At 42.4% G+C, this 121,603-nt stretch overlaps 3 protein-coding genes across 7 annotated transcripts; all 3 read left to right on the top strand.

The window, feature by feature from the left end:
- The first annotated feature begins 25,721 nt into the window (after positions 1 to 25,721).
- On the top strand, positions 25,722 to 27,706 carry LOC129769464 (phenoloxidase-activating factor 2-like). The gene is made up of 3 exons (XM_055771758.1): positions 25,722 to 25,881; positions 26,244 to 26,466; positions 26,594 to 27,706. The coding sequence occupies exons 2-3, from the start codon at positions 26,278 to 26,280 to the stop codon at positions 27,632 to 27,634; spliced, it is 1,230 nt and encodes a 409-aa protein (XP_055627733.1). The 5' UTR covers positions 25,722 to 25,881; positions 26,244 to 26,277; the 3' UTR covers positions 27,635 to 27,706.
- Positions 27,707 to 28,375: 669 nt separating this feature from the next.
- On the top strand, positions 28,376 to 41,504 carry LOC129769461 (phenoloxidase-activating factor 2-like). 2 transcript variants are annotated; one of them, XM_055771752.1, is made up of 4 exons: positions 28,376 to 28,578; positions 39,729 to 39,774; positions 39,953 to 40,258; positions 40,385 to 41,504. In XM_055771752.1, exons 3-4 carry the CDS (start codon positions 39,986 to 39,988, stop codon positions 41,423 to 41,425), a joined length of 1,314 nt encoding a protein of 437 aa, XP_055627727.1. In that variant the 5' UTR covers positions 28,376 to 28,578; positions 39,729 to 39,774; positions 39,953 to 39,985; the 3' UTR covers positions 41,426 to 41,504. The 2 variants fall into 2 exon arrangements, with proteins under 2 accessions (XP_055627727.1, XP_055627728.1); XM_055771753.1 differs by lacking the exon at positions 39,729 to 39,774.
- Positions 41,505 to 41,603: 99 nt separating this feature from the next.
- On the top strand, positions 41,604 to 109,029 carry LOC129769462 (phenoloxidase-activating factor 2-like). 4 transcript variants are annotated; one of them, XM_055771754.1, is made up of 3 exons: positions 41,604 to 41,988; positions 107,635 to 107,802; positions 107,930 to 109,029. In XM_055771754.1, exons 1-3 carry the CDS (start codon positions 41,947 to 41,949, stop codon positions 108,968 to 108,970), a joined length of 1,251 nt encoding a protein of 416 aa, XP_055627729.1. In that variant the 5' UTR covers positions 41,604 to 41,946; the 3' UTR covers positions 108,971 to 109,029. The 4 variants fall into 4 exon arrangements, with proteins under 4 accessions (XP_055627729.1, XP_055627730.1, XP_055627731.1 ...); XM_055771755.1 differs by lacking the exon at positions 41,604 to 41,988 and adding an exon at positions 97,556 to 97,659 and having other exon boundaries at positions 107,930 to 109,026; XM_055771756.1 differs by lacking the exon at positions 41,604 to 41,988 and adding an exon at positions 97,638 to 97,663 and having other exon boundaries at positions 107,930 to 109,026.
- The last annotated feature ends 12,574 nt before the right edge of the window (positions 109,030 to 121,603 follow it).

The raw sequence follows: 121,603 nt of genomic DNA, 5'->3' as shown, positions 1-121,603 counted from the left end.
ACAAAAAAAGTCATAAAAGTCATGACTCTCAAAAACTGGTAAGCATTTCTATAATATATTGGGTTGGGGAAAAAGAAATGTCGTATATTGTCAATATATTTATTTATTTATTTATTTCGTCTTCGAATTTTTTCGTACAGACTACATCTTAACCTATATTCTTAAGTCTAAGTTTAAAAACAGCTTTATTTATATTGAATTCGAACACTGCACCAACATTATTAAAATCACTCAAACATGCATAAAAAGAATTGTAGTATCCATACGTTGTTCTACTCGTAGGGAGCGAAAGAAAAAGCTGGTTACGTAGTCGACGTTGAGGTACAGTTATGTTGACATTTTGAAGAAGAGATGGGCAGTCTATGTTAGCTGTCAGCAGGTCAAACACGAACAGTCATCGCAGTTTAGTTCGTCTGGATGCAAGTGTTTCAAGGTCGATTAGTTTACAACGATCGGTATACTCCGGAAGTCTGGAACCGTCCCTCCACGGTAGCTGGCGTAGAGCGTAGCGCAGGAAACATTTTTGGACTCTTTCAATTTTCATACACTGTATTGCATGGTACGGAGCCCACACTGGCACAGCATATTCCAGTATACTACGCACAAACGAACAGTACAAGGCCTTTGGAGCATACACATCGGTGAAGAACTGCGCACTACGTTTTAAAAATCCAAGAACTGTAAACGCTTTGGCCGTGGTCCGTGTTATGTGCTCGTTGAACTGCAGCTTGCTCTCAATTATCACACCAAGATCACGAATAGAGTTTACACGCTCAAGGGAGACCGAGTTTGTACTATAGTCGATGCGAATGAACGACTGTCTACGTGTGGAGGAGATTATTTTCGTCTTCGCAATATTTATTTCCATACCATTATTAGAACACCAGCGCTGCAGTTCATTGATATCGGCTTGGAGGGCGCAACAGTCGAGAGCTGAAGTGATGGTTCGGTATATCTCCAGATCATCCGCAAACAGCAGCAATTTCGTTCGCAATCGTAGACACAAGTCATTCACAAACAGAACAAAGAGAAGAGGAATCTATGGCAACACTTAAACATATCTTGTGTTGTACTTATCGCATCGGGTCATACTATACGGCTATTTAAAGACTGGAATCATCCACTATGAACTGCTCAACTATAGCCAGACCGTCAATTAAGTTGCCTTCTAAATGGCAACAAGTTTGCGGACAAAACGGCGCATATTTGACTTAAATTGGTAATTTTAAGTATGATAAATAAAGCGTCAAATTTCGACATTTCTTTTTCCCCAACCCTATATATGGTATAGCATTATAAGATCTGCTCAGTGGCGTCGAGTGGAGCTTTCGCATCCGGGGCGGAAGTGTCGGCTTGCACCCTCTCTTCCTTCGCTATTTGTATATGATGTATGCCGAATGGTGAAGTATTAGTTAATGTACAGGTTTTTTTGCACCCCTGGAAATCGTGTATCCGGGGGCGGTCCGCACTCCCCAGTCGATGCCAATGTGTCTGCTTCCATACATTCAAACATTTTAATAATTTTCAGATGATTTTATTTGCTCATTTGACGCTTCAAGACACGAAAAGGCACGGTTTCTGCCGAAAATGAAATGCTTTCTGGCAACGGTCGTTTGGGTGTAGTTGTCAAAAAACACTGTTAGACGCTGCCTTGTAAGCTCACTTTATTGCGCCTTTGTTTATTAAAAAATTAAAACAATATTTCTAGTGCAGCGAAATAATAATATTGTATATAGACTTTCGAATAAATAAATAAACATTTGAATTTTTCATCAAATACACAATTCTCGCGTAACTTTTGAAAAGGTCCAATGTAACATTTTCGTCAACTCGAGAAAAACGAAGTTGAAGACCCGAACATTATTCCGCGAATTGTCTTAAAAGTTATCGATCTTTATCGCTCCTCTCACCACTAGCGATCAAGAATAGCTCTCCAAAACCAATCGTAGCTGTTGTTCCGTGATTTGAGTTTAAAGTTGAATCCAAGGAGCGAAAAATGTTACATTGGACGTTTTGACTGCCCGCGTTTGCACATTGGACATGTTACGTTGCACGATAAGAATTTGAAACTAACTACTAAACAACAATCCAAAAATCAGCATTTCGTTCTAAAGACAGATTATTATTGTTATCACCCGTTGAATTGAACTGAAATCGATAACAACTACTGTAAGAAACAAAAACTCAAAACGACCGAAGTACGACTTCGTGTTGATTTGACTGCTTTGTTACTTCGGACGTTTCGGGCATCGGAGAAAAGTGGCGTCCGAAGTAACAGCCGAGTGCTTAAAATCCGAATCTGTACATTGGATATTTTTTGTATCGGCGATAAAAAGATGAAGAAAATAGATACGTGAACGATTGTTTTTGTAATGCGTTCAATGATTGAAGACTAATAGCGTGCATCCATTAACTCGATTTGTTTACATTTGTTACATAGGACCTTTTCAAAAGTTACGCGAGAATTGATTTTATTGGAAATCCCTAAATAGAACGCTTACAATAAGACTTCCTGTGCGCGCGCTTTATTTTCGAGAGACGAGTATCGATTCTCTCTTCCTCACAACCCCTTCCAGCGTTGCCAATATTCCAGTTTAAACTGGATTCTTCCAGTTTTTTTTCCTCGATCCAGTGAAACAGTTAAACCTAGAAAACTTCCAGTTTTTTCAAATATTGTCCAGTTTTATCCAGTTTTTTTTATATGCGTGTTTCAGTTTTACCAATTTTATGTGAAATAAATTCACAATGCTTAAATATTATCCCTTCCTCACCCTTTCTATTCCTTAACCAATTTCGTTTTTTGACATTAATCGTTCGATCGATCGAAGGTGTATTTGCCTCAGTGTTATTTTCCTCGTGCTTACACTTCCGAACTCAACACGGTTATTGCGCAGAGCGGGTGGTGTCTACCCACGCAGCAACGTTCTATATTGTCTTCGAGTTTATATACATATTATATGTACTAGGTATTCCAAAACATGCTGAAGCTCAGACGAATTGATTACCTTTTCAACAACGACTGGTGCAATGTTCACAAAAAGAAATCTAACCCTAAATGGTTCCTAGAGCCCGCGTGCTATGCTGATTTTATATGTTATACGTCATCCAATTCATTCTTAAGTTTGAAAGATCATGGGATCAATGTGCTCCATTGACTTTAATTGATATGAATATTAAGCCCAAGTAATCTTGCTTTCTTTTATATCCGTTTACATCAATCGACCTTTCAACGAATTGGAAATCCGAAAATCTGATGTGTCACAACATGCGGCAAAGATTATTTTTAGGAAACCTAAAAGGGAAGATCTGTACAATTAATTAGACCGGCTGTCTATTCTATTATTTATCGCATCTTTCTCAATTGAAATCCATTCTCACAGTTAAAACCTGAGAAGGTATCCGAGAGAACTACATTCGCGACGGCGGAGAGTTATCCTGAAAACTGAAAAGATAACCGGAAGAACTCTAAAATCAATCGGACCGGCGACATATTCCGTTATTCATCTATATTGAACTTCCATCTCAAAGGGACACAGTTATCTTTCAAAAGCCTGAGAAGTCGAGAGAACTCCTCTAGAAACAATCGTCCCGGAGTTATGTTCCATTATGCGTAAGCTTTATAGAAATTAAATCGCAACGGAGGAGAGTTATCTTTAAGTAACCTGGGAAGGTTACCGAGAGGAATCCTCTGAAACCAATAGAAGTTCCTTGAATATTGTTTCGCAGTAATGTTCGAGTGGTGGGAAATGTTATTTTGATCTGATCGAATGGTTAATTAATGGCTCATTTCGCTATTTTATGAACTACATGTGAACATTACACGAAACTTCGAAGTAAATTCTATTTCTCAAGCACTGGAATAGATAAAAAAAAATGTTTTGAGTAACTCAAAGTCGAACTTCTTAAAATATTCTTAAAAAATTCTTTAGGATCCAGTTTTCTTCCAGTTTTTTTAGGAGCAATCTTCGAGTTTTTTGAAAAATATTATTGGCAACTCTGACCCCTTCATGTGCAAGCGATGAGACCGGGCTTTAGCACACGAGCCTGGGTTCGGCTCCTCCTCTTCTCTTTCGTAAAATATTGAGATGTGCTCAAGAATACCTCGTTGCACCTCAACATGAGTGATGCACATGTGTTGGTGCTCGCGAGACTTTCTCGTGTGCCTGCCTTAAAGTGACATTTGGTGCAGTCGGGGGAAGTTGTGCTTCTGGTGTTAAAATTTTAATCTTCGTATTATGACACGTAGAACAATTAGTGATGAAGAAGTATTTCACATAAATATCGCTGCTAAAGTCATCCAATCAAATTCATTTGTTGCACACAGCTCGCAATGATTGTGTGAGATATGAGGCCTGAATAGGGCAAAGCACATTGGGCCTGATCACGAACGTCACTTCACGGTGAAAACGAAGTGAATTGTATACAACGTTATTACGGCTGTCACCGTATGTGTAGAATCCGGAAGAGTTCATCCGTCGTGACAACTTTGATGAACTCGGTGTTAATATGAATATCACGATACTGTCACGTCACGGGGGAAAACAAGTATATCTGTCACTGGTGTTTTAGATGGTGAAAGATAGTCACGCGGAATGAAGTAAGTTTAATTTCGGATTTATTTAGCTTTTTTTGCTAACATTTTGAATCTTGTCTTGCTTTTTAAGAAAGAAAAGATAAAAAAAACAGCAATTTACCTTGGTGGAATTTTTAGAACGAAATCCTGACGTATCCAGAGGACGTAAATTTGTTCATTAGGATTCGATAAATGCACTATGGGATGTAATTGAGAACTGAAAATGTAACTCCCGTAGACCGATTGAAACACGGCGAAAGGAATTTTATGGATTAGGCTAACAGAGAGTTGCAACTCTATAAAATGCCAATGGAGGCCACTGGCCCGAAACGATAATTATGATTGTATAATAATGATTTGTTGATATTTTGAATATAAAATAATAACTGTAATGTTTTTCCAACATTGCAGAGCTGGTTTTTGTAATTCAAACATTCGCAATTGGTGGACAAGATCCGAATCAGGACGATAGTTACATCGAATAAGGCCATTGAACTTTTGTTTTTGCGTAATAGATATTTTCAACAATATTGTTTTAAAGACATACTTTGAATGAAAGAATATTTAAGTTTCAAATAAAGAAAAAATGAATCTATCATTGCAAAGCTTTTAAATTAATGATTTTCAAATTATTCTCTAGAAAATTATGCTTCTGACCGACGATACTGACCAGTTTCTGTTTAAATAAATATATCAAACCTCATGTCCCGTATATCAAATTACACGAGAATGGAAAGGATAAGAGGACTAAACTTCAGAATCCCATATGGGAGTAGCTCAGATTATACTGATCATGAGATGGATAAAGTCGGGGTTATTCTGATATATAGAAGATATTATTATTCATCAAAATTGTAGAAACTGTTCTTAGAAAATGATTTTAACGTTGACCTATACTAAATACTTCTCACTAATCAGAGCTGAGTACAAGAATATGCGAGATATCGATTATTAAACTCAAGATAGTCATGCTTTATCTCTACAGTAATTCATAGAAAGAGGAAATAAAATTACATTCCCATATGTTCAACAACTACATTATTCAAGAGCAACCTAGTATTCCTCCTCATCTTTGAACCAGCGTTTGATTCAGCTAACTAACGCACCAGGTAAATGATTCATGGAATGAGTCCGAATAGTTGGCATTGAAATCATCGGGGTATAATCGCAAACTTGTCATTCTAAAACCACGAGTCCACTGGCTTCGGCATCTTCAATGAAAATTCCAGTGCCTCTTTCAAACTCAAAGATCCTTGTTCAGTGTATGTCGCAGAAATGGGTGCGATATACTATGCTCTAGGGATCATTGAAACACTGCCCATCGACCATTATTTTATTTTTTCAGACAGTCTCAGCTCAATAGAGGCAACCCGCTCAATGAAAGTTGATAAACGCTCATCTTATTTCCTAACAACAATAAGACATCTATTGAGTGTTTTGGTCGAAAAATTATTCAAGATTACCTTAGCATGGGTTCCCTCTCATTGCTCGATTCCGGGGAATGAGAAAGCGGACTCGCTAGCTAAGGTGGGCGCTTCAGAAGGCACACTTTTTGAAAGGCAAATTGCCTATAATGAATTTTTTCACATTCCTCGTCAGGACACACTCGTTAGTTGGCAGCGCATGTGGAGTGAAGATGAGTTCGGTCGCTGGTTACACACGATTATCCCTAAGGTTTCGACGAAAGCTTGGTTTAAGGGATTGAATGTCGGTCGTGATTTCATTCGCGTGATAACTCGGCTTATGTCCAATCACTACAACCTAAACGCGCATCTCTATCGCATTGGGCTCGCAGCAAACAATCTTTGTGATTGTGGCGATGGCTACCACGACATCGAGCACGTTGTCTGGTCGTGTATCCGGTTCCATGCTGCTCGCTCTCAGCTCTCTAGAGCACTGAGAGCAAACGGCAGACAATCGGATATCCCCGTCCGGGATATCTTAGGTAGCCGGGATCCTGATCTTCTGCTTCATCTATACCTGTTCCTCAGAAACGCCGATGTCAACGTTTAATGATGTTTCCTTCGTTGTGTCCCCGTTTCATATCCCTCCTATCCGATCGATAAACTTTTACTTAGTCGCGGCAATACATACACACACTCTTTACAGATGCACGGGCCGAAGGTTGTGCAGTCCACTGATCATTCAACAAGAGCCAAAGGTTGTACCTCTCATGACAACTCTACACGAGCTGATGATTGCGCCGGCTAGTGACCATTTTATCCTGGATTCCTCGAGTCGAGAAAGGCGCACCACGCTAGATATGGGCTACAGACTAGGGAGCGTTGCTGATTAATGGTCAGCTGCATCCCAATAGAAAGTATCCCGTGTCGGGCACACGTACAGAGCATCGAAGACTGCAACATACCAATTATGAGAACACTTGTAATACTAACCTCGAGCCAACCGCGAGTAATCGGTTACATATTACTAACATAGTTGTAAGACAAAAATTGTCAAAATATTGGACTCCCGGCCCCGTCAGGCTAACGCCACATGTGCCTTAATAAAAAATATATTTTGGGGGATTCTAAAACATACGTTCAATTAAATGGAATATTATCTCATACACTTAATAATTTTACCTGCATAACGTTCAAACGCCCGAAATTATGCAACTGACATGTCTCTTATAAACGGGAATGAACTCTTTCACTTCACGGAGTTTTTTTTTACACGCAACTGTCCGTGACAATGATGATAGACACAAAAAGATTAAGTGAAGTGTAAGTGACGTGAAAGCGTTTGTGACAGTGACGTTCGTGATCAGGCCCATTATCTCTTCTACGTGCTGTGCGAGATCTCAGAAGGCCTAACCAAATGTCACTTTGAGGCAGGTACACGAGAAAGTCTCGCGAGCACTAATGCACGAGCATCTTTTCGTGTACACAACACATGTGTTTTACGTAAGAAAAGAGAAAGAGCCAATCTCAAGCTCGCGCGCTAAAGCCTGGTCTCATCGCTTGCACAGGGAAGGGCTGTAAGGAAGAGAAAATCGATACTCGTCTCTCGGAACTTCAGCGCGCACAGGAAGTCTGCTCGCTCGGTTGCCTTCTACCTCGCTCATTTGTTGCAGACAACTCCCAATGACTTTGTGAGATGCGAGACTGGATAACGCAAAGCACACTGTCTTTTTTGTGTGCTGTGCGAGATCTCGGAAAGTCTACTTACAATGAAAAACTTATCAACTTGTTGCATTTTCACAGAACTTAAACATAATTTTCTGCCGGCGCTCTAAAATCGCCTTTTTGTTACATAAAAATGAATCCAATATTATACATTTTTAGCAGCCCTAGAAAATTAGAGTATTGCCAGCTTTGTAAGGGTAGGTCTTAGATTAAGCAAATTATTGAAATAATATTTTAAGTGCAGCGAAAAAAATATTTTTGTGGATGGCAATATAGTTGCCACGACCTTATAAAGGGCCAATGAAAATAAAATATTCAAATGGCCAACTATGGGCAAAAGCTCGCATTCGTCAATTAGTAAAATAATAAATATTTGTCCAACCAGAAACAAAACTCGATGTTTTTTAGATTACTTTCCGATGGTAATATATATAGTTTCTTACCCCCACTTGCTGATCTGTACGTAAACTTCCAATGTTTCTTTGCTTTTAAATAATGAATCACTCACTTCACTGCTACCAAGCGAGCCTCCGAGGGAGCACTCACTTTACGACCAAGTATCACCGCACATACAGCAATATCCGTTCGAGCACACACACCACAATGTACAACAGTTCGCCAAAGAGACTTTTATACATCGTCTCATCAGCAAACATGGAATACATATCTACCACCTTCAGAAAACCTTTGTTCATTGACGTTTTCGTAACTTTTGCATCTCTCAAGCTAAATTTCTCAATAAGTTCTTCAGTATTGAACTCGAGGCTCACATTATAGTTATCATTCTCGCGCTTGATTTTAAGTCCCAGGAAATAGTTTGAATCTACAAGATGGGTGAATCATAAACTTTCTTCAGTGATTTATTTATTTTCAATCAGATTACATCCCATGAATAGATTAGATCTTATTCATAACATTGTTTTACCAATACACTCGGTCCATAGTTGCAGTTCTCCAAATACCGGCTGCACCGATTTTTGCCAAGTCCTGCTCCGCTTGACCCAACCACCTCGCTCGCTGAGTTTCTCTTCCTACCGGATACGACGAGAACTGCATCTTTACTGTGCATCCTGCAACATCGCACCCTGCCCATCGCACTCGTCCAGCCTTGGCGACTATCTGGATGCTGGACTTGCCGTAGAGTTGCGCCAGTTCGTGGCTTAACTTCCTTCTCAATATTCCATTTTCCTGTACACCGCCGTATATTGTTTTGGTATACTGGTACTCAATTCCGCTACCGTCACACGTGTTCTTCCGATTATGTCCACGTCATCGATAAACTGACAAGACTTGTTGAAAATCATGTAATGCATGTTGGAGCTCGCTCTCTGCCTAACAACTTCCTGTGCCACGTTGAAGAGCAAACAGCAGAGTTCATCTTGTCGAAGTCCCATGTGATTTTCAAAGGATTCCAACAGATCACCTGAGATCCTCATACTGTACCACATACCGTCAATCGTTGCCTGAATCAGTCTAGTCAGCTTTTGAGGAAAGCCGTGTTCCTCCATGATACTCCATAGCTGTCGTCGGTCGATTGTATCATATGCGGCTTCGTCCGTCGTCGTGCAAACGGGCTTGAATCCGACCTGATAATTTCCCACAAATTTGTTTACTATACACTATATACTAGACAGCTAAAGTTGGTCTGATACAGAATTATTTAGAAATTATTAAGGATCGTGATTGCACAATTCAGTTTGTCACCTTTTTATATATGGGGCAAATTACCCCATCTTTCCAATCCTCCGGTAACTGTTCCATGTCCCATATCTTGGATATCAATCGGTGCATACATTCTACAACCTTTCCCGGACGTCCCTTGAAGACATCCGCTGCGAGGCCGTCCTTACCAGTTGCTTTGTGGTTCTTGTCGTATCCTTTCTCTGCTTCTTGTCTAATTTCGCGACCGTTCCTTTCAACTTTACTCAAGAGAATCCCGTTCCATCGAACTAGCCGCATGCATCAGCCAAAGAGATATTAGGCTGTCAAAAAAGTCCTGCGGTATTTTTTTTTGAATTTTCATTTGTTCATAAAATTAGTTACAATCATCTGTTTTAAGTCAAATATGCGCCGTTTTGTTCCCAACGAGATGCCAACTTCATAATACCCCTGCTATAGAAGCTCGCTTCCTTATTGGCAAAAAACTCGGATAGCCAATTTTCACAGGCCTCTTTTGTGACTATCTTCTGACTACCTAGCTCGTTCGCCATGGACAAAAACAGGTGGTAGTCACTTGGTGCAAGGTCCGGACTATACGGCGGATGCAAAAGAACCTCCCATCCGAGCTCCCAGAGCTTCTGGCGCGTCACCAAAGAAGTGTGTGGCGTGGCGTTGTCCTGATGGAAGACAATGCGGCCTCTGTTTATCAAAGATGGCCTCTTCTTCATGAGTGCTACCTTCAAGCGGTCCAGTTGTTGGCAGTACAGGTCCGAATTGAGCGTTTGGCCATAGGGAAGCAGCTCATAATAGATTATTCCTTGACAATCCCACCAAACACACAGCAGAACCTTCCTGGCCGTTAATGAGGGCTTGGCCACCGTCTGAGCCGCTTCAGCGGGCTTCGACCACGACCGTTTGCGCTTCACGTTGTCGTAAGTGACCCACTTTTCATCGCCAGTCACCATCCGCTTCAGAAACGGGTCGATTTTGTTGCGATTCAGCAGCGATTCACATGCGTCGATACGGTCAAAGATTTTTTTTGCGTCAACGTGTGTGGCACCAATACATCGAGCTTCTTTGTGAATCCATGCTTCTTCAAATGGTTAATAACGGTTTGATGACTTATCCCCAGCTCCTGGCTGATGCTACGGCTGCTACTATGCCGGTCTTTCTCGGCTAATTCTGCGATTTTGTCGCAATTTTCGACGACAGGCCTTCCGGAGCGTGGCGCATCTTCGACGACTTCTACACCAGAACGAAAACGTTGAAACCATCGTTGTGCGGTGGAAATGGAAACTGTATCGGGTCCATAAACTGCACAAATTTTATTGGCAGCTCGAGATGCATTTTTGCCTTTGTCATAGTAGTACTGTAAAATATGTCGGATTTTATCTTTATTTTGCTCCATATTTGCGACACTATAACTCACGAACGACTTAACCAAACAAAACACTTTCAAGGACTATAGCGCGCAAAAATACCTTTCCAACAAGCTATAGTATGACTCGATACAATGAATACAACTAGAACTACGCGCTTACAACGACACCTCGCGGAAATACCGCAGGACTTTTTTGACAGCCTAATATTTTATAGTTGTTTATTTTTCGCTCTCTTATTATATGATTCTCTTTCAGACCAATGGTGCCAACGTTCTAGATTTTCCTAATTGTTACTTCTCATACATCCTGATTATTGAAAAAGGCATTTGGCAACGTTTGTCCAAACAGAGACAAATTTGAGAGTTTCCTCTTCTCGCTCTTATATCATTTTCCGCTCCTTGCTTTTGGAGGAATGTTCTCAGTCGAAACTACACCATAGATCAAAAACAGATGAAACACAAGCATTTTATAGTCAATATATATTTATATATTTTAACTATCTCAATTATTTAACCATTTATTTTCTTGTCTTCATCTCACCTCCTACAGTTCTTTAGCTGTTTAACGGCCTTCTCAACTTCAGCCGTCGGGGGTGGTACATTGTCGTTGTTCACTGCACTGGTGTGTTTATGTTCAACGCCGTCTTGGTCTCCTGTCTGTTCAGGTGTTCATCGTAGTGCTGTCTACACTTTTTGATCACCTCGTGTTCGTTCGTTAGGATGCCTCCTTCCTTGTTCCTGCACATTTCAACCCGTGGCACAAAGCCTTTGCGTGAGGCGTTTATTTTCTTGAAGAACTTCCACGATTCTCGAGAACGATAAATCAGCTCCATCTTCTCGCACTCTTTCTCTTCCAGGTGGCGCTTTTTTCCCGAAAGAGATGTGTTTACTGCCTTCGCTTCAATCGATACCGTTCCAAGTTTTGTCGAGTCGCACGCTGAACCAACCAATTACCGGTCTGAACTCCTCCTCTTGGTCGACCTGAGCGTTCAAATCATCGATAACGATTTTGAGGTCGTGTTTTGGCCAGCGACCACGATGAAAGCTGTACCCAGCTCGTGTGTGTTGCCGCAGCTCTGGTAGATGGTATCATCACCATGAAACGATCGCACAATCGAACCTTTCCAGTTCACCTCCTACAGCGCTAGATGTTGAAATTGCGGGCTTTGAATACATTTGAAAGAATTCGGGTACTCGTAAGAAAGTTGAGAGACTTTCAGTTCCATGCTCCGAGTTCCCAATCTCTAGTTCGTGTTCTTTGCATTGTCCGATAGTCCTGTCTGGGATTTCTTTGCGAACTTTCCTGTGCGTTTCATTTTATGGATGGCTTGCAGGGCCTGCACCAAACCCCATACTCGTCAGAGGACCCTCGTGCACAGCTCTGTTTAAAGTTCCCGCTGACACGAGGACAGTGATCAGCAACCCCTGTCATGGGGAACAGTCGCATGCAAGCCCTCTTCCCTGCATACTACCAAAATCCCACTGGGCTGGTTACCCGATCGAGTTTAGTAGGGTGACATATTCTCTACGGAAAGATGAGAGAATCTAAGTAGACACACGAAGATCGACAGCTTCAACACTTTCGTCGCCCAGTTGTCTTCAAACAATATGCATCCTTTTTATTTGGGAATTTATTTGGGAATTTCTTTCTCAAGCTGTCAAAAACACAAACATACTTGAAGAAGATAGGATTTATTGAAATTAAGGATACTTCACCCATCGGCTGTTCGGCGAAGCTTCCGTTTTATATAGGAACCGAAGTGTTTTACGGCCTACATATAAACTTTGCGAATGCAGCTCTTGGTTCAACTGTTTGCAATTCGTGGCTCTCCAGTTATTTTTGTACACCAAGGAGCCCAAAATCCCGAAGAAATCTTCGATTGGGCGACACTGAGACAGATTTGTCGGGTTGAAGTTTCTGGGTACAAATGGAATCTATTCAAGAACGCTTGTGTTCTTTTTGCGTAATTTCGCCTTTATCCAGTCGAAACAAGTATTGTTCATCTGCACGATGTTTTTGTTGAAACGGGAACAAAATTTTGTTCAAACATTTGTTCTGATGCACATCTTGATTGATAGTTAAACCCACTGGTTTGAACTATGGCTTAGAAATCATCACTTCCTCACCAAACTTATGTTTTATGTCCGGAGATGCAATAGAACTATCCTAAAGAGATCTATAGTAGAGAGAGAGAGAGAGAGAGAGAGAGAGAGAGAGAGAGAGAGAGAGATCTAACACATACACACTCTCATTTCTCTCTGGGCTCGTTTGCTATTGAGTACAAGGGCCTCGAAACAAATCCTAAATTTTAGTATCCGACCGTTATTTATACATATTTACTTAGGACTACGTTTTTGATTTCTATAAAGGGGGGTCACTCTTCGAAAAATGTGACGAAAAATTTAGAGATTTCAAATGCATACAGCAGAACCCCGATTATCCGCGAAATAGTCTGGCTAGGTCTCCGCGAAAAACGAAAATCGCGGATAACGCGATATACGACTGCAAATGAGGTTTAAACAAGAAATACAGATATTTCAGTTAGAAAACTATGTTTTAGCAACACAGAAAACATTAAACTATCCATCTGCAAGATCGTGTGTACCAGCTGCCAGGTAGTATGAAAGCTATGACCAAAATAAAAGAGCAAGCACCTACGGCTCACTGGCAAATTTTGGGAAGCTCTATAGAATTACAATGGAATCCGCTCGCGGATAATCGGGGTTCTACTGTATTACGTAAAATCGTTATTGCGAAATATTTTATACTGTATACCATTATATGGGAAATTTGTTCAGCAATTTTTACCATAACACAAACAGTGAAGAAAGTAAAACAAGTAAACAATTTCACTAATAAACCAGGTATGCTTTCGGGTTTTGCCCACTGTTTGCGTTATGGGAAGCAATAAACAACATGTTCACATATAATGCAGGCGTTAGCCCCCATGGTATAGATAGACGAATCGTTCGCGAACGGTACGAAAGAACTAGTAAGCCAAAAAGAGTTAACGAACGATCGTTCTTTTTCAAAGAACGGTAGTTCACCATACGAATCAATTTCGAACGAACTGTTTGGGAACGAATGAAGTGCAGCTGAACTGAATACATGCGGAAAACAAATTGCACTGGACGGAACGCTGTCGATTAGGAGGTTCGAAGGGGTACAGTCACGCATGCCAGTTCACGATATCTTATCAAGGAGTGCTAATGGTTTTATTTAGCCAGCTATACTTCCCTAAATCACTTATCTTTTTTCCTTTCCCTTCCCTCTGTATGAGGAACCCCAGTTGGGATCAGTGCACTATAGTACTCTTCAGAATTTCGCAAGGGAGCACCCTCGGTTAAGGTAAGTTCAGTTCAGTTCTATAACAACTATATATATTTCCTAGAGCCAACATTTGGAAAATTGAAAGAGTTGAATTTACGGATTTCTAAACAGTTACAAAAACTCAATTCAAAAGTTATTGTCCTCAATGTCCTACGTCAAGCTTTCGTCCGTGCCTGTAGACACAGACCATTCTACTTGTTTCCTAATCTAGTACCTTAAAGGAGGGGCTCTCAGGGTATATTTTATATTTGTTGTTTCTTCCCTATTCTGAGTGGTAAACAACCTCTCTTGGGGATTACAGTTTTCAACTATTTTGTTTTCTTTTATATCGGTCATAAGCGGCCGAAGCATCCTAGTTTATTGCCCTCATCCGCAATAAATGAATACCTACTGGCTTACAAAATTCTATAATTTATATTGCCTATCATTACATCTTTTGTTTTGGGATTTCAATTATAATTATGAAATAGACAAATGACAAAACATGAGTAGGCCTCCCAATCCATGGTGGGATGGCCAGTGTTCCAAGCTTTATGGAGATAAATCGAATGCATTTAAAGCTTTTCGGAAACGTGGAACCCCTGAAAATTTTCAGAAGTATTTGGACCTTGAAAATCAATTTAAAAACTTGATCAAAGGGAAAAAACGTGCTTATTGGCGAAATTTCGTGGGAGGTTTGTCACGAGAAACGTCAATGAAAAAATTATGGAAAGTGGCTCGAAACATGAGAAATCGCTCTTCATCCAATGAAAGCGAGGAATATTCACATCGATGGATTTTTAATTTTGCACGAAAGGTTTGTCCCGATTCCGCTCCAGTGCAAAGAATTATTCGAGATATACCACAAGATAGGTGCGATCTTGATTCCGAGTTTTCGATGGTAGAATTCTCTCTTGCTCTCCTTTCATGTAACAATTCTGCTCCGGGATCGGATAGAATTAAGTTCAACTTGCTGAAAAATCTCCCTGATGTGGCGAAACATCGCTTGTTGAACTTATTCAATCGGTTTCTGGAGCATAATATTGTTCCAGATGATTGGAGACAAGTACGAGTTATAGCTATTCAAAAACCCGGAAAACCCGCGTCCGACTTCAATTCGTACCGCCCAATAGCAATGCTGTCTTGTATACGGAAATTGTTGGAGAAAATTATCTTGTTTCGCCTTGATCGATGGGTTGAAACGAATGGCCTACTCTCAGATACACAATATGGGTTCCGCAGGGGCAAGGGGACGAATGATTGTCTTGCGTTGCTTTCTTCAGAAATTCAACTGGCTTACGCCGAAAAAAAACAAATGGCTTCAGTATTCTTGGACATAAAGGGGGCCTTTGATTCTGTTTCAATAGAGGTTTTGTCAGACAAATTACAATCTCGGGGTCTGCCGCCTCTATTGAATAATATGTTATATAACTTGCTTTGTGAGAAACATTTGAACTTTTCTCACGGAGATTCGGCAGTAAGTCGGGTCTCTTACATGGGACTCCCCCAGGGCTCATGTTTAAGCCCCCTTTTGTACAACTTCTACGTAAGCGACATTGACAATTGCCTTACACAAAATTGCAGCCTAAGACAACTTGCAGATGATGGAGTGGTGTCTGTCGTAGGATCAAACGAATCCGACCTGCAAGAATCCTTACAAGATACTTTGAACAATTTTTCAACCTGGGCCATTGGGCTAGGGATCGAATTCTCCACGGAGAAAACAGAGATGGTGGTTTTTTCTAGGAAGCATAAACCAGCAAAACCAAAGCTTCAACTTTTGGGTAAACCGATCACTCATGCTATGTCATTCAAGTATCTTGGGGTCTGGTTCGACTCTAAATGTACTTGGGGGGCCCATATTAGGTATCTGAGTAAAAAATGTCAACAAAGAATAAACTTTCTCCGTACAATTACCGGCACCTGGTGGGGAGCCCATCCCGAAGATCTTATAATGTTGTATCGAACAACTATTCTCTCAGTGATGGAGTATGGCAGTTTCTGTTTTCAATCAGCTGCCAAAACACACCTCATTAAACTCGAGCGAATTCAGTATCTTTGTCTCCGTATCGCGTTGGGATGTATGCCCTCAACGCATACCATGAGTCTCGAGGTTTTGGCAGGCCTACTCCCACTAAAAGATCGCTTCAATTTATTATCTCTTCGGTTCCTCATCCGGTGTAAGGTTATGAACCCATTGGTGATCGGAAATTTTGAGCAGCTGATCGAGCTAAATTTTCATTCTGGATTCATGAGCTCATATAATGAATTCGTCTCCATGCAGGTTGATCCTTCTTCGTATATTCCCAACCGTGTTTGTTTTCCTGACTACATCAATTCCTCTGTGCATTTTGATCTGTCCATGAAGCAGGATATCCATGGAACATCAGATTATCTTCGATCGAGGATCGTTCCAACGATCTTCGATGCAAAGTATGGGGATATCAATTGTGATAATATGTACTTTACTGATGGGTCCTCTATGAATGAGTCCACAGGATTTGGAGTGTTCAACGAATTTTTTAGCACCTCACACAGTCTTCAGAATCCTTGCTCAGTGTATATTGCTGAATTGGCAGCGATACACTGGGCGCTGGACAGCGTCGCCTCAAGACCTGTTGAACACTATTACATTGTAACGGATAGTCTTAGCTCTGTCGAAGCTATCCGTTCAGTGAGGCCGGAAAAGCACTCGCCGTACTTCCTTGAGAGAATACGAGAAATTTTGAGTGCTTTATCCAGACGCTGTTATGTCATTACCTTTGTCTGGGTCCCTTCACATTGCTCAATTCTGGGTAATGAGAGGGCTGACTCATTAGCAAAGGTAGGTGCAATTGAAGGCGATATTTATCAGCGTCAAATCGCCTTCAATGAATTTTATTCTTTAGTCCGCAAAAATACCATAGTTAACTGGCAACGCAAATGGAACGAAGATGAATTGGGCCGGTGGTTTCACTCGATTATCCCTAAGGTTAGCCTCAAACCATGGTTCAAAAGTCTGGACTTGAGTCGGGACTTTATTCGCACCTTCTCCCGACTCATGTCCAATCACTGTTCGTTAGATGCGCTACTCTTTCGTATTAATCTTGCCGACAACAATCTTTGTGTTTGTGGCCAAGGTTACCACGACATCGAGCACGTTGTTTGGTCGTGCGAGCTGTATCTTGTCGCCAGATCGAATTTAGTAGTCACCCTTCGGGCCCGAGGAAGGCAGCCCAATGTGCCGGTGAGAGACGTGTTGGCTCGGTTAGACCTTGATTACATGTCCCAAATATATGTATTCCTTAAAGCTATCGATCTTCGTGTGTGATTGTCCTTATACCCTTAGTTTTTCCTTTTCCTTTTCCTTTGTGAGAGATCGGATCCCTTCTTAAGAATAAGATGAAATGTAAATACATATTAGATATAAGATAGGTTTAAGAATTGAGTGTGATGAGTGTGATTGAGAGTGTGAGTGTGATCAATGTCAACATATCCTCATATCCCCTCCTTTTCCTGAAGAAAATATGTCACCCTTCTAAACTCGAGTTGACCGCGAGTAATCGGTTTCCTATATTATTAACATTAGAATTAAGGAAAAATGTATATATACTAGTAACAATACAGTAAGGAGTTCGGCTCCTTTAAACCTATGTAACTGAGCCTGTAAAAATAAACGATATAAATAAAAAAAAAAAAAAAACATGAGTATTTTTGATTCGAATGAAAGTTTGTATTCCGTTTGGGTTGAAGGAAATATGAGTTTTCCACAGCAATTGGGATTTTTTTGACTCAAGCGTAACTTTTGAAAAGGGCGTATCGATTTTAGTAGGAGAAATCTTTGATAATTTATATCTCAAAAACTATGAGTCGTACCGAAATAGTGTCTTAGAAAGAGTTATAGAGTATTGATGTCTAAACATGAAAAAAATATACACTGAGAAAAAAAATTAGTACTTTTTTTTTATTTACAAAAAAAACTTTAATTTGCAATATCCAAAATACATATTTTTTAATGTTTTTTTAATTTTTTTCATATAAAATAGAAGTCACGTAGAAAATTTAAAAAATGGGTCCAAGATGGTAAAACTATTTTTGACGGGCTTTGTGAAACATCGAATTCTTATAAATTTTTGAAACTTCGAATTTTTGTATGTTAACAATTATTTTTAGCCACAAATTATGATTCCTGATGTTTTAAATCACATTCTAAATCTCTGTCTAAATGCAGCTATTCTCGAGATATTTTGAATCATATTTCTAATTTATTGTCTTTTTTATAGTAAATATTCCCTTTTAATATGTTTTTCGTGTTATACCGTCATGTTCATGAAATTTTATGAATTTGCTTATAATTTCCAACAACTTTTCCAAATACATCATAATGGTAAAAATGGTTCCCGGAATAAATCGCCACAGAAAACGACTGCAACAGAAACCACCGCTTATAAAATGTGTAGTAGGCTATAAATATTGTGGCGCGGTATTGTATTTCAAAACAAGAATTAACCGGGCAAACGTATCGCCCCAGGCAAACGTAACGCCCCGGGCAGACGTATACCGTCCGACGCTCGCTAGAGCTCGGTCGGACATTGCTAAAGGATCGTATCCTATGTTTCAAACTAACCGGGCAATCAGTGGATCCCAGGTTTGCGTGCGAGACACCGCCGCTTCCGACGGCGGGTCGGCGGTGGACTCGGATTGCGTCATCTTGGCGGCATGGGCCGCCTCGATTCCTTATCCTCGCCAAATGGGGACTTCGTCCCCATTACATTGTCCTCAGAATAAATTTCGAAAAACGAGAACAAGAGAATAAATTTATAATAGAAATGTGAGGCACATGATGTTTTTCCCGCGCCAAATATTTCTAGCCTACTACACTTTTTCTAAGCGGTTGTTTCTGTTGCAGTTGTTTACTGTGGCGATTTATTCCGGTCACCGGTAAAAATATATGTTTAGGAGTTACGTTGAAAATCATTTGAACACAAGTGGGTTAATATAAAACGTAGCGATATTGAAAAATGTTTTTTTTATCTTAATATAAACTTTTAATATGTTATACATGTTGCGCCAACAGATCAAAACATTCATAAAAGGAAAAAATAAAATTCTCTGCAATTTGGTCAAATAATTCCTATATTTATCGGAGTTCAAGAGATACTAATAATAATACTAGAATTTTTAGCATTTATTTTTTATCAACATTTATTTTTATCAACTAACAATTTTGTTGTATATAATTTAATTTTTTCATTATTTTCTTATATTTCTATACACATTATGATAACTTGCTGCATGGTCGTTAGAACCTTTTTCATCTCCATAATAAACAACGAATGGATGGATTGTTGCTTGATCATTGTTCCAGTGATGACTTTGAACTTCATCTTGAAGCACAAATGAATAATTTTCGGAAAAATCGCAAATCACAACAACCTCATTTTCTTGCAAATTAGATTTTCTATTTTTGCATTCAATGTTCAGGAATATTTTTTGAGACAATGAAGCATAAGATTTACATTTTCATGGAATGTACAAACACAAACGTTATGATTTCCTTTTTTTTTATTCTTTATTTGAGAGGTTTTCAGCCTCCTGGACTGGTTCGCCTCTTATGATTTCCTGAACTACTCAGCAATTTGCAATGCTTCGGACGCATTGATGCAAAAGAGCTAAATCCAATTTTGAAATTTGGATTAAGTTCCTTGAGTCTGTTGAAAGTTTCCCGTAATGATGTTATTAATAACCTTTTTTGGATGTGTTGACGCTTCCCATCTTTGGCTACAGAAACATAGTCTCTTTCTCCAGGTAATGATCGACTGATATCGTCGTCATTATAAAATTCCGAAACATGATTTTTAACATCTTCACTTAAACTTGGTCCATATTTGCTATGTGGTGTCGACAATACACCTTTTTCATTTGCCAGTTTTTTGGCTTGAATTGCCATATATTTATTAACGCCAAATTCTACTTCCATTTTTTGCACGGACCAATACCTAGGCAAAACTGTTAAAATTCTAACTTTTTCTGATCTTGTTGTCTCTGTGTGGTGAAATTTCTATTTGAGTTGATTGATAATCTCATCAAACTCTTTTGCCTTTTGTTTAAAGATCGACTCTTCGTCTTCTTCATGTGAAAAGGAAAATAGATTTCTTTTAATACCTTTAGAAATTTCATTGAATTTTTGTTCGGGATATTGCATCCCATTGACTTAAGTTTCACAATCATTGACACGGTTAAGAAACGTTTTTCAGATGAACATTTCTTAACGTTTTTTCGGAAACGGTCTACAACACGAAAAAGACGGGTGGGTAATGTCGGGGACATAACCGGAGTGACGTAGGACTATACAAAGGGAACAGCTTTTGTTAAATATATATTTAAAATATATTGTATTATTTTCTTCTCCTACGTGAATACCTACCTATCTACCTGAAAAATGGATTAGTTTACTGTTTACTCTTTCTGAATATGTTGATGATTCTGAAAAGAACCTTTGGTGTTGTGTTTTTGTTATCACTTATACTCTAGCGGTACACACTCACAGGATAGAGACAAATCGGCAGACTCAGCCAGAGGGACGAGTCCAACGAGACGAACGAATGAGCGTTAAAAGGGAGCGATGGCAAAAAAATACATTCATTACGATTTGTTCGCTCGTTGGATTCACATGCAGGCTAAAAAGGGTCCTTTTCAGGATCACAAAATTATCTTCAATCTAAAGAGTTTATTGTTTTGTTATCACTTGATATCCCCATCTTGTTCGGCTAAACCTTCCTGTTTAGCGATTGCGTTTGCCACTCGCCACAGCTTTCACAGTTGGAAAATTTCTTCCCATCCAGCTTTGTGACATGTTGTACAGTAAATTACATTCAATGCGACGTGCCGGAGCACCACTCAGTGTCGCATTGGAGGCGATTTTAACCTGTAATTGAACATTTGCGATGACAGTGGTACAGTGTCGACTTTCAATGTGGGGTCATAATTTGGATCTCTATGTTTACAAAAATGTCCAACTAAATAAGTCGCATTACATGTCCGTCCAATTAGCTAAATGTCGAACTAATTGTAAATTACTGTACTTTTGATCTGGAAACAATTTAAGAATTGGTGAAAATTGAATAATCAGGAAAGTCCCCAACTATCAATAAGCTCAGAACAACTGCCAAATTCACATACTCATCAGATCCTGGCAAACAAATTATGAAAAAATCTATTCGTGTTTTATTATTATTTTGGATAATGTTTTAGAAAGCATTGAACTGTATTTCCTAAACTCTTTTTTGGAAGCTTTAATGGCCCTGAAAAGCGCCTTGTTTTATGGAATGGTTCCAATTTAGAAAACTTAGTACTCGTGGTTTTGAAAAAAACCATTTCGAACGCCTTCGATGCCGCCTTCTGGATTTGCCACCAAAGCAGTTTGTATAAAGAACAAACTTTTTTTCTTCTGCTACCTGATGCCGTTTTGCGATTGCGTTTGCCACTCGCTGCAACTGCCTGTTGTCTTGATGTCCACCGAACCGAATGTGTTCTGTTCCGAATGCGGGTTTTCTTATCGTCGCGAGCAGCTTTGCCAGCTAACTCGATCGCTTCGGCGGCCGAAACTATATAACGCCGGCTAGGTGGACTGGTGCACTGATACTAACACGCTCGGCCTAGCTACCCTTGCGGGGAACTCCAGATCAACACGGTTCGAGCGGGATTTTGCCTTTCCCTTCACATTTCCTCCTTTACCATGTCCAGACATGGCTGCTTGGGTTGGTTTGTTGATGTGTTGTGATGCGAACCGATGTGGTGTACGGTTTGAATGAGAATGATCGTTACGGCAGCGGAGCGGGGATTTTTAAGCTGACTGGCTCGAGAATTACGCATGTGTGAGACTGCGACCAATGTTTCGTTCATTTTTTTCTTTTTCCTTTCCAATCGTGCTTCATTCTATTTCGCTGCTGCTCTGGTTGCCCGTTTTGGTCGGTACGATTTGAGGAGCACAAAATGGACCAATCAAAAATGGCCACATAGTGCATTTGGACAATGCTTGATATTTCACAATTATTCAATTATTTATCTCAAGAAAAATGAAATGTTATTCGTTATGATAGATGCGTAGATATATTTCCTATCAATTGATGCAAAAACCTTTGCGATCTATTGAGAAATGCTCGAGTTATAAGCGTTCCCAATCTTGCATTTTTTCCTACTTCCTACTTCAGTGCCTAGATTTCCATTTCACCCCCTATATCTTCCGGTTAGACGTAGTCCTACGTCAAAAAATTTTTGTAGTCCATTGTGGTATATTGTTATTCACTCTAAATATAAGGAAGATTGTTCGACTGACGAACGATGTTTGAATATGAGTAACTTTATATACATTATAGAGGTACCTTAAAGGTACCTGAGGACCTGTACAGAGGTAGCCTCAAGATACCTGACTTTATATACCTATACAGATGTAGCTTAGAGATACCTGACTTCAGGTATAATCTAGGCATAACGTAAACAAGTTAATTATATTTGTACCCATAACGTCCGGTTGAATCAACAAGGTGTATTTGTTGTTGGGATTTCGATTCTACTGTTCGTGTTTTGATTGTGTAACACGAATAATATGTTAAAAGTTTGTACTAAAATAAAAAAAAAAAGATTTTTTATTATCGCTACGTTTTGTGTTAACCCACATGTCTTCAAAAGTTTTTCAACGTAACTTCTAAACATATATTTTTACCATAATGATGTATTTGGAAAAATTGTTGGAAATTATAAGCAAATTCATAAAATTTCATGAACATGACTGTATAACACGACAAACATATTGAAAGGGAATATTCACTATAAAAAAGACAATAAATTAATTTTTTTTAAAATATCTCGAGAATGGCTACATTTAGAAGGAGATTTAGAATGAGCTTTTTTGTTTTAAATCACATCAGAAATCATAATTTGTGGCTAAAAATGATTGTTAACATACAAAAATTCGAAGTTTCGGAATTTCATAAAAATTCGATGCTCCACAAAGTTCGTTAAAAATAGTTTTACCATCTTGGACCCATTTTTAAAATTTTCTACATGACTTCTATTTTATATGAAAAAATTAAAAAAACATTAAAAAATATGTATTTTGGATATTGCAAATTAAAGTTTTTTTTGTAAATAAAAAAAGAGTACTAATTTTTTTTCTCAGTGTATATTTTTTTCATGTTAAGACATCAATACGCTATTACTCTTTCTAAAACACTATTTCGGTACGACTCATAGTTAGATATAAATTATCAAAGATTTCTCCTACTAAAATCGATACGCCCTTTTCAAAATTTACGCTTGAGTCAACAAATTCCCAATTGCTGTGGAAAACTCATATTTCCTCAAACGGAATACAAACTTTCATTCGAATCAAAAATACATGTTTTTAAAAATCTGCATTTTTTGACGATTCCATTTGGAATTGCACTTATCCTCCATCCGTAACATCGTCGGCCTAATTGATACACGCGTTACTAGTGAATCAGCCCTCTAGTTGCCTGCAATCGAGCAACGTGAAGGGACCCAGTCAAAAGATTGATACATCAGCGTCTGGAAAAGCTACAGGGTGTGCTATCAATTCAGCAATTTTCACTAAGCAAGGAAACCGAAGGCTGTGGTGGTTGCTGGAAATTGCGTTGATCACTTCAATACCTGTGGATTCGTTCACGAAGAACCCGTCAGTTGAGTATCAATCATCCCAATCATGCATTTGCATCGAAGAGCGTTAGAACGAACTTAGCTCCTAAGTGTCATGTACATTTGGAGTCGAATATGACCCCAAAATGCTTGATATAGACTGAGTGGTCATCTCACCCAGAAGCTGGAGCTTTGATTTTGCTGGTCTATGCTTCCTAGAAAGGTAAAAAAAGTTCTTGTTGGTCTGTTTCTTTTGATACAACGACAGACACCACTTCATCATTTGCAAGTTGTCTTATGGCGGGTTTATATTAGGGAGATCTATAGCTATAGATGGATTTATTCACGTGAATATAGGTGTAAACGGGTGAGAATAAATATGATACACTTATTCGAGGTATATATAACTTGAATAAATTCAGCATATGTAAACGCTTGTGAATTTCTCACTGGTGAGAAATCACTAAAGTTGGATGCAGTTCTACTTCAGGTGAATAAATTCACCGAAAATATGAATATATTCATTATAGAAGTTCACGCTAGTGTAAACAATTGATGCGATTTCTATAAATCTCATCATATTTCTTCACATGAATATATCACTAGTCTAAACCCACCCTTAGGTTGCAATTTCCAGCAAGAACACTCGCTGTCGCTTACGTAAAAGTTGTACAAAAGGGAACTGAATCATGAACCCCGGGGAACCTTGAAAAGTGTTGTTAACAGAGAGATGTAGCTATGGAATATGCTATAAGTCGAAATAAAAACGTTAATCGTTTCCATTGTAATGTACGAAGTCAGATAAAAAAGCAATGAAACTGAGTTTCTGAAATCTTCGTACACTGGTGAGGTAATGACTTTTAGTGTAACATCCAAGACATTCAAGTCTTGTCGCAGTTTTGTTGTTCATTTATCATCGTACTGTTGTGATAATCTGTGCAACGCATACGGAATACACTGTACATTTTTGATAAGGATTTGAAATTTCAATTCGAAACAAAATGAAAAGAAAAATTAGAACTTTTCACACAGATAATCATGCGCAATTTACTAGTTGTAGATTGCGATGTCTAAACCAAATGAAAAGATGCGGATTTGTTTCCTCATCGTGACCCAAATAGCTTTTACATTTATTAACCCCTTCATTATCATCCTCTCACGAGTTCAACAAATTGTTTTTCGCTATTAATAATCACCACAGATTTGTGATTCGATGTCTTCCACACTTATGAATGAAAAATTAAATGTATGCATAAATATTGCATCAGTCGTTATGAGTTTCTTCATGATTCAAATTGATCAAGTGTAGAATAATCAATACGTCAGATTCATCTCTTAAAATCACCGAAAATTTTCTACATGTTGTATTCTTTCTTCGAAACAAGGTACACCAAACTTGTTTCCTTTATACGATATGACAATCCGGTTCCACATCCCAACGTTCTTCACAAAAACAACATGCAGAAATGCGATAATTTGATTTAGAACTAACATCTAACATATAAAAGTGGCAAGGCGAAACCCCAAAAACAAATTATTCCTGTTTCAACACAGCCTTTCCGTTTTGTCTCAATTACTGCTGATGGGTTTTTAATTGCTTGAAGAAACATTAGTGCGTAAATATTGCAGAATTTCAGCAGTTGCACAACGGGATTTTCACGGCTAACGTTCCCAAGAAATTCACTGCCTTTTTTCTTCTACTGAATCAGGAAATAACACAATAATAACATGAACCATGGACCGAACACCTAAGCGTATATTCGATTATAAAGTTTCAAAAGAGATTGAAAGCATTGAACAAGTCATGTTGCATCTTTAACATTGGCATGTGATAAGGTTGAGAGCGTCACAGATAATTCCACGAGCAGATTTTCTACCCGCTTGGGGTATCCCACTTCTGTATAATGTTTTCATAGACCGGTTTCATCTCCACACACACTTCAACACAGTCCATAGCTGAAACGAACTTGTTCCATTGTCAAGATCACTCGAACCTCTGCTGAACGTGTGGTTGTTCAACAGCATTCTAATTCAACGTATTCTAATAGTTATTGGGAAGTACCAAAATCCGGTAAACATCGACTTAAATGATTTCGATCAACCTCCCGGCGTCGTCAATCGCACGCGAACCGTTAGTCGCGTTGGTTCTGTTACGGAAGTGTAGTGTGGAAGTCTCAACGGATTAATTCTATACGTGAGTGATTGATTCTGTTTTATTGCATGGTGAATACTATATTCGGTGCAAGACAGAGATTTTTAGTGTATAGATTTGTTCGTGTGAATTGTTTTCTTATCCTTCGAATGATTTTGTGGTTTTTTATCGCATCAGTTTGATGTTTATTATGTCAGCCAGATCTGCGAATTAGTTGATGGTTCGAAAAAAAAACAATTATCTCCGTCCTACAAATGTTTGCATGTGCATCCTATCGCTTACTCTTATCTGTTTTTGACCTCTCTATTTCATATGATTGAACCGTTAGCCGATGTTACACAACGATTTATTCGTCTACCAGCGACAACTTTCTCTCATCAGTGGTTATTTGATCTCTCCCACAGAATTTTTGAGGAAACATTGTAATCGGAAAATATAATGCTTTTGCGACTGTCGATCGCAGCCACTGTGGCGTTGTTCCTGGTTGCGTGCACTTCCGCACAGGATGACTTGGACTCACTGTTCGAGTCAGTTTTCAATGCTGATGGCAATAAAGATGCCACCAACGTTCAACCGCCATCAACTGTACCACCCGTACCAACCGCCCCAACTCCCCCACCTGTGTATGTGAGTAGATCCAACAGTAATTAGAGAACATGGTCCTTCGATCATATTAAATAACCCATACATCCAGATCTTACAGACACATCTGATCTATAACTTCAATTTTCTTCCATCTCTTTCTTGATTGTAGACATGTACTGGAGAGTGTGTACCGTATTACCTCTGCGACGGTAACCAGATTATTACGGATGGTACTGGTATAATTGATATTCGAGTGGGCGAGGATACCACTGTTGAAAACGAGTGCCCCAACTATCTGGATACATGTTGCGAAAAGAAGGATGTAATAACCGGACCACCGCCAACCCCTACCCCACCTGTAACATCTGATTACACCTGTGGAAAGCGTAATGCTGATGGGTTGGGCTTCAGAATCACCGGCAATAAAGATGGCGAGTCTGAATATGGTGAATTCCCATGGATGTTGGCAGTGCTACGTGAAGATAAGGTCATGAACAGTACCTTGAACGTCTACGAATGCGGTGGTTCCATGCTCGCGCCAAATGTTGCGGTCACTGCTGCCCATTGCGTTGCAACAAAGTCGAAAGATACGTTGCTTGTGCGAGCAGGAGAATGGGATACTCAAACAAAGAATGAATTGCACCCTCACCAAGACCGTCGAGTGCGTGAAATCGTTGTACACGACAAGTACAACAAGGGTTCACTGGCCAATGATATTGCCTTGCTGATTCTAGAACAACCTTTCGATCTAGCGGAAAATGTCCAACTTGTGTGTCTGCCACCAAAGAATACTAAATTCGACGGAAACAATTGTTTCGCCTCCGGTTGGGGTAAAAATGTTTTCGGCAAGGAAGGCAAATATCAGGTCATCTTGAAGAAGGTTCAACTGCCGGTGGTTCCACACGACCAGTGTCAGACTGCGTTGCGCAAAACTAGGCTAGGAAATCGTTTCCGTCTGGACCCCAGTTTCATGTGTGCTGGTGGCAATGCTGGCCAAGACACCTGTCGGGGTGATGGAGGATCTCCACTTGTTTGTCCTATTCCTGGTGTCAAAACACACTACTATCAAGCTGGTATCGTAGCGTGGGGTATTAGTTGCGGTGAACAAGGCGTTCCTGGAGTTTATGTTAATGTTCCTTTGTTTAGGGATTGGATTGATCAACAACTCACACAGCGTCATGTGGAGGCGAAACACTATACTTACGCATAATGATGTTTGTGACGCATGAATGTCTACTCTGATTCTTACATCCCATAATAAATGAAAACCGTTGTTAAGAAAGTTTTTTTTTTGTTATTTTATTGTTTTTTTTGAGTTGTCTCTACAACATGCGATTTAAATATTCATAAAACCGTGTTAATTGCTGATCTAAGAAGCTGTTATGGCAACTCATGAGCATCTTGTATGATAAGTGGTTCGATAAACACATTTTACTCAGGAGAAACACAGCATCAGGTTTACTCTTGATTCATTAGTACGAATAAATAAAGTTTCATTGTGTCTGTTTCTACTACTCAATCACCGAATCAGGAATTACACGTTCAAAATATGAACCATGAACCCAACACATATGGGTATGTTTAGAAAGTTTGTAACCGTTTGTTACAGTTAAGTTAGTTAGTTCTTCAATGGTTGATGTTTTTTTATTATTGTCATCTTTTTTATTAGAATTTTTTTTTGTTAAGTAGCGAAGTGAATGAAATTGTTATGTGGTTTAATGAAACACAGCTTGAGGGGTCTCTTGCTACTGAGCCTTTACGAGAATACATAGTAGCTTGTCACAAGTTTGAAAAGGGGTTGATACATTTGACAAGTCATGTTGCATCTTCAGCGACTTCATAACCGTCAACATGCAATAAGGGTGAGAACGCTACAAATAATCCTACTGGCATATATGTTATCCACCTGGGGTATCCCACTCTTGTGTCATGTTTTAATAGACCGGTTTCATTTTCATACAGATATAAACACAGTCGGTAGCTGGTGCGAAGTTGTTCCATTCTGATCGCAATTGGGATGTACCAAAAACCGGTGAACATCGATTTAAATGATTCGGATCAACCTCCTGGCGTCGTCAATCGTAAGTGAGCATTTAGTCGCGTTGGTTCTGTCACGGAAGTGTAGTGTGAAAATTGCAACGGATTATAATATACGTGAGTGATTGATTCTGGTTTATTGTTTGGTGAATACCATATTCGTTGCTAGACAGAGGCATTGAGAGTACAGAGTTATCCAAGTGAATCGTTTCCATATAATCCGAACAACATTATTACTTTCTTCTACTTTTTTTCCTGAGGAACCACCTATTGACAGTTCGTTGTTAGGGCCAGTTACTGCAGACTATATGCTATGTGTTCTTCTGCTGACCGCATACTGTTTTGTTTAGAAATTCGTTTCAGTGACTTTGGCATAGTCCAATATTTCTTTATAAAAGAATTGGTTCCCGGATTCGAACAGTTCAGTAAGCGTAGCAAATTGAGTTTTATAGGAGAATCTGAATCGTGATACACCGTATCTTGGGCAATTCATAATAACATGCTCTGATGTTTCTGGTACTGCGCAAATCTCACAATCTGGATCATCTACTATTTTTGTTTTTTTTTCTCTATTATAGTGACTTTCAGCACATTTCGGCTGGGTCGTCACTTTCACTTCCATTTTTGGAAGCATGTCGGTAGTGAGAACTGAGCTCGTGATCTCTGCGTGGGAGGTATGGATGTTACCACTACGTCAGATCGTCTCCACATTTTCATTTTTGCCAACCAAAATTTTGCGAATTTATGTCCGGTCATGAGTTTGTTTAGGAGCCTGACTTCATATTCTTTGAATGTGCTTCCCGTGTACCACGGTTTCTCCGAAAACGCCGGTTGAATCGAGTAAAAAGTTTTGCCCTTGTCTTCAGAACAATCCTGATACCAATCAAAATTTCTTTTCTGCATCTGCTTTTTAAATTGTAACATTCCGTCATTGAGTTGTAAACGATTGCTGATTACACTGGTTGTTGTTAGTCACGTTTCCTTTTATATTGACATGGCTTGGAACTCACTGTATCCGAATGTCCCATCTCCTGCAGATGGCAATGATATCTGCAACATTCTTTTCCGCTACCCCATATTCTTGTGCGTTTTGCAGTATAACACATGCTGCCTGTGAGTCGGTATATATAACCATTGCACTTTGCTGTTGTTCTTCGATTATATTTGTCGCGATTTGAATCGTGTAAACTTCTGCAGAAGTTATGCTGGTCTGATTTTCGAGTCTACAACTGATCTAATGTTTTGAGGACTCTTCATATATACCTACTCCGCACATCGCCCCGTCCTTTGAAGCGTGAAGCGCTTTCCACGATGCCTATCTCTTCCGTTCATCACAGAAAGTGTCAATTGTTTCAACCGCATACACTCTGTTCAACTTCTATAAGACCACCCTTATTGTAATTCGTAGCAACACAAACAGTTAGAATTTCAACATGATACATTCAATAATTGGCAACCTTACTATTTCGGCTAATGAACTGGAAAATTCGTGATGACATACTATTTACCGAACTCTGCCTAACGGATATTTCTCCATGTTTCCGAAATTGCGACCGTGAGCTCTTCAAGCGTGGTGTACCGCTTTCCCTCAGTATAGATTTTGCGTCCAAGGATCCCCCTAAGATTTTCAGCAGAATTCAAGGTTGAAGAACGATCCGGCCTGTCCAAAAAATTGAGTTTTTGGACCTTAATCCAATGTTTAGTTTCCTTGCTGTTATAAATAGTAGCATTGTTTTGCTGGAATGTGATTTTTTTGTGACCATATCCACGCAAAAACGGTAGGAGAGAGGATTCCAGAACATGTATGTGATTCTTGAATGATGTGAAAGCTATCTTGAGCTTTCCGGTTGCACAGAATCCCGCCCAAATCATGTACGAGTCTTCACCAAAATTCCTGGTTGAAAAATACTGTTCCTCCTTCTTTCGTAAATCACGCCAGTACTCGTTGAAATCACCAGGACCATCCAAATTAAACTTTTTTTCGTCAGTGAAGATAATCTGTACATTGAAGAACTTTTCGTTATGGTATATAGCAAAATGTATTCTATTGGAAACATTCTTTGTCATAACATACCATGCCCCACTGTCGGTTTAAGTGAGCTTTGGCAAAACTCAGACGTCTTCCGATGTGAGATGGTGTAAGATTGAATTGTCACCCGAGAAACATTTAAATTCAAATATTGCTTTGTTTGCATAAGCGATTTTGAGGTATTCGAAGCTGTTCTAGCTATTTCCCGCTTATCACGGTCAGAGAGTTTCGATTTACGTGGAGCTCTCTCCTTCTTACCGTATCCTTGAAGATTCGCCAAATAATTGAGCACTTTTTGATGGGATCGTCCAATCCAACGAACAATTCGTCTGATGTCAATATTTACTTGGTGAAATGCATCGATTTGTCTTTCTTCTCTGAGCACTTTTCCGTTCAGTATTTTCAAGATTTATTTATCAAAACAACTAAAACAACGGAAAATGTAACTGGTCTTATACAAACTTGACACTTGAAAAATACAAAAACATTCGTTTACGGTCAGCGCTTGTACACACACACATATAAAAATCATGCAGTGTATGGCAGTCACCAATACCTACACACTAGAATATAAATTGAAGCATTGTTTGTTTACAATGATCAGCAATATCATCACCTGGTCTTATAAAAGTTGGACAGAGTGTAGAATTAGAATTTTGCTTCGCTTGAGAAGGCTTCAGGGTGCAATAAATGATTCTATGGTGGTTAGATACTTCTCCCCTTCCCCTCTAAGGGGGGCTACCATACAAATGAAACACAAATTTCTACATTACTCGAGAATTGATCAAGCAAATGAAACGAAATTTGGCATGTGGATGTTTAAGGGTGCAGTAAATGTTTCTATGGTGGTTAGACACTCCTGCCCTCTCTCTAAGGAGGGGGACTGCCATACAAATGAAACACAAATTTCTGCATAACTCGAGAATTAATGAAGCAAATGAAACCAAATTTGGCATGTGAAGGTTTTAGGGTGCAATAAATGTTTTTACGGTGGTTAGATACTCCTCCCCCCTCTCTAAGGGGAGAAGAGGGGAGAGCTCTGTCTTTCAATTTTGACCCCCTAAGCAAAACGCTTAATATTTCCGAACCAATACGGAAGATTGTTCTACTGATGCAAGATGTTTGGATCCGAATAACTTTATATACATATACAGAGGTACCTTAAAGATACCTGACTTCAGGTACAATGTAGGCATAACGTGAACAAGTTAATTATTGTTGTACCTATGACATCCGGTTGAATTGTTGGGAGTTTAATTCCACCTTGAAAACTGTTCGTGTTTTGATTGTGCAAAACGAATAATATGTTAATAATTTATATTAGAGGCGTGCAATCCAGCTCATCATGATGAAGAGCTCATATCAGCTCAGCTCATCTAAAAGAGCTGTTCTTTATGAACAGCCCTTCAGCTCTGCTGTTAGTGGCTGGGTGGCGACTTTCAATTTGAGTCCCAAACTCGAATGTGTAATCTTTATCAGATTAGAAGGCACGAAGCCAGTTTTAAAATGTTAAAATTTAAATGAAATTTTTCACACCATGTTATCAAATTACTTGAAACACGTATTCCTGACTATTATTTAACCATTTGTCTATACATTTCCGACATTTTTACTGAGACCTTTCATTATACAGGGTTTTCCAACTTTAAATTCCGAAAGTAAATTGAAATAAAACACACTTAGAATTCGAATTTCGATGAAACTTGTATTTCAAATTAAAGTTTGGTTTATGCCATTATGTGTGAAATACAACATCATTCAAATGTCCACCTAGGGCTTCCTCGCACACCTTGATCCGGAACAGGTAATTTTCGATGACTTTTCGGCACATATGGGACGGTATCTCGGTTATAACTTCACGAATGTTGTCTTTCAAATGTTCAAGAGTTTGCGGAGAGTTGGCATAGACACGGTCTTTCGCATAACCCCACAAAAAAAGCCAAGCGGGTTTAAATCGCATGATCTGGACGGCCAATTGGCATCACCAAAACGCGAAATTATGCGTCCCTCAAATTTTGTTCGCAATATGGCCATGTTCGGTCGTGTTGTGTGGCACGTAGCGCCGTCCTGCTGAAACCACATGTCATCCGTATCCATATCTTCAATTTGTGGCAAAAAAAAATCGGTTAACATGCGGCCATAGCGCTCACCATTCACAGTTACCGTCTCGCCGTCCTCATTTTCAAAGAAATACGGCCCGATGACTCCACCAGACCATAATGCGCACCAAACAGTGACTTTTGGCGGATGCAATGGCCTCTCAACAATCACGTGTGGATTTTCTGAGCCCCATATATGGAAATTTTGGGTGTTCACATAGCCACCGAGCTCGAAATGTGCCTCATTGCTGAAGAAAATTGGATGCGAAAATTCAGTATTTTGCTACTGTTGTTCGTTCACCCAATCGACGTATGCCCGACGCATTCCATGGTCACCAAGCTATAATTTTTGTACCAGTTGGACTTTATATGGATGTAGGTGCAAGTCCAAATGCAAAATTCGCCACAATGATGTGTTTGACAAGCCCAATTGCTGAGCACGCCGTGGAATCGAAACATTCGGGTCATACTCCACACTGGCAGCAACAGCAGCAATATTTTCGGCCGAACGCACATCACGAAGATGCACAGGTTTCACAATATCCGCTACGGATCCAGTTTGTTCGAATTTACGCACTACATTAGCGATTGTGTGCTCTGTAGGCCGTCCATGACGACCAAAATCCGTCCATAATGCTCGAAAAACATTTGCCGGTTTTTCATCATTTTTATAGTATAATTTTACAAAATTAAAACGTTGTGCGATGCTAAAACGATCCATATTGTAAAATGGCAGACATTCAACGAATGATATGACGCTTTGGTTGACAGCTATGTCAAACGGTTGTCAGCGCAGGGCTGTATACTTTCGGAAGCCCGAAATGGAAAACCCTGTAGTATAAAGTTGTCTCCAAAAACAATTTTCTTATGACATTTTTTTCACCGCCCGCAAACAAAGTGTTTTCATTGAAATAGATTTGATACACGTTAGTTTCCATTCATAATTTTAATTTCAAAAACATGTTCATTCTGTCTGAAAGTCAATTATTATTTTTGGCGCCCCATAAACTAGTAAACAAAGCTAACTAGAACGAATGAAACTGAACTGATGTCATAACAATAAGAGCGATTGGCGGGCAGTTTATTTGAATCTTAAGACGCGTCCACATCACGCCAATCGGCCTTGGCCGCCCGGTAAAGCCGACTAAATGTGGACGTACCGCCTGGGCTTGCCGACGTGCCGAAAACCGACTCGAATCAAACCGAGCCCAAACCGAAACAAGTGGGTCCGGTTCGAGAAAGTCGAACCAAAACAAAACGAACTATATTAGCGTTGACGACATAGTGCTTCGTGTGTTCGTGATGGCTTCGTGCATGCGATGGGACTTCGGCTTCGTGCACCCGATGGGGCGTCCACATTCCATAACGAACCGAATATGCCGCCTGGTACAGGCCGATCGGCCTCATTCGGCATAATGTGGACGCGCCTTTACAGCTCACATACTCTCTGCAATTCTACACCTCTTTTCGCTCCTGCATCTAGTGATGCCTAAATTTTTCATTTATTCGATTATCGATTAATAGTTTGGGCATTTTTCAATATTCGATTCATTAGAATAATTGTCTTTCAATATTCGATTAATAGAGCGAATATTTATTTTTTTTTGTAATAATAACGTATCACGTTGTCATTCTGGTCGCGTGGTCTATCGGGTTGTCGGTGTTAGATGGTTGGATAAAAAAATGTTGGATACAAAAATTATATAGCCTAATTCTTAACCTAAAAATGCATTAACATTGAGAAAGATTCCTTCTTTCATTAATCGCGATTACAGTGACAATTATTGGATGTATTCATATTTTGATTTTGAATAATTCGATACAAAAATACTCGATTATAATTTCAGATATTTACTCGAGTCTACCGCGAGTAATCGGTTTCTACCTTATTAACAATAGAATTAAGTAAAATTGTTCATAGATATATAGATACAATTAATATGTTTAGTTAAGAACTCGGCTCCTTTAAACTTATGTAATTGAGCCTGTAAAAATAAACGAATTAATAAAAAAAAAATTTCAGATATTCGATTATGTGAATGAATCGAACGATTAACCGACGTCTCTACTTGCATCAGTATCAAAGTGAGCTGAAGAGCTCTTTATTTTTTTTTTGCGAGCTGTTCCGACACATTTGCCAATTAATTGCATTTATAATGTTCTAGAGCAACTATCCGAGGAAACAGTCGAAGCTTAAAATAAATTTTATAGAAGGTATCGGGAAAACTTTACGTTAAAGACATCCCGATTGATTGATTTTTTATCAACTCTGACCCATACATATCGACATTGAGGAAGAAACAAACGAAGAGAAAACCAGCTGTAAGCGGAGAAGTCCTGAACTTACTGAACATCGAGGAAGAGATTCAAGCTTCTCATGATGCCGGTGAAGAGGATGTTCAGATTGAAGACAAAGTTCATATAAAAGATGAAGAAATTCAGATTGAGAACGAAGATGAAGAAGAATAATATGAAGGAGAAGACGAGATAGGAGATGAAAACATGGAAGGATGCAAAGTCGATATCTAGCAGTACATAAGAAGGCATTTTTTGAATTTTATTTTGCAAAACTTCTGATGCGTTTTTCAATAAGAATCTCAAATTATGTTGCCAAATACTTATTATTCGTAAATTTTGTTTTCTGTAATAAGTATACCTATCGAATTATATTGCCAAATATTTGTACTACGATATTTCAAATAATATTTTGACTTCTGGTACTGATTTTCGATTGTTCATTTAAAAACCACACATTATTAAATAAAAATCACCTCTTATTTTATTTTTTTGGTTAAACCGAGTGGAAAAATGAACTCTGCGTATTGAAAAACATACATTTTGATACCAAACACGATCAAAACTGAGAATTTTGAACTTTGTCCCCTTGCCCCTCGTCCCCTTTTGGTTTTTTGGTTAACAGAGTTGAAAAATGAACTCAGCGTATCCGAAACCCCAAAAATTGGGTTTTTAGCTCAAAAATCTGAGTTTTGGCCGCCTAAATTTTCTCTGGAACCACTGTGTGGCGGACGAAAACATGCGTGTAGGCTGCACCTTGGTGTGTGAAATTCACTTCGGAGCTCGCTTCATTCGTGGGGGAAGTAAAATACGAAGTGCCCTGCCAGTCGTCGCCATCCAGGGTGAGATAGGTCTCGTCGTCCATCACCACCGCCACGTCGCGATTTCACCGGAAAAGTCGACTTGACCATCTTATTCAATCACTGCCGTTGCGTCATTGCCCGCAGCTCCGAGACTAGATGACGGGACTTTCGTTTCCTGATATGTATGTCCATGTTCGCAAGCTACTTTTCCACTGTTTGGCCGGTTGCACCGACCTCCCTCGATCGTCCTCTTCAGCATCCTTTGGAGCTTCTTGTCGCTCAGGTCGTCGGCCGTCCGGAACCGGACGATGCTCTGGTTGTTCCAATAGTGTCAAGATGTTGTAGATGCCCGAACGAGCGTATCTGGCGTCCAGAAAGTGCGCACGATGTTCGTTTTCGACGTGCCGGGTTACCGTTATTTGAACGCGCACACTTTTGAACGGAGTAGCTTCACTGTTTTCGCTAAGGTTAGAGTTCGACTGTTGGAGCTGTCATTTTTTTCTGCTGACTTATGGGTTACTACGATGGATACTGCATGCAGTGTTGCCACATTTTATCTGTACCAGAGGGGTTAAAAATCTTCCCCATCCGTACTTTTTTTCCCAAAAATCTGTACCGAAAATCTGTGCCATCGAAAATAATCGTTGTAGAGAAAAAAAAACTATTTTATCAGCATGAAAAAATACTCATTTATTTACTACAAATACTACATTTACATTTGCAAGTCATTTGCATGTGTTTGATGATGCTTACATAATGTTTTTATGAACTAGATTGCATACTATCATTTATTAAAATTTTCGATCTTCCGCCACGATATTTTATTAAATATTTTGAACTCAAAATAGCGTGAGCCGATTTTTTTTTCTGATTATATTCAGAAAAAATCGCTCGAAAGTTGCCGAGGAGTGAGGCATAATGAGAATGTTACAAACAAGACATTGAAGCGCCGAAAATACGAGCGAACCGTCATATCTTTTTAGGCATCGTCCGGAAACGTCTCTAACACAACGTTAATGCTTGCTAAATTGTAAAAGTTTTTTAACAGCGCCGCAGCCTTGAGCGTCGGATTATCAAAATCGAATCTTTTTCTCATTTGTATGATCAGCTCCACATAAAAACTGCGACAAATATCCTTAAAAATGATCGGCCTTTCGCTGTCCATTGTTTTAATATTGTTTCTTCTGCTGCCATCGCAACCTGAAAATTCTTGCCGCTTTTCAAATGAACTTCAAATTAATTAGAATTGGACATTTAAACAACGCAAGATTCCTCACAGATATTAGTGAGAATGATCAAATAAAAATCTTTCAGCTACATGTAGAGCATCGTGAATTCAGGTTTTTCAGCCTGTAACAAACGATTCCATCTGTGATCTGTTCACATGGATGAAATTTCACACACGGAAAAGTTCTGTACCAATCTGTACTTGTTGGCGAAAATCTATACCCTGTACCGTACAGAATCTGTATCTGTAATCTGCAAAAATCGGCAATTTTTGTCCATTTTTGACGTAGGACTACGTCTTACATTAAGAGTGCCAAATCAGAAAACAGGTCACGTTTTTATGAAATAAAGTTAACGTTAATAGCTATCTCTGCTGCGAACGGATTTTAACGATTTGCATACTAATCGTATCGGAAATTTTCTAAGATTTGTTTGATATGCTATACATTACAATCACATAGTCTGTATATGGTTTAAACCAGTGGTGTTCAACCTTTTTGCCAGAGGGGCCACAAACACATATTAGGCATGGTGTCGTGGACCGCAAAACAAAACTAAATGTACTACGAAATTATAACCGGCGTGAAACAAACATAGAAATCCAAGAATGAAACTCTTTTAGTACAAACATTTGGTAGCACGGACAAGAGTCAATGAATGAATGCTTTAACCGAGTGAGGGACGCTGACTTTCACCAATATTTATTGATTTTTGTGTATGAGTTCCAAACATCATACACACCAGATGGGCCAACCAGAAGAGCCCACCGGGCCACATGCGGCCCGCGGGCGGCAGGTTGAGTATCGCTGGTTTAAACTGATGAAAACTGGAATCATTCCCATTTTCCCATACATTTGTTCTGTACATTTGTGTGCTTTCCCGAACAGAGCTGTCAATAACGGGCAACTTATGCAACCGCTAGAATATAGACAACGAAGGGAGATAGCGAAAAGAGAATATTTACGAAGTAAATTCCACAATTGCATAGTAAGTAAATTGTCGCTAGCGTATATATATTTCATCTCCTCTGTGGAAAATTCTCAGAATCTTTCCGTGCCCGAAACAACAAAGGTTGTTTATTCGCTTCTTTTGTGTTTTATGTTACCCCTCGAGCTGTGAACGCTAGCGAATATTTCACATGAAGTGTGTTTCGATGTTTCATTTTTATCGTTGCAACTGTGTGCATCTGTTTAATGCAGCCGGGTGCTATGATTGATGCTAGGATCGTTAGCAAAATCTCAAGCAGAACTGTCAGTGGGATACCCAATTCATATGAAAACAAAGGGAAAATGTCAGTGGGATACCCGATATGTTGGCTCCTGTCAGTTCAATGGGGGTTCTCTAAAGACGTCACCCGGCTGGTTTAATGCTCATCGTGTTTATTGCTTATCGAATGGCGATGCACGGAAGATGTCTCTCGTTAAGGTGAAGGTGGAAGCTAGCCACAAATGGCTGCTACAATGGCGCTCATTTCTTTCATCTCCGTCCCTCACCCCTCGCCCGAAAATCAATAATTGCGCGAAACTATGTGAAGAAAATGATCGTTTTCGCACACTTCCCATGAAGTAATATCAACCAAAATCTACTCGATTACTCACAAGATATTAAATTTTCATCTGCTGTCGCACTGTATAGTGAAAAACGACGGAAAACTCGAGCAAGTGCTCTGAAAGTTAAATTTTCATTTTTCAATCTTCGGCAATGGTTTTGTTTGTATTGGTGAAAGCATCGTTATTTTTTCGACACTGATGCCAGACAACATCATCGAAACAGCTATCAAAACCACTCAATAATATGTTATTCCTGAGTCATAGCCTTTCATGTCATGAAAATCAATAGAATAAAATAGTGTTGATATCAATACAATCATTATTTTTACGTTTAATGGGTCTATAATGTAAGTTTTAGCAACTTTAATATTGGGTAAGAAAATTGTATTGCAGAGCTCGGAACACTGCCACGACTGCCTATGCTTTCAAAAACAATAAACGGAAAAGTATTACATTCAATCAAAATGTCTCAGCCAACGAAGAGAAGGGTTAAGGTTCTCCAACGTGAATATGTGAAAACAATACGACCAACGAAGGAAAATATTGAGGAATTATCAGCATCGAGTTACTATGCGGTAGAACTTGTTAATATCAAAAGAGCCCCAATTCGCATGTTTTATAAATTTGCACATGTTACGCTCGCGTATAATCAGAATCATATGCAAATGCACCTTCTATATATATTTATATTTGCAATTGTTCATCGGAACATATCGTTCATACATTTTACTTTAGTATTGAATTGTTTTTTTTTTTCGTTTCAAATGTATTCAAAGACTCGTGTCAATGAAGCGCCACACAGTCTGATAAGTGAATTGATCTATTTACATGTGCTTCGCTCTTCTCTCACAAACACTATTACCCCATTTTTACACGTGGGTTTACCTATACTACTACAATGGCTAGCTTCCACCTTCACCTTAAATACTCAGTGCAAGGCGTACATTGATTGCGACATATAACCAATTAGTGTATTGTTCTCGCAAAGGCAAGAAAGAATCGTTGCTTCTCGAAATGATTCTATAAAAATGCGAATTGATAAACCAAAAAATTAAAAAAAAAGGTTACATAGTTCTACGTCCTAAGCAGTCGTGTTTCGGATACAACCCCTCGATTTTTTTTAATGCAAACGTCAATGAAAATTCTAATCGGAATATATGCAGTAGTAATTTGAAAGAATTGCCTTTTTTCCTGAAATTTTTAGTTTTTCACAAACAATATTTGAAATCCCTGATTTTCTCTGATTTTGAATGTTTTTTTCCAGGAACACCCTGCGTTTGCGTTTGGTTCGCTCTTTTAGAAATTGAATCGTAAGTTAAAAGGTTAAGAAAAATTGTTCGTTGTCCTTCAAATGTTGCTCAATTGCTCAATCTCGCCTGTCTTTGATCTCTATAAAATATGATTGAGCTGATTGCCGATTTTCCCAACGATTTATCTGTTTGTCAGAGGAACTTCTCTTCCATCACAAGTTATTTCATTTTTCCATAGATTTCTGGTAACTCATTGTAATCGGAAAATATAATGCTTTTGCGACTGTCAATCGCAGGCACTGTGGCGTTGTTCCTGGTTGCTTGCACTTCCGCACAGGAAAACTTAGAATCACTGTTCCTCTCAATCTCCAATGCTAATGGTGATAAAAATGCCATGGTTCCTATTACCCACAGTCCCGTACAGGATGACTTGGACTCACTGTTCGAGTCAGTTTTCAATGCTTATGGCAATGAAGATGCAACCAACGTTCAACCACCATCATCTCTACCACCAGTTCCAACGGCTGCTTCATCTCCTGTACATGTGAGTAATTACATCTATTATTGAAGAACACGACCCTTCAATCATGTCACATAACAAATACAACCAGGTTCTGAAGATATATCTATTCTATAACTTCCATTTTCTTCTATCTTATCTTGATTGTAGACATGTACCGGAGAGTGTGTACCGTATTACCTCTGCGACGGTAACCAGATTATTACGGATGGTACTGGTATAATTGACATTCGAGTGGGCGAGGATACCACTGTTGAAAACGAGTGCCTCAACTATCTGGTTACATGTTGTGAAAAGAAGGATGTAATAACTGGACCACCGCCAACTCCTACTCCACCTGTAACATCTGATTACACTTGTGGACTGCGTAATGTTGATGGATTGGGCTTCAAAATCACCGGCAATCAAGATGGCGAGTCTGAATATGGTGAATTCCCATGGATGTTGGCAGTGCTACGTGAAGATAAGGTCATGGAATATACCTTGAACCTCTACGAATGCGGTGGTTCCCTGATCGCACCGAATGTTGCGGTCACTGCTGCCCATTGTGTTGCAACAAAGTCGAAAGATACGTTGCTTGTGCGAGCAGGAGAATGGGATACTCAAACGAAGAATGAACGTTACCCTCATCAAGACCGCCGAGTGCGTGAAATCGTTGTACATGACAAGTACAACAATGGTTCACTGGCCAATGGTATTGCTTTGCTAATTTTAGAACAACCTTTCGATCTAGCAGGAAATGTCCAACCTGTGTGTCTGCCACCGAAGAACACTAAATTCGACGGAAACAATTGTTTCTCTTCCGGTTGGGGAAAAAATGTTTTCGGCAAGCAAGGCAAATTTCAGGTTATCTTGAAAAAGGTTCAACTACCGGTGGTTCCGCATGACCAGTGTCAGGCTGCGTTGCGCAAAACTAGGCTAGGAAATCGTTTCCGCCTGGATTCTAGTTTCACGTGTGCTGGTGGCATTGCTGGCCAAGACACCTGTCGTGGTGATGGAGGATCTCCACTGGTTTGTCCTATTCCTGGTGACGGAACACACTACTATCAAGCTGGTATCGTAGCGTGGGGTATAGGTTGCGGTGAACAAGGCGTTCCTGGAGTTTATGTTAATGTTCCTATGTTCAGGGATTGGATTGATTTACAACTTACGCAGCGTCATGTGGAGGCGAAACACTATACTTACGCTTAACGACGTTTGTGATGACGCTTGAATACCTACACTGACAGTGAACTTCAATAATAAAAAAAACCAAAACGTTGCTAAGAAAGATGTTTTTTTATTCATTGCTTCCTTTCAGTTGGTTTTACTACCTGCGATTCAAATATCCATAGCATGTTGTCAGTGGGCGATCAAAGAAGTTGACATGGTAACTTATGAATATTTTGTATAATAAGCTATTAGATAAACACATTTTACCCATGAGAAACACCGCACAAGACCTACTCTTGATTTATAAGTATGAATGAATATAGTTTCCCAAGAAATTCAATGTTTTCATGGTTTATTGCTTACATTTCATCCATCGTTGAAGTCCGAGCCTGCATGAATAGTACACTTTTTTATTTTAATTTTTTTTTAATTACAGCAATCAACAGGTTGAAAGAGCCCTGATGATCCTCTAAGAAATATCTTAACCTAACTTGTTGAAGCTTGCAGAGAATGCGCCTTTTTATTACATCCCACGTAACATTACAGTAGAGGAGTTCGATATGTTGATTGAACACACGAGCCATGCTTGCAACGGGCTCATGGTAAGCATAATTAGTACGCGCTGCAGGACGGCGAAAGAAATCGTGATTACGTAAATTTCTTCTTCGAGTGTTGAAGTTGATCTGTGGAAGTAATTCCGGGCAATCGATATTTCCTTGGGTGAGATCAAAAACAAACAGTGCTCCTGCTGTATTACGTTGTTATCTAAGTAGATTCTATTCTATGAGATTGCAACGGTTCTCGTGGCTAGGGAGGTTCTGAAAATCATAGGGTAGTTGACGTCGAGCGAAGTGTACAAAATTTCGTTGAATGGCCTCAATTCCCTGGATGCTGTTTCCGTAATACCGGGCCCAAATTACGAATGAGTACTCCAAGACAGAGTGGGAACAGTACAGAACTTTGAGACATTGTATGTCGGTAGAATGTTTAGTGATACGAAGTATAAAACCAAGAGCTTTGGATGCTTTAGAAACTACGTATGAAATATGTTCTCGGAGCGTTAACTTTGAATCCAAAATAATTCCTAGGTTCTTAATGTTTGTAGTTCTATTCAAAGTAGAGTCATGTAGCTCTTAATCGAACCGTATCGTTGATCGTTTTCGAGTGGAAGATATGACAGAGCACTTTGAAGCGTTGAGCGACTACTGATTCTGGAGAAATGAAGCATCTTCGTGGTTTTCCACGCACATAAAAAGTTTGAAGTCATCCGTATTAGAAAGCTTCGTACATTCTGACATCAGGTTGACATCATTGAGGTACAGCAGAAAAATTTAAGGTCCCAAATGACTTCCTTGTGGAACACCAGATGTGACCTCGAATGGTAAGGAAATAAAGTCTCCTATTTTTACACGCATTGTTCGGCCGGTCAGTCGGCCGACCTGCAGCCAGAGCAACAACGATCCTTTGAAGCTGATGCGATGCAATTTAGCAATCGTGGTTTAATGATTAATTTTGATCTTTCACATGCTCCCTGCACCCTTTCTTGAAAACAGGGAAACATAAGACTGTTTCCATGCTTTGGGGAAGATTCCGCATTGAGTAGAGCGATTGATCAATGTAGATAATGGTAGGGACAAATTGTCACCGCAATGTTTCAAAACAATAGATGGAATTCCTTCAGGACCGGAGCAAGATGATGCTTTTAGCTTCGAGCAAGCGTTTTAAACGGTTACAGGATCAATCACAGGATGAGGACCATTCTCATGAAGAATGGAATATTTCCAGTTGTTTTTTTTAATAAGGTTGCTACTAAAACTACGTTTAAAATTCGATCACAGGAAATTTAACAACTCACATCTGAATCAAACGAATAATAAAAAAGAATTAAAAAGCACACACATAGATGATAATGGCTCTTGCTGAGCGTAGCCTGTTCGGTGTGGTAGAAGTCTAAGGAAACTCCACTGTCTAAGGGGTCGTGGTATGACGTTAACATTCATTTGGAAGAGAATCCATTGAACATCTATCTCACCTAGGAGAACTTTACCGACGAGTTTGGCTTTAATTATGTTCCGTCTCTTCTCCAGTGTATCCATCCCCACACCCAAAGTTGATTTTTAGCTCATGTTTTGTCATCTCGATTTATTACATTAAATGAGCCTAAACATAACAGAAAATGTCATGACTCTCAAATACTGGTAAGCATTTGTATAATATATATATGGTACAGCAATATAAGATTATTACGAGCGAGCGAAACAAAAGACAAATCAGCATTCAATATTGAATGTGTATTGAAGAGACGAAACAATATTTGAATAACTCACAATTTGATGAAGTCATGAGAAAAACAGGCTCATGAAATCTTGTAACTGATTGTTTTTAATAGATTGAGGTAATTGTATTGTGACTTACTTCCATAAATAAAGGAGCAAAAAAGCACAGAGAACAGTATTATTCTCAGTCCTCGGAAATAGCATAATTTCAATGAAATGTTGCTTAATTGTAAACTATCTTCCTCAAATCACATTCACCTGTACTGGGAGCCTTCAAAATATCGTAACATAACCGCGAAAATAACGAAAAATTGTTTGTTTCTATGAAGGTGAGAGAGTGAAAATGACGAACAAAAATATCACTTTTATTAATCTCTTCCAACATCATTTCACGAATATCCACTGCACACTGTCACATTATATGTATATTCAGTGGGAACTCCACGAAAAGATCTGTTTTCAATTGATAAAAAACTTGCCGAGAAAAAGCTTTTCATATGGATGTGGAAGGCAATTGAACATAAACATAAATATCAACGAAAACGTTCAGCGAAAACGATGCGAGCCGGTCATCGCAGAGTTGCAAGAATAGGAGGGTGCAGCTGATTAACACCTTCGTCGCCCATAGCAATTCGGTCGAGTTTCTTGCGGGGCCCAAATTCAACTGTCGGTGCGCTAGAGAAATAAGCGGGCAACGATAATAATGAATTCGGGCTCGATTCAGGACTACTTTTCTGTTGAATCCGAATGAAATCAACCGACTGCTGATTAGAAAACTTATAAAAATAGGTTTCCAATCAATTAATTATACAGTGTTGGAAATGATGATAAAAATGAAATTTAACCGAACGTACTTGCTTTATATACTATATTCGATCGCGATGAATAATTACAATTTTATTGGAGAATATGGAATATTCTGTTCAATTGATTGCGAAGATACTGTGAATATATCATACTGAGAACATGTGTCACATTTGTGGGAAAATAATCGTCATAAACTATATCACATTTGGCAACTCCGATTTTTCACGTAATAAAAAAGAAGCAAGTTGCAAGTTTTTTTTTTCTGAGAATGAGAATAATAATTGCGTAATAGTACGGCGTAATAGTAAATTTGAAAGCGAGGAAATTAGTAACGACGAAATAGTGCGAAGCGTTAAAAGAAAAGTTTCGAGTATTTATCTCATCGAGTTCCGATTTGGATATTGAGAAACTACACGCTAGTGAAGACCTGCACGATATGTTAGAAGAACTTACTATAGACGACATAAAATTATTGATTTTTCAACAGTACATTTTAAAATGTGATTTTTCACAATTAAGTATGTTCTACTATTCAAGCCATTTCGTTTGATAGCCAAATTGATGAAATGAAAAAAATGTCCCATTTTGTGACGGCGGTCATTTTGGATTTACATTATTCATAAATAACTGTGTTCTACTAGTCAAGCCTTGATACCCACATTGATGGGGTTTTGATAAAATATGTAGCCCGCCATTTTGTTGCGGCCGCCATCTTGGATTTCAAGATTATAGAATACGCAGTTTTATAACGACAGCAGAGATAAAGGCGTGCTTCAAATTTCAGATCAATCGGTCAACAGGAAGGAGGTTAAATTTCTGTTTATGTGGGACAACCCTGCAGATAAACATACAAACATATTTACAGTAGGTAATGCTAAATAAAACCGTTTAAAAGTATAGTGTAAAAACTATAATAATATGTTTTTGATTTTTTTGATTATTCTACATAACCCATATTTACATTTAAGTGCCCATTCTATCAAATTCCGTTTAAAAATCCTATTCTATTTGAAAAAGAAAAGTGTCACCCACATCTGGGTGACGGGGCGTTCAAAGTGTTAATCGGTATCAGTGGTTCGTGTGAATCAATGAGATTGCACATCGTTAGGGCGTCTTCTTTCACAAATACTAAGTTAACGATATGATTCATGCAGTTCCTCGCTGCATTCAGTTGTTCCATGTTCAAAAAGGATAAACCATCGACGAGCGAAATATTAGGTGAAACGGATTCAGAAGGCTCAGACGAACATAGCCCACCGGTTCCAACTTAAGTCAGGCAAATTAAAATCTCCAAACGTGAGCTCGCATATCGCATATCGTGTGATGACCCCACCGTAGCTGATATGACTCACGATAGCGAAACTACTTCTCGACTGATCAGGGGGGATGTAGGTGTTCAATAAGTTCGAATACAAATTTTCATCGCTGTGTAGGTGCACACCATGTGTATTCTGTGTATTGGTATTGGTGTCATCTTTAGCCTCATATATAGGCTAACTAACGCGCACCGTGTCGACAGAGACGAATGAACTCTCAGAGTTTAAAGTCTCTCTAATTCAATACCTACCTACCTACCGTGTCGACTTCATCATCATTCTTTGTGTGGACACCGACTGGACAACATCGTTGCTGGACGAGCTGGACGGCGAGGGATCGAGTGCCTTTCTCAAGGCAATGGGGGCGGAGGTGTAATGCAGGAGTTAGAGTAGAGTTTTCAAAGGGCCTTTCTCAAGACTAGAGACGAATGAACTAAAAAGTTTAAAGTCTCTATAAAACAAAACCACCACCACCGTGTCGACTTGCTGTCATTTGTTGTTTGTTTACCGCGACGTCGTGATAAAGTTGTTTGCGAGAGGTGAGCGACCTGGCGTCATATTTCGGCAGTTGAAATCCCACGGGATGAAGCGGAATTTCATATATACTATCATCCGTCGGTACCGTGAGACGGCCTCGGCCAAGGACCGTGTGAGATCTGGGCGACCGACTTCGGTGAGGAAGCCAGCAGCCATCAAGGTGGTGAGGGAGCGGGTTCGTCGAAAAATGAACCGCTTGATCCGGCAGACCGCAGCTGACCTGAACTTGTCGATCGGGACTGACCACACCATCATGACGAAGGAGCTGGGATACAAGCCATACAAGAAACGCTAGGTTCACAGGGTAACGAAGGCTACAATGAAGAAGAGGCTGGACAGAGCCAAACTGATACTTTTTCAGCACGCAGGTCAGGAGTTCGTCTTTTCTGATGAGAAACTCTTTGTCTTGCGACAGCTGCACAATGTCCAAAATGATCCCCAACTCCCAGCTAATATGTCTTAAAGGTACTCAATAAACGTTGCCTCAATGTTTTCTTCATCAACATTCTCTTTCGTTAATAACTCAGCGGTAAAAGCATTTCCTGCTGTGTTCGACGATCAGAAGTGTAGAAGGGAACCTCGTTTATCGAAGTATGTAGCAAAATGAGTGCAAAACTTGTCTGCAAGACCATGGTTATCGAAAAAGAAAGTAATTCAAAATTTATGTGAAAATTCGTCAATCTTCGTTCGTAGTTCTCGCACGTCTGGTACTATATCAGCATTCCATGCCAAACCGATATAGTGGTTCTCTGATTTTCGTCAAAAGTTTCGTTTGTTCTATTTCGCGAAACATAATTTTTTAATTATTATTATTTTATTGTCGTCAATCAAAATTGAAGGCTAATACATTATTAATACCACTTAAAACTACTTACTTAACTCTTTGTGGTCGTTTGTCTGCTCTCAGCCACCACAGCAAGAAACCATGCTAATCTTATGCTTTACTCAGTCAAGTATCATTTTATGATTTTCCTAAACGAAGCTTGATGTCTAGTGACCCTGTCCACGAATCAATACGATACTTCTGAGTAATAGATAACGGTACTCAGTATCAAACAAGACAACTCACAGTGCGTTGAATGCATAGGAATGTGGGTCAAAAATCATAACAGCAGAATTTAGCCATTGGTGTGGTGGAAAAGATTGTTTATAAGTATCAGAACTACTGTTTGCATAAATACCTCAAGTTATTTGAATAATAGCATAAGTGTCTCAAGCGACAAAATCTTTGTTCATCTAAAGTGATCATTTCGGATACGCAAAAATAATTATTTGGGAAACTAGTGGTTTAAATTATGTTGATGTAGTTGTTTTTAAAGATACTGCTCTTGTTTGCATAAGTGTGTTACGTAATCTGTATAATATGATATAAAAAAATCTTTATTTGTTAAAATTGAAAAGTGCTGATCTTTTCGGATACACATTGTTGGCAATAATTACACATTTATTGTATCAATGATAAAAGTATCTCATAGTCAACGGATAATAAAAATAAAATTATGTATTGATTATACTTCATATGATTTACTCTTGAAGACAGTTTCGAAAGATTCCACACGAAGTCGAACTATAAAATATCACAAAAATAACATCACATTGAAATATATTGTTGAGTTAATACATATATAAAGTTTACACAAAAATAAAAAAAAATGTTTATTTTATATGATCTTCCATGTATCTCAGCTTTTTCAAGGAACAATAATTCCGACCAGAACGACACCCATGCCCAAATGTAATACGACCGCAAAGGGTTAAAACTAAAAAAAATCTAAAAAGAGCTGGCTAGATAATTTATCCGTTTAATTCAAAATACGATTTCAACAACAAATTTTTTATAATAAATAAAAAATTTGTTGTTGAAAATTTGGTCAAACCAGCGTAGACTTAATATGCTGCCCAAATATTAGAGTGAAATTTAACTATATCTTATTCTATTCGAATAGTCTTTGAGCATTGACCTTGACATGGTTACATCAATTATTTCACTGTGTTCGTTACAGAGGCTCATCATACGATTAATAGGACTATATTTGGCATAATTCGTTCTTCGGTAATCTATGTAGAAAATGTTAGGGTTTCTCAGGTGCCTAATCGGTGCGTAAAAAATTAGGTTTCCTAAAATTTCCTTCTGAGTCCACTCGTTATGATATGATGTCAATAATAAATAGAATCATGGCAGATTTCCGACGTTCTTTTAAGCTTTTCATATTTATTAGCATGCAACGTGCCTCATATGGAGGGAGATGGTATGAAGACCAGCCTAGTTTACGAAGTTGCAAATAATAGAAATTGTTTTTGTACAGATTCAATTCTGTCTTTGTGTGAAGTTTTGTAGGGGGACCATACAATACTACAGTATTCGCGAATTGATCTGACGTATGTTATATACAGGGTTTTCCATTTCGGGCTTCCGAAAGTAAACAGCCCTGCGCTGACAACCGTTTGACATAGCTTTCAACCAAAGCGTCATATCGTTAGTTGAATGTCTGCCATTTTACAATATGGATCGTTTTAGCATCGCACAACGTGTTAATTTTGTTAAATTATACTATAAAAATGATGAAAAACCGGCAAATGTTTTTCGAGCATTACGGACGGATTTTGGTCGTCATGGACGGCCTACAGAGCACACAATCGCTAATGTAGTGCGTAAATTCGAACAAACTGGATCCGTAGCGGATATTGTGAAACCTGTGCATCATCGTAATGTGCGTTCGGCCGAAAATATTGCTGCTGTTGCTGCCAGTGTGGAGGATGACCCGAATGTTTCGATTCCACGGCGTGCTCAGCAATTGGGCTTGTCAAACACATTAATTTGTGCGAATTTTGCATTTGGACTTGCACCTACATCCATATAAAGTCCAACTGCTACAAAAATTAGAGCGTGGTGACCATGGAATGCGTCGGGCATACGTCGATTGGGTGAACGAACAACAGCAGCAAAATGCTGAATTTTCGCATCAAATTTTCTTCAGCGATGAGGCACATTTCGAGCTCGGTGGCTATGTGAACACCGTCCAGATCATGCGATTTGAATGCGCTAGACTTTTTTTGTGGAGTTATTCGAAAGACCGTGTCTATGCCAACTCTCCGCAAACTCTTGAACATTTGAAAGACAACATTTGTGAAGTTATGACCGAGATACCGCCCCATATATGCCGAAAAGTCATCGAAAATTACCTGTTCCGGATCAAGGTGTGCGAGGAAGCCCTAAGTGGACATTCGAATGATGTTGTATTTCACACATAATGGCATAAACCAAACTTTAATTTGAAATAAAAGTTTCATCGAAATTCGAATTCTAAGTGTGTTTTATTTCAATTTACTTTCGGAATTTAAAGTTGGAAAACCCTGTACAATGTTTTTATTGTGTACGGACCGTGGAAATGGTAACTAAAGCGTTTGATGAAGCTCAACATATTATTTGCTCTATGGATGATTGTATTATAATGGTCATCGAAGGTTAGTTTCGAATCTAAGACCACGCCTAAGTCTCTTACTTACTTACTTAGACCCGTTTTTTGTTAATTTTTTTTTATTAGGGTGCCGATTTCCATTTTAGGGTGGTTCAAAAAATATGTTTTCCACTTTTTCCCAAAAATGCCTTTTTTAGCATAGATTTTGAACCACTGAACCGATTTAGATGATCGACATATCAAATAGAAGGCAATGATCTTTTCATTAAAAAACTAGCTGACCCGGTAAACGTTGTTCTGTCATAAAGGGTGTGTCACATCAAATTGCATCACGGAAAAAACGCTGTAGAAATTCGCCCAGTAGACCGATCCTTTTGAAAATTTTAGACAGTAAAATAAAAACTATTAAACAACTTTTGGCATTTTCTTTTTATTCATACTTCGAGCCAAAGCCCGTATGCTCGCACCTTGCTCTTTACCCTGTCCATAAGGTTCTGTACAACGTCAGGTTGTAGTTTTTTTTGAACAGAAATCCATTTTCTCTCGAGGTCCGCCTCCGATTTGACAACTTTTGGGTTCTTCCGGAGGGCCTGCTTCATAATCGCCCAATATTTCTCTATTGGGCGAAGCTCCGGCGCGTTGGGCGGGTTCATTTCCTTTGGCACGAAGGTGACCCCGTTGGCTTCGTACCACTCCAACACGTCCTTTGAATAGTGGCACGAAGCGAGATCCGGCCAGAAGATGGTCGGGTCCTCGTGCTGCTTCAATAGTGGTAGTAAGCGCTTCTGTAGGCACTCCTTAAGGTAAACCTGCCCGTTTACCGTGCCGGTCATCACGAAGAGCAGATCGCTTGCCACACCATGTACTTTTTGGAAAACTTGGATAGTTTCTGCTTGCGAATCTCCTCCGGAACGCTGAATTTGTCCTCTGCGGAAAAGAACAACAGGCCCGGCAGCTGACGAAAGTCCGCTTTGACGTAGGTTTCGTCGTCCATTACCAGGCAATGCGGCTTCGTCAGCATTTCGGTGTACAGCTTCCGGGCTCGCGTCCTCCCCACCATGTTTTGCCTTTCGTCGCGGTTAGTAGCCTTCTGAACCTTGTATGTACGCAGGCCCTCCCGCTGCTTGATCCGCTGGACGAATGAACTAAAAAATGAACTTGACAAATTCAGCATATTGGCGACATCCCGGACCGAACTTCTCGGATCACGTCTAAACTGCTTAACTACGCGCTTGTGATCTTTTTCACTGACGGAGCATCCATTTTTGCCGTTCTTCACCTTCCGGTCGATGATTAGGTTCTCGAAGTATTGTTTTAGTACTCTGCTGACCGTGGATTGGACGATTCCCAGCATCTTACCGATGTCCCGATGTGACAACTCCGGATTCTCGAAATGAGTGCACAGGATTAATTCACGACGCTCTTTTTCGTTCGATGACTTTTTTCCAAATTTACGAAAAATTGACAGTGAAGCATGGTCAACGTGATCTATACACTCTTATCTGATTATAAGCGAAAGCTGAAGATATAATTTCTAAAAATTAAATTTCTACAGCGGTTTTTCCGTGATGCAATTTGATGTGACACACCTTCTATAAATTATTTCTAGTGAATATTTTGGGTGTTAAATGAAACATATATAATGTATTGCAAGTGTGTTTGAATATTTTAACGATCTATAAAATTAATCGATTATGATCAAGAAAACAGAACAAATGAAAAGATTTGAATGAAAGTGTGTATAATGTTCCTTGATTCAATGTATTTCATTAACGTAACTGAGATGTTTGATCTCTTAAAAGTTAAATGTAAAGTGAAAAATGTAATATATTTTTGTAGCAAAGTAGAAAAATGGAATGAAAGAAGATTAATATCAATTTCGTTCAATTGTTGTCTCGTTGTTGGAAAATACGCGCTTGCCATTTTAAAGATGGACGTCTAGATTTATAACTGTTCATGAAATGAGTTCAACGATACGTCAGACAACTTCAATGGAGCTGATGTACCAGTCTATTTGGTAGCGCACTATTTCATCGTTTTCATTGAATAGAGTATTCATATCGGTATTTTGAATTTAATAAACAGCCATATTGCTTCCTTAATTCACGGAATTGCAAATGTAGTTATCGTTTGAAATAGAATTGCAGCACTCAACATTTATTCATTTCATTTCATTTATTCATTACTATCAACAGGCCTGAATATGAGTGCCCTAATGATACTTAATACTACAATAGCTGAGCAAAACATTATTGTGAACATTGAATGTTTTGCTCAGCTGAGGCGAATATGGTACTGCACGACGATTGTCAGAGTCAATGTCTGCGTTGTTGATTTCTGTGAATGATTATCTGCCATTGTCAGTATTTCTTCGCTGATATATTGGACATCTGCGTACGCTTGTGATCGTATCGTTGGTGCTATTTTTAGGAAAATACCTTGTACATATTACATTCGACATGCAAGGCGATAAAAGTTTCAGATCCATGCATGAACCATATTTGTGGTAACAATATCGAACAATCACTCATATCCCAGAAGTTTGAAACTCGACTTCACGATTCGATCGACATAATCTTTGGCATTCTTAAATCCGTTCGTCTCAAAATCGATCGTTCTATACAAATGTGCAACCTTGCCTTGTCCCAAAACAACCGTCAAAATAGTTCATCCGTATTCGTGGAGCAATTTACTTTCTATCAGATTGGCAGACCCAGAAAAACTCAAATAGTTGAAGTTTGAGTGAAAATTATTACTCGATGTTGTTTACATACATAGAAAACACAGTCCTGACCCTAAGTTAACTTTTTTTTATATAATTTTTTCTTTTCTTTGCATTTCCACCAAAACTTTGTCTATAATATAAAGTCATCACCAGAAAAAATTTTTGTTCAAGGTTTTCCCCCACTTGGAGAATGTATTACTTTTTTTACATAGAACACATTTGATGTGTAGAGCTAAATTTTCACTTAAAATTTTTGTTTTAGAAACGTGTTTATTCCACCCGAAAATCCATAACCATTTTCGATTCACATAAATGTAACACGAGTCACAATATCGGCTATGTCGTTTTGTGTGGCAAGGTTGCCACATTTGCACAACACGATTGGACTTGAGTTGAATGGATTACAGAATGCAAAATTGCAATCCGTTCGGGTAATTCTGACTCCATCAGATTTCAGGATACGGGTTGATCAGTAGACATACCTGGAATTTCTAAGGAAATTACATCATCGATTTCCTCAGGGCCTATCGATTTTGTCGACTAACCAAACTAAAAATGTGTGTATGAGGTAAACCTCGCGTCTACCATTCAATCGAATACATTCAGCAACATGTGAGACCGAATCCGACAGGACTTCATTTTTTGCACCTAATACGATATGTAGAACATATGGAAATCACTTTTTCGAATATTTCTTCACTTTTCCAATTTTTTTCGCCATATAAACTTTCCTTGGGTGAAAATCAGCACAGTAAAACAGATAGCTTAAACCGGACGATCCGTTCTCAAGCGTTTGTATGTTTGTATGTTTGTATGTTTGTATGTTTGTATGTTTGTATGTTTGTATGTTTGTATGTTTGTATGTTTGTATGTTTGTATGTTTGTATGTTTGTATGTTTGTATGTTTGTATGTTTGTATGTTTGTATGTTTGTATGTTTGTATGTTTGTATGTTTGTATGTTTGTATGTTTGTATGTTTGTATGTTTGTATGTTTGTATGTTTGTATGTTTGTATGTTTGTATGTTTGTATGTTTGTATGTTTGTATGTTTGTATGTTTGTATGTTTGTATGTTTGTATGTTTGTATGTTTGTATGTTTGTATGTTTGTATGTTTGTATGTTTGTATGTTTGTATGTTTGTATGTTTGTATGTTTGTATGTTTGTATGTTTGTATGTTTGTATGTTTGTATGTTTGTATGTTTGTATGTTTGTATGTTTGTATGTTTGTATGTTTGTATGTTTGTATGTTTGTATGTTTGTATGTTTGTATGTTTGTATGTTTGTATGTTTGTATGTTTGTATGTTTGTATGTTTGTATGTTTGTATGTTTGTATGTTTGTATGTTTGTATGTTTGTATGTTTGTATGTTTGTATGTTTGTATGTTTGTATGTTTGTATGTTTGTATGTTTGTATGTTTGTATGTTTGTATGTTTGTATGTCTGTATGTTTGTATGTTTGTATGTTTGTATGTTTGTATGTTTGTATGTTTGTATGTTTGTATGTTTGTATGTTTGTATGTTTGTATGTTTGTATGTTTGTTTTCTAGCAGACTTATCTCACTTCTTAACTAGGCGAACCTAGCCAGAATTTTCACCTGCCTCCGGGCTTCTGAATGCCAAAGGGGGACTAGGCTCTGCGGAATGCACGTATCTGCATGCTCGTGCTGTTTCAGTCCTGACCGAGAAATTGTCGGACAATCGCGCAGGTGCTAAGGATGACCGACTTTTGGATGCCGGCCAATTCCTTCTCCATGTTCAACACCTTTAGCGCTTCCAGAAGTGTCTTCGGGACAATTCCAGTTCCAGAGAGAACGACTGGAATAATTCTTGGGACCTCCCTTAGCAATGGTCGGTACTTGCAGATTTTGCGACCGTGGGTCTCCTCCAGATTCTGGTTCAGTGGAATAGCGACATCGATGATGGTGACTTTGCGGTCGCTCTTGTCGTAAACCATTATATCTGGACGGTTGTGGTGGATCGAGCGGTCGGTCAGAACAGTGCGATCCCAGTACAGCTTGAAACGGTCATTTTCCAGGACAGGTGCAGGCAGGTACCGGTAGTTTGGTACGTTGTCTTCCAGTAGAGCACATTGGAGCGCCAGTTGTCGATGAACAATACGGGCCACGTTGTTGTGGCGCTCGGTGTAGGCTGCGTTGGCCAAAACGGGACAGCCTCCCATAATGTGCTCTATGTTTTCACCTGGTTGATGGCACATCCGGCAAATGTCATCAACTTCTTGATGCCAGACGTACCGCCTGCAGTTTCTCGTCGGCATTATCCTGTCCTGGATGGCTATCATGTCGGCTTCTACTACTGAAGAGAGTTCACCACGCGTTAGCCACAGATTAGATGCGGCCTTGTCGACGTGTGGCCGATCCAGTTGATGGGGGTGGGCACCATGTACTGCCTTCTGCTTCCAAGCTGCAATCTTCTCCTCCACTGTCTGCAGATTGCAGTTGAGTTGGTACTCCGCTTGCGCCAAGTGCAGAGCGCTGTATCCTCTGTCGGCGGCGCAGACAGTCCGGTATAGCGCGTTTTGGTTGGCGCGTTCTGCGAAGTACTCGCGCAGTTGTCGTACCTGGGCAACACACAGTGCAGATATGTCGACTATTCCAAGTCCCCCTTCTTTGCGTGGCAGTGAAACTCTCTCCAGTGCCGATTGAGGATGGTACATTCCGGCCACTTTAAATGCTTTCCTCATCCTCCTCTCAAGGTCCTCTAGGTCAGTTTTGCTCCATTTGACTACACCAAAACTGAAGGTCAGCAGGGGAACCGCGAATGTGTTGATCGCGCGTACCTTGTTCCCCGCGTTGAGGAAAGTCCTCAGGACACAGTTCACTCGACTCAAGAACTTGTCTCGCAGCTCCGTCTTGATGTCGGAGTGGCGAATCCCGGTGAGCTGTCGGAATCCAAGATATTTATAGGATTCGCCACGAACCATGTCTCTTATGAACTCGCCGTCATAGACCTCGTAACCTCCGGATTCGGTAAGCTGCCCTTTCAGCAGATGGACACAGCGGCACTTGTCAAGGCCGAACTCCATGCAGATGTCCCTGCTTATGTCTTCGACAACCCGGATAGCTACACCTAGACGCTGACGTGAATCAGCGTAGACCTTGAGATCATCCATGTAGAAGGTATGGGTCACTTCTTCGTGGGCGCCGTCGCCATACCTTATTTTATAGACATGACCGTTTCTATTGAGCGTCCTACTGAGGGGGTTCAGTGCCAGACAAAACCAAAGCGGGCTGAAAGAGTCGCCTTGGAATTTCCCCCTCTTTATCTGCAGCGTTCTAGACTGCAACACATTTTCCCCATCACTGAGGTGCAGAGACGTACTCCACTGCCTCATCGCATGCTGCAGGAACCTAACGACGACGAGATCAATTTTGTAGAGCTCCAATACCCGGACGAGAAACGAGTGAGGTATGGAGTCATAAGCCTTCCTGTAATCGATGTAGGCCATACTTAGGTTCCGCTGGTTATATACCGCCTGGCCGACTATGGCTGCGTCGATGATGGCCTGGTCTTTGCAGCCATGCGTATTTTTCCTGCATCCTTTCTGCTCTTCTGCGATGATGTGATGCTGTTCGCAGTGAGCAGAAACTTTGGCGGTAATTATGCTGCTCAGTATTTTGTACAGACTCGATAGGCACGTTATCGGTCTGTACTTTGATGGGTTCAATGTGTTGCTGTCTTTCGGGAGGAGGAAGGTGACGCCACGGGTGGCGAATTCAGGAAGGTTGTGTGGGTCACGTAGCACCTTGTTGAAGCACTCAGCTATCTTTGGATGTGCGACGGTCAGCTTCTTGTGCCAAAAGTTCTGGACACCATCGGGGCCCGGTGCTGCCCAGTTCCTCAGGTACCGCGAGGCCTCGCGGACATCGTTCTCTCCGACGATGATAGCTGGCATCTCTCCAATTTCACCACAACTCTCCTCCTCCCGTCTTAACCACATTTGCCCGTCGCGATGTTCTACTGGGGTCTCCCAAATACCAGCCCAGAAGTTCGTCACATCGCTAATATCTGGCAAACCTTCGCGGTAGTCGGGCTTCTCGTCGCTAATGTGGTCGTAGAACGCTTTCTCGTTATCTCTGAACATCCGATTTTGTTCCTGGCGCTTTGCAGAGTCAGAGTAACGTTTCAGCCGTTTTGTAAGGACGCTCAATTGCTGTACCAGTGTGTCGAGTTTTTCCGTCAGCTGGTGAGCACCCAGCTGGCGAAGTTCAGTAGGCCGCACGATCACAGCAACTTGACGACATAATTTCGCCGATCTGCTGCCTCTTTTGTACGCCATCAGTCTTCCAATTGCGGCGCGCTTGTTTAGGATCCGTTGCTCCAATCTCCTTCGCCATGGAGGCTCACGCCTTTCACGGAGATGTTGGAGCAGTCCGCCTCTTGGCCTAATACGGTATCCTAAACTTTTGGCGGTCGCCACAGCAGCACAGTAAACTTTCAGTTGCAGCTCCTCCATGTTCTCAGCATCAACCAAGTGCAGCGGAAGAACGTGCTCGTTCATGAGCTTTACTGCACTTGTCAGCCTGCGGGAATGCTGCAACTTCGGGATCCTGGGGCGCGACAAAGGGTCCGTGTCGCGGAACTGTGAGATCGCCTCGTCGTAATGGAAGACCAGATCGCGTAGTAGTTGTTGATCTGGCTGTGGATCTTCCGGCTCAGGGGGTTGTTGTACTGTGGCCTCCACTGGTGCTGATTCGCGTGCCCCACTCACGAATGAATTGCTCAGCCGTACTGAACTTCGTCTCGACACATCGCTTGCTCTGCTTGTTCTGGAGCTTTGTTCTCTCTGCACCTACTGCTTGATCTCGTCGACTTGCGTTTGGGAGAGCATATTGTTGCGTACAATCGCTCTACGCCTCGCGTTCATCGCGTTTTGGTCAAGCCTCCCGACGAACTCTGGATACGCTTCCTCGAACATTGCGAGTATTCGAGGGCGACCGCTCATGTCCGTCTTCAAAGCAGTGCAGATGTAATAGGCGCGGATCACGAATTCGTTCATTTCGTGTGTCCACATGATCCGTCGCCTAGTAGTACCCACAAGTGTGGACGACTGTCGTCTGACAGTCGCAACACGCCTCGTAGGCGCAGCGTTTCGTTGGTGATGTCGATGGCTGCTGTTTCCGTGTGGCGGTAGCTCTTCGGGTTGAACCTGGCTGGTGGCCCGCTCTTGCACATCGCCCTCCAGCCGCTGGCCGCTCGCTCTTACGCCCGTTCCAGGACCAGCTCCAGTTCGGGGACCCTCCTCGGGCGATCGCATTCTGAGTATTCTTCGTGAACGTAGCCCCATTTTCTGGGTGTATCTCCTTTGCCCGGGAGACAGCGGGTTGGCAAGGCCTCCATGACCCGGGAGGCCTTCCCCGGGAGAGATATAGCGCTCTGACTCGCTCGCACCCCCTCACTTAGCCACTTTCGACACCCGTTCTCGGAGCCAAGACCAGGTGTGTGTTTCCAGTTCACGCCCGATCTAAAAATGTCGTCATATGATCTTCGTGGAGGCGTGAGATAGGAACATTTGAGACCAACAGGTAGGCTCCTACCCTAGTGTTGATCCCCATTTGAGAACCAATTGGTGGTTTTTTTTTTTTTTTTTTTGGCAAGGAGGTGGAGATCTTCATAGACTCCCCGTCGCCATGTTGACTGGGTAGTGTGAGATTTTTACTCACTAAAACCACCTCCTTGTACTTCATGCCTGGCCCCCCGGAACCACCATTTGGTATTACTTCGGGAGGGGGCTGTGCCCATGCACTCATCTCTCTAGATTTGCTATGCTGAATCTTTGCTCGTCCCTCCATCTTCGTTGGAGCGTCGTCAACATTTTTGTTATTGCACGATTCACTGCATTCCACGTACTTTCACTTTCGCACATCTTTTGGACGATGTTCTGAGCATTTAGGGTTGATCTGCTAGCGAGGAACATTTCTTCCCTTTCAATAGAAAAACGGGGGCAGTCGAAAACCACGTGTTCTGCTGTCTCCTCTATTGTGTTACACTCTGGGCAAAGCGGCGAACTTGCATGGCCGAATCTGTACAAGTACCATCTGAAACAACCATGACCGGATAGGAATTGCGTCAGGTGGAAGCTCACTTCTCCGTGTTTTCTTTCTACCCACGTAGTGATGTTCGGGATCAAGCTGTGGGTCCATCTACCGTTAGGCGTGTTGTTCCACTCCTGCTGCCACTCTCTCATGGAGCCAGCCCTTGCTCTTACCCGCACTTTTCTGTTACTCTGCACGCTTTCTGTTCTCTGTTTGTAACACATGTCGTCTTCGGCCAGAGTGAGATCGATCGGGATCATTCCGGCTATGACACAAACCGCATCCGCAGATATAGTTCTATAAGCGCTCGCTACTCTCATCGCCATTATTCGGTATGTTCTAGTCAGCAGCTTGCGATTTTGTTGGCATTCAAGCGCTGCTGTCCAAACTGGACCGCCATATCGGAGTATTGATGTATGTTTGTATGTATGTATGTTTGTATGTTTGTATGTTTGTATGTTTGTATGTTTGTATGTTTGTATGTTTGTATGTTTGTATGTTTGTATGTTTGTATGTTTGTATGTTTGTATGTTTGTATGTTTGTATGTTTGTATGTTTGTATGTTTGTATGTTTGTATGTTTGTATGTTTGTATGTTTGTATGTTTGTATGTTTGTATGTTTGTATGTTTGTATGTTTGTATGTTTGTATGTTTGTATGTTTGTATGTTTGTATGTTTGTATGTTTGTATGTTTGTATGTTTGTATGTTTGTTTTTTTTTTTTTTTTTTTTTTAAAGAGGTGAGGAACGCTCTACCAGCCTTACCTGGGAAGGGTTAACCCAGACGTCGAGTGGGGATCGCACCCACAAAAACCAAGCCCTCTACTCGTTGCCTTATTCCCCCTGGGACCACATCTAGGCGACTACTTCAGGGGGCGGCTGTGCTCATGTACTTCTCGAGTTTTCAACGCTAACTAGCGTTGTCCTTCCCTTTTTCTCAATATTTTTTTCTTTCCATTCGTTATTAATTCCACTGCGCTGATGTCCTCTTCGCAGGCATTTTGAATTTACCCGTCGAGACGTGAACCGATTAGGAATTGCCCTCCAACTTGACGCGCAACCCGTCACAGCCACCCTGCGGGGTTTCTCACCTGTCGAGACGTGAACCGATTAGGAAGCGCCCTCCAACTTGACGCGCGCCCCGTCACAGTCACCCTCGCAGGATTTCTCTTCCCAACGGAGCGCCGATTAGGCAGTGCCCTCCAACCTGACGTGCACTCCGTCACAGCTACTCTCGTGGGGTATTCACCATTTTGATCGTGGCTTCATACTTGATGCTCGTTCCTTCGAAATGTTCGCGGTGTTCCTCCATCCAGGCCACGATCAGGCGTTGTCAGGCAGGCCTTTTGCTGTTCTCCGCGGCAGTATCCGTTTACCTGTCGAGACGTGCACCGATTAGGAAGCGCCCTCCAACTTGACGCGCGCCCCGTCACAGTCACCCTCGCAGGATTTCTCTTCCCATCGGAGCGCCGATTAGGTAGTGCCCTCCAACATGACGCGCACTCCATCACAGCAGCTCTCGTGGGGTATACACCAGTTTGAAGACGCCCTCCTTGACACTCACTCCGTCGTAGTTATTAAATCGGCATCCGTTTACCTGTCAAGACGTGCACCGATTAGGAAGCGCCCTCCAACTTGACGCGCGCCCCGTCACAGTCACCCTCGCAGGATTTCTCTTCCCAGCGGAGAGCCGATTAGGTGGTGCCCTCCAACACAACGCGCACCCCGTCACAGCTACTCTCGTGAGGTACCATCTCTTGCAACAGCCGTCGCCGTTGTTCACCTTTCACCGTCGGACGTTGTCAGCACTTTGGTCAGCCCTCCACCTTCGCTGCAGCTCCGACATGATTTGTGTGATTGCACTGCTCACGGCATTCCAGATCATCTCGTCGCGACACATCTCCTCCACAATATTCCCGACATGAAGTGCAGGCAGCCCCTCGCGCCTTTCGGTGAACCTGGGACAGACAAAAACGACGTGCTCCGGTGTTTCCTCCATATCTCCACACTCCGGACAGAGGGGTGAAACTGCGTGCCCGAACCGGTGTAGATATTGCCTGAAACAGCCATGCCCAGACAGAAACTGCGTCAAGTAAAAGTTAACTTCACCGTGTTTCCTGTTCAACCAGGTCGAAAGTACCGGTATCAGCCTGTACGTCCATCTACCATTTTCTGCCGTATCCCATTCATACTGCCATTTGTCCAACGACTCCGCTCTCATCAATTTCCGGATACCTCTGCTTTCCCGTCGCTTGTAGCACTCGCTATCTTCCGCCAGAGTGATGCAGATGGGAATCATTCCGGCGATTACACACACAGCTTCTGTCGAAATGGTCCTATAAGCACTTACGACTCGCATGGCCATGAGTCGGAATGTGCTGTTCAGCTTCCTCCGATTTCGGTGGGTTTCCAGAGCCGCCAACCAGGCAGGGCCACCATACCTCAGTATCGACGAAGATACACTTGCCAAGAGACGCCTCTTGCTGCTGCTTGGGCCAAAGCTATTTGGCATGATCCTCGCCACCACGTTGATGGCCTTTGACGCCTTCCCACATGCATAGTCGACGTGCTGGTTGAAGTTCAGCCGGTCGTCGATCATGACTCCGAGGTACTTCACCGCCCGCTTCGAAACGATGGTATGTCCTCCGACCGATACCTCTGCCCGCAGCACTGCCTTACGATTGCTCACTAACAGCACCTCGGTTTTGTGATGTGCCATCTGGAGCTTTACGCTGTCCATCCAACTACCGATCATGTCTACAGCCTCAGTCGCCAACATTTCCACCTCCTGAAGCGTCTCGCCGATTACCGTTGTTACGATGTCGTCCGCGAAGCCCACGATCTCCACACCTCTGGGTAGCTTCAGCCTTAGAACACCGTCGTACATCGTGTTCCAAAGCGTGCATTTTCGACAATCCGTGGTCATCCTCCGTGCATTTCACCAGTCTGTTGAGAATAACCCTTTCCAAGAGCTTTCCCAAAGTATCCAACAAACAAATAGGCCTATACGACGCTGGATCTCTAGGTGGCTTTCCTGGTTTCGGGAGCAGCACCAACTTTTGTATCTTCCATTCCGCAGGGAAGAGACCGTCATCCAGGCATTTCTGCAGCACCACCCTGAACATGTCGGGGAAAGCAAGGATCGCCGATTTCAGGGCCACATTGGGGATTCCGTCGGGGCCGGGTGCTTTTTTCAACTTTAGACCTTTTGCCACCGCGATGAGTTCTTCGTTGGTGACTTGTGCGTTCTCTGCTTCGTCCTCACCGTACAGTGTGGGTGGCCACGTCGGTGGGTCGTGCTGCGGAAAGAGTCCATTCACAATGACCTCGAGTTTTTCCGGACATAATTCCATGGGAGTCGTTGAATTACGGAATTTCGCCATCACGATTCGATATGCTTCACCCCAAGGATTTGCGTCGACGTCTCGACACAGCTCCCTATAGCAGTTCGATTTGCTCCTACGTATCTCTCGTTTCAAGGCGGCTCTGGTCGCTCGGAAAGACGCGCGGTGCTCCTCTCTCTCTACATCGGTTCGTGCCCTCTGGACTCTTCGTCTGGCTCGTAGACAGTTAGCGCGGAGGATGCTGAGTGTCTCGTTCCACCAGTAGGCTGGACGTCGTTCATTCGTCGGGTTCAGTCTTCTCGGCATCGCTGTATCGCATGCCCTCACCAATGTTCCTGTCAGCCCGTCGGCGCTTAGATTAAAAGTTCTGCTGTCTATGCGTAGTGCTTCGACGAAAAGCTCCTTGTCAAAAACCTTTGTCCTCCACTTCCGCTCAAAGGTTTTTGTATTCCGTACCGCTGCGGGATTCCGTTGGCCGACACTATACAGGATTGCCTGGTGGTCGCTGTGTGTGTATCCCTCCGACACTCTCCACTTCGTATTAGAGGCGCCTTCTGGCCAGCGTATCCACATCGATACTCCGTTACGGTGGTCCGGTCTGGGTGGCAGCGCTCGAAGTAAGACAAAATCGGACGCTGCTAAACAGAACGCTCAGAGTAATGGCGATGAGAGTATCGAGTGCATATCGAACGATATCTGCAGAAGCGGTATGCGTGATAGCGGGAATGATTCCCATCGACATTATCCTGGTTGAAGACAGCGTACGCTACGAGGAAAAAACAACGGACGTGCAAAATAACAGAGAACTGCGAAAAAGATCACGACTAGAGTCAATACGGAAGTGGCAACAGGTGTGGAACAACACACCTAACGGTTGATGGACCCACCGACTAATTCCGAATATCACGTAGTGGATTGGGCGCAAGCATGGAGAAGTAAATTTCCACTTGACCCAATTTCTGTCTGGTCATGGATGTTTTAGGCGGTACTTGAACAGGTTCGGACACGCGAACTCACCATCCTGTCCTGAGTGTGGTCAAGTAGAAGAAACAGCGGAACACGTGGTCTTCGAATGTCCTCGATTTGTCCAGCAGAGAAGAGAGTTGATCGCTGCATGCGGACTCAATTTGAATGCCGATAACATCGTACACGAAATGTGTAAAAGCGAGAACTCGTGGAACGCAGTGAATTGTGTCATAGTCACAATAATGACGGAACTCCAACGAAAATGGAGAGCAGACCAAAGAATGAGCGTAGGAAACACAGAGCAATGAGTGCATAAGCACAGCCTCCTCCCGAAGTAATACCAAACGGTGGTTCCGGGAGAGAAACGGCATGAAGCCGCACTTACCCGCACTTACCCGCACTTTTCTGTTACTCTGCACGCTTTCTGTTCTCTGTTTGTAACACATGTCGTCTTCGGCCAGAGTGAGATCGATCGGGATCATTCCGGCTATGACACAAACCGCATCCGCAGATATAGTTCTATAAGCGCTCGCTACTCTCATCGCCATTATTCGGTATGTTCTAGTCAGCAGCTTGCGATTTTGTTGGCATTCAAGCGCTGCTGTCCAAACTGGACCGCCATATCGGAGTATTGATGTATGTTTGTATGTATGTATGTTTGTATGTTTGTATGTTTTTATGTTTGTATGTTTGTATGTTTTTATGTTTGTATGTTTGTATGTTTGTATGTTTGTATGTTTGTATGTTTGTATGTTTGTATGTTTGTATGTTTGTATGTTTGTATGTTTGTATGTTTGTATGTTTGTATGTTTGTATGTTTGTATGTTTGTATGTTTGTATGTTTGTATGTTTGTATGTTTGTATGTTTGTATGTTTGTATGTTTGTATGTTTGTATGTTTGTATGTTTGTATGTTTGTATGTTTGTATGTTTGTATGTTTGTATGTTTGTATGTTTGTATGTTTGTATGTTTGTTTTTTTTTTTTTTTTTTTTTTTGTAGAAGGTGGAAATCTTGCATAGACACCCAGTCGCCATATTGACCGGATAGTGTGAGATTCCTACTCACCAAAAACCACCTCCTTCTTCATGCCGTTTCTCTCCCGGAACCACCGTTTGGTATTACTTCGGGAGGAGGCTGTGCTTATGCACTCATTGCTCTGTGTTTCCTACGCTCATTCTTTGGTCTGCTCTCCATTTTCGTTGGAGTTCCGTCATTATTGTGACTATGACACAATTCACTGCGTTCCACGAGTTCTCGCTTTTACACATTTCGTGTACGATGTTATCGGCATTCAAATTGAGTCCGCATGCAGCGATCAACTCTCTTCTCTGCTGGACAAATCGAGGACATTCGAAGACCACGTGTTCCGCTGTTTCTTCTACTTGACCACACTCAGGACAGGATGGTGAGTTCGCGTGTCCGAACCTGTTCAAGTACCGCCTAAAACATCCATGACCAGACAGAAATTGGGTCAAGTGGAAATTTACTTCTCCATGCTTGCGCCCAATCCACTTCGTGATATTCGGAATTAGTCGGTGGGTCCATCTACCGTTAGGTGTGTTGTTCCACACCTGTTGCCACTTCCGTATTGACTCTAGTCGTGATCTTTTTCGCAGTTCTCTGTTATTTTGCACGTCCGTTGTTTTTTCCTCGTAGCGTACGCTGTCTTCAACCAGGATAATGTCGATGGGAATCATTCCCGCTATCACGCATACCGCTTCTGCAGATATCGTTCGATATGCACTCGATACTCTCATCGCCATTACTCTGAGCGTTCTGTTTAGCAGCGTCCGATTTTGTCTTACTTCGAGCGCTGCCACCCAGACCGGACCACCGTAACGGAGTATCGATGTGGATACGCTGGCCAGAAGGCGCCTCTTGCTACTACATGACCCTGCGTTGTTCGGCATAATTCTAGCCATCCCTGTTGCGACCTTTGCTGCTTTCTCACATGCATATCTCACGTGGCTCTTGAAATTGAGTCGATCGTCAAGGATAACACCCTGGTACTTCAGTTCCAGTTTGGAACAGATACTGTGTTCCCCAACGGTGATTTTCGCTTGCTCCACAACTTTGCAGTTGCTGACCAACACCATCTCGGTTTTCTGGTGTGCTATCTGCAGTTTAGAGTCGTTCATCCATTCTTCAACGGTTTTGATTGGCTCTGTACCCAACATTTCGACTTCTTCTCGGGATTCTCCGATCACCGTCAATAAAACATCATCAGCAAAACCAGTGATTTGTACGCCCCTGGGAAACTTCAACAACAACACACCATCGTACATCGCGTTCCACAGTGTTGGGCCCAGAATGGAGCCTTGTGGAACCCCCGCTGTAATTTTATACGATTTCTGCCCTGTCACTGTATCATAAACTAAGACTCGGTTCTGGAAGTAGCTTTTCAGAATATTACATACGTAGTCCGGGACTAGTAACCTATGTAGCGCTATCGCGATAGCTTCCCAACTGGCACTGTTGAATGCGTTTTTCACATCGATCGTGATTACGGCACAATAACGATTTCCGCGTCTTTTTTGCTTCAATGCTTTGCCGGCTGTCTCGGTTACTGACATGATAGCATCCATTGTCGATCTTTTTTTCCGGAACCCAAACTGCATTTTAGAGAGTCCGTATTCACCTTCACGTTCTGTGCACTTCATCAATCTGTTGAGAATGATCTTTTCCAGCAGCTTCCCGAGTGTGTCCAGAAGGCAGATTGGACGGTACGACGATGGATCCCCTGGAGGTTTCCCTGGTTTTGGTAGCAGTACCAGTCTTTGTCTTTTCCAGGTATCCGGAAAGTATCCATCATCGAGGCATTTCTGCAGCGTTGCCCTAAATATATCCGGGTACGCTTGAACCGCAGCTTTGACAGCCACGTTGGGGATTCCGTCTGGGCCTGGCGCTTTTTTAATTTTTAATTTTTTAACTGCCGCTATCAGCTCCTCTGTAGTAACTCTCTCGACAGAATCTTCGTTATGGTCGTATTTTTTTTTTTTTTTTTTTTTTTTATCTGTATTATAGTGATTTTCAACTCATTTGGCTGGTTCGTCACTTTTTACTTCCATTTTTGGAAGAATGTCGGGAGTGAGAATTGAACTCGTGACCTTTAGCGTGAGAGGCATGGATGTTACCACTACGCCAGATCGCCTCCACGTTATGGTCGTATGGTGTAGGTGGCCAGCTCATAGGATCATGCTGCGGGAAAAGCCCTTCAATAATACTGTTCAGCTTGTCCGGGCAGGTCTCTTGGGGCGTCGAGGGACCTTTAAGTTTTGACATCACCACTCTATAGGCATTGCCCCAAGGATTCGCATCAACGTCGCGGCACAGTTCTTTGAAGCAGTTCTTTCTGCTGATTCTTATTTCGCTCTTGAGCGCGGCTCTCGCCGCTCTGAACACTTCCCTGCACTCTGTTCTTTCGGTGTCAATCCTAGCCCTTTGCATTCCGCATTCCTTTGATTTCCGCGTCATGGTGACGTCACATGCTCTCGTTACAACCTCTGTCAGTTCGACTGCATTTAAAGTAGAAGTTGTTCGATCCACCTGGAGTGCTTCGATGAAGAGGTTCTTGTCAAACTCCTTCAGCTTCCACTTCTTACACTTTGTTCTCGTCCCTCTCCTTGTTAATGGCGACTGAGTACTGACGGTGTAGTGAATCGCTTGGTGATCACTGTTGGTATAATCCTCGCACACTCTCCAGTTTATGTTCGATGCTAACGACGGGCTGCAGAAGGTTACATCAATAATTGACTCTCTCCCATCCCTGCGAAAAGTGCTAGTAGAGCCCTCATTAACTAGTCTTATATTCAGCTTTGACAGTCCTTCGAGCAGACTAAACCCCCTCGCATTGGTAAATCTGCCCCCCCACTCTACTGCCCAGGCGTTGAAGTCCCCGCCGATGACTATGGGATGCCGTCCGATGAGCTCTTCCGTTATATTGTGGAGCATCTGGTCGAACTGCTCAATCGTCCATCTCGGGGGTGCATAGCAGCTGCATACAAAGATGTCGTTAATTTTGACAATCACGAACCCTTCATATTCACTGGATACAACTTCCTGGAAGGGGTATTTTCCCAACGTCGTAATTGCGGCTATTTTAGCTTTATCGGTTACCCAATTTCCGTTGTCTGGGGGTACCTGATACGGCTCTGCTATGATCGCCACATCGCATTTGATTCATATGCGGCTTGCCATAGCAATTGTTGTGCCGTGTCGCAGTGGTTGAGATTTATTTGTGTTACCTCCATTTACTTGTTGCTGCCAGCGCTCTTTTAAAGAATGGGCATCTCGAGCCTCCGGTGACGTGATCGTTATCTACCTCCGTCGTACAGAGCATGCATCTTGGAGGCTTAGTACACATTTTCGCTAAGTGCCCCTTATTACCGCATCTTAAGCAAGAGTCCGATCTATCAGGTCCATTGCAGTTTCTAGATTGGTGGCCAAAGTCCATGCATTTAAAGCATCTCATCATTTGCTGAATAGCCCTTAGAGGGCACACCGTCCATCCAACTTTTATCTTGCCAGTCTCTAGCAGTTTTCTTGCTGCGATTCTTGGCAGTTTTATCACTGCTGTTTGTGTACCTCCAAATGCTTTCCTCAGTCGAATTGTTAAGGAGACATCGCTAAGTTCGAACTGTTCGTTCAGGGCTTCTCTCAGTTCGTCGTCTGTTGTGATCTCATCCAGATTTCTACATTCGATCGCTATCTCTTGGGAAAGAGCCCTAACTTTCGCCGTTTCTCCCAGAGATTTTTCGACTAGCTCTCTATATGTCGAACTTTTAATCGTTGGGTTCTTCTTCAATTCAAACAACATTTCTCCATTCTGTGTTCGTCTTATCCTGGCCACGTTTTCCCCAAGATTCTGTAAGGACGGATCTTCTTTCACCTTCCGCAGGATCTCGGCATAGGTCGCAACCCCCGCTGCGCTCACAATAAGAGCTTCTGGTTTCTGCCTCTCCATCTTAGGCTTAGTTTTTCCTTTCTTTTTGTTTTCTTTTTTCTTCCTTTCGACTGTATGCCACCCGTTCGGATCTTCATTGTTTTGCTTATTTTCACCCCTAGCACCTTCACTGCCATCTTTGTGTTTTTTCGTCTTCTTCTTTTCTTCTGGAGTTTGTCTTCTCCTCTTTGCGGTTAGTGGGGTAGAGTCTACCGTCGGTGTCAAGATCACTTCCTTTGCCTTACTCTGCACAGCTTCTTTCAGAACATTCTCCGCTTTTTCTGCTCTTGCCCGCCAGGTCTGCTGTTCACGTTCAGCTATCGCAAGCGCGGATCTTATTTTTACAGTAAGAGTTCTTATCACCGCATGAACATTACTACGAGGTTTGATGTATTCGTAGAGTTCTTCACTTGCCTTCATGGCTTCGCTCAGCTTAGTTCTCACATGCAGGCTTGGCTGCTCGTCCGCGGTTTTGCTGTTGTTGGATTTTGGTACCTGATATTGGTTCAAAATCGGTGATCTCATCACCTGTCCCCTTCTTGCGAAGATGTTTACGTCTTCTTGTTCGCTCTCGATTTCGATTGTATTTTGTGTGTACTCCATATGTAAGTGGGTCCCACCTTCAGGCCGCTATCTCCACTCGGAATGTGCAGTCGCTTAAGTGATCCCATGGTTGTCTATGCAAGCAGGGAGGCCATGCAAAGGGTTGGCACGATCCTTCATGGGGTACCGTGCTCAGAGCCGGATCAGCGCAAGACAGGAATGCAACATCTGAGCCCACACAATCAACGAGTTTTGAACGTACCTGAAGGCCTGCCAGGTTTTTAACGGGACGGAGGCAGTCACGCCATTAACCCGCTAGCCGTTTCAAGAAGGTGTCACCCTGCTCTACTAAAGTAACGGAATAGCGCGGCTGTCAGCCCTATAGCGTCTCTTCCAAATCATTCCAAATCAGTCATGCGTCGTTATTACCAGTATGCCGTAATTAGAATCTCACTGGCGTCGATCCTAATATGCCCGTTGGCATTCCTTCCTTCACTGTGTGTCGCGGTATTTCCCCCGCGCTAGCTCCCTAGGGCTTTACCGCGCCCTTACTCGCGTTGTCACCCGATTAGTCGCCTCTTACGACAGGGACAGGGACCAAAAACCCGGAACGCTATTCTAGGCCGGCAGCTCCACGGCAATGTTTGTATGTTTGTATGTTTGTATGTTTGTATGTTTGGCAGACTTATCTCACTTCTTAACTAGGCGAACCTAGCCAGAATTTTCACCTGCCCCCGGGCTTCTGAATGCCAAAGGGGGACTAGGCTCTGCGGAATGCACGTATCTGCATGCTCGTGCTGTTTTAGTCCTGACCGAGGAATTGTCGGACAATCGCGCAGGTGCTAAGGATGACCGACTTTTGGATGCCGGCCAATTCCTTCTCGATGTTCAACACCTTTAGCGCTTCCAGAAGTGTCTTCGGGATAATTCCAGTGTTTGACACATCGCTTGCTCTGTTGTTCCTGGAGCTTATTTCTCTCTGCACCTGCTGCTTGATCTCGTCGATTTGCGTTTGGGAGAGCATGTTGTTGCGTACTATCGCTCTACGCCTCGCGTTCATCGCGTTCTGATCAAGCCTCCCGACGAACTCTGGATACGCTTCCTCGAACATTGTTAGTATTCGAGGGCGACCGCTCATGTCCGTCTCCAAAGCAGTGCAGATGTAATAGGCGCGGATCACGAATTCATTCATTTCGTGTGTCCACATGATCCGGCGCCTAGTGGTACCCACAAGTGTGGACGTCTGGCGGTCGCAACACGTCTCGTAGGCGCAGCGTTTCTTGGGTGATGTCGATGGCTGCTGTTTCCGTGTGGCGGTAGCTCTTCGGGTTGAACCCGGCTGGTGGCCCGCTCTTGCACATCGCCCTCCAGCCGCTGGCCGCTCGCTCTTACGCCCGTTCCAGGACCAGCTCCAGTTCGGGGACCCTCCTCGGGTGATCGCATTCTAATTATTCTTCGTGATCGTAGCTCCATTTTATTGGGTGTATCTCCTTTGCCCGGGAGACAGCGGGTTGGCAAGGCCTCCATGACCCGGGAGGCCTTCCCCGGGAGAGATATAGCGCTCTGACTCGCTCGCACCCCCTCACTTAGCCACTTTCGACACCCGTTCTCGGAGCCAAGACCAGGTGTGTGTTTCCAGTTCACGCCCGATCTAAAAATGTCGTCATATGATCTTCGTGGAGGCGTGAGATAGGAACATTTGAGACCAACAGGCAGGCTCCTACCCTATGTTGATCCCCATTTGAGAACCAAATTTGTTTTGGCAGACTTATCTCACTTCTTAACTAGGCGAACCTAGCCAGAATTTTCACCTGCCCCCGGGCTTCTGAATGCCAAAGGGGGACTAGGCTCTGCGGAATGCACGTATCTGCATGCTCGTGCTGTTTCAGTCCTGACCGAGAAATTGTCGGACAATCGCGCAGGTGCTAAGGATGACCGACTTTTGGATGCCGGCCAATTCCTTCTCCATGTTCAACACCTTTAGCGCTTCCAGAAGTGTCTTCGGGACAATTCCAGTTCCAGAGAGAACGACTGGAACAATTCTTGGGACCTCCCTTAGCCCCCACAGTTCCTTGAGCTCCACGGCCAATGGTCGGTACTTGCAGATTTTGCGACCGTGGGTCTCCTCCAGATTCTGGTTCAGTGGAATAGCGACATCGATGATGGTGACTTTGCGGTCGCTCTTGTCGTAAACCATTATATCTGGGCGGTTGTGGTGGATCGAGAGGTCGGTCAGAACAGTGCGATCCCAGTACAGCTTGAAACGGTCATTTTCCAGGACAGGTGCAGGCAGGTACCGGTAGTTTGGTACGTTGTCTTCCAGTAGAGCACATTGGAGCGCCAGTTGTCGATGAACAATACGGGCCACGTTGTTGTGGCGCTCGGTGTAGGCTGCGTTGGCCAAAACGGGACAGCCTCCCATAATGTGCTCTATGTTTTCACCTGGTTGATGGCACATCCGGCAAATGTCATCAACGTCTTGATGCCAGACGTACCGCCTGCAGTTTCTCGTCGGCATTATCCTGTCCTGGATGGCTATCATGTCGGCTTCTACTACTGAAGAGAGTTCACCACGCGTTAGCCACAGATTAGATGCGGCCTTGTCGACGTGTGGCCGGTCCAGTTGATGGGGGTGGGCACCATGCACTGCCTTCTGCTTCCAAGCTGCAATCTTCTCCTCCACTGTCTGCAGATTGCAGTTGAGTTGGTACTCCGCTTGCGCCAAGTGCAGAGCGCTGTATCCTCTGTCGGCGGCGCAGACAGCCCGGTATAGCGCGTTTTGGTTGGCGCGTTCTGCGAAGTACTCGCGCAGTTGTCGTACCTGCGCAACACACAGTGAAGATATGTCGACTATTCCAAGTCCCCCTTCTTTGCGTGGCAGTGAAACTCTCTCCAGTGCCGATTGAGGATGGTGCATTCCGGCCTCTTTGAATGCTTTCCTCATCCTCCTCTCAAGGTCCTCTAGGTTAGTTTTGCTCCATTTGACTACACCAAAACTGAAGGTCAGTAGGGGAACCGCGAATGTGTTGATCGCGCGTACCTTGTTCCCCGCGTTGAGGAAAGTCCTCAGGACACAGTTCACTCGACTCAAGAACTTGTCTCGCAGCTCCGTCTTGATGTCGGAGTGGCGAATCCCGGTGAGCTGTCGGAATCCAAGATATTTATAGGATTCGCCACGAACCATGTCTCTTATGAACTCGCCGTCATAGACCTCGTAACCTCCGGATTCGGTAAGCTGCCCTTTCAGCAGATGGACACAGCGGCACTTGTCGAGGCCGAACTCCATGCAGATGTCCCTGCTTATGTCTTCGACAACCCGGATAGCTACACCTAGACGCTGACGTGAATCAGCGTAGACCTTGAGATCATCCATGTAGAAGGTATGGGTCACTTCTTCGTGGGCGCCGTCGCCATACCTTATTTTATAGCCATGACCGTTTCTATTGAGCGTCCTACTGAGGGGGTTCAGTGCCAGACAAAACCAAAGCGGGCTGAAAGAGTCGCCTTGGAATATCCCCCTCTTTATCTGCAGCGTTCTAGACTGCAACACATTTTCCCCATCACTGAGGTGCAGAGACGTGCTCCACTGCCTCATCGCATGCTGCAGGAACCTAACGACGACGGGATCAATCTTGTATAGCTCCAATACCCGGACGAGAAACGAGTGAGGTATGGAGTCATAAGCCTTCCTGTAATCGATGTAGGCCATACTTAGGTTCCGCTGGTTATATACCGCCTGGCCGACTATGGCTGCGTCGATGATGGCCTGGTCTTTGCAGCCATGCGTATTTTTCCTGCATCCTTTCTGCTCTTCTGCGATGATATGGTGTTGTTCGCAGTGGGCAGAAACTTTGGCGGTTATGATGCTGCTTAATATCTTGTACAGACTCGATAGGCACGTTATCGGCCTGTACTTTGATGGGTTCAATGTGTTGCTGTCTTTCGGGAGGAGGAATGTGACGCCACGGGTGGCGAATTCAGGGAGGTTGTGTGGGTCACGTAGCACCTTGTTGAAGCACTCAGCTATCTTTTGATGTGCGACGGTCAGCTTCTTGTGCCAGAAGTTCTGAACACCATCGGGGCCCGGTGCTGCCCAGTTCCTCAGGTACCGCGAGGCTTCGCGGACATCGTTCTCTTCGACGATGATAGCTGGCATCTCTCCAATTTCACCACAACTCTCCTCCTCCCGTCTTAACCACATTTGCCCGTCGCGATGTTGTACTGGGGTCTCCCAAATACCAGCCCAGAAGTTCGTCACATCGCTAATATCTGGCAAACCTTCGCGGTAGTCGGGCTTCTCGTCGCTAATGTGGTCGTAGAACGCTTTTTCGTTATCTCTGAACATCCGATTTTGTTCCTGGCGCTTTGCAGAGTCAGAGTAACGTTTCAGCCGTTTAGTTAGGACGCTCAATTGCTGTACCAGTGTGTCGAGTTTTTCCGTCAGCTGGTGAGCTCCCAGCTGGCGAAGTTCAGTAGGCCGCACGATCACAGCAACTTGGCGACATAATTTCGCCGATCTGTTGCCTCTTTTGTACGCCATCAGTCTTCCAATTGCGGCGCGCTTGTTTAGGATCCGTTGCTCCAATCTCCTTCGCCATGGAGGCTCACGCCTTTCACGGAGATGTTGGAGCAGTCCGCCTCTTGGCCTAATACGGTATCCTAAACTTTTGGCGGTCGCCACAGCAGCACAGTAAACTTTCAGTTGCAGCTCCTCCATGTTCTCAGCATCAACCAAGTGCAGCGGAAGAACGTGCTCGTTCATGAGCTTTACTGCACTTGTCAGCCTGCGGGAATGCTGCAACTTCGGGATCCTGGGGCGCGACAATGGGTCTGTGTCGCGGAACTGTGAGATCGCCTCGTCGTAGTGGAAGACCAGATCGCGTAGTAGTTGTTGATCTGGCTGTGGGTCTTCCGGCTCAGGGGGTTGTAGTACTGTGGCCTCCACTGGTGCTGATTCGCGTGCCCCACTCGCAAATGAATTGCTCAGCCGTACTGAACTTCGTCTCGACACATCGCTTGCTCTGTTGTTCCTGGAGCTTATTTCTCTCTGCACCTGCTGCTTGATCTCGTCGATTTGCGTTTGGGAGAGCATGTTGTTGCGTACTATCGCTCTACGCCTCGCGTTCATCGCGTTCTGATCAAGCCTCCCGACGAACTCTGGATACGCTTCCTCGAACATTGTTAGTATTCGAGGGCGACCGCTCATGTCCGTCTCCAAAGCAGTGCAGATGTAATAGGCGCGGATCACGAATTCATTCATTTCGTGTGTCCACATGATCCGGCGCCTAGTGGTACCCACAAGTGTGGACGACTGTCGTCTGGCAGTCGCAACACGTCTCGTAGGCGCAGCGTTTCTTGGGTGATGTCGATGGCTGCTGTTTCCGTGTGGCGGTAGCTCTTCGGGTTGAACCCGGCTGGTGGCCCGCTCTTGCACATCGCCCTCCAGCCGCTGGCCGCTCGCTCTTACGCCCGTTCCAGGACCAGCTCCAGTTCGGGGACCCTCCTCGGGTGATCGCATTCTAATTAATCTTCGTGATCGTAGCTCCATGTTATTGGGTGTATCTCCTTTGCCCGGGAGACAGCGGGTTGGCAAGGCCTCCATGACCCGGGAGGCCTTCCCCGGGAGAGATATAGTGTTGTTTGTTGTTTTTTTTTAGGCAGACTTATCTCACTTCTTAACTAGGCGAACCTAGCCAGAATTTTCACCTGCCCCCGGGCTTCTGAATGCCAAAGGGGGACTAGGCTCTGCGGAATGCACGTATCTGCATGCTCGTGCTGTTTCAGTCCTGACCGAGAAAATGTCGGACAATCGCGCAGGTGCTAAGTATGACCGACTTTTGGATGCCGGCCAATTCCTTCTCGATGTTCAACACCTTTAGCGCTTCCAGAAGTGTCTTCGGGATAATTCCAGTTCCAGAGAGAACGACTGGAACAATTCTTGGGACCTCCCTTAGCCCCCACAGTTCCTTGAGCTCCACGGCCAATGGTCGGTACTTGCAGATTTTGCGACCGTGGGTCTCCTCCAGATTCTGGTTCAGTGGAATAGCGACATCGATGATGGTGACTTTGCGGTCGCTCTTGTCGTAAACCATTATATCTGGCCGGTTGTGGTGGATCGAGAGGTCGGTCAGAACAGTGCGATCCCAGTACAGCTTGAAACGGTCATTTTCCAGGACAGGTGCAGGCAGGTACCGGTAGTTTGGTACGTTGTCTTCCAGTAGAGCACATTGGAGCGCCAGTTGTCGATGAACAATACGGGCCACGTTGTTGTGGCGCTCGGTGTAGGCTGCGTTGGCCAAAACGGGACAGCCTCCCATAATGTGTTCTATGTTTTCACCTGGTTGATGGCACATCCGGCAAATGTCATCAACGTCTTGATGCCAGACGTACCGCCTGCAGTTTCTCGTCGGCATTATCCTGTCCTGGATGGCTAACATGTCGGCTTCTACTACTGAAGAGAGTTCACCACGCGTTAGCCACAGATTAGATGCGGCCTTGTCGACGTGTGGCCGGTCCAGTTGATGGGGGTGGGCACCATGCACTGCCTTCTGCTTCCAAGCTGCAATCTTCTCCTCCACTGTCTGCAGATTGCAGTTGAGTTGGTACTCCGCTTGCGCCAAGTGCAGAGCGCTGTATCCTCTGTCGGCGGCGCAGACAGCCCGGTATAGCGCGTTTTGGTTGGCGCGTTCTGCGAAGTACTCGCGCAGTTGTCGTACCTGGGCAACACACAGTGCAGATATGTCGACTATTCCAAGTCCCCCTTCTTTGCGTGGCAGTGAAACTCTCTCCAGTGCCGATTGAGGATGGTGCATTCCGGCCTCTTTAAATGCTTTCCTCATCCTCCTCTCAAGGTCCTCTAGGTCAGTTTTGCTCCATTTGACTACACCAAAACTGAAGGTCAGCAGGGGAACCGCGAATGTGTTGATCGCGCGTACCTTGTTCCCCGCGTTGAGGAAAGTCCTCAGGACACAGTTCACTCGACTCAAGAACTTGTCTCGCAGCTCCGTCTTGATGTCGGAGTGGCGAATCCCGGTGAGCTGTCGGAATCCAAGATATTTATAGGATTCGCCACGAACCATGTCTCTTATGAACTCGCCGTCATAGACCTCGTAACCTCCGGATTCGGTAAGCTGCCCTTTCAGCATATGGACACAGCGGCACTTGTCAAGGCCGAACTCCATGCAGATGTCCCTGCTTATGTCTTCGACAACCCGGATAGCTACACCTAGACGCTGACGTGAATCAGCGTAGACCTTGAGATCATCCATGTAGAAGGTATGGGTCACTTCTTCGTGGGCGCCGTCGCCATACCTTATTTTATAGCCATGACCGTTTCTATTGAGCGTCCTACTGAGGGGGTTCAGTGCCAGACAAAACCAAAGCGGGCTGAAAGAGTCGCCTTGGAATATCCCCCTCTTTATCTGCAGCGTTCTAGACTGCAACACATTTTCCCCATCACTGAGGTGCAGAGACGTACTCCACTGCCTCATCGCATGCTGCAGGAACCTAACGACGACGGGATCAATTTTGTAGAGCTCCAATACCCGGACGAGAAACGAGTGAGGTATGGAGTCATAAGCCTTCCTGTAATCGATGTAGGCCATACTTAGGTTCCGCTGGTTATATACCGCCTGGCCGACTATGGCTGCGTCGATGATGGCCTGGTCTTTGCAGCCATGCGTATTTTTCCTGCATCCTTTCTGCTCTTCTGCGATGATGTGATGCTGTTCGCAGTGAGCAGAAACTTTGGCGGTAATTATGCTGCTCAGTATTTTGTACAGACTCGATAGGCACGTTATCGGTCTGTACTTTGATGGGTTCAATGTGTTGCTGTCTTTCGGGAGGAGGTAGGTGACGCCACGGGTGGCGAATTCAGGAAGGTTGTGTGGGTCACGTAGCACCTTGTTGAAGCACTCAGCTATCTTTGGATGTGCGACGGTCAGCTTCTTGTGCCAAAAGTTCTGGACACCATCGGGGCCCGGTGCTGCCCAGTTCCTCAGGTACCGCGAGGCTTCGCGGACATCGTTCTCTCCGACGATGATAGCTGGCATCTCTCCAATTTCACCACAACTCTCCTCCTCCCGTCTTAACCACATTTGCCCGTCGCGATGTTCTACTGGGGTCTCCCAAATACCAGCCCAGAAGTTCGTCACATCGCTAATATCTGGCAAACCTTCGCGGTAGTCGGGCTTCTCGTCGCTAATGTGGTCGTAGAACGCTTTCTCGTTATCTCTGAACATCCGATTTTGTTCCTGGCGCTTTGCAGAGTCAGAGTAACGTTTCAGCCGTTTAGTTAGGACGCTCAATTGCTGTACCAGTGTGTCGAGTTTTTCCGTCAGCTGGTGAGCTCCCAGCTGGCGAAGTTCAGTAGGCCGCACGATCACAGCAACTTGGCGACATAATTTCACCGATCTGCTGCCTCTTTTGTACGCCATCAGTCTTCCAATTGCGGCGCGCTTGTTTAGGATCCGTTGCTCCAATCTCCTTCGCCATGGAGGCTCACGCCTTTCACGGAGATGTTGGAGCAGTCCGCCTCTTGGCCTAATACGGTATCCTAAACTTTTGGCGGTCGCCACAGCAGCACAGTAAACTTTCAGTTGCAGCTCCTCCATGTTCTCAGCATCAACCAAGTGCAGCGGAAGAACGTGCTCGTTCATGAGCTTTACTGCACTTGTCAGCCTGCGGGAATGCTGCAACTTCGGGATCCTGGAGCGCGACAAAGGGTCCGTGTCGCGGAACTGTGAGATCGCCTCGTCGTAATGGAAGACCAGATCGCGTAGTAGTTGTTGATCTGGCTGTGGATCTTCCGGCTCAGAGGGTTGTTGTACTGTGGCCTCCACTGGTGCTGATTCGCGTGCCCCACTCGCGAATGAATTGCTCAGCCGTACTGAACTTCGTCTCGACACATCGCTTGCTCTGCTTGTTCTGGAGCTTAGTTCTCTCTGCACCTGCTGCTTGATCTCGTCGACTTGCGTTTGGGAGAGCATATTGTTGCGTACAATCGCTCTACGCCTCGCGTTCATCGCGTTTTGGTCAAGCCTCCCGACGAACTCTGGATACGCTTCCTCGAACATTGCGAGTATTCGAGGGCGACCGCTCATGTCCGTCTCCAAAGCAGTGCAGATGTAATAGGCGCGGATCACGAATTCATTCATTTCGTGTGTCCACATGATCCGTCGCCTAGTAGTACCCACAAGTGTGGACGACTGTCGTCTGACAGTCGCAACACGCCTCGTAGGCGCAGCGTTTCGTTGGTGATGTCGATGGCTGCTGTTTCCGTGTGGCGGTAGCTCTTCGGGTTGAACCCGGCTGGTGGCCCGCTCTTGCACATCGCCCTCCAGCCGCTGGCCGCTCGCTCTTACGCCCGTTCCAGGACCAGCTCCAGTTCGGGGACCCTCCTCGGGTGATCGCATTCTAATTAATCTTCGTGATCGTAGCTCCATGTTATTGGGTGTATCTCCTTTGCCCGGGAGACAGCGGGTTGGCAAGGCCTCCATGACCCGGGAGGCCTTCCCCGGGAGAGATATAGCGCTCTGACTCGCTCGCACCCCCTCACTTAGCCACTTTCGACACCCGTTCTCGGAGCCAAGACCAGGTGTGTGTTTCCAGTTCACGCCCGATCTAAAAATGTCGTCATATGATCTTCGTGGAGGCGTGAGATAGGAACATTTGAGACCAACAGGTAGGCTCCTACCCTAGTGTTGATTAGGGTAGGAGCCTACCAACTTTTTTTTTTTTTTTTTTTTTTTTTTTTTTTTTTTTTTATAGAGGTGAGGAACGCTCTTCCAGCCTTATCTGGGAAGGGATAACCCAGACGTCGAGTGGGGATCGCACCCACAAAAACCAAGCCCTCTACTCGTAGCCTCATTCCCCCCGGGACCACATCTAGGCGACTACTTCAGGGGGCGGCTGTGCTCATGCACTTCACGAGTTTTCAACGCTAACTAGCGTTGATCCTTCCCTTTTTCTCTATACATCTCATTTACGTTTCCGTTGTACTCCGCCACGCACATCCGCAGCACAGGCTTCCTTTTACCCGTCGAGACGTGTACCGATTAGGAATTGCCCTCCAACTTGACGCGCAACCCGTCACAGTCACCCTCGCGGGGTTTCTCACCTGTCGAGACGTGAACCGATTAGGAAGCGCCCTCCATCTTGACGCGCGCCCCGTCACAGCCACCCTCGCAGGATTTCTCTTCCCAACGGAGCGCCGATTAGGCAGTGCCCTCCAACATAACGCGCACTCCGTCACAACGACTCTCGTGGGGTACTACACTTTGCAACAGCCCTCGCATTTGTTCCTCTTCTATGGTCAGGGGTTATTACTACGCTGGTCGGCCCTCCACTTCCGCTGTAGCTCGGACATGATGTGTATGATTACACTGTTCACAGCGTTCCAGGTGCCCTCGTCGCGACACATTTTCTCTACTATGTTCCCGGCATGAAGGGCAGGCAGCCCCTCGCATCTTGCGGTGAACCTGGGACACACAAATACCACGTGTTCTGGTGTTTCCTCCACATCTTCACACTCCGGACAGAGTGGCGACGTTGCGTGCCCGAACCGGTGCAAATATTGCCTGAAGCAGCCATGTCCAGACAGGAACTGTGTCAGATGAAAATTCACCTCCCCGTGCTTCCTGTTCAGCCAGGTCGATAGTACCGGTATGAGCCCATACGTCCACCTGCCTTTCTCCGCCGTGTCCCATTCCTGCTGCCACTTCAAGAGTGATTCTACTCTCGCTGTTTTCCGGATACCCCTGATTTCCTTTCGTCTGTAGCACTCTCTGTCTTCCGCCAGAGTGATGCCAATAGGGATCATGCCGGCGATAACGCAGACTGCCTCCAACGAGATCGTCCTATACGCGCTCGCAACTCTCATCGCCATGAGCCGAAACGTACGGTCCAGTTTTCTACGATTCCGGTGGGTTTCGAGAGCCGCCGACCAGGCTGGTGCTCCGTACCGCAGTATGGACGAGGATACAGCAGCCAGGAGACGCCTTTTGCTACTGCAAGGTCCTGCGTTATTCGGCATTATTCTCGCTATCGCGCTAATGGACTTCTCTGCTTTCTCGCAGACGTAGTCGACGTGGTTGTTGAAATTCAGCCGGTCGTCGATCATAACTCCCAAGTATTTCAACCTACGCTTAGAAGTTATCACGTGTTCCCCGACTGTGATTTCCGCTCGCTGCACGGCTTTGCAGTTACTCACCAACAATACTTCCGTTTTATTATGAGCAATCTGCAGTTTCGCTGCTTGCATCCAGTTCTCTACTGAGACGATGGACTCGATTGCAAGCATCTTCACCTCTTCGAGTGTCTCGCCTGCCACTGTGAGAGCGATATCATCCGCGAAGCCCACGATCTCCACGCCTTTGGGAAGCTTCAGATTCAGTACTCCGTTATACATTACGTTCCAGAGCGTTGGGCCCAGGATAGAGCCTTGTGGTACTCCGGCCGTTATATTCAACGTTGTCTGCCCCGTGCTCGTCTCGTAGACTAGGACGCGGTTCTGGAAGTAGCTTCCTAGAATTCTGCACAGGTACCCAGGAACCTTCATACGGTGTAGGGACTCAGCAATGGCTTCCGAGCTAGCGCTGTTGAAAGCATTCCTCACGTCGATCGTTACTATAGCACAATGTCGGTCGCCCCTCCGCTTTTGCTGTGACGCCTTCTCTGCCTTTTCAACCACTGTCCGGATAGCATCAACGGTGGACCTACCTTTCCGGAATCCAAACTGCATCTTTGACAGACCATGGTCACTCTCCGTACATTTCGTCAGTCTGTTGAGGATAATCCTTTCCAAGAGTTTCCCAAGAGTATCCAGCAGGCATATAGGCCTATAGGATGTTGGTACCCCCGGGGGCTTTCCTGGTTTTGGCAGCAACACTAACTTTTGGATCTTCCATTTCTTAGGAAAGTGACCATCATCCAAGCATTTCTGTAGCACTATCCTGAAAATGTCCGGGAACGCCTGAATCGCCGTTTTCAAGGCCGCGTTGGGGATTCCGTCGGGGCCGGGCGCTTTGTTTACCTGCAGTCTCTTCGCCACTGCTACCAGTTCTTCACTGGAAACTTGAGAACGTTCGGTAGCTATTTCGGCGTACGGTGTCGGTGGCCATATCGTAGGATCATGCATCGGAAATAAACCCTCCACAATGACCTTCAGCTTCTCGGGACACGATTCGACGGGCGTCACAGGTCCTCTGATCTTCGCCATCACGACTCGATACGCGTTGCCCCATGGGTTGGCATCTGCATCTCGGCACAGCTCCTTGAAACAGTTCGCTTTGCTCAGTGTAATTCCCCGTTTCAAGGCGGCTCTAGCTGCTCGGTACACCGTATTTCGTTCCTCTCTATCAGCGCTATTTCGTGCTCTCTGAACGCGTCTTCTGGCTTGAAGACAGCTAGCGCGAAGGTTGCGAAGAGAGTCGTTCCACCAGTAAGCTGGGCGTCTTCCATTTTTTGGTACAACTTTCCTCGGCATGGTAGTGTCGCATGCTCTCACCAGTAGATCTGTCAACTTTTCTGCGTTCCAATCTGAAGCTCCGCCAGCTAGACGAAGTGCTTCGACGAAAAGGTCATTGTCGAAAGCATTCGTCTTCCACTTCCGCTCACCGCTTGTTGTCCTCCGAACTAGCACGTGGTTTCGTTGACCGATTCTGTACCGGATCGCCTGGTGATCACTGTGCGTATACGACTCGCACACTTTCCACTCCGTACTCGCCAACAGCGACGGACTGCAAAAAGTAACGTCTATGATGGATTCGCGCCCATCTTTCCGGAAAGTGCTAGTGGTACCTTCGTTTAGTAACGTTACTTCCAGCTTTGCTAGAGCTTCCAGTAGACTGTACCCTCTGATGTTGGTGCATCTACTTCCCCACTCCACCGCCCACGCGTTGAAGTCGCCTCCAATGACGATCGGTGTTCTGCCGATTAGTTCCTCGGTCATTGCGTCTAGCATCTGGTGGAATTGCTCAGTTGTCCATCTCGGGGGTGCGTAGCAACTACACATGAAGATTCCATTAATTTTGGCGATTACGAAACCTTCATGTGAACCTCCAACCACTTCCTGGATAGGATATCTGCCCATCACCTGTATTGCAGCAATCCCTAAGCTATCCGTCGCCCAGCTGCCATTATCACGGGGTACTCGGTACGGCTCCGCTATGATTGCAACGTCGCATTTTGTCTCTGTTGTCGACTGCCACAACAGTTGCTGAGCTGTGTTGCAATGGTTCAGATTGATCTGAATTATCTCCGTTACTGCGATTCTGCTAACGCCTTCTTATACGAGGGACACTTGAAGCTTCCTGTCGCATGGTCGCTGCCGTTCTCTGGTTTGCAGAGCAAGCATTTCGGTTGCTTCGTGCAGTCTCTCGCAACATGCCCTTTCTCACCGCATCTCCTGCACAGTTCAGACCTGTCGGGGCCTGTGCAGCTTCTTGCCTGATGTTCAAAGCCCATGCACTGGAAGCATCTCACCATCCGCTTGGCCACCCGGGGCACCATCTTCAGCGAGCAAACCGACCAGCCAACTTTTATTTTGGTCGTTTCTACCATCTTATTGGCTGCGACTGTTGAGAGCCGTATCGACGCCGTCTGCGTGCCACCATACGCCTTCCTCATACGGATCGTCATTGGTGTATTGTCCAGCTTACACTGTTCTATTAACTCGCGCCTTAACTCCTCGTCTGTCGTGATTTCGTCGAGATTTCTGCATTCGACCACTGATTCCTGGGATAGAGCCCTCACCTTCGCCTCCTCACCGAGCGACTTCGCAACCAGTTCCTTGAAGGCTGAACTTTTGACCGCCGGATCCCTCTTGAGCTCGAAGAGCATCTCTCCTTTCTGGGTGCGCCTGGTTTTCACCACATTCTCTCCCAGTTCTTTCAACTCCGGATCGTCTCTCACTTTCCGCAGGAGTGATGCGTAAGTCACTCCTTCCTTCACCTCGACGATCAGAGCATCTCCCTTACTTCGCTCGCGTCTGGGCCTGGTTTTTTTTTGTCTCCTGCACACCTTTCTTCTTTTCTTCTTTCTTCTTCCGTTTCTCCGTCTGTTTTTCGACAGTTCGCCATCCACTGCCTTCACCTTCCTTTTTGTTTTCCAGGTTGTCATTTTTAACCTTCTTCAGGTCTTCTTCATCCCCTGGGGTATCCCTCTTCCTTTTGTCCGATCGTGGATTTCGTGGCGTCTTCGGCGTCTCCTGTATCTCGACGGACATCTTCTCCCTTGCTTCAGCGAGTGCTTTTTCAACAACCTCTGCTCGCGTGATCATCTCCTTCTGTTCGCGGTCAGCAGCCGTAACGGCGGATTTGATGCTTGTGACTAAATGTTTGATCTTAGTATGGACATTGTTTTTGTCCTTAATGAACTCGTAGAGCTCGTTCACTTTTTTCTTGACCTCCATCAAGCTTGACCTCCCGACCTGCAGCCCTTCTAAAGAAGTGGTGGTGTTGGCTTTATGCACTTGTATCAGGCTAGTCTCTCCTTGTTGTGGATGCTGTTGGTGTCCTATAGGATTCGCTATGGTTGTCTGGTTGCGAATTGGTGATCTCTGGAGCTTACCGCTCCTTGCGAACACGCTCGTCTCTCCCGTTGGTGTGTCTTCATTACCGTCGTTTCGTCTGTTGAATTGTTCGATGATATTCATGTCTGTTGGGTCCCAACTTCGGGCCGCTATCTCCGCTCGTTGTATATAGTCGCTATCAGTGATCCCATGGTTGTCTATGCAAGCAGTGAGGCCATGCAGGGGTTGACACGGTCCTTCATAGGGACCGTGTTCAGAGCCAGATCAGCGCAAGTCAGGAATGTGACATCTGACGCCTAGTACCTAGTGCCTGAGCCTAGACGAGCATTGAACGTACCCGAAGACTTGCCAAGTTATTACCGGGACGGGGGCAATCGCACTATTAGCCTACACGCCGTTTCAGGAAGGTGTCACCCTTCCTTACTCAGGGAACAGGATAGCACGACTGTCAGCCTTTAGCGTCGTGTTGAAATCGTTTCCGTATCGTGTCCGTTTTCTATGTCGTAACCAGTATGTCGTAATCAGGATCTTACTGGCGTCAATCCTGATGTGCTTGGCACTCCTTTCGTGGCTCCTGTACACGGTATTTCCCCCGTGCAATCTCCAATAGGCTTTACCGCGCCCTTACTCGCGTTGTCACCCGATTAGTCGCCTCATACGACAGGGACAGGGACCAAGACCCGAAGTGCTATTCTAGGCCGGCAACTCCACGGCTGTGTTTGTATGTTTGTATGTTTGTATGTTTGTATGTTTGTATGTTTGTATGTTTGTATGTTTGTATGTTTGTATGTTTGTATGTTTGTATGTTTGTATGTTTGTATGTTTGTATGTTTGTATGTTTGTATGTTTGTATGTTTGTATGTTTGTATGTTTGTATGTTTGTATGTTTGTATGTTTGTATGTTTGTATGTTTGTATGTTTGTATGTTTGTATGTTTGTATGTTTGTATGTTTGTATGTTTGTATGTTTGTATGTTTGTATGTTTGTATGTTTGTATGTTTGTATGTTTGTATGTTTGTATGTTTGTATGTTTGTATGTTTGTATGTTTGTATGTTTGTATGTTTGTATGTTTGTATGTTTGTATGTTTGTATGTTTGTATGTTTGTATGTTTGTATGTTTGTATGTTTGTATGTTTGTATGTTTGTATGTTTGTATGTTTGTATGTTTGTATGTTTGTATGTTTGTATGTTTGTATGTTTGTATGTTTGTATGTTTGTATGTTTGTATGTTTGTATGTTTGTATGTTTGTATGTTTGTATGTTTGTATGTTTGTATGTTTGTATGTTTGTATGTTTGTATGTTTGTTTTTTTTTTTTTTTTTTTTTTGGCAAGGAGGTGGAGATCTTCATAGACTCCCCGTCGCCATGTTGACTGGGTAGTGTGAGATTTTTACTCACTAAAACCACCTCCTTGTACTTCATGCCTGGACCCCCCGGAACCACCATTTGGTATTACTTCGGGAGGGGGCTGTGCTCATGCACTCATCTCTCTAGATTTGCTATGCTGAATCTTTGCTCGTCCCTCCATCTTCGTTGGAGCGTCGTCAACATTTTTGTTATTGCACGATTCACTGCATTCCACGTACTTTCACTTTCGCACATCTTTTGGACGATGTTCTGAGCATTTAGGGTTGATCTGCTAGCGAGGAACATTTCTTCCCTTTCAATAGAAAAACGGGGGCAGTCGAAAACCACGTGTTCTGCTGTCTCCTCTATTGTGTTACACTCTGGGCAAAGCGGCGAACTTGCATGGCCGAATCTGTACAAGTACCATCTGAAACAACCATGACCGGATAGGAATTGCGTCAGGTGGAAGCTCACTTCTCCGTGTTTTCTTTCTACCCACGTAGTGATGTTCGGGATCAAGCTGTGGGTCCATCTACCGTTAGGCGTGTTGTTCCACTCCTGCTGCCACTTTCTCATGGAGCCAGCCCTAGCTCTTACCCGCACTTTTCTGTTACTCTGCACGCTTTCTGTTCTCTGTTTGTAACACATGTCGTCTTCGGCCAGAGTGAGATCGATCGGGATCATTCCGGCTATGACACAAACCGCATCCGCAGATATAGTTCTATAAGCGCTCGCTACTCTCATCGCCATTATTCGGTATGTTCTAGTCAGCAGCTTGCGATTTTGTTGGCATTCAAGCGCTGCTGTCCAAACTGGACCGCCATATCGGAGTATTGATGTTGCTACACTGGCCAGGAGACGTCTCTTACAACTGCTAGGCCCCGCGTTATTCGGCATAACTCTAGCTAGCGCCGCGATGACTTTGGCCGCTTTCGTGCATGCGTATTTAACATGACTCTTGAAATTTAGTCGGTCGTCGATAATCACCCCAAGGTATTTCAGCTCACGTTTGGAGACGATAGTATGCGCCCCAACATTGATCTTCGCTTGCTTTACAACTCTGTGATTGCTGACCAACACCATTTCGGTTTTGTGATGTGCTATCTGCAACTTAGCCTCTTTCATCCAATTTTCCACTATCTTTATCGCCTCTGTAGCCAGCATCTCGATTTCCTCACGAGTTTCGCCTGTCACCGTCAGGGAAATATCATCGGCGAAGCCGGTAATCTTCACTCCTGTAGGAAGCTTCAACCTCAGCACACCATCGTACATCCCGTTCCACAGCGTTGGACCCAAGATGGAGCCCTGAGGGACACCCGCTGTTATATTCAATGCCTTCTGTCCCTTCTCTGTGTCGTAAGTCAGAACCCTGTTTTGAAAGTAGCTTTTGAGGATCTGGCACACATAATTCGGTACCTTCATTCGGTGCAGTGCTTCGGCAATAGCTTCCCAACTGGCGCTGTTGAAAGCATTTTTCACGTCAATCGTTATTATAGCGCAGTATCGATCGCCGCGTCTATTCTGTTTTAAGGCTTTTCTGGCTGCTTCGGCAACTAACAGGATGGCATCCACCGTGGATTTATATTTCCGGAACCCGAACTGCGTCTTCGAGAGTCCGTTGTCACTTTCTGTGTACTTCGTCAACCTGTTCAGAATTATCTTCTCCAGCAGTTTTCCGAGGGTATCCAGTAGACAGATGGGCCTATAGGAAGAGGGTTCCCCTGGCGGCTTTCCTGGTTTCGGCAACAGTACCAGTTTCTGCTTCTTCCAAATATCTGGAAAGCATCCTTCATCCAGACACTTTTGCATCGTTGCTCTGAAAAGATCTGGATACGCTTCAACCGCGGCTTTGAGGGCCACATTTGGGATTCCGTCGGGGCCAGGTGCTTTATTCACTTTCAGTTCTTTTGCCGCCGCCAGCAGCTCTTCTGTGGACACTCTCTCGACGTGTTCTTCATTTTCACTATATGGTGTTGCTGGCCAGCTCGTTGGATCATGCTGCGGGAAGAGCCCTTCTACAATATTCTTCAACCGCACCGGACAGCTTTCACTGGGGGTCGATGAACCTTTAATCTTTGCCATCACCACCCTATATGCATTGCCCCAAGGGTTCGCATCGGCATCGCGGCATAGTTCTCTGAAGCAGTTTATCTTACTACGTCTTATTTCATGCTTAAGGGCGGCTTTTGCTGTTTTGAGTTCTTCCCTGCGCTCTACTCTGTCGATAGCATTTCTGGCCCTTTGCATCCTCCTCCTGGCTCGGAGACAGTTCGACCGAAGGGAGTTAATCGTCTCGTTCCACCAATAAACTGGGCGATGTTCGCCTTTCGGTATTAGTTTTCGTGGCATGGTAACGTCGCATGCTCTCACTACCAAATTTGTTAGTTCGCCGGCACTAAGACTGGTGACTGTTCGCTCCTCTCGGAGTGCTTCAATGAATAAATTCTTGTCGAATTTCTTCGACTTCCACCTGCGACCTTTTGTTTTTATATTTCTTGTTTTAGATGAACTCTGACAGCGCACAGTGTAGCGGATTGCTTGATGGTCGCTGTGAGTGTAATCATCACATACTCTCCAATTTACTGCCAACATCGGACTGCAGAAGGTAACATCGATGATTGATTCTCGACCGTTTCTATGGAAAGTGCTGGTGTAGCCTTCGTTGACCAGTCTCACATTCAGCTTCGCCAGGGCTTCCAGTAGACTAAAACCCCTCGCGTTGGTAAATCTGCTCCCCCACTCCACTGCCCAGGCGTTGAAGTCTCCACCGATGACTATGGGACTCCGTCCGATGAGCTCGTCTGTTAGGTTATATAGCATCAGATCAAACTGTTCTATTGTCCATCGCGGGGGGGCATAGCAGCTACATACGAAGATTCCATTTATTTTGGCTATCACGAACCCTTCGTATGTATTGGATACCACTTCCTGGATGGGGTATCTTCCCATCGTCGATAGTGCAGCCATTCTAGCTTTATCGGACAACCAGTTTCCGTTATCTGGAGGTACTTGATACGGCTCTGCTATGATCGCCACATCGCATTTGGTTTCTGATGCGGCTTGTGATAGCAATTGTTGCGCCGTGTCGCAGTGATTCAGGTTTATCTGGGTTACCTCCATTTGGTTATTGCTGCCATCGCCCTTTTATAGACCGGGCATCTCGATCCCCCTGTGGCGTGGTCTTTTTCTTCCTCCGTCGTGCAGAGCATGCACCTTGGGGGCTTAGTACAATTCTTTGCCAAATGCCCCTTGTCGCCGCATCTTATACAGAGCTCCGATCTGTCAGGTCCTTTACAGTACTTTGCTTGGTGACCAAAGTCCATGCACTTGAAACACCTAGATACTTGCTGGATAGCTCTCAGGGAACACACCGTCCATCCGACTTTCATCTTACCAACCTCCAATAGCTTGCTAGCTGCGGTTCTTGGCAGTCTTAAGGTTGCTATTTGAGTATTTCCAAATGCTTTCCTCAGCCTGATTGATATGGCGACTTCTCCCAGCTCAAACTGTTCATTCAGGGCTACTCTCAATTCGGTATCTGTAGTGATCTCATCCAGGTTTCTACATTCTACAACTGTTTCTTGGGACAGAGCTCTCACTTTCGCTGTTTCGCCCAAAGATTTCTCGACAAGCTCTTTATAAGTTGAGCTTCTAATCGTTGGGTCCTTCTTCAATTCGAACAGCAATTGTCCATTTTGAGTTCGCCTTACTTTGGCCACGTTTTCTCCGAGATTTTTCAGGGACGGATCCTCTTTAACTTTTCGCAAAATCTCAGCATATGTTGCAGCGCCCGCTGTAGCCACAATCAGAGCGTCCGGCTTTGGCCTCTCCAGCCTAGGCTTTAATTTTTCTTTCTTCTTCTCTTCTTTTTTCTTTCTTTCGATCTTTTTCCACTCATTTATCTCTTCGTTGTTCTGTTTGCTTTCACCATTAGCCACTTCGCTACCATCTTTTTGTTTCTTTGCTGCCCTTTTTTCTTCAGGAGTTAGTCTTTTCCTTTTCGCGGTTAACGGGGTACTGTCACTCATTGGTGTCGAGATCGCTTCTATCGGCTTACTCTGCACATTCTCTTTCAGTGCGTTCTCCGCCTTTTCAGCTTTTGCTCTCCAGAATTGTTGCTCGCGTTCGGCTGCTGCAAGCGCCGATTTGATTTTAATCGTCAAGGTCCTTATGACGGCGTGAACGTTACTGCGAGGCTTAATGTACTCGTAGAGTTCATCAGATGCCCTTTTGGCCTCACCCAGCTTAGTTTTCTCGTGTTGCAGGTTTGGCTGCTCTCCGATGTATTTATCGCTTGTGGATTTTGGTGCTGGTGGTTGGCTCAGCGGTGGAGATCTCATCACCTGTCCCCTTCTGGCAAAGATGCCTACCTCTTCGATTTCGCTCTCGATTTCTGTTGAATTTGTTTGGAAACTCATTTTTGTTGTTGGGTCCCAACTCCGGGCCGCTATCTCCGCTCGTTGCACATAGTCGCTATCAGTGATCCCATGGTTATCTATGCAAGCAGTGAGGCCATGCAGGGGGTTGACACGGTCCTTCATGGGGACCGTGTTCAGAGCCAGATCAGCGCAAGTCAGGAATGTGACATCTGACGCCTAGTACCTAGTGCCTGAGCCTAGACGAGCATCGAACGTACCCGAAGACTTGCCAAGTTATTACCGGGACGGGGGCAACCGCGCTATTAGCCCACACGCCGTTTCAGGAAGGTGTCACCCTTCCTTACTCAGGGAACAGGATAGCACGATTGTCAGCCTTTAGCGTCGAAAGTAATTCTCATCCTTAACATGTCCGTTTTCCGTGTCGTACCAGTATATCGTAATCAGGATCTTACTGGCGTCAACCCTGATGTGCTCGGCACTCCCTACGTTGCTCCTGTACACGGTATTTCCCCCGTGCAATCTCCATAGGCTTTACCGCGCCCTTACTCGCGTTGTCACCCGATTAGTCGCCTTCTACGACAGGGACAGGGACCAAGACCCGAAGTGCTATTCTAGGCCGGCAGCTCCACGTTTGTATGTTTGTATGTTTGTATGTTTGTATGTTTGTATGTTTGTATGTTTGTATGTTTGTATGTTTGTATGTTTGTATGTTTGTATGTTTGTATGTTTTTTTTTTTTTTTTTTTTTTGGTGAAGAAGGTGGAGATCTTCATAGACACCCAGTCGCCATGTTGACTGGGTAGTGTGAGATTCTTACTCACTAAAACCACCTCCTATGCGCCTTGCCTTTCCCCCCCCCCCCGGAACCACCGTTTGGTATTACTTCGGGAGGAGGCTGTGCTCATGCACTCATCTCTATGAATTGCTACTTCTTTGTTCTTCTCTCCATCTTCGTTGGAGCATCGTGAGTATTTTGGTAATAGCAGAATTAACCGCATTCCACGTGCTCTCTTTTTCGCACATTCGTTGAACAACGTTTCCAGCGTTCACATCTGGGCTGATCTCCCGGTACATTTGTTCTCTTTCTTGGACAAAGCGAGGACAGTAGAAAACCACGTGCTCCGGCGTTTCCTCTATTCCATCACACTCAGGGCAAAACGGTGAACTTGCATGGCCGAATCTGTGCAAGTACCGTCTAAAGCAACCATGTCCGGATAAGAATTGCGTCAAGTGGAAATTGACTTCACCGTGCTTTCTTTGTACCCAATTGATTATATTTGGGATCAGTCTGTGGGTCCATCTACCGTTAGGGGTGCTGTTCCACTCCTGCTGCCACTTCCTCATGGAGTCGGCTCTTGCTGTTACTCGAGCTTCTCTATTGCTCTGTGTGCTTGTCGTTCTCAGATTGTAGCACACACTATCTTCGCTCAGAGTGATTTCGATAGGAACCAATCCGGCTATGACACATACCGCCTCCGCAGATATCGTTTTATAGGCACTGGCTACTCTCATCGCCGTCATCCGGTAAGTTCTGTTCAACAGTCTACGGTTTTGTTGTAATTTAAGCGCTGCTGTCCAAGCCGGACCACCGTATCGCAATATCGAAGTGGCTACACTGGCCAGAAGGCGCCTCTTACTACTGCTTGGCCCTGCATTATTGGGCATTATCCTAGCAAACGCCGTGGAAACTTTAGCCGCTTTTTCACACGCGTATTTCACGTGGCTCTTAAAATTGAGTCGGTCGTCTATTATAACACCCAGGTATTTAAGTTCGCGTTTGGAGACGATAGTATGCGCCCCAACTGTTATTTCTGCCTGCTGTACTGCTCTGTGGTTGCTGATTATCACCATTTCTGTTTTGTGGTGTGCGATCCTCAGTTTAGCATCGTTCATCCAATCTTCAACAGTTTGTATTGCCTCAGTAGCCAACATTTCTACTTCCTCTCGGGACTTGCCTGTTACCGTCAAGGATATATCGTCGGCGAAGCCGGTAATCACTACACCCTGCGGAAGCTTCAACCTCAGCACTTCATCGTACATTCCATTCCATAGTGTTGGACCCAAGATGGAACCCTGTGGGACACCCGCTGTTATGTTAAATGACTCCTGTCCCATGTCTGTGTCATAAATCAAAACTCGGTTCTCGAAATAGCTTTTCAGGATCTTACAAACATAGTTTGGTACCGTCAGTCTGTGCAACGCTTCGGCGATAGCTTCCCAGCTGGCACTGTTGAACGCATTTTTTACGTCGACCGTAATTACTGCGCAAAATCGATTTCCACGTTTTTTCTGCTTCAACACTTTTTCAGCTGCTTCGACAACTGACAAGATGGCATCCACCGTAGATTTATTTTTCCGAAATCCGAACTGCATCCTCGAGAGTCCGTGTTCACTTTCTGTGCATCTCGACAGCCTGTTGAGGATGATCTTCTCTAACAGTTTCCCAAGGGTATCAAGGAGGCAAATCGGTCTATACGAGGATGGATCCCCTGGTGGCTTCCCTGGTTTTGGCAGTAGCACCAGTCTCTGCTTCTTCCACATGTCTGGAAAGTACCCCTCATCCAGGCACTTTTGCAGCGTTGCCCTGAAAATGTCAGAGTTCGCTTGTATTGCGGCTTTAACCGCCACATTTGGGATTCCGTCGGGGCCAGGTGTTTTGTTGACTTTTAATTTTCTTGCTGCCGTAATCAGCTCCTCTGTTGACACTCTCTCGACGCGTTCTTCATCATCGCCATATGGCGTTGCTGGCCAGGTAATCGGATCATGCTTCGGGAAGAGCCCTTCTACGATTTTCTTCAGCTTATCCGGACAGCTTTCACGGGGCATCGATGGGCCTCTGATTTTGGCCATCACTACCCTATATGCTGTGCCCCAAGGGTTCGCATCGGCATCGCGACATAACTCTTTGAAGCAGTTTCTCTTGCTGGATCTGATTTCGTGCTTAAGGGCGGCTTTTGCCGTTTTGAATAATTCTCTACGCTCTATTCTTTCGCTAGTAGTTCTAGCCCTCTGCATTCTCCTTCTCGCTCGGAGACAGTCCGAGCGAAGGGAGTTAATCACCTCGTTCCACCAATAAACTGGGCAGCGTTCGTTTTTCGGTGTTCTTTTTCTCGGCATGGCGACGTCACATGCTCTCACCATTATACTTGTCAATTCACTGGCGCTCGTGTTATTGACTGATCGTTCCTCTCGGAGTGCTTCCAGGAAGAGATTTTTGTCGAATTCCTTCGACTTCCATCTTCGACCCTCTGTTCTCATTATTCGTCTTTTTACTAAGTTCTGGCTGCCGACGGTATAGCGAATTGCTTGGTGGTCGCTGTGAGTATAATCATCACACACTCTCCAATTAATGTTTGATGCCAGTGTCGGACTGCAAAATGTGACATCAATAATTGATTCTCGACCATCTCTATGGAAGGTGCTGGTGCAACCTTCATTGGCCAGTCTCACATTCAGCTTTGCCAGAGCTTCCAGCAGACTAAAGCCCCTCGTGTTGGTAAATCTGCTACCCCATTCCACTGCCCAGGCATTGAAGTCTCCGCCGATGACTATAGGGCTCCTTCCTACGAGATCTTCGGTTAGATTGTGGAGCATCTGATCAAACTGCTCTATCGTCCATCTCGGGGGGGCATAGCAGCTACATACGAAGATTCCATTTATTTTGGCTATCACGAACCCTTCATATGCGTTGGATACCACTTCCTGGATGGGGTATCTTCCCGTTGTCTTCACTGCAGCTATTCTAGCTTTGTCGGTCACCCAGTTTCCGTTATCTGGAGGTACTTGATACGGCTCTGCTATGATCGCTACATCGCATTTGGTTTCTGATGCGGCTTGCCATAGCAATTGTTGCGCCGTGTCGCAGTGATTCAGGTTTATCTGGGTTACCTCCATTTGGTTATTGCTGCCATCGCCCTTTTAAAGACCGGGCATCTCGGTCCCCCTGTAGCGTGGTCCTTCTCTTCCTCAGTCGTGCAGAGCAAGCACCTTGGGGGCTTCGTACAATTCTTTGCCAAATGCCCCTTGTCGCCGCATCTTATACAGAGCTCCGATCTGTCAGGTCCTTTACAGTACTTTGCTTGGTGGCCAAAGTCCATGCATTTGAAACACCTAGATACTTGCTGGATAGCTCTCAGGGAGCACACCGTCCATCCGACTTTCATCTTACCAGCCTCCAACAGCTTGCTGGCTGCGGTTCTTGGCAGTCTTAAGGTTGCTATTTGGGTATTTCCAAATGCTTTCCTCAACCTGATTGATATGGGGACTTCTCCCAGCTTAAACTGTTCATTCAGGGCTTCTTTCAATTCGGTATCTGTAGTGATCTCATCCAGGTTTCTACATTCTACCACTGTTTCTTGGGACAGAGCTTTCACTTTCGCTGTTTCGCCCAACGATTTCTCGACAAGCTCTTTATAAGTTGAGCTTTTAATCGTTGGGTCCTTCTTTAATTCGAACAGCAATTGTCCATTTTGAGTTCGCCTTACTTTGGCCACGTTTTCTCCGAGATTTTTCAGGGACGGATCCTCTTTTACTTTCCGCAAGATCTCAGCATATGTTGCAGCGCCCGCTGTAGCCACAATCAGAGCGTCCGGCTTTGGCCTCTCCAGCCTAGGCTTTAATTTTTCTTTCTTCTTCTCTTCTTTTTTCTTTCTTTCGATCTTTTTCCACTCATTTATCTCTTCGTTGTTCTGTTTGCTTTCACCATTAGCCACTTCGCTACCATCTTTCTGTTTCTTTGCTGCCCTTTTCTCTTCAGGAGTTAGTCTTTTCCTTTTCGCGGTTAACGGGGTACTGTCACTCATTGGTGTCGAGATCGCTTCTATCGGCTTACTCTGCACATTCTCTTTCAGTGCGTTCTCCGCCTTTTCAGCTTTTGCTCTCCAGAATTGTTGCTCGCGTTCGGCTGCTGCAAGCGCCGATTTGATTTTAATCGTCAAGGTCCTTATGACGGCGTGAACGTTACTGCGAGGCTTAATGTACTCGTAGAGTTCATCAGATGCCCTTTTGGCCTCACCCAGCTTAGTTTTCTCGTGTTGCAGGTTTGGCTGCTCTCCGATGTATTTATCGCTTGTGGATTTTGGTGCTGGTGGTTGGCTCAGCGGCGGAGATCTCATCACCTGTCCCCTTCTGGCAAAGATGCCTACCTCTTCGATTTCGCTCTCGATTTCTGTTGAATTTGTTTGGAAACTCATTTTTGTTGTTGGGTCCCAACTCCGGGCCGCTATCTCCGCTCGTTGCACATAGTCGCTATCAGTGATCCCATGGTTATCTATGCAAGCAGTGAGGCCATGCAGGGGGTTGACACGGTCCTTCATGGGGACCGTGTTCAGAGCCAGATCAGCGCAAGTCAGGAATGTGACATCTGACGCCTAGTACCTAGTGCCTAAGCCTAGACGAGCATCGAACGTACCCGAAGACTTGCCAAGTTATTACCGGGACGGGGGCAACCGCGCTATTAGCCCACACGCCGTTTCAGGAAGGTGTCACCCTTCCTTACTCAGGGAACAGGATAGCACGATTGTCAGCCTTTAGCGTCGAAAGTAGTTCTCATCCTTAACATGTCCGTTTTCCGTGTCGTACCAGTATGTCGTAATCAGGATCTTACTGGCGTCAACCCTGATGTGCTCGGCACTCCCTACGTTGCTCCTGTACACGGTATTTCCCCCGTGCAATCTCCATAGGCTTTACCGCGCCCTTACTCGCGTTGTCACCCGATTAGTCGCCTTCTACGACAGGGACAGGGACCAAGACCCGAAGTGCTATTCTAGGCCGGCAGCTCCACGGCTAATGTTTGTATGTTTGTATGTTTGTATGTTTGTATGTTTGTATGTTTGTATGTTTGTATGTTTGTATGTTTGTATGTTTGTATGTTTGTACGTTTGTATGTTTGTATGTTTGTATGTTTGTATGTTTGTATGTTTGTATGTTTGTATGTTTGTATGTTTGTATGTTTGTATGTTTGTATGTTTGTATGTTTGTATGTTAGCAACATGTTTGTCTGTAGCGCTGACCCACATTAATAGAAATTTCACTTCCTTCCTGTTGACCGATTGATCTGGAACACACCTTTATCTCTGTAGTCATTATAAAACTGCGTATTTCATGATCTTGAAAATCCAAGATGACGGCCGCTGCAAAAGGCGGATCACATATTTTATCAAAACCTCATCAATATGGGTTTTCCAAAACCCCATCAATATGGGTATCAAATGAAAGGGCTTGACTAGTAGAATACGGTTATTTAAGAAAAATGCAAATCCAAGATGGCTGCCACTACAAAATGGCGGACTACATATTTTCTCAAAACCTCATTAATATGGGTATCAAATGAAAGGGCTTGACTAGTAGAACACCGTTATTCATGAAAAATGCAAATCCAAGATGGCTGCCACTTCAAAATGGCGGACTACATATATTCTCAAAACCCTATTATTATGGATATCAAATGAAAGGGCTTGACTAGTAGATCACAGTAGATCATGAAAAATCCAAATCCAAGATGGCTGCAATCACAAAATAGTAAATTACTATATTAAACGGTTTTATTTAGCTTGAACTGTTCGTATGCATGTTTGTATGTGCATGTCTGTAGGGTTATCCCACATTAATACAATTTCGACCAATAGGAACTGACCGAATTTATTTATCTCTGCTGTCATTTTAAAACTGCTTATCTTGAAAAATCCAATTTGGCCGCCGCTACAAAATAGCTGATCCCATATCATCTCAAAAAAAAAGGTTGACTGAGATATGTGTACCAAACGAACAAACTTGACTTGGAGAACATACTATGTATTTTCTGCAATGTACTCAATTTCGGTATCAAATGAAATTTTTTGACTCATAGAATACTGTACAATGGTTTTATTGCAGAGAAATATTTCAATGAAACAGATAATGTACTAAAAACTAGAAAATAAAATAAGTAAAAAAAAATTTTTTTAAGTTAAACGGTTTAATTGTGATTAAACATAATAGTGTACTAAAAGCTAGAAAATAATTAGATAAGTAGCAGTTAGCTGTTATCACACCTTTCCTTCATTAATCTAGGGCATTAATAAGACTAAAATAAAATCGCGAGGCACGTTGGATTTCCATTATTCACAATTAGCGATTTCATCATATGTCCCATGATTTTATTTTAGTATTATCAATGCCCTATACTAATGAAGGAGAGGTGTGATAACTGCTAACCGCTACTTGCCTAACTATTTTCTAGCTTTTAGTACATTTGACATTTTACGAAGCAACCAACATTAAGGTTCCAAATTTAAATTTTATTTGCTAGAATTAATCGTATCACTCATCTTGGGCCTGATTCTCAAATACACTTCACGGTGGAAACGGAATTAACTGTATCCGCGATGACAACGGTACGGTGTCGACATCTGGATACGACATTAGTTTCCCACTAAACTTATCATAATAATATCAAATTATCTTCAGATAAAATTTTTGTATGAGATTATTATATCACATGAAGAAAATAAAGTTTTCCACTCACATTGAATACCAGTTTGATACGAAGAAGTTAATTTTCATTAATGATTTTTTATTTGAAAAGTGCTTATTCTGTCTGAAAACTCATTATTATCTTCGGCACTTCACTAACTCGTAAAACGTAGTTCAATGGCGTGCCGTTTATTTCATTTCCACCGTGAAGTGTATTCGAGAATCAGGCCCCTTAAATACAATATAGAAATGCCCCCGGCTTGCATATATGTGCAATGCCGTTTTCCCCCAGGCAGGTTGGTTTTAATGGCTCTGTTAGGGAACACAGTTCGGTGGGAATAAAGGTACTCTCTTTGATGTATTTGCAATGCCAATTCCTCCGTATCTTCTATTTCAACCAATCGGAACGAGGAATTTCCGTTTGGAGATTTTTCGATTGTTTGATAGTTAGTTTTATATAGTATAATATTTTATTCATTGTGATGAATTGCTCAGATCGATTGATGCAAATATCTTGTAATTCATTCAGTAAATAATTGACCAATAATTGTAAGTACATGAGCTGCCGCATGTGTCGTCAGTTTCGACCAATCAGAAGTGGGTATTTCCGTTAGGATAGGGGTTGAGATTTTAAAATTGTTCGATACTTAGTTTCATGGCATATATTATTTTATTCAATGTAAAAAACTGTTATGGAGTTCCTAAATAGATTGACACAAAAATCTCTTCAATCCATCATTTAATCACTGAGCAATGAGCGTTTGAAATTGGACAATTTTCACGATGTGCTAGATTTTCGATTTTCAATTTGTACCCCAATATTTTCTTGAAAGACGTAATGCTACGTCAAAAGTTGATGAAAAGAAATCGATCAAGTCACTTTCACCCCTTTCCTTCTGAGCCCCTCAATTCAAATTGATCATCTAAGCTGTTCTGCTTCGTCAGATTTATCAGCACTGCTTCCTCACTCATATCCTCGGAGAAATCGACGATTCTGGTTCTGGACACGAACGGTTTTTGCATTTTCACGCTGTATCATCCCGAGAAAACAGCAACGGCTGCATCAACGAGATTCAGTGCAAGGTCATTTGTTCCGCTCCTCATGGCGACTTCACCACTCTTCTTGAGCCAAATATTCTTCACGGCGAAAGTTAATCGATCAAATTCACTTTTCATTTCTTTGGTTTGGTTTGGTTTCAAAGGTTTGCTTGATTCTGGAAACCTGGTTTGCGGCTTCGTCGTTGACAGTATTAACAACCTTCGAACAACATTTGATATGATTTACTACTGAATCTACTTGATCAGAAAGTTTCAAAAGGGGTCGATACTTTGAACAAGTCACTTTGTATCTTGAACAACTCCATTGACATCCGCATGTGATAAGGGTTTTTCATCAAATTTGGGGTATCCCAAATTGCAAAGCCGCCATTCCATCGAGGCAACACTGAACAACATTTGATATGATAGTTGTTGATACATGCGCAAATTTTGTATTTCGTTTTCTTAATCAATAAATTTGTTGTTCCATAATTCGGGTGAATTGTGATAATCGACAAAAACTTACTGATTTCCTCAAATATTCAATCGCACGCCAGCCATTAGTCGCGTTGGTTCTATTCGGAAGTGTAGTGTGGAAGTGAGTGAGTTGGTTCTGTTTCATTGTGTGGTGAATAACATATTCGTTGTAAGACAGAGCATTTAAGGGGGGGATCCTACTCTGGAAAGTTGAAAAAGGTGTGATACTTTTTTTGGGAGGTTGGAACTGAAGTTGGGTGTTGGGACATTTGGGTGATCGATTAAGTTATATTTAAAGTTGTAATGTTTATTTTTTGGATGCCAACATGGTGGTTATTATGCTGTTGGCAACTGAACGCGATGATGCTCTCTCCAAAACTGGTAATACATTTTTCCCAGAATATAGTGGACCGATCTGGGTGAAATTTCAGTAAAAATGAATTATTTAAATTGTTACAAAGCGGGTTTCGAACATTCGAAAAATTGTTAAAATAGCGACAAAAATAATAAAGCATTGGCTTTGGTTTTCAACAAAAATAGCTAATTAAAAAAATTAAAAAAAATTAATAAATCTCAGATATCAAAAATCAACTACGTAACAATTTAGATAATTCATTTTTACATGCTGGAAAAAAAATCAGCCAGATCTACTAAATTCTGAGAAAAACGTTTTAGAGAGAGCATCCACGCACTCAGCTGCCAACAACATAATAATTACTATATTGGGATCCAAAAAATAAACAATACATCTTCAAATATATCTTAACCAATCACCAAAATGTCCCAACATCCAACATTAATTCCATCATTTGAAAAAAAAATCACGAGAAACAGTTATTTTTTTACCTTCCAGAATAGGATCTCACTTGAGTGTACAGATTTGTTCAAGCAAATGGACTTTCATCGCATTATTAGTTTTATGTTTATTATATCAGCCTGATCTGTGAAATAGTTGATTGCCTTAAGAAGCATTGCTCGTTGTTCTACATATGTTAGTATGTTCTTTGATTCATAGTTTCAAGTGTGATACATTTCGCTTTTTGTGAGACGTGGCTTTCCCCAGAGAACGAACTGAACTTCTACGATTTCAATATAATTCGTCTATATTGAAATCGTAGACAGTAAAAAAAAAATTTTAGACAGTAAAAATTTTAAAATTAAAAAAAAATTGATTTTGATTTTTAAAGTGAAAATTTTAGACAGTAAAATGAAAACTATTAAACAACTTTTGGTATTTTCTTTTTATTCATACTTCGAGCCCAAGCCCGTATGCTCGCACCTTCCTCTTTACCCCGTCCATAAGGTTCTGTACAACGTCAGGTTGTAGTTTTTTTTGAACAGAAATCAATTTTCTCTTGAAGTCCGCCTCCGATTTGACAACTTTTGGGTTCTTCCGGAAGGCCTGCTTCATAATCGCCCAATATTTCTTTATTGGGCGAAGCTCCGGCGCGTTGGGCGGGTTCATTTCCTTTGGCACAAAGGTGACCCCGTTGGCTTCGTACCACTCCAACACGTCCTTTGAATAGTGGCACGAAGCGAGATCCGGCCAGAAGATGGTCGGGCCCTCGTGCTGCTTCAATAGTGGTAGTAAGCGCTTCTGTAGGCACTCCTTAAGGTAAACCTGCCCGTTTACCGTGCCGGTCATCACGAAGGGGGCGCTCCGCTTTCCGCAAGAGCAGATCGCTTGCCACACCATGTACTTTTTGGCAAACTTGGATAGTTTCTGCTTGCGAATCTCCTCCGGAACGCTGAATTTGTCCTCTGCGGAGAAGAACAACAGGCCCGGCAGCTGACGAAAGTCCGCTTTGACGTAGGTTTCTTCGTCCATTACCAGGCAATGCGGCTTCGTCAGCATTTCGGTGTACAGCTTCCGGGTTCGCGTCTTCCCCATCATGTTTTGCCTTTCGTCGCGGTTAGGAGCCTTCTGAACCTTGTATGTACGCAGGCCCTCCCGCTGCTTGGTCCGCTGGACGAATGAACTAAAAAATGAACTTGACAAATTCAGCTTATTGGCGACATCCCGGACCGAACTTCTCGGATCACGTCTAAAATGCTTAACTACGCGCTTGCGATCTTTTTCACTGACGGAGCATCCATTTTTGCCGTTCTTCACCTTCCGGTCGATGGTTAGGTTCTCAAAGTATCGTTTTAGTACTCTGCTGACCGTGGATTGGACGATTCCCAGCATCTTACCGATGTCCCGATGTGACAACTCCGGATTCTCGAAATGAGTGCACAGGATTAATTCACGACGCTCTTTTTCGTTCAACGACATTTTTCCAAATTTACGAAAAATTGACAGTGAAGCATGGCCAACGTGATCTATACACTCTTATCTGATTATAAGCGAAAGCTGAAGATATAATTCCTAAAAATTAAATTTCTACAGCGTTTTTTCCGTGATGCAATTTGATGTGACACACCCTTTAGTAACCATGAATGAAGACTGGATGGAAACAAAGACTAACTTCAGTGTTCCCTTCAAAGTGATTGAATTCAATTGCAACGAATGGAAAGAAGGTGGTCCCAAAACTCGTCCAGGATCACTCTTGTTTTATACCGATGGATCTAAAATCGGTAAATCTACGGGAGCTGGTATTACTGGACCAGGAATCGACATGTCAATTCCAATGGGACAGTGGCCTACAGTTTTTCAAGCAGAATTACAAGCTATTCTAACATGTACAAATATTTGTTTGTCTAGAAAATACAGGTATGCCAATATCTGTATCTTCTTAGATAGCCAAGCAACTCTTAATGCAGTAGAAGCATACACATGTCAGTCAAAGCTAGTTTGGGAATATATTTTATCCTTAAAACAACTAGTTGCTACTAACGAAGTTAACCTATACTGGGTGCCTGGTCACTGCGGTATAGAAGGTAATGAAAAAGCCGATCTCTTAGCAAGTTTAGGATCTTCAACTAAATTCGTCGGACCGGATTATCTACATCATGCATGAAATCGGAGCTCAAAACTTGGGAAATATCAATGATTGAAGCCAACTGGAGGGCTCTATCAACACCAGGACAATCCAATTTATTCATTACACCTTGTAACAGAATAACACGCAACCTACTCAGCTTGAATAAGGCAGATTTGAGTACATTAACCGGTCTATTGACGACACTGCTCGGACAGTGGTATCACCTAAGGTATCACCTTAAAAAATCGGAAAACTGGCAGATGATAACTGTCGTTTGTGCAATTTCGAAGCTGAGACTTCGGAACATTTACTGTGTCAATGCAGTACACTAATTCAGCGAAGACTGTGAATTCCTGGAAAGGGTATTCTAATGCCTAACGAGATTTGGTCTGCTGAACCAAAACAGGTAAGGAACTTCATAAAAGAAGTCATACCTTCGTGGGGGGATATGCAAAGTCCTGGTGCCACTATCACTTCTTCCCTGAGTGATGGAACGAACTGACACTGCATACATAGCAAACTGGAGTGCACATAGATCAAACTAATGGTCGCAGTGGTACAATGCTCCTACAGAAGAAGAAGGAGCCGAAATAATTTTCTTTGAACGGGAATCGAACCTGAACCCCCGGCAATGTAGTGTGGGACGCTAACCACTTGGCCACGGGAGCATTGCATTACATAGAACTACGAAATTATTGCCGGCGAGAACAAACATTAAAGAAATTTAATAATAAAACTCTTTTATACAAATATTTTATAGCGATGACAAAGGCCGATGAATGAATGCTTTCACTGAGCGATAAGCGCGAACGTTTCGCGAAGCAATTTGAGTAGAATGTTAAAATAATGCCAAGCATTAACATGTACTGTTGATTGCTTGTTGTCTTGAGCACTGTAATTGAAATGCTGATCTTTGTTGCTCTATTTCATGAATAGAATGAACTGAGAAAGTTTAAAAACTCTATAACTCAAAACAACATCATAACATCAATAAATCCAAACACACCGGTGAACAATACACGTAACCCACTCAGTATGTATCGCGAAATTCTTCTCATACTACACACAGTGCGGCTTCTGCCGATTATATATTTGTCCCCCACTATTGTTGATATTATGTGAAAACGCATAATATCAACAATTCGTACAATCTCCTATTTAATATTTTTCTTCATCTTTGGTTCTGCTATACACTATGTTTTCTTCTTGCATATTCTGAAGATGCATTTTGTTGCGAAAATATTGTCCAACACAGTAGCAAAATAAAACTGAGATTGGCTTCCACTGACAACCAACGACATGTATCAACAAATCTTGACTAAGACGGACCTTCAAACAGGTACTCATATTTATATTTTTTGTGATTTCAATGGTTTGCCATCGAAGTAGTTTTGAGCTATTGAAACAAGTTTTTGGGTCATTAAGTAACCAGCATTAATCATACATTTTAACTTTCGATCGAAGTCATTGACATATAACTTTGTTCAGCTGACAAAGCGGTATTAAGGGGAGCGGAACTCCCGTTTCAGAAATCGGTACCTCGGTACAGATTCAAATATGATGTGATGCAAAAATACAGAACAACTCTTCATCAGACGGTATGCAAATTGACGTGATGCCCACACCGTATAAAATAATGTGGGACATATATCTTTGATTCTTCCTTTGAATCGAGCAAAACCACTGTGTGTGACCTCAGCGTTGAAAAAGACCGCTGTCTCATAACTGGAGCGAGATGACTTGATTGATGATTACTATATTTTGAATTATAGAGGCTTTTTTTTTGTCCCATTTATTTATTTCAGGCTCATTGGCATTTTAGCTGTAACAGAGCCGAATTTTAATCGTGTACATGTCACATATTTATCATTTCTATAATTAGCACATTACACAACACAGTTGCCATTTTTCGGCGTTAGAGTATTCCCTTCTATACCATTCCATATGGTACACACATTTACACAGTAGCAGCCATTTAGGCGTAAGAGTTTTCTATCTGTTCTTCCATTATCCAGTTAGACCGGGCAGCGGAGACAGTTGATTGATCATTGTTGAGTTATTTATAGAACAGCAGCCCGATGTTTCTTGCAGAGCAGAGCAATTGTGTGGATGAATCGATCATATTTCGACCGATCGATCGATTCGATCTCCATCGCTGATGATTGTTGCGTGGACGTAGTTATTCTGTAACAACACAAAGATGGTCAATGAGGGCCCTGAGTTTCGAACTCACGATCGATCGCTTACTAAGCGATCGCGCAACCAATGTGGCTACGGAGGCCCCCTTATAGAGGCTTTGAAACTTATCAGTTCATTCGCCTCTAGCCTTGAAAAACTAAACACTCGGTCTTGAGAAAGGTGGTTTCGAAAGTCTTGTTGCCGACTGATCGCTAGTTAGATGACTGATGAATTGTGGTGGAGGCGATCTGGCGCAGTGGTAACATCCATACCTCTAATGCTGAAGGTTGCGGGTTCAATTCCCGTAAAAGTCACTATAATAGAGAAAAAAAATAAATGCTGCATTTGCATTTCGAGGGACCGATTTACGCTCGTCTGATCAGCGGTGATATTTAAATATACTACCTTGCTGAAACAAATTCGGCCACGGTAACACGATATGAAAATGTGATTTTCCCAATGTTCCATATTTAAATAATTTTTGGGTAAAGGAACCGTAATTATGACGTACCGAAATATTTTGGAGAATTTCAGATTCGTATGTAATGTAAACTATCATAATCCGTTCAGAGCTAATATAATTATTAACGTTGAAACTATTTTAACAGGCATAACCTTATTGATAGGATTAAATATATTCAACAGATATTTAATCTAGGATTAGGCGATCTTCATGAAAAGATCGATCTTGATGAATCGATTTTCTAAACGGCATAGGGATCGGTCCACTGATTAAATCGGTACATAAAAATCGATCTTTGGCGAATATATCTTCAAAAAATCGAAAGCATTTTTTCCAATTTATCTACTTGTTTTATATGAGTACGGCTTTTCTTCAAATATGGAATTAAAATTTTATGATTCTATTTAAAAATCAAAAGCAGTTTGTTTTACTTCTCAACATGAAAGGCACATAAAAATTAGATTTCCCAAAAAAGTATAAATTATTCATCTCGCACCATCATGGAATCGTTTATTAAATAAATTAATTGAAAAGGCATCATTAGAAACTCAAAAATTTAAAAAAAAATCAAATTTTTTACGGAATTAAACCGGAGAATGACCAAACTAACTTTGTTAGCAAACCAAATGAAGTGCATCAAAGTGGTCAAACGCTGCCATTATGTTTATATAATTTGTCAGCCGATCGGTGATGACGGTGGTGATCGGTGGTGAGATTTAAACCAATGTATACTATAAAACAAATTTACAAAAAGTTTATCTTAGATCGAAAAAATCGCGAGAGAAAAAAAATCGATCTCCTGAACATCGATCCAAGATCGTTCAATCCTAGACCAAATATATAGAGTAGTGCGGGGCAAAGGTGCGCACGGGGCAAAAGTGCCCATTGGCCTGTTTGAAGCAAACGAGCATAAAATTTCGACAACAGTGTATTGGGTTGAAACATTGGGGCTGATTCACTCAATTCCCGAAGGCAACTGTGGTGAGATTTTTTACCTTGAATGAACCCTCATGAACACTCACTCAATTCTCGTGGGCGATTGCAGTGGAAAAACATGCCACTTTGTGACTTTTGAAGTCGTATCCTCATTTGTTATCGACTAGTACCAGCAATGGTAGCCAAAAATAGGATTTGGCATTTCCAAAGGATTTGAACGATCTCTAATAATTCGCCGTTCCAAACGGGCAATTGCTACTCCAGATTCAAAGATGAATTCATCATTTTTTTTTTGTCCCATTTATTTATTTCAGGCTCATTGGAATTTTAGCTGTAACAGAGCCGAATTTTAATCGTGTACATGTCACATATTTATCATATCTATAATTAGCACATTACACAGTTGCCATTTTTCGGCGTTAGAGTATTCCCTTCTATACCATTCCATATGGTACACACATTTACACAGTAGCAGCCATTTAGGCGTAAGAGTTTTCTATCTGTTCTTCCATTATCCAGTTAGACCGGGCAGCGGAGACAGTTGATTGATCATTATTGAGTTATTTATAGAACAGCAGCCCGATGTGTCTTGCAGAGCAGAGCATTTGTATGGATGAATCGATCATATTTCGACCGTGGATCGATCTCCATCGCTGATGATTGTTGCGTGAACGAAGCTATTCTGTAACAACACAAAGATGGTCAATGAGGGCCCTGAGTTTCGAACTCACGATCGATCGCTTACTAAGCGAACGCGCAACCAATGTGGCTACGGAGGCCCCCTTGTGAATTCATCATCTACTTTGTGAAAATTTTCGGAAGAAATAGGCAATTTCGAATGCAATCCAGTTAAACTGTGAATTTTGAAATAATTTATATTTATTATTAACATGTAGTCAGTTCAAGTATTTGGTATGCTCTTACTAATGACAAGAATATACATCTTCTGCAGCCGCTATAACACAGTACAAAATTAAAACGTAAGTGTACAATAGTTGACCCTAACTGATACGAGAAACAGCACACCGTTTCCTTTCTCCAAAAACACAAATTAGACTTTCAAAAATTACGAAAAGCTACTTAAGTAGTTAAAAACCGTATGTGTTTAATCAACTTCTTCCATGTGTGAGGCATCATCGGTGTCATCCACTAGTGGAGGAGCATCTTCATCAGTAGTTGCGGCTGGATTATCATCTGTGCTCATAGCTTCGTCTTTATCAATTCCAAGACCCATAAGGTAGATGCGAGATGCGTGCACACCGGGCTCATCCAGTGAGAGTCCAGACGATAACAGCGCAGTTTCGGACAGTAGAATTACAAGATCCTTGGCAGCTCTATCATTTTAATCGGCTCCTTGTCTATGGAAAAAAATAGCTTTTAAATTTATTTAAATGCCATAATAAATATATCTTACCTTGATGGCTTTTATGTGAGGCGGCTATGAAATTAATGTTCACTGCAATGTTATAAAGAATAGTCAACATTCCGATAAACTTTCAGCGTAATTATTACAGAATCAGCACCGGATACTAAGTCAAAATACGAATGCGGAATCAAAACACGGATACGAAATCAAAACAATTCAAATAACATACACTCATATTAATGCAAAGGGACTATGCAAAAACAGATTTGAAAATATATTTTTTCTTGTCTTCTCATCTCAATGATATTATTTTTCATCAATTATAATAAGAGGAAAACATTTATAAAGATGAACGAAACTATTTCCTGTACATATTTGTTACAAAGAATAAAAATTTTTAAAATAAAAAAAATATACATTCATGAAACACATTGAATATATAGAGCCTTTGCAAAAATCATAAGCTTTGACATATATTTCAATGAACACTGCACCATTTCAAGTTCATTGGGTATTTTACTCCAAAATGAACCTCTCACGTCAGGGCAATTGCCTTCGGCGATACGGTGACCTGGGTCATGTGACTTAGAGGAGTTCATCGCTGTCACATTCCATTCGCGCAGGAGAATCAGGCCCATTATTACAGCAGCAGCTCACACATATAAACAAGATATATTTCATGAAAGTGGCAAAAAGTTATGAGATAAAAAGAGTTTTGCGATGTTTTAATATAATTTTTTCAGTTCTGGAGACTATGATTAACTTACCTAAAATAACTGAAAGATCGAAACTACACTGTCAAGGAAACCTTATTGCTATAGTAGATGATAGTGCGTATTCGTTTTTGTGAAAAAGTTCAAGAGCTTTTTTTTAAAAGTTCGATTAGTTCAAAATTTGCTTGCGGGGCAAAGGTGCGCAGTGGCTGCGGAGCAAAAAAATGTTTTCAACCAAATTTTTAACGGAACCCACGAGAAGAAAACTGATTTGAAGAAATGTACTCCAGAAATGCTCAAATGGCCCGACAGAGGCTTCGGAAGGGAGTCTCGAAGCGTCGGATTTATTAACATTTCTACCTCTGTTGGAATGTGCCCGCGAGCACCTAGGGCTGTTCAGACAAGTATTTACGAGTGAAAGTCTGAGGATCTGGCGGACCACTGCAGAGCACTGGACAAAGCTTTCTATGGTATAACTCTCAAAGATTTGAGGCACCTGACGTTGGATTTTGCGGAAGCCACAATCTCCAGCTCGAATTCAACCAAGTTGCAAAACTGGCAGGAATGGATTGGACTTCTAGCTTCCTGAGGAACCATCGTCTGTCTTTTCGAACCCCAAAACAGCGCAACGAGCGACAGTACTCCAAGGCAATGCGTCGGAATCCTCAAAACCGATTTCCAAGATGAGGAAGAAAAATAAACAATCGCTTCAAAATAATTCAAAATGAATTTTAAATGAAAATTGTTATTTTCACCACGCACTCAATTCAATAACGGTTAAGTTTCGTTTATGTTTATGTTTTCACAATGAACTTCAAATAAATATTGGTTTTTTTCAACAATGAGTTTCAAATAAATCAAATGAAGGTATTTATGAACTTGATCTATAAAAATCAAAATGATTTGGTTCCGTTCCTCACGATTTAACTCAAGAACGGAGCAACGGATTTAAACAGTCAGTATCAGGATTGATGCGTCTTAGTCTACATCAGGTTTATATGTCAAAAAATAAAGCTAGTTTGTCGGGTCAGCTAGTTTATAATAAAAAAGAATTCTGTTTCAAATGTTGGACATTTTCAGGTATCTTATATTGTCAGTCTCCAACCTTCCAAAAATTTCCACGTGGTATGTTCGACAATAACAGCCACCCATCTCCACCCATAAAACATCATTCAACACCTTCCTCCTCCCCACTGGATGGTGCCTACACACTCTAGTAATGATGCTTCTCCCGCTGGTAATGATAAAGCATTCATTTTTGTTACAAGTTACCTCAGCAGTACAATTCGATAAATGCGCGCTTTTGCCCCGTAGGGTGCGCACCTTTGCCCCCACTATGGGGAAAAAGTACGCTTTTGTCATATTGTATCAATTGAGTCTGATAATTTAATTGTTTTTAATTTAATGATAAATAAACATTTTTATTTGAACCGTTAGCCGGTATTATTTACACAATGATTCATCTGTCTGCAAGCGACAACACTCTCTCATCACAGGTTATTCCATTTTTCCACAGAATTTTTTGGGAACACATTGTAATCGGATATCGGATAATATAATGCTATTGCGACTGTCAATCGTAGCCGCTATGGCATTGATCATGGTTAATCGCACTTCTGCACAGGATAACTTAGACCCTCTGTTCGAGTCAATCTTCGAAGCCCCCACTCCATCTCCTGTATATGTGAGTAATCCCATCTGTTATTGAAAAACATGATCCTTCGATCATTTCACATGACCCACACATCCAGGACCTATGGATACATCTGTTCTATAACTACGATTTTCTTCCATCTTTTTCTTGATTGTAGCCATGTACCGGACAGTGTGTATCGTATTACCTCTGCAAGAGCAACGAGATTATTACAGATGGTATTGGTATAATTGACATTCGAGTGGGCGAGGATACCAGTGTTGAAAACGAATGCCCCAGCTATTTGGAAACATGTTGCGAAAAGAAGGATGTAATAACTGGACCACCACTAACTCCTGCCCCGCCTGTGCTATCTGATTACACCTGTGGAAAACGTAATGTTGATGGATTAGACTTTAAAGTCACCGGCAATAATAATGGCGAATCTGAATATGGTGAATTCCCATGGATGTTGGCGGTGCTACGTGAAGAAAACATCATGGACAGTAGTTTGAACAACTACGAATGCGGGAGTTCCTTGATCGCGCCGAATGCTGCGGTCAGTGCTGCCCATTGCGTTGCAACAAAATCGAAAGATACGTTGATTGTGCGAGCAGGAGAATGGGATACTCAAACGAAGAATGAACGTTACCCTCATCAAGACCGCCGAGTGCGTGAAATCGTTATACATGACAAGTACAACAAGGGTTCACTGGCCAATGATATTGCTTTGCTAATTCTAGAACAACCTTTCGATCTAGCGGAAAATGTCCAACCTGTGTGTCTGCCACCAAAGCATACTAAATTCGACGGAAACAATTGTTTCGCCTCCGGTTGGGGTAAAAATGTTTTCGGCAAGGAAGGCAAATATCAGGTCATCTTGAAGAAGGTTCAACTGCCGGTGGTTCCACATGACCAGTGTCAGACTGCGTTGCGCAAGACTAGGTTAGGAAAACGCTTCCGCCTGGATTCTAGTTTCACGTGTGCTGGTGGCATTGCTGGCCAAGACACCTGTCGTGGTGATGGAGGATCTCCACTGGTTTGTCCTATTCCTGGTGTCGGAACACACTACTATCAAGCTGGTATCGTAGCATGGGGTATAGGATGCGGTGAACAAGGCGTTCCTGGAGTTTATGTTAATGTTCCTATGTTCAGGGATTGGATTGATTTACAACTCACACAACGTCATGTGGAGGCGAAACACTATACTTACACTTAACGACGTTTGTGTCTACACTGATATTAAAATTACATAATAAAAAAACGAAATCGTTGCTGAGACAGACTTTTTTTTTGTTTTATTGCTTCCTTTCAGATGTTTTAACTAAGGTAAATGATGTTGGTTTATCCGGTCGAAAATATGATCATGGTTTCTCCACATTTTTTTTATGTACTAATTTAGCGCACCTGTGTCAAATCAGGTATTGAAATGTTTCAAAAAATATAAATATTTTTTTTTATGATTTGAAGTTGTTTCAAAATTCCCAAAAAGGCAATATTCGGAAGATAGCTTAAATTATTAATGTATCGATATGATGATAGGAAACTCAAGCAATGAAAAATGCAACATGTACTTCAAAATTCGATTTTTTTTCATTCAATAATGATGATTTCTAAAACCGGACAAGCCATGATCATTTTTTCGGACAAACCAGATCATAATTTCTCTTTGAAGAAATTCGTTAATAACGTTGAAAAATGAACAATTTGAGCCTTCCGTTTCGGTTATGCCCTGAATATTTGTATGATACGAGGGCCGTTCAAAAAATAAGTTTCAGTGTCCCCCATCCACGATAATGCGCGGTCCCATTCTGCTCACGTAAGAGCAATTGAAAAAATTCAAATGGACTGTGTTCGAGCATCCCCCTTACTCCCCAGACCTCGCTCCTAGCGACTAACACTTATTCCCGGTGATGAAACAGGCGTTCGGTGGTCAACGATTCGATAACACTGAAGAAATTCGAGACGCAGTTACATCGTACTTCAAAAAGTTGGACGCTACGCACTTCGCGCTCGGAATAGAAAAACTCGTGCCACGCTATTAAAAATGCCTCGAACGTTACGACGATTATGTAGAAAAATAGAAAATAAAACGTAGATTACAAAAATCACCCTATTTTTTTTCCTAACTTTATTTTTCCGCCATTTTTGAGGCACTGAAACTTATTTTTTGAACGACCCGCGTACATTAGGTTTCATTTTTCATCTAACGACAAATTCATTTTCTTACCGTCATAAATTAGTAAGTTGATTTACAAAGTAAAGGTTTAGATTTATAACAAAATATCTTAAAATTGTATCACATAAAAAACCTTCTGCACGTTAGAGATGATGTTTCCAGAATGTCACATTGTTTCACGCCAGTTTGCTGCGATCGTACGCAAACGATTGATCAAAGGTAACTAGTTCGATGGTACCGTACCTTTTCAGGGATTCCAAAGATAACTCTCCGCAGTCACGAATGTAGTTCTATAAAGGGCATACGCTATGAGAAACATAATATATCGCCGGGACGATTGATTTTGGAGGAATTCTTTCGGATACCTTCTCAGGTCCGCACAATCGCGATTGAATTTCGATGCGTTAAATAATAGACTATGTAGCCGGTCCAATTAATTGTACAGGTTTCCCATTTCAGGTCACCTAAAGATAATTTTTGCCGCATGAGATTTTAGGATTTTCATTTCGTCGAATGATCGATTGATGTAAACTTATGTAAACGGAAGCAAAAGTACTCGGGTTCCATGTTCATATCAATTAAAGTCATGCCATACAAATGAAACACAAATTTCTGCATTACTCGAAAATTAAACGAAACCGAAATTTGGCATGTAGAAGTTTTAGGAGACAAGAAACATTTTTATTGTGGTACGATACTCCTTCCCCCTCTTTAAGTGGGGGGCTGCCCTACAAACGAAATACAAATTTCTGCATAACTCAAGAACTAAGCGAGCAAACGGAACTATCATTGGCATGTAGAAATTTTAGGAGACAAGAAATGTTTTTATGGTGATTCGACACTCCTCCCCCCTCTCTAAGGGGGGGCTGCCATACAAACGAAACACAAATTTTTGCATAACTCAAGAACTAAGCAAGCAAACGGAACTAAATTCAGCATGTAGAGATTTTAGGAGACAAGAGATGTTTTTATGGTGATTCGCAACTCCTCCCTCCTCTTCAAGGGGAGGCTGCCATATAAAGAAATACAAATTTCTACATAACTCAAAAACTAAGCGAGCAAACGGAACCAAATTCGGTATTAGAGATTTTAGGAGGAAAGAAATGTTTTTATGGTGATTCGAGACTCTTCCCCCTTTTTAAGGGGGGGGGGGTTTGCCATACAAACGAAACACAAATTTCTGCATAACTCAAGAACTAATCAAGCCCCTCTCTAAAGTTGGGGGGGGAGTCTGTGGTCATATTCAAGCAAAAGGGTAGGCGCAAAACTCGAGGAACGAATCGTCGATTAAAATGTCATTATTTTATTATATTTTCTGTATTACATGTAAGGGAGAAACATGTTATTTGCAAGTGATTGGAAAATCTTGAACGAGTATTGTGTCTGAAAATAATTTGATATTACAAAGACGAGTTTTGATAGAAGTACTAGGAAATTTAGAGTAAAAGCAAATTGTAAAGGGTCAATTAGAAGATCAGTTGGACCCATGAATGTGAATAATATTGATAACAAAAAAAATCTTTTTGGGCAGAACGAAGTTTGCAGGGTCAGCTAGTTCTATATAAAATGGGTAAAACTGAAGCACACATGTAAAAACTGGATAAAACTGGATGATATTCGAAAAAAGTGGAAGTTTTCGGGGTTCAACTGGATGACTGGGTCGAGAAAAAAAAACTGGAAGAATCCAGTTCAAACTGGAACATTGGCAACGCTGGTTGAGTTTGCGAGCAGCATTCGAAGGTTCGAACGAGGTAAGTTTTGCCCATAAGCACGGCACAATAAGAGAGGAGAACAGATGACAAAGAGAACCTTTATTACCATTCTCGACTTGAGTGCGTTAACACGATGACTGCCACGTCAGTCACCGGTGACTGACGCAGCCTGAGCGAAACGAGCGAGTACGAGTCATGTTATACTGACAGTATAACATATGATAATGAAGGTAACTAATATGAGCATATAAGCTTATAAGCATTTCTTTTCGAAAAAATTATAGGAGGTTGTGTCCTAGATACGCATTGTTGACGTAGAACTAAGCTGATATTTTATAAAAGTCGCTTGTTTATACCTTCGGATATTATCCTATAATGCTGTGAAATTTTAGAAACAACTGCTTAGTAGAATCATCTCTGAAATGGTTTTTTCATTGTAGAATCAGTTGACGATAATACACTAGCTGATCGTAGCTTGCTAGTGCTTGATTGTGGTTGCTGCCTGGGTAACGGCGTTTACATTTACGTCCGACGCGCCGAAATGCGGTGTCACACTCGCGAAGGCTCGGTTCAGTGCAAGCGCTTTTTACTGCACCAACATCGCGTGCATCATTAGATGACTTCGAAATTTTATTGCCCCTGGCAATGCGTTCGTTTTCTGCAGGGCCTGCCTTCCTCTTCTTCTTGCTCATCACCACTAGGCGAAGCGTCCAATTTATGACGCGGGAAGAAAAACACACGATACGAATAACGCCAAAAACGAACAGAAAAACCAAATGACGATACCCAAGTTGGATTATAACTGGTGGGGTCCAATCTTAGATCGAAGCGCAGCGAAAGCAGTGTGAACTGGATTGCTCAACAGTCCGATGCCGAATGAAAGTTTGCCTCAGCGAGATCCAATGTTTTTACTCTAGGCAAGTGTTCCCCTTCATTCTTCTACTTTTCCTTTGTTCACGGAGACTTTAAATCCTACGATTCCCCCTCCGTTGGTCGTCGATAAGTTGCTCGTTATTGACAGGTCTGTTCGGGAAAGCACACAAATGGACAGAACAAATGTATGGGGAAATGGAAACGCTTAAAGTTTTCATGAATTTTAACCATTTACAAACCAGGGGATTCTAATGTATAGCAGAATAAACAAATTTTACGGAATTTCCGATTCGTTTAGTATGTAAATTGCCAAAATCCGTTCGCGGTAAAAATAGTTATTAACGTTAACTTTATTTCATAAAAACGTGACCTGTTTTCTGATTTGGCACCCTTAATGAAAGACGTAGTTCTACGTCAAAAAAACCTTCCTCTACGATAAGAAAGGATGACCCTAATACGTTTAAAAATGTTCCAGAGATTCGCTATAAAACCGTGGCACTCAACGTGTTAATGGCACTGTGTATTGAACAAAGCTGGGCAGATAATAATCCACAAAAATTCGAATTTGCAGGATTAGGAGCGTGAATCACGGAAACTTTCGTTACATTTATGATCATCGATCTGTTAAATTGCACAGCAAGTGTACCGATATACCGTTGTTTACACGGTAGAATAGTATTGAAAACAGGAGCGTAATCGCAAACCAAACTCGGTGGGAGATTAATTCTGTATGACTATCTATGTATGGGGCTCTCCACATACCACGTGGACAGAAAAAGCACGGTTTTAGACTCCCCCCTCCCCCCTGGACAAGCGTGGACATTTTCATACCCCTACCCCCCTTTGTCCACGTGGACATTTTTCCTTTTATAATCAAAATAATTAAAGAAAGAACTGATTTGCACCTGAATTCCATTTTTTTCCTGTCTGGAAGGTCGGAAAATAATTAATTTTGTTGGATTTTTTTCGAATGTTACGAATAAAGTGAAGAGCTCGGGTATTTTAGTTATTGTTTAAGGTATATTTGTAGATGTATTTTTCATTTTTTAAGTGCACGAATAATGATTATTACCCTGTTGACAGCTGGATGCGTAGATGCTGTCTGAAAATTGGTACCTTGCTGGTGGTATCGGTTCCGAAGCAACGGGGTGCCGTAGAACAAATTTCAATGAATATGCTGAAACATTAGGACAATACCTAAAGCTTTACATAGGGGGTTTTAAAAATTCGAAAAATTGCCGAAATGGCGACCATTTTTGTTAAAAATGAGTTATTTTTTATAAAAAGTCGCTGTTTAGAAGCTCATAAACAATCGACAAAATGAGATCAAAAAATCAAAAAACGGCTATGTAACGCTTTAGATAACCCATTTTTAAATGCTGATAAAAAAATTCAGCCAAATCGGTCGAATAGATGCTAAGATATCGATACCACAAGTTGAAAAAAAACACGGTATCGAGAAAAACGCGTTTCAAAATTCGTACAGTAACAATATATCCCTTGAGGTGAGGTCATACATTTGTCTGTAACTTTCCAACGAAATCAAATATCTAAAAGGGGCATAAGTTTCCCAAAAATGCAAAAAAAAACAAAAATTCGATTTTTTCGATTTTCCAGACCGGGGTCCCCCCTTAGGTTGTTTTTATTTCAAAGTTCACTAGTTGTACCCTGTACCAGTTGTGGCCCATTGTTTTTGTATAGTAGAGAAATGGGTAGAATAACAAAGCACATGCTTCATATGAGGTTAATTTTGAAATACTTGTGAGTATATGATATTTTTTGTTTTTCCATTATAAGCGATTATATAAAGAGGCTATCTGGTTTTGCTGACACGGAAACACGCAATTTACAGTTGACCAGGTGAGGAACAATTCGCATCTGAATATAAACTACACAACTTCAAAGATTGATCTTCAGCTTTACTAATTGTAATTGCCAATCGCCAATCGAATAAAAATAAATGGATAAATGGAAACGATTTTCTAAACACTTGCAAAAAAAATACGTTTATATCACATAGACGCCAGTAATAATCCAATCAACTTGATTAATTTGCTTCCATTTGATTCATATGTAATTCCAGTAGAACATTTTACTACAGAGATGCATTGTTTTGCATTGTTTTATGGCAGAGTTACAGTGTTACTCAAAACTTTTGATCAAAAAAATATTTGCCCACTCCGGAATATGATCGATCACTGCTAATCTCTGGATTTCCGATTCACCTTTACTCGGTAGCGCAATCCAAAAACTTTTCCGCCATAGTTCGGAGAATTTTCAGAGGGTATTAAAAGCGTATTAAGATATTTTATTATTTTTCAAATCCTTATAGACCATTCTGCATTGAGTGTCTAGATGGCTTCCAAAGTGCTCGCGGGGAAGCATTACATCAGAAAACTCACGATTCATTGATTCCCAACTATGAAATCGAGCTCAAATCTCAACTATGAAAGTTGAACATTTCTTGAGACCAGTTTTTGCATGAAATTGATCCCAATTCAAAAGTACGCTACATAGAACAATTTAATTGAATTCATTTGAAAGATGAGCAAATTTTCCATAATATTCTGTTGTAGAACATTTTAAATAGTGAAAGATAACAATAGGAATAACATTGTGGTGTCGAGGAAGGAATTGTAGAAGGATTGGAGAGCTTTAATGTTGATAGAAACAATCAAGTTTATCATCAAAAAATAATAAAACCCTCAAAAACGAAAAATCTTAAGTATTTTTCCACATCTAAAAGGCACTTCAATCAATCAATTCAAATGTTTTACAACTGAAATCTATGCGAAATTTTCCGAAAAAAATAGAATACTGGGTCAATTGATTCAAGTTTAACGACTAGTGGTGCATGGATCGTTTCAAGCAAATGAAATATTAATTCCTAGAAATTGACGGGATTCCAATACAGGTCGGACTCGATTATATACACACTCGATTATATACGGACTCGATTATATGTGATTCGATTACATACAATTTAGGACTCGATTATATACAGTTTGGAAAAAAATATTTTTTTTTATATTTCAAATATGACTTATTTCAAGAATAAATGTAACCTTTCAACGTTAAAATGCAATTTAAGTGGCTATTACATGTACAGTGGGGTAAAAATCGTGAATTTTGAAGATTTTGCTTGAATTTTCACCAAGAATAGTTTATATCGATATTGCAGTCAAATTAAGAAAGGTGTCAAAGAAAAAATTGTAGGGTGGTTAAAGAGCTTCAATTTAATTGATAGAAACAATCTAGTTCAATATAAATTTTTACGACGAAATTAATAATAAAATATTAAAAATTATTAACTTTTAAGTTTTTCACTCCCAAAATGTTATTGAAATGAACTAACTTAGATGTTCCACTACTATATCCATAAATTTTCCCGTCTCTCAAATGAAAGCAACAGAATTGTATTCCGTAGCGTACTTTGTAATGTAGAGCCAGTTTGAGGCAACAAAGTCCGAAACAAAAAAAAGGTCCAATAACTCTGTCATTGTTGAAATTCAAACATATGCGTAGAAGGATTTTTTTTCATCAAATTTGATCGTCTATCACTTCCTGAGAGAATTTTGATAAATTTATTTTTTTCATGTGAGAAAGGTGTTTTCTGACTTTAAGGAGATGAATCAAAAACCAAATTCAATAAAAATATTCAAAAAACGAATAAAAAAATTTTTTTTGACTCGATTATATACAGAAATCGATTATATACAGTGAAAAGAAATCAAAAACTGTATATAATCGAGTTCGCGCTGTACTTTGAAAAATTCTAATTTTTCGAGAAAAATGATTTTACACGAAATTCTGCATGACAGACTATACAGACATTATTATCCTAAGACTAATTATTCTCGAGAGCTCTATACATGCTCTATAGAAAATTGTATTTGATAAAAAAAACCATATGTGTAATATCATGGAAACTTAACCATTATGGAATCGCTTATTTTTTGTAGGTTTGAGCTAGGAACGTCTATGTATAGCCCGTTTGAGCTAGGAACGTCTATGTATAGCTAGGAACGTCTATGTATAGTAAAATTCTTAAATATGGAACAGTTTTTATTGATTTTGGAATGTATCGGTGATTATATTAGAAAAAATATTCATTTTTCGTGTCCACGTGGACATAGCCTATACCCCCTGCCCCCTCTCCATGGACAAGCGTGTACATTTTCATACCCCCTACCCCCCCTAAAGTTATCCACGTGGTATGTGGACAGCCCCTACCTTCCTAACTGTTTTTACTACTGAATCGGGAATTACACGCTGATAACATAAACCATGCTCTCAACACGCTAGCGTATGCTCGATTAGGAAAGTTCGAAAGGGATTGATACTTTGAACAAATAATGTTGAATCTTGAGCAACTCCAATGACATCAGCTCTTATCACATGGGTTTCTCATCAAATTTGGGGTATACCACTCTTGTGCAAAACCGCAATTCCATCGAGGCAACACTGAACAACATTTGATTTGATACTTGTTGATACTTGGGCAAATTTTTATTTTGTTTTCCACCTCAGCTACCGTAACGAAGGTATTGTCTTTATAATCAGTAATTTTGTGTTCCATAATTCGGGTGAATTATTATACTAGTCAGTAACTGAAGTAGTTCCTCCGATATTCCATCTCATGTCGAACTACACACGCCGCACACGATCCGCTGACTGTTTGACAAAAACAACACAACTCAGCACAACCATTTATGTCGACATATGATGCACTCCAGGAAGCGACAATTATTCACTCGTAGCATGCATCAAGTTGTCTCGATGGAATTGCGACTTAATGTTCTAATAGACTAATCCCATCTTCACAGATATCAAAATAGTGTGTAGCTGGAGCGAATTTGTTTCATTGTCAAGATCACACGTCATTCCTCTTCCTAAGTTCGAAGCCGCCGGACGCATATATTTCGTTATCGTGTATCGTTGAAGTGATACCGGTATTCTCGTGGCTGGTCAAGTGATTGTGCACAATAACGGGATTCCCTAGATTGTAACTGGATTGCACTGAAGCGGACACAACAAGCAGGAGGAAGAAGGCCTACAGCGCGGGCGCTGTGTGCTGTGTGCTGGTGAATTTATCGTCTCTCGTCATCGACACCATTATCGTACTGTGGTGCGATACACCGGTTCAGCTGCACCGAAGGATTGATACGCGTTGGAGATTATCCGCACTGGTGTGGTGTGCATAATAAGTATAAATAATTTTATTAGGTTAAGTTTATTAGGTTAAGAAAAAGTGTACATCTGCCACTTTAAATGGCAGATGAAGAAGGAACCGTTGACATGGAGATTGAATCCACTGTCTACCCCTCCATATCTACGGGAGCTGGAAAGTCGCTTAAACTTGTTCCCTCCTCGGATGTCTCTTTAGAGGGAGAGTTAAGCCACCTAAACAAGCCCCCCTCAAGAAAATTTGCAAACCTTTCCTCTTCACCCCCTCAATCTCCTGCTCCCGCTTCCGATCAACTCCCGAACTTGCTTCCCAGCCCTACTGTTCCTGATCCCGCTCAACAATCGACCTCGTCCTCCCCCTCAGTTGTTTCCTCTCCTCGTGTCAAGGTCTATCCAGAAGATTCACCTGGATCTGGCCCATGGGTTGTTTTCTTCCGGCCCAAACCAAAAGGAAAATCTCTAAATGTCATTCAAATTTCTAAAGATCTGGCAAGATATTATTCCTCCGTGGTCGAAATTAGAAAGGTTAGACCGAACAAACTGCGTGTTGTCGTGGCTAATCGGAAGCACGCTAACGATATTGTTGTCGACAATCGTTTTGTAATAGAATATCGCGTATATGTGCCCTGCCATAACGTAGAAATTGCGGGGGTGATTACAGAAACGGGTCTGACGAGCGAAATAATAAAAGAGGGAGATGGCAGATTTAAACAGCTCCCTTTGAAGCAAATTAAAATTTTGGACTGCCAGCAACTTGGAAAAGTTTCCCAGAATGGGGAAGAAAAAAAATTCACGCCGTCCGACTCGTTTCGAGTAACTTTTGCTGGTTCCGCCCTCCCTGACTACGTTATGGTGGATAAATTAAGGCTTCCAGTGCAACTCTTCGTGCCAAAGCCCATGACTTGCAACAAATGCAATCAGTTGGTCATACAGTAGACTATTGCGCCAACAAGGAGCGCTGTGCCACTTGCGGAGAGCAACATGAGGGGAAATCCTGCAGTGCGACTGAGCATAAATGTCCATATTGCGGGGGATCCCCACACGAGCTCTCAGCTTGTGAAACTTATAAGAGTTACTGGGATAAACAGAAGCGCTCTTTGAAGGAACGCTCGAAGCGCACTTTTGCGGAAATTTTGAAGGATGCTTCTCCACCGGCTCAAGAACAACAACCAATCAACACACAAAATGCCTTCGCCTCGTTGCCCGTTGACGAAATGGAAGCGGACACAGCTAACGGGGGCACACCGTTCATTTTCCAAGGGAATCCCCGGCCCAAAAATGTGACCACTCCCAAAGTTCAACGACGAGTCCCTCCGGTGATAACCCCTGTTAGCTTGCCTAAAAAATCGAGTGCAGCGGACAAGCAAAATCAGGTTCCTCCTGGCTTCCGTGGCAATAGTTCACCTTCGAACGACCCAGCACTCGAGGGGACATCAAAAACCCCAACTGTCCATATTTTTTCGTCCAGCTCAACTTCCCAATCGAGATTTATAAAGCTGTCTGACCTTTTGGATCAAATCTTCAAGTGTTTTAATGTTTCCGACTCCATCAGAACCATTGTCATCTCAATGCTTCCAGTATTAAAGACAATTTTACAGCAATTGATGCAAACATGGCCCCTCCTTGCAATGATTATCTCTCTTGATGTCTAATTCAAATAGAGAGGTCGGAGATATCACTGTTTTACAGTGGAATTGTCGTAGTTTTATCCCTAAATTGGATACATTCAAATTTTTAATTCATAAGTTCAATTGTGATGTTTTTGCTCAGTCCGAAACTTGGCTTTCTTCGCGAGATGATCTCTCTTTCCATGATTTCAATATTATACGCTTGGACCGTGATGACAGATACGGAGGGATGCTATTGGGGATCAATAAGTGCCACTCATTTTTTCGAATTGATCGAATTGAATGATAGGTGGAAATTGGAGGGATTGAAGCTGTTGCTTGTCATGCAAACATCAGAAGAAAAGACCTCTGTATTGTCAGCTTGTATTGGCCTCCGGAAGCTGCGGTTAGCCGCAAGCAACTTGTTGACATGTGCTCACTTCTTCCTGAGCCACGATTGATCTTGGGAGACTTCAACTCTCACGGAACTGCCTGGGGGGAACAGTACGACGACAATCGTTCATCGTTGATATATGACCTTTGTAACAGCTTCAATATGACCGTTTTGAATACTGGGGAAACAACACGTGTTCCTAAACCTCCTGCTCACCCAAGTGCTCTTGATCTCTCGCTTTGCTCGAATTCACTATCGTTAGATTGCAAGTGGAATGTAATCCAGGATCCCAACGGTAGTGATCACTTGCCAATCAAAATTTCCATCACCATTGGGTCGAATTCTTCTGAATCTATAAACATGGCATATGACCTCACAAGACACATTGACTGGAAAAAAATATGCGGACGCGATTGCTCTATCCATCAATTCCAGCGATGGTTTTCCTCCATTGGAGGAGTATAACTTCATTTCTCGTTTGATCTATGACAGCGCGGTTCGCGCTCAAACGAAACCCATCCCAGGCTCCACTATTCGTCGAAGGCCTCCCAATCCATGGTGGGATAGCCAATGTTCCAAGCTTTATCAGGATAAATCGAACGCATTCAAAGCTTTTCGGAAACGTGGAACCATTGAAAATTTTCAATCGTATTTGGACCTTGAAAATCAATTTAAAAACTTGATCAAAGGGAAAAAACGTGCTTATTGGCGAAATTTCGTGGGAGGTTTGTCACGAGAAACGTCAATGAAAAAATTATGGAAAGTGGCTCGAAACATGAGAAATCGCTCTTCAACGAATGAAAGCGAAGAATATTCACATCGATGAATTTTCAATTTTGCACGGAAGGTTTGTCCTGATTCCGCTCCTGTGCAAAAAATTGTTCGAGATATACCACAAGATAGGTGCGATCTTGATTCCGAGTTTTCGATGGTAGAATTCTCTCTTGCTCTCCTTTCATGTAACAATTCTGCTCCGGGATCGGATAGAATTAAGTTCAACTTGCTGAAAAACCTCCCTGATGTGGCGAAACATCGCTTGTTGAATTTTTCAATCGGTTTCTGGAGCATAATATTGTTCCAGATGATTGGAGACAAGTACGAGTTATAGCTATTCAAAAACCCGGAAGGCCCGCGTCCGACTTCAATTCGTACCGCCCAATAGCAATGCTGTCTTGTATACGGAAATTGTTGGAGAAAATGATCTTGTTTCGCCTTGATCGATGGGTTGAAACGAATGGCCTACTCTCAGAAACACAATATGGGTTCCGCAGGGGCAAGGGGACGAATGATTGTCTTGCGTTGCTTTCTTCAGAAATTCAAATGGCTTACGCCGAAAAAAAAACAAATGGCTTCAGTATTCTTGGACATAAAGGGGGCCTTTGATTATGTTTCAATAGAGGTTTTGTCAGACAAATTACACTCTCGGGGTCTGCCGCCTCTATTGAATAATATGTTATATAACTTGCTTTGTGAGAAACATTTGAACTTTTCTCCCGGAGATTCGGCAGTAAGTCGGTTCTCTTACATGGGCCTCCCCCAGGGCTCATGTTTAAGTCCCCTTTTGTACAACTTCTATGTAAGCGACATCGACAATTGCCTTACACAAAATTGCAGCCTAAGACAACTTGCAGATGATGGAGTGGTGTCTGTCGTAGGACCAAACGAATCCGACCTGCAAGGACCCTTACAAGATACTTTGAACAATTTTTCAACCTGGGCCATTGGGCTAGGGATCGAATTCTCCACGGAGAAAACAGAGATGGTGTTTTTTTCTAGGAAGCATAGACCAGCAAAACCAAAGCTTCAACTTTTGGGTAAACCGATCACTCATGCTATGTCATTCAAGTATCTTGGGGTCTGGTTCGACTCCAAATGTACTTGGGGGGCCCATATTAGGTAT

This window comes from Toxorhynchites rutilus, chromosome 2 (genome assembly GCF_029784135.1).
Source record: "Toxorhynchites rutilus septentrionalis strain SRP chromosome 2, ASM2978413v1, whole genome shotgun sequence".
In the NCBI taxonomy this organism is placed as follows: domain Eukaryota; kingdom Metazoa; phylum Arthropoda; class Insecta; order Diptera; family Culicidae; genus Toxorhynchites; species Toxorhynchites rutilus.
This window is presented reverse-complemented; position numbering and strand designations above follow the sequence as displayed.

What these genes read in the sequence shown, in the direction of transcription:
- LOC129769464 (XM_055771758.1), top strand. Translation starts at nt 26,278, where the DNA reads ATGCTTTTGCGACTGTCGATCGCAGCCACTGTGGCGTTGTTCCTGGTT. An exon ending in CAACTCCCCCACCTGTGTAT is followed by an intron (nt 26,467 to 26,593) that starts GTGAGTAGATCC and finishes TCTTGATTGTAG; the next exon opens with ACATGTACTGGAGAGTGTGT.
- LOC129769461 (XM_055771753.1), top strand. Translation starts at nt 39,986, where the DNA reads ATGCTTTTGCGACTGTCAATCGCAGGCACTGTGGCGTTGTTCCTGGTT. An exon ending in CTGCTTCATCTCCTGTACAT is followed by an intron (nt 40,259 to 40,384) that starts GTGAGTAATTAC and finishes TCTTGATTGTAG; the next exon opens with ACATGTACCGGAGAGTGTGT.
- LOC129769462 (XM_055771754.1), top strand. Translation starts at nt 41,947, where the DNA reads ATGTTGATTGAACACACGAGCCATGCTTGCAACGGGCTCATG. An exon ending in ATGCTTGCAACGGGCTCATG is followed by an intron (nt 41,989 to 107,634) that starts GTAAGCATAATT and finishes ATTTTTCCACAG; the next exon opens with AATTTTTTGGGAACACATTG. An exon ending in CCACTCCATCTCCTGTATAT is followed by an intron (nt 107,803 to 107,929) that starts GTGAGTAATCCC and finishes TCTTGATTGTAG; the next exon opens with CCATGTACCGGACAGTGTGT.